Here is a 141,990-nt window from a genome sequence, read left to right as displayed (position 1 = left end):
TCCTGATGCCTGGCTTTCCAGCTTGCTGGTGTCTGCCTGGAAATGGGATTAATACCCACCATGGGTACTCTTGGCTGGACACAGGGAGCTTGGACAAGGACATTTGCTTGCAAGATTTGCATGGTCTCAGACAGCAGAGGGGACTTGGAAGATACCTTGGAGATGCTTGCTGAAGTGAGGTTTTTTCTTGCTTGGCTCCATGATTTAGATTAGGAACCTGCAACAGCTACCTCAGAGCACTAAAGTGATCACTTCCCTTCGGATACATGATCAGGGATTTCTCCAGAAAGACAGAAGACATATTTTCTCCCAAGAGGAGGAGCAGCACTGCATCTACCAGCCTGACCTGCATTTCCCTGAATCCTGCAGCCCTGTCCTGCTCCTTCCCTCGGGGCTCAGCCTCCAACCAAATCTACCCCGTCCACACCAAACCCACCTCCTCACATAGCAATGACGGGGACAGGGCTTCATCTTGCTCTCAGGGTGGAAATGGGAAGCAGGAGGGATGCACAGGAGGGGGTCACCCTGCTGCTATGGAGTTTACCAGCCTTTTATGGTGCCTGATTTTTGTCATCTGCGAAGCTATCAGCTGAAAATGTCAAATTAGTGCTGTTAGTCCACTGCGTGGCTCTTATCTGCGTCTCTCAGGATGGAAGACACTTCAAGATGATTATTGTTCCCCACTGCTCCTGAAATGAAATCGGCCCTCCCAGAGCGCTAAAAGGGAGCCGAGAAATTGTTTGCCTGAATTTGCATGAAAAGCCTCGGAGACGTAATGAAAGGGGGTGACAGGCCCAGTGTCACCTTCTGCCAGCTAAAATGATGGAAGGAAATGTCCCCCTTTGCATTTCAGCTGCGTTTTTAAAGCCTCAGTTCCCTCTTCTGCCCCTTTCCTCCTGCCTGCCCCTGAGCCCCGCGCATCCACCTGCCCTGTGAGCACCACCGGTGCTGCCTGCTTTGGAGCCTGGATGCTATTTTGCCACCTAAGGAAGGAAGCTCTGACCTGACAATAATGTGGACTCTATTCCCAGCACCACACCAGATTCTGTGTGCCCAGGGACTGGCTCTCCCACCTGCACCCTGGCAACAAAGGGGGATCCCCACGGCTCTGGGACACTTTGTCCTGTTGTAGCTGTTGCCCATTTGAGGTTCTCCAGACTGGGAAGGGTGCAATGACACAAATTCAAGCCCTAGCCACTCCACCACTGCAGTTTGTTATTTTCTTTTTGATCCACTCACTTGACTGCAAGTAAGCCAGGCTAGCACAACCTCACAGGACAGATGGACAGCTGTGTGCTTCCAGAGCTCCTTCTGATTGCCGTGGGATCATCAGCTCAGACCTGCAGCACCCTGCCTGAGCAGGAGCTTAATGATGGGGCTCTGCTGGTAAAACATCTGCAGCATCAAGGCAGGCCCTGCTGGGGTTTGAGTGAGGAGAGGTTTCTCACGAAGCTGACTTTGCTACATTTTGGCAACCGGCTCCTGCAGTGCCCAGATGGGACTCCAGGTCCAAGTCCTACTTCACCCAAGTGTGTCTGTGTGTGTGTGTGCTTGCCCATGCTTGGCAATAGGCAAGCTGCAGGCAGCTGGCTCAGGGTGAGCTGCAGCTGGCTTCCAGCAGTGAATATGATCACAAATGGTATTTTGTGAAATCACTAATTCCTGCCAGCCTGATGTTTGCTGCCTTCCTCCAGCACTGATTATCCCAGCTCCTGGCTTTCCTGTGGAACAGGAGCACATTGCTAGGTTTCACACTTGTGGAGAAGGCCTGGAAATCACGATGCAAGCGAGCCCAAAAGCACAGAAACCTGGAGGCAAATAATGAAATCACAGAAAATTGAATTAAAACATAGAAACTTGTGGTTTGAGAGAGAAGGCAAGATGGCTGAGCTAATGCTGGGGGAAACTTCAACCCATCACATTCCTCACTTTGTTGTGGCAGTGCTGGGCTAGCTCCACTCTGGCAACTGTGGGTGCTGCTTTCTAAGAATCCAGCCCCATTGACTCCGCTGTTCCCAAAAAACCTAATCCTACATGGATGTTCTCTCTCCTGTCTCCAGCCAAAAGGCTGCTGAGCATCAGTGCAAGTGCTCTGCATGGGTACAAATGCCTGGAGATGCAGAGACCCTGATCCAGTTGCTTTCTCTTTTGATCCATACCCAAGGAAACATCCCATCAGCACCAGCTTCTGCTGGGATCACTTCCTCAGTCTCAGCTTTTATCCCTAAGCCTGTTCCTGCGGTTATCCTGACATGGTACCTTCTGCTGCCAGTTACCCACTGCAGGGCTCACAGATCACAGCCTGTCTAATGAAGAGAGGCTGTTCCCATGTGCCTAGGTCGGCAATGAAGGGCAAGAAAAGGCAGAGCAAAAGGGCTGGTGAGCTCTGCAAGCACCCACTGTGTCAGAGAGGGAGGTTCAAAGCGTGGTAACTTATTGCCTGGTGATTTCTTCCCTTCTCATCATTGCAGGGATTTGGATGCAAGTCCCTGCTCAGTGGATGGGTGGGAACACCCCTCTCAAAGACTGAGACTCCATCAGTCAGCCCTGAAACCAAGCCTGGGGCAATGCTGGGGGTGCAAAGGCTTCCCACAGGATCCACGTCCTTACCAACCAGCCACAGCCTCAAAACTCATTTGCTTCTTGACTGGTGAATTGATCCCAGCCATACCCAGCCCTGAGGGGGCTGACAATGTCACCTCACCAAACCAAGCAGACATCCTCAGGTTCACGTGGCAAATGAACAGGTTTTGGGGCACTGTGGTCTAATTGGTGTTGGGAGGTGAAGTTGATTAGCCCAGGTAAGGAGCAGAGGTGGGGAGGGATGCATTGTGTGATGCTCTGCCTGTTGGGATTCCTTTGCTTTAAAGGCAGGTACAGGAGAAGGGGAGAGCACCAGCTGCTGCTGCCAGCTGCAGCAGGACCTTTGAGGGTGATGCAATGGTATGCACATGGAAGATGCAAACCTGCTCTGCCACAGGCTGTGTTTAGAGGGTTTAATCCCAGCACCTTGCTGGCTGCAGGTCTGTGAAGGACTCAGATAGACTTGCTAGTCCACATATCTTCCCATTTCCCCATCACCCTGCCCAACTGGTATATTTGCCTCAACCTCCTTTGCCTCAGAGCTCCAATGGGGAGCTCTGGAAGGGCTTCCAAAGCATAGTGGCAGCTCCACGGCCCCAGGGAAGTTTGTCAGGGCTGGCCTGTGGAGGCACCACGGCAGTGAGAGGGCTGGGTGAGCACTCACATTGCAATGCATTGATCCTGGGGAAGGGATTCCAGTCAACAACAGGGCTCTGGGTGATGAGACATGATGGAGCAACAAGCATGTGCTGGAGCATCCCTGTGGGAGAAGAGCCAGTAGAGGGCTCCTACTGTGGGGACTCAGGATGATGTCTATGTCATAGGAGCATCTCTTGTATGAGGACAGACTGAGGGAGTCAGTCTGGAGAAGAGAAGGCTCCAAGGAGACCTTACTGGCCTTCAAGTGTCTGAAGAGGGCCTACAAGAAAGCTGGAGAGGGACTTTTTAGGGTGTCAGGGAGTGATAGGACTAGGGGGAATGGAACAAAACTAGAAATGGGTAGATTGAGATTGGATGTTAGGAAGTTCTTCCCCATCAGGGTGGTGAGACACTGGCACAGGTTGCCCAGGGAGGTGGTGGAAGCCTCATCCCTGGAGGTTTTTAAGGCTAGGCTGGATGTGGCTCTGAGCAATCTGATGTAGTGCGAGGTGTCACTGCCCATGGCAGGGAGGTTGGAACTGGCTGGTCCTTGAGGTCCCTTCCAACCCTAACAACTCTATGATCCTATGATTCTATGTCCTTCACTTTCCCACCCCAGCACACATCTGCCTCAGCCCCAACAAAGCAGTGCCCTCCCCTTTCCCAGCCAGACATCTCCCAGGTGCAACATGAGCAGCCTCTACCGCAGAAACAAGGTCCCATGGATGTTTCCTCCAGGCCTCTGCCTGCTTTTGACTCGTTGCAGCATCTTCTGCCTCCCATCACAGAGGCCAGGAGCCCACGGCCCAGCAGCACCCCACCCTGGGCAGGGTCGCACGTGGCACAAAATACAACCGGAATCACGCGAGTGCCTTTGTGCCACTGCTGGGAGAAACTGTGCTGACACATTCTCACTCTTCCCTATTTTTGCCATCTCAAGCAGCACAGTGGGAGTTTTCTTGCTGCTTCACCTCCCACAGACGAGCGAAGGTGGGATGTTGTGTAACAGGTGCCCTCAGAAAGGGAAACTGAGTCACAGCACCAGGGCCCGGGGTCCATCCCCCTGCCTTGCTGGAGGGGGACAAGGGAGGGCAGCGTGCAAGCCCAGCTTGGCCATCACTAGGGGCAGAGGACCCTCCTCTGAACTAGGGCTGGGGCACAGCAGGGTGCCTCCCTGCAGCAGCCCCCGTTGCTATGGCGGGGAATAAACCTGCCTGGAGCCGGAGAGAGGAGAATGTGTAAACAGCCATCACGTCCCTGGGAAGGCTCGTTCGCTGCGGCTGGCTGCGAGGGGAGAAACTCAGATGGAAACATATATATATACATGGCTAGGAATTAGGAGAGAGATTTTTGGAGTCAGAGGGATCAGCAAGCCAGAGAAGGAAATGATAAAGGGTCTTGTGATATGGTGGTGAAATAAAAAGCAGCAATTACAAAGGGAAAATACATATGTAGCCAAGGAAAGCTAGATCGTGGTCATTACACTACAGAAGATGTGAAACGTTAAGAATAAGGAGGGGGGAAAGCAAGATGAAATTGCCAGGGGAAAACCATGCCTAGAAGGGCTAAGGGCAATAAGAATGCAGTTGTGAAAATTGTATTTGCATTATCACAGACAAATGCTTCATAGAGATGGCAAAATTGCTAATGATGATGCATAACAGGCAGTAAATATTTCTGTTTGGTATTTGGAAATGAGCAGGCAGCTATATTTGTCTCATGTCGAGCTGCTGAAGTGCTTTGTAGTTCGTTAATGATGTGGCCTTATTAAATATCATCCAGGAGGAATAACCACTGGGGAAGCAGTAGGCCAGGGTGCCTCAGCTCTGTGCTCTGCCCAGGCTGTGATCATGGGTCTTGGAGCAAAGCCCAGAGCCAGGGGTGCTGCAGGAGGTGAAGGAGGGGTGTTAAAGGTGAGTTGGCTCCTGGAGAAGGGATGTGGGGTGACCCAGATCAGTGCCGCCTGCTCAGCCTGGCTCTAATCCTAGGCAAAATAAAAGAGGAGCTGATGTAAGATTCAATTAATAAAGAATTAAAGGATAGAAATCTAATTAATGCCAGCCCATGTGCTTTATGGAAAAGAATGTCTTGTCAAACAAAGCTGGTTGGTATCGTGAGGGGGTGTCGAGCCAAGTTAGCGGAGGTGATCCTGTGCTGCACCAGCACACGCTTTGTGGGGTCCCAGCTCTGAACTGGAGGGTGTCCTGGCCCCCCAAAACTGATGCAATGCCCATTAGCAAAGGAGTGAAATCTGGGCTCCAAGCAGCCAACAGCACTGCTGGGACATCCCCCTGCACAGCCCCAGCTCACCTGGGCTCCTGGCCCCACTGGCATCCTGCGGCAGTGGCATGGACATGGTGACACACAGACCGTCCATGAGCTCGTAAGAGTTGGAGTTTTCTGCGTTAATTAAGGCAGAAGACCCTTAGCAGCTGCCTCTCCCTGCAGGAGATGTGCTTGCTGTCCCATTTGACAATGTGTGAGCCAAAATGACCTCTGCTCAGCTCCTGCACTTTGCACAGCCACCCCACCAGCTTGCTTGCCCGTTTTTCTTTTTCTCAGGAATCCCTGTTGTTTTCACTTATTTTCTCCTCTTTGGCTTAATCAGTGTCTTCTTGGAGTCAGATTTTGGAGGCAAACTAAATGTCATGGGTGCCTGTTGCAGGGGAAGGGGCTGCCTGTTTATTGAGGCTTCCCCTGCGCTCACAGGGCTACGCAGGAGGGTTCTGGGGGCTGCAGAGGACTGCTGCCCCTCTGCATGCCAAGCTGATGTGCAAATGGGTGCTGTCTGCAGGCATGTAGGCTGTGACACTGGTGGCAGAGGACGTCTGTTGGTGAGCAGCAGTTGGTCACTGCATTCTCTTTGCCACAGGGGCACACTTACAGCCCTTTGCCAGGGACTGCACCTGCTGCACATCACTGTGCTTCCAGTCCAAAGGAGGAACTGTCCTTACAGAAAATACAAAGATGGTGGTTCTGGTGCAGCTGGGCATCACCTTGAGGTGAAGCACTGGAGGGGGACTGTGAGAGCTCTTTGCCGGGCAGTGCAGGCAGTCCCTTCGTCAATCAGAAAGGAACGGTGAGGATAGCTTCTGTTCAAGGCACGTGATTGGAGAGGAAGCAGGAAGCATCACAGCAGTCCCAGCACATGTGGGAACACTCTGGGGCCATGAGCCCCTGCAAGGCCCCATCCCCACGCAGCTGTCCCCTCCCCGAGGAACAGGTCCCCAGGTGGGGCACAGAGGGACATCTGCGTCGGTTTTCCCTGCGCGCTGGGGCTCATCCTGTTTCAGCCTCATTGCGATTCCACGTCCTCGTGGTGTCTCCTGACACTGGATCATTTACAATGCCCAGGAGGCAAATACAATGACTCATTATTATTAGTTAATGAAGCATCCAAGCACTAAACCCACAGTCTGCAGAACGGATAAAGAGCTCAGGCTGAATCCGATTTACCACGCATCTCGCTGGCTCCTCTGGCAGAAACGGAGCTGCTGCCTGCTGCAGCCCCTTGGCCTCTTCCCCACCACTGTGGATACAGGCAGTAGCCAGGCACTGGAAGGGAGTGGGGTTGGGAGCATCCATCCTGCTCTCACAGCCAGTGAGTGGTGATGTCTGTCCCCACTGTGTCACCTCACAGACCAGAGATCACCAATAAGGCACCAGTATCTCCCCTCCCTGACACAGTGCTGGCTTCAAAGCACCAGCCCCAGGGGACAAGGGACCACAAGGGGACAAGGGACCCCAGGAGACAAGGGACCCTGCTATGCACTTCAGCCTACACCTTGCAAGGGAGCTGGGGACAGCAGAACCAGGGCAGGGGAGGGCATGAAGGACACAGCACGTCCTTGGCTGGCAGCATGGATAACACAGAATCTCTCAGGCTACATCTCCCTTCCCAGAAGGATAAATATTTGATAACAAATTACTTTGAAGATAATCCACTTAATCCTTTGCCATGTCTCCAGGTTTCACTGTAATTAAAGTGTGATTAATTTTCTGAAGAAAAGCTAAAATCCCATGCCTTTCCTTGCCCCCTCTCCCCAGGGTGCAAGGGATGGGCTCAGCCCTGTGACATGGACAATGAGCTCCTGCCAAGCATGCTGCTGGTGGCCAAACAAAGCCCAGATTTGGATCAGAACACATCCTGCACAGTGCAAACCACCAAGCTTGGAGCAAGAGCATGAAAGACAGATGTGCTTCTGGCACTGAGAACGGCTGACACAGGTATGCAGCCTCCAAGAGATATAACCCTGGACTGGGAAAAGGCTTTTCACCTCCTCAGTGCCTAACAGTCTTGTTTCTGCCCCTCCCCTTTAGCTCCCTGTCCAGAGCAGCTGGTATCCCACTGGGATCTGCAGAGCTGGTAGGATACTCGCTCTATGCTCTTCGGCATCAAGGGATGATGCAGCTCCACACTGGAGGTTTCAGATACTCAGCTCTTTAAACCCAACCTTCATTGAGGCAAAAATGTTGTAGTGGCTATACTTGTGGTGGGAGCTGCTGGTGCAGAGCCAACGTGGGCTGGGGAGCAGTGTGAAAGGGAGGTGTGTGGGCTGTGCCCCACTGATGGAGCAGAATCACCTTTCCACTCCTCAAGTGCCAAGCCCAGGGTTGACTCAGTTGATCAAAAATAGAGAATGAGGGGAGGTGTGAAAGCTGGGGGGGGGAAGGAAATGGAGAAAAGGGAAGAAAATACAACCAACCTGACTAAGACAATCTGCACCCACCTCCCCCAAGGTCCTGGAGCCCAGGGAAGGGGGACTTGGCTCATGTTGGGGTATTTCAGAGCTGAGCAATACCTCCTGGGAGCCACGCTGATGCCTCCCCAATGATCCCAGACGCAGCAGCTCTGACTCGATGTCACACCATGGGAACATCAGTTTGCTTTGCCCACATCTCATGAGGGCATGAATCCTGGCTAAAATTAACTCCATGCCTTCCCTGCACCAGCCCTAGCAGGGCTTTCCTTATTATCTGCCCCAGGATAGCTCTGTCTTCAGGTCAACCCCTCTAAGAGAAGCTTCGGAGCTTTGTCATAGAGTAAGACTCCCCTGAGGACAGGGAGTGTGGGAGAGCAGCAGGGAGCCATCAGGTGGTTCAGCCCAGGCTCAGCTCTGAGGACACAGAGGAAGCTGCATTATTCAGCATACTGGGGTTTTATAGCAAATCCCAAAAGCTGCCCAGCGCTTTTGAAGCAGCAAACAGAGCAGACACCTCGCTGCACGTCAGGATGCTGCCCTGGAGCTGCCTCTGCAAGCAGGCATGTGTGCACGGGTGTGAAAATATGCTGGGGAGAAGCAGCCAGTTGGTGAAGGCTGCCAAATTGTCAATGGAAAAAGAGTTAACGCTGCTAAAGGATCAGTTATTCAACAGAGATGGCAGCTTCATTGCTGGGATGAATTAAGGAGCTGTGTCAGCCCATGGCAGAGGGACTCTCTGCCCACACAGCCAGTGGGGTATGTGCTGCTGGAAGCGGTCAGTGTGATGCTCTGAGCTCTCAGAGCAGGGAGGTTTTTCCAATAAAACACCACTAGCTTCTACATCAGAAGGTCCAAGTTTTTCATTAAATTATAATGATAAGGAATAGAACTCAGCACATTCCTGTTTGGGGTTGGTGGGGTTGGTTTTTTGTCTCTTGGCACTCAGCACAGTGCAGTCTGCAAGGTTAGTGAGCTCTGCTCCTCATACTTTGCTTTGCTGTACCCCAAGGTAGCCCCAAGGAAGGGAAGAAACAGCTCCTTTCATAACTCTCCTTCCCTTCCTTTTCCCTCCCCCTTTTCCTCCCATTGAATTCAGATGCCCAAGCAAAGCCAGGCAAAAAAACCCAAACAAACAAACCATGATGGTCACTGACTGAGCCCACACCCTTCACCTGGCTGGGGATTTTGGAGCATCCTACTGGGCTTTCTGCACTTTTCTCTCCTCTTACACACCTGCATGAGACATACTGAAAAGACCAGGAGAAAAGAGGTTGAAATCACCATCTTGCCTCAAACAGCCCCTCCAAAAACTGCCTGGCAGTGCAGGAACCCAGGGAGGTGGTGGAGTCGCCATCACTGGAAGTGTTTAAAAAGAGGCTGGATGAGGCACTTAGTGCCATGGTTTAGTTGATCAGGTGGTGTTGGGTGATAGGTTGGACTCGATGATCTCAAAGGTCTTTTCTAACCTGGTGTATTCTGTATTCTACAACCTGTCCCTGTCTCCTTGTCCTGGCTGATAGTGACATGCAGAGGACAAGCCCTAAGAGGAGAGACTGAGGGAGCTGGGATTGTTTAGCCTAGAGAAGAGGAGGCTCAGGGGAGACCTTACTGCTGTCTACAACTACCTGAAGGGTGGTTGTAGCCAGGAGGGGGTTGGGCTCTTCTCCCAGGCAACCAGCACCAGAAGAAGAGGACACAGTCTCAAGCTGCGCCAGGGGAAGTTTAGGCTCGAGGTGAGGAGAAAGTTCTTCACTGAGAGAGTCGTTCATCATTGGAATGTGCTGCCCAGGGAGGTGGTGGAGTCACCATCCCTGGAGGTGTTCAAGAGAGGATTGGATGTGGCACTTGGTGCCATGGTTTAGTCGTGAGGTCTGTGGTGACAGGTTGGACTTGATGATCTTTGAGGTCTCTTCCAACCTTGGTGATTCTGTGATTCTGTGACAGGCTGAGCATCCTCACTGTCCCTTGAGGCCCCAGATGCCCCTAAGAGCTGTGCCCACACAGAAGCCAGTTGAGGGCCACCTGAGGCAATGCCAGCAGGCAAGTTTTGTATTTATTTCCCTTGAAAACACCTCCTTAACGGGCTCTTAACATTATGCTTAAGTGACAAGAAATTGCACATTTTATTTAAGAGCAGGCACAAGGAACAGTGTAATTCCCTATAGACTAATGGTGCATTTCTCCTCACAGACAGCCAATTAAATATTTAATCAGCACAATAGCCAGTTAAGTATTGTATATGGGCATAAATACAACCCAATACATTTCCACGCCACATTAGGCTGAAGCTTGTAGACACTTGTCTCCCCGGCATCAGGCACGACAGCTCGGTCAATGCATCCTTTGAAAGCAGATTCTATTTATTTGCTGTCATATTAAGCAGGCATCATTTCTATCCTGTCCCAGCCAAGTGTATTAACTCTTCAGCAGCACCCTCTGAATAATCTGCATCAAATTGTGGATTAGGGGAAGATTGTCGCCTTCCTGGCAGCAGCTGCCTGTGAGCTGACTGCAAATTTCCATGAATAATTTCTCCTTGGGTCACATCCTGGAGCTGCAGCAGCAGCTGAAGGGCCATTGCTCTCTGCGCTGAGGAGGAGATAGAAGCTTCAGCAATTAAAGACACAAGATAGAGGAAAAGGGGAAAGAAGAGGAACTCTGCTTCTTTTCATTCAGTGGAGAGGGTTGAGGTTAAAAAGACCTTAAAAATCAGGTTTTCAGGTAGAGAGGGAGGGATGGGGGTTGTGGCACCCTCCTGAGACACACTGGAGCACTCAGCCTGGGCTCTTGGTAGAAGCACAGCACAGGCTATGGCTGTGGGGTTTCCTGAGGGCAAGTAAAGCCAGCTCCAAGGAAAGCAGTAAAGGATTCGCTCCCAGTGCGGTGCATAGAGAGAGAAACATTCTTTCCATTTCCCCACCACCTAGGAGATGTGTTCATTCCACAAGGGTCCTCTTTCGGGCTCATTTTCTAGTCAGCCTCCATTTCCCAAGCTCTCATCAGCTCGATTATAACTGTAAGAATAAATCCATTTATGGGGCACTGTTGCAAAAATGAATCAATAAATCTGAAGCAAACACCAGGCCAAATCCTCAACAGCTCAAGCAGGTGGCTTTGTGTTGGCTGCAGCCAGTGCTGCCTCCCTGCATTTCTCAGGTAAGTGCTGTTTGCAGACGTAAGGGTCATTCCCAGGACAGAAAGTTAAGAAGGATGGATTATTGACAGCTGACTTTCTTTTCTGGCTTCTGAACAACTTCAGATAAGAGTCAAAATCCTCTTCTCAGTTCTGCAAGCCAGGGTGATTGGTGCTGGGAAAGTGACGAGAGAAATAGGAGTCCCTGCTTGCGGAGGTAAGCTACTCTCGGAAAATGGGTCCCTGCTTGATTTCAAGACAAGCACATAACACAGGGCATGCTGTGACACAGCACCTAAACATGGCCAGAGGCTGAGCAAGATGCTGTGTACAGCATCCCCCCTGCTCATGGCATCTCCAGGACTTTGCAAAGCACCGAGCTAGCAGAACGCTGGCAGAGGAAGCAGGTGCCAACCTGCCTCACGCTAGCATGGAGCTTCCAAACATTAGGGACCATTTAGCTACAGAGGCCCCAAGGTAAGACCAGCAAAATGCCACTGTTAGAAGGCTTTCCAAGGTTTGTGAGCTGAGCTCTAGCTCACTCACTGCCAAGCTAGAAATTGTAAAAGGGGGGTGTGTTAAGAAAGGTCAAACTATCGGAGGGGGCCACCAGTTTTTGGTTAATTTTGTCTGTCTTAGAATAGCTTCTATATAAATCTGTTATGTTACACAAAGGTTTGGGGAACACAAAGACTACATGACTTGCTGAAGACAGAGGGTATCCCAGAACCACCTTGGCCCTATGACTGAAGCCCAATTGCTTGGCCAGGATTGACCTTTCCAGCGAGCTGTGGTGATCAGCCAGGGTTGTGATAAGGGGCTCCACAAGCTCACAGTGCTTTAACCTGACATGTTATCCCATCCTCAGTCAGGCCATGAGCACGCTGTGTCAATTACATCATCTCAGCAGAAGCACAGAAAGGATGCCCTTGGTTCTGTGCCTATTGTCTTAACTACAACCTGATATTCATCAAAGGTTAATCTGATCCTAGACATGGGGAGCAACAAAGCTGGGAATCTGCTCTCAAGTACCCTCAGCCACCCCCACTGGCTTCTTACTAATAAATTTCCTTCCATCAGAAAAAAAAACCACCAAACAAACAGGCAAGTGCTAAGGGTGGTTTCTACTATTCTGCCTCTGCTGCTCTCAGTGCAACCTCTGCAACAGCTGCCAGGAGCCATAAATCATCAAGCACAATCCTGGAGCTGGGGATCACTGTCCTGTAAAACAAATATCTTCCAGATTTTGTAGCACCTAATGCTGGTTACAAACTGTTGGTTGTCGAGTTCTGCCTCTTCCCTTCCATTTATTTCCCAGCCCTGCATCTCTGCTATTCCTTGTCTGCTATATATCTCCAATTTATTGTTATTTCTCTCCCCGCTTTGTTTTAATAACTCTTATACTGTGGATTCTTGTAAAAACAGCTGCTCTAGCCAGTAAAATAAAAAAGAAAAGAAAGAAAAGAAAAGAAAAAGAATATCTGGAAACAGCTGCCCTGGCATTGCTTCAGCTGTAATCTGCTAGATTTATAATTCCTCTTCGGTTCAATATTGATTCAGAATAAAGCAACTCGAAACACACTGGCAGCTCGCAGATTTTGTAGTCTTCTTCTATCTTTCTTCTCTGCCATGACATTTATTTTCTCTTCATCTGCACAACTAAAATAGGCAGGGGAACAAACAAGTGCAAGCTGATGAGAGACAGCCAGGTGTTCGTGGAGCAGAGGGTTTATGTCCACAGAAGCTCAAAGGAATGTTGTCGGCTCATATTTTATTGTTTAAATATCTTCCCCCATGCCCAGCATTATCTGCCTCCTCTCAGTATCCCCCTTTAAGTCACTCCCCTCCAGTTCAGGGACTTACAGGGTCCCCAAGGGTCACAGAGAGGGGATGACAGCCAAGCAGCCCCAGGCCAGGACATGGTACCTGCCATAGGATGTGAATAGAATATTCAGTATTCAGTATCACTAAGGTTGGAAGAGACCTCAAAGATCATCAAGTCCAACCTGTCACCACAGACCTCATGACTAGAGTAGGGAGGACACTACTGCCCACTGCAAGTTCGAACTCATGACCTTCCCATAGAATGGAATGGAATGGAATGGAATGGAATAGAATAGAATAGAATAGAATAGAATAGAATAGAATAGAATAGAATAGAATAGAATAGAATAGAATAGAATAGAATAGACTAAACCAGGTTGGAAATGACCTTTGAGATCATCAAGTCCAACCTATCACCCAGCACCACCTTATCAACTAAACCATGGCACCAAGTGCCCCATCCAGTCTCTTCTTAAACACCTCCAGTGATGGTGACTCCACCACCTCCCTGGGCAGCACATTCCAATGGCCAGTCTCTCTTTCTGTGAAGAACTTCTTCCTAACACCCAGCTTGAACCTCCCCTGGCACAGCTTGAGACTGTGTCCTCTTGTTCTGTGGCAGGGACCAGGCACTGGGGCTCCTTCTCAGCCCTTCTGACACTGAATGGCCACACAGGGCTTACTGAGTCCCTTGGCACCATACTGAAATGGAAACCCTGGCTTATCCCTTCTGCAACATGCCCTCAGAGAAGGGCAAGAGAAAGCTATTAGCACACTTCTTTCAGGTCTATAAAAAAAAGCTGGACACACACATGGGTTCATGACAGAAATTCATTAGGCTTTTTGCATAGTCTGTTAGACACAGTTGTGAGACCAAGTGGCTCTGACACAGCTCTCCTCCTGCTCTGCCTTGGTCTGTCTGTGTGTATTTCTGGAAGAAGGGGATCTGGACATGCTGGTGGCTGGAGAAGCAGCCCATGTAAGTTCACAGGACAGCCCACCCTTCTGCAGTCCCTATGTAAGGAGCAGGGAAATGTGATTTCCTAGTTGAAGGCATCTCTTCTACAATGCTGGACATATTTACTGTGTACTCATGAGGTCCTGCTTTGTCAGCAGCGGGTGGAACACCCTCCAGAGGAAGGAAGGGTTGATCTCTCCAGCTCTGTGTCAGCAGCAGTGTGCAGTGCTGGGGCTCTGCCAAGAGCTGGCAGGAACCCAAGGTGGCTCTCGAACCTTGGTAAATCACAGTAACTCTTCTCCCTTCTCAGACAGCCCAGCAGCAAAGCAAGGCACTGCTCTCTGAACTCTGGCTCACCCAGTTCCTCCTTTGCTCACTCTTCCAGGCAAACCCACTCATCAGCTCCAGGCTGAAGCCCAAGAGTCCCAGAACTAATCTTTTTTTTTGTTGGTTTGGTTTGGGTTGGGTTTTTTTATCCCCAGTTTCCAACAAATTAAGCAAGCAAACACCAAATTTGCAGCTGGGCATGCTGGGGCACAGCAGACCACAAACACACACATCCCTCTTGCCTCTTCTTTAGTAATAGGAGGCTCCTGGTAGCAGTTCTCTGACCCTGGCCCAGCATGACATTGACCACACAGCTCAGGCCAAGGGACTTTTGTGGCTCTTGTTTCCCCCCTGCTGCGTCTCCATACAGACAGGGCTCAGCCTCAGGTGTTGCTGGGAGGATGAATTTTCCCAACTCTTCTGAGGCTTTCAGGTGGTTTTCCCAAGACAGAGAGTCTGGGGGAACCCCATGGGAAATGCTGTGTCTTGCAGTGCTATGTAGTGCAAGATGATGGTTATTAGCAGACCCGAAGAAGCTGCCAGTTCTCTTTCATCCTGCTGTATCCCCTGGGAGTAACCTTCTTCAATAGGCTTAACCACAGGGCTGCTGATCCTCAGCAACAGTTAACAGTGATGTGATAAACCAACCATAGCCTGGGGTGTCTCTGGTGTTTTGTCAGTCCTGCACTCACCTTCTAAGCAACACAGGTATAGAAGATGCAGAATTTCACTTCCCATGCTTCCTCCGAAGGTAACATTCCTCCTCCCTTCCTACACCTACCCCAGCCCAACACTGATGCTCCCATGTGCTCTTCCCTGCAGGAGCCTGGGAATCACAGGCATATTACCAGCACTAAGAGCTTCTCACAGTGAGTTCTGCTGGGGGTCCCAGGTTAATTGCCACCTCTCATGCACACAGCAACTGTCCTTCACTGCTCCAGGATACTCATGACCAGCTGGGCTGCCTCACAGGGCAGAAGAGGAAGAAGGAAGATGGAGAGATGCACTTCAGACTGCAGAGGGAGGAGAAGGAAAGATGTCTGGGGGCTCCAGGATGAAGGCAGCACTCTGCGCTGAGCTCCAGCCGTGCACATGCGAACATCTGGTCCAAATGAGGCACTGTAGCATCGTCTGTAGTCAAAGAAGGAAAAAACACCTTCAGAGGAGCATCTGCCTGTTAGAAATGCCTGTTGGGACAGGGCCTTCCAGAGAGATGGTTGCCTCTTCATTGACCTCCAGCTAGTCTGTGTGTACTTACATATATTAGAGTCAGGGAGTAAGGGGATTTTGGTCAAAGTGCAAGGGAGGGCAGCTGCACAATTCCTTACACAATGTCTTTGTGTGTCTCTGAGGCCAGAAGTGTTAGCAGGCTGCGAAGCAATAGAAAGAATGAGAGCAACCCTAGGGGCACTAAGCCAAAGAAAGAAAACAGGAGGGTATCCAAATCTCTGGCTTTATGACGTGAGTTCATCTCTAAAAGATAAAAAACCTGAGAGAACACACCATGCATCTGAGGAACTCCATCACTCACTGATGGTTACCTTGAGCCACACAGCAGCCTGGAAGTGTGAAGTGGAGGACATTATCTTTGAGGCACAACAGAAGTGCTGACCTGCCCTGACATAACTCATCTCATGGGCCTGAGATGCAAGTTCTCAGGGGCACAGAGCTCTCAACTCTCCCAGTGCTTCACCACAGGTCAGCAGCACAACTCCAGTCATGCATCTGACCTCCCAAACTCATCCTCTTGTCCCATTCTGCACAGTGTCTACTTTGCTTTTCTGATTCTCAAACTGTTGGGTTTTTTCTGCCTTTCTTTTTAGAGACATAAAATAAAGGACAAAGGACCCGGGTTCCTTTTGGAGAGGACCTATTTTAAGAAAGGAGAGCCTTTCCCCTGCTGGAAAAGTGGCTGAGCAAGGGTAGGCTCAGCGCCGTGCCCTCCAGTTGGCCACTTCAGACACCTGCTAGCAGCCACTTCAGCCAGCAAATGCTCATCCAGCAGTGGCAAAAATCACAGTCTGCAAGACATGCCCCAGCAGGATTCATGAGAAAGGTGGAGAGGTTTCTGCCCGCAGAGAAGTCCCCACCACACAAACCCTGTTCTGACTCACTGCTCAGGCGGCAGCAATGCCACTTTCTCCCTAGGGTGGGCACTCCGTGGGCAACAGACGTGGCCACCTGCCGGGTGGTTCAGATTCCCTCCGAGGCTGAACATGTCACACTCTCAATCCATGCATCTCAGGAAGCAGAAGGTTCCCGTGAAAAGAGCTGCCCAGACTCCCCTTGCTGATGGCAGTCACTTGTTTTCAGTGAGAAAAATCCTGAAGCTGATTTTATGCCAGATGCAGAAGGCAGGGCAGGATCCCACAGAGGCCATTTGGCACATTTCATTCTGTGCTTAGCCCCAGGCTAGTGCTTTACAGACACATCTCACCTGGGAAAGCCCCGGTGTGCCTGCTCCAGCCCTGCCTGGCAGGTCATTCCTTGCTTTTTCTTTAAGTCTTCACTTGGGAAGGTGCTTCTTGACATCTGCTCTGAATTTGATTCTCCTCTATTTATGTTTTATAGCCCTTGCTCCTGTCCCTTTGGTGGGGCTGAGTGCAATAACTCCAGATGATATTATCTGTTATCACTTAAGTTTTTATGCACTTCACTTAAATTTTCTCATAACCCCCTTTATTTTTCCCTTTCTCCTGGCCATCTTCAGCACTAGATATTATAGCGCTGGGTTAAGCATCTTTATCCTTCTCTGCCCTTTCCAATAGGTTATTTTCAATGGTGTAAGTGGATTTTATCATGCTTAGCAAATGACCTGTTAAAGGACAGCTTGAACACTTAAGTGTTCTTGATCCGCTGCAGTTCCACCCTGAAGAAGACCTCACATCCAAGTGATGCTCCTCTCACCCCAGAGTGCAACCAGAGAGCTAGAAGGGCAGACCTCTCCTCCAGGTTCACCTCAGTGTGCACAGACTACTCAGGTTCATAGGAAAGCTGCCAATCTCCCTTGAAATCATCTGTATATTGCCCTTATATATGCACTGGAGAATCTCTTCAAGTTCCTCCCTGCTAAAACCATGCAAGCCCATGACAAGCACATTTCAAAACCCAGCACCTGTTCCAAGCACTAACGACCGCTGTGGGCAACAGGCAGAAAAGTGTGGCTGAAGGCTGAGATCTTCAAAGCTGCCTTAATCCTTAGAGCATGAGCTTCCAAATACCTCGAGGAGCACAGAAAATGTTGGCCTCAACAATTGACGGTGTGCTCAGAGAGGTGGGAGCCAGTTTGGGGGACATCTTGACTGCAGTCTGCCTGGCTGGCTCCGCTGGACTTGGAATCAGTCCGATTCATTGCAGCAGCTCTGAATTCAGAGCAGAGGGAGCAGACAAGGCTCATTGCCTATTCCAGCCAGAAAGACTGCAACAACAGTTGCTGTTTTCTTTTTTATTTTTTTAAACAAGGTTTCTTGAGTAGACAGCTAGGAAAAACTCTCTGCCTCCTCATCTTCAGACTGACCCCCACTGATAATTGTGCACAAACTGCCAGGGCTGCTTTGAGTAAGCAATTCTAGAAGTAAAGCAGCCTGAGGTGGTTTTGTGCAAGGCTTTGCCTGGAGCAGTGGGGTCCTCGCTGACCACCAAAGCCCAGAGGGGAGAGCAGCAACTGTTCAGTCCCTGCAAAGTGCAGCAAGGACTTTTTCTCCTCAGTCACTAATGGTCCTGCCAGTGGGGCGGCCCAGCCCAGAGGCGGGCGATGGATCCAGGTTACTCCTGGGGAAAAGCACACTCCCATGCAAATCAAATCTCTGGATATGTTGGTGCATCTGTTTGCAATGTGGAATGCATGAAGCTCACATCCCTCCTTGCTTCATTCTCTGCTCCAGTGTTTATTCTCCCAGCAAGCCATCACCGCCTTGTCCTCCAGGACTGTGCTTTAACTTAGACATCAGCAATTTCCCCTGCCACAGGCTATCACTGAAATTACCCACCTGATTTAAGGCCAGGGGAGTTAAAAGACTGTTCTGCTCCGAGAAACTCTTCCAACAGCTTGGTTTGCACCTCTCCAGGCTGCAGGCAGACCCAGCCACTCCTTTCCCCTTGCACCAGGCTGGAGGAACAGCTGCAGGTGATGTCATCACTTTTCCAAGCAAGACCCTGAGAATCCTACATGAGCATCCAGCTTTAGCCACCTTCTCCTGCCCCACACTGCAGAGCTCTGTTTGTACAAAGTAAATGCAGGCAGATTTCCCTGTTGACCATGGGGATTTTGCTTGCTCAGGTAGACCCACTGGGAATATCAGCATTCTCATTCTATTTACTTTTCTGCTAAAAAGCTGTGCATAGGCCTGTCCTATGCAGATAAACACCCCAGTCTGTCACACCACAGATAAGCTCCCTAACTTGCTTCCTAGCCAGGGGACAAGGATTCATGGATGGTGGTGCTGTCTCTCCATCCCTTGTAGTAACAGGGAGAGGGTTGGATGCCCTCCTGCAGTGCCAGGGCTTGCAATTTCTTTTTAAAAGCCTGTAATCATCTCCACTTCTCTGAGCTATTCAAGCATTTGCATTGTTTCAAAGCATCTCCAGTGCTGGCTGGAAGCAGACCCAGGTTTTAGGAGAGCCCAGGAGGATGACTGTGGGGTGCCACATTGGCAGGCAACCCCCACAGAGCGGCAGAGGAGGGTTGTGCTCCTGCCAACTGGTGAGTCGGTGCCTGGGCATTGCCTTTAATCAAGAAAGAAAAAAGGGGAACAAATCAATCCTGTTCACATGAGATTTGAGCTGAACTTCAACCAATAAACACTAAAGTATAAAGAAATGCCATGGAAAGAAAAAAACCCAAAGCCTCCTGTTGTGACACAGCCATGACTGAGCTTCATCCATTTTTTAAAGTTTTTTTCTTTTCTCCTCCTGGTTAAAAATGAGATTTTCAGAACAGAGAAAGCATCACCAGCATGAAAACATCTAGTCAAAAACCTACCCAAAGGACAAGTGGAGGAGCAGACTTTCCCTGTGGGTGCAACCATATGATACAGGGCAGAGCGGGAACATGGGAGACCTGGACCAAGGTTTCCCACTCCATCCCCCGTAGTGGTAGCATTTATCTGCAGCATCTGTGAACCCCAGAGGAAAACTTAACAGGCTCCTAGGTGGTATTTTGCTCCCCATCTCTCCCTTCCTATTAGAGGCAGATATGCCATCCTTCCATCAGTATTTTCTCCCTCTAATCCATGCCATTAAGCTGGCACAGCAGCAGGGCACATGGAAAGCCAGGTCTTGCCCCACTCCCAACTTAGAGGGAGGATCCCATAATCATAGATTCATAGAATCAACCAGGTTGGAAGAGACCTCTAAGATCATCCAGTCCAACCCATTACCCAGCCCTATCCAATCAATTAGACCATCCAGTCTTTTCTTGAAGATCTCCAAGGACGGTGACTCCACCACCCCCCTGGGTAGCCCATTCCAATGGCCAATCACTCTCTCTGTGAAGAACTTCTTCTTAATATCCAGCCTGAACCTCCCCTGGCACAACTTGAGACTGTCCCCCCTCATTCTGTTGAATCCTCATTCATCCCCCCTCATTCTCCCCCTGGGAGAACAGACCGACCCCCACCTGGCTGCAACCACCTTTCAGGTAGTTGTAGACAGCAATGAGGTCTCCCCTGAGCCTCCTCTTCTCCAGGCTAAGCAACCCCAGCTCCCTCAGCCTCTCCTCACAGGGCTTGTGTTCCAGGCCCCTCTTCATTCAGCTCTCTTGCAGGGAAGGAAAGGACCAAGTACTTTTCATTGCCTATCCCTGCAGGAGTCCCAAGGTCAGAATCCATCCTTTCATGCAAGACAGTCTTTGCCCTGAGGAGCTGCAGCCAGAAGAGACCAGAAGGCAGGAGAGCACCGATTCCCTATGTCTTTGCCATCTTGTTTCCATGCTGTCATGCCATCTGTGGACTTCATCCCGGGGAACTCCTGTCACATTCCCATTAGCACTTTGCAATGCACTCTTGCCCTTTGCTAGCATCCCCTGACCAAGTTCCTTGGGTCACCCCTGCTCCACATCCTTCATCAAAGGCTTCATGATACTGCTACCCATTTTTGCTGCGCTCTGCCCTGCAGCATCTCAACACACGAGCTGCAAACTGGCAAGCCAGCTCGCTAGCAAAGAGAGCTTTCAAACGGGGATTGAGCCGCTATTAATTTATCCTATATTTGTTTTGAAAAGATGCCTGGGGAAGGTACACCATTTCCCTTTCCAGTTAGAGGCTTAACACCCACAGGCTTTCTTCTTTCTCAGAAACATAAATCCATGTTTATTTTGCGTGTACCAAATTAATCCCCAAGGCCAGAATCAGAGCTCTGTCTCCACCAAAACACTTCAGGAGAAAGAGAAGAGAGAAGAAAGCTGGACCTTTGATAGAAGAAACACATCTGTTTCTCTGGGACTGAGGCATTTGCATGTGGTATAAATGATTTTATTTGCTAACCCAGACAGAAGTCACTCTGTCTTGAAGCGAGAAGGAAAGATCTGGAGCATCCATTTCCAGCGTGATCACTGAGGAGCAGCCAGACTCCAATTCCTGCGAGGTTCTTCAGAGGGTTTGATCAATCAGGATGCTGTCATGCACAAAAGGCTGATCTACCTGCAGCACCCATCATACTCTGTTCCCAGCTAAAAGTCATGCAATTCTGCTGTAAGTCAATTTACGAGGCAAACATTTAATTTAGCAAGCAGGCTCACGATCCTAAATTTAAACATATGTCAAGCCAGCTAGTAGCTTTGTTTTAATTAACTCTCAAACTTCGTGGCTGTCATTTCTTTATATAAATGAGGATGTTCTGCCAAGGGCAGGCTGTAATCCTGTGTGCATACCTACAAACCCGCTTGCTATTTCACAGCCGCTTTTCGAAGAGCTCTCGCAGAGGCAAGGGGATGTGGATGTTATTCTAAGGGTCCATATGGCAGCACACTGGCACTGCAGTATTAAATCAGAGGTATTGTAGCTTTCCAGCCTGGATTCTCACAGTATCAGGTAATGTGGATGTAGCTTTATTGTTGTACAATTTTACCGGCTATGCATTATTCAACAGCGGCCAAAGTCTCGGAGCTGCTGGAGGTGATTCAGTGATGATAAAGGGAATACATTTTGCTGTGCAGGCGGGAGCAAAGGGATTTCACAGGTCAGTATCTTCTCTGCCCGTGGAGGAACACTGGAAGCATTAACATTTCTAGCAAAGAAATCGGCTGGCAACAAATTCTCATCGATAATTAAAACGAAAGTACAAGCTGCCTTAATGTGTAGTTAGACTTAGGAACTGTAACCTGCTCCCTAAATTAAATTCTTTTCCTCGATAATTCGGCTCTCCCAGCAGGCGCCGAAATCTGCTGGAAGATGCCATCTAGTGGCTTATGGAAGTTTATTTAAGTTCAACAGCACTTGCTGGTGTGGGTGGCAAGAACTGCAAATGCCGAGGCACGTAATGGTTTTCAGAGACTTTCTGTTGTTGTTGTTGTTCTTCTTCTTCTAGGAAATAAAAATTTCCCCCGAGGGAGTTTACAATGGAAGAGACCTAATATTTATTTTAGTAGTCCCCACAGCAGGGCACTGCATGTCACAGCTTTGCTGTTGACATTAGCCAAGCTGCACGGCTGCTCTGCTGGCAGGGCATCTCCCTAATCACGAGGGATATTTGCTCTTCATTTATGAAATGAATCCACTCTTCATTCTTGGAAAAGCTGTTTTCTTCTTTAAAAAACCCCAAAAAACAAAACCCCAACACATCCTGTACATATAGATTATCTAGTTTATGCTGTAGTAGAAGCTGCTTAATTTGTACCCAAATAAACAGCATTCCTGTTTAATAGGAGCCATTTATGGCTGGATTCGATGATCTTAAAGGTGTTTTCCAACCTAAATGATTCTGCAATCACCAGGGAATTGATTAGGAGCAATCCTGCCTGCTGGTAATGCTGGGTGATGGCTGCTTTCATCTCTGTCCATGAAACACTGTCAACAGCAGCCTTGTCCCCAAATTGTCCGTGGGGCAAAATGCAGCCCTTTGGGAACGTGTACCACCTGGGGAGCACATGTAGCTCTTTGAGCAGCATCTGCACACCTTGGAGGGAAACTGCAACCCGTAAGGAGCACCTGCAACCCTTAGGGAGCACCTGTAGCCCTTTGATGAGCATCTGCACTCCTTGAAGAGAACCTACAACCCTTTGGGGCACACCTGCAGCCCCACAGGCTGCTCTACCCGTCCCACTGAACCCCGGGGGTCGATCGCTTCTCGCCGTTCCCCGCTGGTGCTGGCCCGTCGCTCCCCACACCCCAGCGTGTTCCACGCCTGGCAAACCGCTTGCATTTACTCAGGGCGAGCGGTGCCGAGCACCCGCTCACCACACAGCGCCCGGCCAGCCTCTGCTGCAAGGGCCGTCACTTAATGGCCGCGGTTAACGCCGGCGGGCTGCTAATTGCGGAGCCTCTCTGGAGCAATTAACCGCCGCGGTTTTTCCCACAGCAGGCCGGTTGGGAGCCTCCCCCACCCGCTCCCGCCGCGCCCCCCCGTGCCGGTGCCGGGGCATCCCTGGGGAGCCGTTACTGTGCAGTCATTAGGGTAGCGTCACGACCGGGGAGCGCAGGGGCGCGGGGCGCAACGGAGGAGCGCGAGGAGCGGGGCGGAGCCACCCTCGGCGGCGGGGGGGCGGGGCAGCCGGGGCCACGCCTCCCCCGCGCGCGGAGCGGAAGTGCCGGAGTTGCCGCCCGCCGCTGCCGCCGGGCGCGCGGGGGAAAGTTGGGCTCCCTAAGGGCGGCGGCGGGGGCGGCCGGGCCGCGCTCCCTCCTCGTTCTCCGTTCTCCTCCTCTTCCCCGCCGGCGGCTCCGATGCGGCGGAAGCAGAAGCGGCTGCTACAGGCGGTGGGGCTGGCGCTGGCCGCCCTCGTCTTCTTGCCCAACGTGGGGCTCTGGTCCCTTTACCGAGAGCGGCAGCTGGAGGGCGGTGGGGCGGCTGGCGGGGAGGGGGCCGCCGCCGCGGGGCCACCGGGGGCAGCGGCCGGCGAAGCGCCGGTGAGTGGCGGCGGGGAGGCGGGGTGAGAGCATGGGGTATGTGTGCTGAGCGGCCCCCCGTGTGCATGGGGTGGGGAGGTGGGAGCTGCGGGGCGGGAGTTGGCCCCCCTGGGAACAGCTCCCTTCGCATGAGCTGGGAGCAGAGGGGAGGTTGTGGTTCCCTTGTCGCAAGAGGACCTCGGCAAAGATTGAGGCGGGGAGAGAAGCAGCATTCGCCCCTTAGAGAGGAGGGAGAGGAGTGCAGGGGTGGGCTGCTGTACCCCTAAGGAAGGAGACGCTTTTCTGTAGCCCCTGTCTCGGTTGGGGGATAACGCCAGTACTTTCTCGGTAATTCAGAGATGGGAGGACCGGAGGATCTGCCTGCCTTTTTTGGCTGGTAACGGGATAAAGCGAGGTATTTGCTCCTTGCTCCAGGGAATAAGGAAGAGGAGCTTGTCCCATCCTTGCCCAGAAAAGGACAGTAATTCTGTCTCCTATGCGTGCCCCCCTGTGCCGATTCTCATTTTCTGCCTTGGAAAGATACAGGGGGTGAACGTCACCCGTTATCTCTGGGTCCCCGCAGAGCTTAAGGCATGGGCTAGCAGAAAGTACCAGGCAGAGCTTGAAGATTAGTCTGTGTATTGATCCTCCTTTGGGAAACGAGGAGCAGATAACCCTCCCTGAGAGGGGCTGTGGATGCCTGATGCAGACGTGGCCTGACGATATTGCAGTACATGACTGCATTCCTTCTTTGTCCCACTGGTGTAGTAGTAAGTTTAACAGACAAACCGTTCTGCTTAGTGTGTGAGACAGGAAGACTAGATCACCCAAATTAGACGTTTGAAAGCTCAGTTTAGCTGCATTTACTTTTGGCTATGTAATTGCTTTATCCCCTTCTGGATTTGGCTTTGTACCATTAAGAATGATCGGGACTTGAAAGCTTGAGATGTCTGTGTGTAACTATCTGCTCAGCTGCCACTCTACAAGGCTCTGCTTGTTCAAAACCACTTAAAACTCTTCGTTGTCTAAATCTTTCCCTCCTTGGAGACTTGCCGCTATGACTGCACTGTAACGGCTGGGGAAACCTACTGTGGCAATTTCTGCTCTGAGGGAGAGAAGGCTTTCAGAAAGAGGTGTAGTCAAACTGGGACCAAGCTCTTCCTTCCCAGCAACATCTTTCCAATTCAAGCATTTAGTGCAAGTCTAGGTATAACCATGAGCATATCCTTGTGATGTCCCATGCAGGTAGAGAAAGGGACCTGCCATGAAACATAAATTTGTAGCTGATACTCAATCTTTCACAGAAATCCATCTGACATGCAGAATGATCATTATGTGCCTGGAGTTCCTGATGCTACTGACCTATGCTTGTATTTCTGCTGGATGCAGGGAATATTGTTTTGCATCACTGATAAAAATCAAGCCTTGTGGTCCATTGCTTCACATGGTGAAATGAAGACCATTGTAAAATTGCATATCTTCCAGAGGTTATGAAGGGAAAGTTGGTAATTATTCTTAGGAGACTTCAAAGTTCCCTGTTGGAAGTAGCTGTTAATTCTGATTAAATCTCTAAGGGACAAAAGAAAGGGCAATGCCACTGTGGGGTTTGGGGTAGGTATAAGCCAGGCAGTTCCTACATTACACTACATCACTGCTGATTTCTGTGTGTGTACAGTGTTCTGGATGTTTAGATCTACTGTATTGCCTGTGCTGTACAGAATGTTGACTCTGTTTTTCTTTATGTCTCTTTAAAGTATGGCAGCTGTCAGTAAATTGAGATCTGCTTTTGTTGTGATGATGTGTTGAGCTGGGCAGGAAACGCTTGTGCAGCTTACAGGAGAATTTGCAATAAAACCTCTCTGCATTTGTGTAAATCAGAGTTAGTGGGGTTTAGGCTGAAGGCTTCATCTTCCAGTCTAATTATCAGGGAATTATGGGCTGCAGTGGGTATGTGAGTGAAGACATACATGTGTTAAATGTCTGGGGTTTTTTTTTAAAGGATCAGGCTCTGAAATGATAGCTTCTGTACACTGAGCAAGGGAAAATGTACCCTAAAGGACAACTGTCGTCTCTTGTGAAAAATAGTTTCAGATGAAGCAGAATAAAGACAAACCAAATGGTGGTGGTTTTGGTGTTCATGTTGGGGTGGGGTTTTTTGTTTCTTTGGGTGTATTTTTACAGCTGACTGCAGAGAGGGGGCTTTTTGAGCATCCCCAGATTCAATGGTTCCAGCCTCTATTCCTTGGTCCTGACAAGCATTCATGGGTTTTGTACTTACTAATCAACTTCCAGCTTGTAAAGGAGCGTGCTGTTTGCTCATTCATGAAGCCCTTCAGAAGAGCTGGCATCTTAATGCTAAAACTCTAGATGGTAGGAGGCTACATCATAAAAAATTATATTCATAGCAGGTAGAAAAGATTGTCTTCTGTTTCTGCCTTTAATTTGTCTGTTTTGCAGGCTAGCCTTTGAATTGAGGACATTCTGGATGTGATGCAGAATTGAGCTTTTCAATGAAATCTCTGTCCAGGTTCATTTTTTCCTCTTTAAATGGTGTCTGCTGTTTCAGGCAGTAGTTCTGTCTTGCAGAGTAGCAGCAAGAGCAAGGAGAAGGTTTTAAGAAACAGCTGATTTAAAGCTATAAAGCAGTTCCTAGGGCACAGAATTGTGGTGTTAAACATTTGAAGTTTAAAACCTGCTAGAAGTTTTTGTTGTCAGACTTTTGCTGCATGTTACCTTCCAAATGTAGGCAGCGTAGGCAATTTTGCCTTATTTAATCTTTCCACTGCCTGAAACAAACATGTCAGAAAATTAAGCAATCAGGAGCTATGTAAATATATTCTAGGAAAGATTATGCTAAATGGTTCCTGCAGAAGTGTCTAGGCAGCTAATTGCTTCGGTATTTACATGTTTAGAGGAAACATTATGGTGGCTGAAAATAATGTATAGCTTTAATAAGGTGGATTAGGTCTATGGGCTTTCCTCCTGCCTTTGGGTTTGTTCTTCTGTAGCTCTGTTGGGTGCTTCAGGTTCTGTGGAGAGGTGATGGCCTTAAGTCATCAAGGTCTTGGCCTCAAGGTCATGCTGCAGATGTCTTTAGAAAAGCTGATGCACTGAGTTCCTCTTCCCTACAGCTGCATGCTCAGGAGTGTCCGTTATCAGTGTGCAAGTACAGTTGCTCTGTAGATGATAAGAACTGGGAATTCTTTTTTTTCATGGTGTGTGTAACAGGTTGGGCTAGTGTCACACCTTTCAATAGGAATGATGGTATCAAGGAACTGAAGTGTTTCTTCTGACAGTGAGAGTATGAGCCCAGAAGCATCTTAGACTTCATGATTGTACCATTTTGCTCACCGATGTGCGTGTATTGGTGTGCTCATGTAACGCAGATTGACTCGTGTGTAGTTTTGTCTTTTTTTAACATAGCAAGTATCCAATAAGTCAAAACATATGATCTGTGGGTGGGGGTAGGAAAAGGCAAGAGGAATGCAGCTTTTCCTTTTGTCTGTTGAATCTCTGCTGTCTTCCTCAGAGCCTGCTGAGCATCCTCAGCCAAAATGTTTAATTGATGTGTAGTCCTGCAGTACGTGAAACACGGATGAGGTAGTCTGGGGGCTTGTCATTTCTGCTTGGACTAATGCAAGTATTTATGTACCTTCTAATGCTCTGCAGAGATAGCTGCACTCTGCCTGTGTGGGCAGGCTGGAGATGGCACTTGGCATGGTACCTGCTGTTAGGGAAGTGTGGCATTTGAACTCGGAGAAGCTACGCTTGAACATTTTCATTCTTTGAATTGCTGGCTAAAAGCATTGTCACACATTAGCTGCCTCTCACGGCAAGCATTTTGCTCTGATACGATGCATGCTTTGTGGAGTCGCCCTGTAGCTTGTAGTAGTAGTAATTTGTGCTCTATAAATTAACTCGCCAGCCTGATGGAAGTGTATAAATCACATCGGTGATTGTGTGGTGCCCTCTGCTGCCAGCCTGCTGAACTGGGACGCACCTGCCTGCTGGTACGTTGTGAGTGAGAAACCGGCTGCACACTTGGGGTTGAAAAATGGTTTGTGAGAATGGTCCTCTTGGAAAACTTGGGGTCGTAAACTTTGGCTTGAGTGAAATTAAGCTCCAAGCTTCCAGCTGATATGGCTGAAAACGTAGCCCTAATGACGAGCTGAGTGGGGAGCCGCACTGTGCTGCCTTCCAGACTGCTGCTGCTTATGTCCTCCTCAGCAGAGGAAGAAGATAGGCTTTGCCATTCTGACCAAGGGGCAGCTACGAGGCTGTCAAGGATTGTCAGCTTCACATTATGGTTGACAAAAGCTAATAAGGAAGAAGGTGGTTAAGCAGACTCCGCTGCCAAGGCTGGGGAGGGAAGAGAGGAGCTTGGGAAAAATGAGAGGAAAACCTCTCTGCTCTCTGACAGCTAGAGGGACATACCAACTGCCAGAGGTAAATAACCAACTTACCATACTTCCTGGGGAGGTTTCTTTGGTAGTTACACTTCACCATGCCCTAGACCTTGCTGCTGCTGAACTCCGAGGTCTGGCTCCTCGCAGACCTCTTGGAGACTGGAGTTTGCAGTTGTATTTGCTAGTCACTCATCAGCTGATAGAAAAGCAAACTTTGAAAAGCTTGTTTTGGTAAGCACGGCGTAAAACAATTGACATCTGTGGACTGAGTGCAAGTCCTAGAGCCGTACAAGCCTGTTTGAGAGTGATTTGCAGTATGGGCTACTCTAATGTTGATCGCTTCAGCACACTTACGAAATGAGCAGGTTTTCCTGTACTGGCTAAGTGTGGATCACACTTCTGATTAGCTAAGTGAGCTGAAAGGAACATGAAAGGGCTAAACCATCTCACAGCAGTGAAGTACAAAGTAAAATTTGGAGAAGATGAAGAAACTGGAGCTTTTAGTGGTCTTAAATTAGTTTCATTGTTCCTTCTGGGTGACCTTCACTGTAACAGCAACACAGAGCTGAAGGGAACAAATGGGCTGTATTCGAGGTCAATCAAAGGTTTGTTATACTTGTAGTTCTTCAGGGGAGGTTATCTCTGTCGTGGAGCACCTTCTTCTGTTATCAGACAAGTGGTTCTGTTTTGCTGTTCAAAGGTGCTCTGTGGTGTAGCTTTTAATAGCTGCAGTGGTTACCTTTCTTCATGGAAGGAAGATCTCAGCAGGAAAACTTCATCTCCTGACATCTAGACTACTTTTTAGGGTGCTAGTGAAAGCCATAATCATATAGTGGTCGCCAGAGCTGTGTTTTCCTGCATGATTATGGATGAAATCATGAGGGACAAAGATTTGAGAGCATCTGTGGTTACAAATTCCCTGGCAGACAACTGCCATGTCCTTTACTACAGTGAACCTGAGAAATTACTGGGAAAATTCTTACCACCAGTGAGGAGTGCTGGTGAAATTAGGCAGAAAAATGCTATCAACCAGACTTTCATATGCATGGTATCATCTTCTGCTCCCTGTTTAAATACAGTTACAGGAATTGCTGGGAAAAGATAAAGGAGTGCAGGTAACCTCCCTGCTTGCTGCTCCTGTTTGCAGTCTTTCCCAATACCAGGCGACGCAGACAGGTAGCCTTCAGTTTCCTTCTGGAAAGTAAAGAGGTGATGGCATGCATTAGGAGTTTGTAGGAGGTATTCCACAGTGTGCTTGAAATAGCACTAGAAGGAGGGGGGGAGAATAAAAGAAAAAAGGGGGGAAAGAAAAGGTGCCGCAGAATTTTGTTTTGATCCAGCACGAAAGCTGCTGTTTCAACCTGCTTGCCTGGTATCCTGTTGACGTTTAGCAGAGCTGCCGTTGGCAGGCTTTTGTGAAATGCACCTTAATTGGAGTGCACTGTGCCGAGTTTCATGGTACTTCAGGATGGTGTGAATGCTTCTGTAAACAAAGCTGCTGTGATACTTAGCATCAGAGGACAGTCTCTAGTGTCCGTCAAGCCTCACATTTTCCATCCTGTTAACTCTGTCGAGTCACTTCTGCCACTTCAAATTCATTGGTAGCAGCATGGGTAATGCATGATACTCTCTAGATATGGGGAGAGAGGTGGCTTCAGGGACTGTGCATAGGAAACCTTTTAATGGTAGTAGGTACTCTCGTGTGACCTGAGTGTATCTGTAGGTTGGTTTTTTTCTGGATCACTTTTACTAGAAAACTGGAAAGGATTTTTTTTCTGTAGCTGGAGGGATTAAGAACTGGCTATTCTGAAGGGATGTACTGTGATGGCAAGCAGACTTTAATGAGTATTTAAGTAGTTGTTGATTGAAATGTTACTTCGGTCAGACTGGGGTAGTTTGGGTTAAAGCTCAACAGTTACTTTTTGTTAACCTTGTATCTATCTGTTCCTCTTCTGCAATCAAGTCAGAAATAGACTTTCTCGCATAAAATTGTATTTAGTCTTCACCTGAGCTGATGTCCCTGGACACAGTGGTTTCAGTCAGTCCAAGTGCAGTTTGGCCATCCATGTATTCCTTCAAGAAACAGCTTGCCCTGGGATTCCTCTTCTTCTAGAGAGACTTATAAAAGACATTCCGACTTGACTTCAGGTCCTAGATTGTTTGCAAACCTGATTGCTGCCCATGGGGATGTTTAGCAGGTAACAGGAAGTGTGAATCTGTTTATCAGATTTCACAGCCTCCTGAACAAATCCTGGTGCTCAAGTCACTCTCAGGAGTAGAAGAGTGAGATGCTTCATTTCCAAATCCATGGCTAATAGCCTCCCCTTTCTAATCTTATTTTTTGGTGTGCCCCTTTTGGGCTGCCTTTCACCTTGTTTGTGATGAATAGACTTTCAAATTCTCTATTATCTCTCTAAGAGTCCACTAGTGATCTTTACCTTCAGATCTGGCATGCTGCTCATGACTTCCTGCAAGCCAGGGAGGTAGGAAGTGTTACTGGTCCTGCTTTATTCAGCATGAAGGCTGAACTCTCAGTGGTAATGGTATCTTTTCTATCAGTGTAACCAACACTTGTGGTGGTGTTTCCTGCATTTTGTGTTAGCTTGGCTGGATGATGGATAGCTAAGAAGGAAGGGAGTCTTTATCTATGCAGCTTTGTTAAGAATATAAGTAGTACTGGATATCAAATTATGGCTGACTTGTCACACCATGCCTCTTTTGTTAGATTTAAAGAGTCTGGCAAACGATTGGAGAGAGCTACAGATAAGTAAATCGATATGGAGCACAATAAGTTGCCAGGCAGCCCTCCTTTTCAAATGCCTGGGTAGAAGAGTGACTTCTACTGTGACTGAGACCTGCTGGCAGCTCCACATCCAAACTCCTGTGCACCCTCTAAAAGATAAGAAAGAGGTCACTTGACATGTCTCCTTATTGTTCATAAACTTGCTAAAGCTTTAAATTGCAGCTTCAAAGAAGGGAGGTCTACCAGTTCTTGGGCCTTAACATTTGCTTTTCTTTCTTCATAATTAGCTCTTTTCTCTGCCCTTTTGCAATTCCTCTATTTTCTCTAATCTTAGCTCCAGGGTTAAAAGGGAGCTCTCTAGAGCATATATCTATAATTAAGGCTTTTTAACCACAGTTACATTGGAATCTGAGCAGTGCTCCAGTGTTGCTGATACTCAAGGAAGAATCTTGCTTCAGTGGAAAAGTTGGCGATGTTACTGTAGCAGAGCTCTCTGCTGGCCCACTCATGGAGTTCCCTTTGGTACTGCTTCATGCCTTCCTACATTGACAAGTTATCTGTCTAAGGTTGATGACCATTAATGGCTTATCTTCTGGAGCTGACAAGAATTAGATATTCTGCCTGTCATTTTCTTGAGAACACAGACTGCTAGGTATTGCACACGTGAACATGTGCCACCAGTGTGAGTCAGGGATGAAACTCCTCACTTGGTATGGGTGCTCTTGGGGCTCTTTTTGCAGCAGTGAACAAGAGCACGTTTAAAGGCAATTACTAAACAGTAGTAATGGTTTAAAATTTGCACCCTATAAATCTTGGTTTCTATTACTGTATCATTTGCTTTTCTGTACTACTGATTCAAACTGAAATTATAAGCAGTTTAAACAGAATAAAGGTTTAAAATGGAAGCCCTATTTTAAGTGAGTTGGTGTAACTCCTGCGGGTATTGTGATTCTTTCCTTCTCCAGAAATAGAAAGCAAAGGAAGGGGAGGAGGATGGAGTCAGCAAAGGCTTGACTGCACAGTGCTGCCCAGCCTGCTGGAGAAGTTCACTCTTAATGTTTATTTGGTGTCTGTCTTTCAGTCTCAGCTGTGTATTAATTTTTCATCTGTAGTACTTTTTTCTTCCCAATTAGCACAAGTAGCAGAAAGCAGCTTCCAAAAGCTGTCTTTCAAAGCAGTGAATGTTGGTGTTCTTCCCTGTTAATTTGAGCTTTGCCTCTGCAGCAAGGTAACTTGATTTCTGCTCAGAGTATCTCCCCTCAACGTTAATGTTGATTTCTCTCCTGTATGTTACCTGTAGCTGATGTAGCAGTGACCTGTCACCTTTCCCTGATGTACCTTTCTGGGTGGTTGCAGCTCACAAGGTGGCTGCTGAGTGAAATTTCCAAAAAGCAGAAGAGGAGGCTCAGAGGAGACCTTATTGCTCTCTACAACTACCTGAAGGAAGATTGTAGCCAGGTGGGGGTTGGTCTCTTCTCCCAGGCAACCAGCACCAGAACAAGAGGACACAGTCTCAAACTGCACCAGGGGAGGTTTAGGCTGGATGTTAGGAAGAAGTTCTTCACAGAAGGAGTGATTGGCCATTGGAATGTGCTGCCCAGGGAGGTGGTGGAGTCACCATCACTGGAGGTGTTTAAGAGGAGACTGGATGAAGCACTTGGTGTTGGGTGATAGGTTGGACTTGATGATCTCAAAGGTCTTTTCCAACCTGGTTAATTCTATTGTTTGCTGAAATAATGAGCAGCCAAGGGGTTAAACTTCAAACAAATGTTGAAGGGTGTTTTCCCAGCTACAAATATTTGAACTTCTGTCTTTAACTTGGATGGCTGTAAGTGGACTCTCACTTCCTGCTGTAGAGCTGTTTGGTCATAAAAAGAGAGGATTTGCACAATGATCAGTATGACTCCAACAAGAACTTTCTGGATGCATAACAATCTTCCTTCTTGTTTGACTGCTCTCCCTTTCCAAAAATCTGATGAGAATGACATTTTAGACTTTGTTAGTCAAAGTCTTGTGATGTTTCAGGGCTCTACTGGATCGTATCTGGAAACACTGTCAGCTGTCCCTCCTACATGCCTCTTTGCTTCTGCCCTCCTGAACAAATGTTTTCATAAGATGAAGCTGTTATGAAAAGTTCTGCTCTGCTTGATCTCTGAAGCCTGCAATCCATTGCTTGCAGCTGTGTGCAGGCTAAGGTGACTTTTTCCCAGGGAAGTCATCCTTTTCTCTGGTTTTTTGCTCATGGTTATTCAGAAGATCTAACATTTAAACCCTCCAGTAGACAGGCTTGGTTTTCCTCTGTGGAAGATCACGTAGGCTTGGCTGTATAAATTACCTCTACTTGTGTTCAAATTCATTTGGGAAATTACTTTTACCTAGTTCATGACACTAGCAAGGAACCAATTTTTCTCCATGATGGAAAAGAGATTTTGTTGTGTTGTATTGGTTTGTTTGGGTTTTTTTTTTTTACCTTGAGCTTACCTAACATTTCTCAGCCTTCAGATGAAATCCAAAGAGAAAATTTTCACAGGGACTGTTAAGCAAGAGCTGTTGCTTAATAAATAAAACAGGTGAAACAGAGTTTGAGTGTTCTTACTGCTTAGACCAAAGTTTTCAAGGATGTCTTAAAGTGGGATGTTCCTTTGAAAGAGAAGAGTCTTGGTGACTTTGATCTGGAGTGTGGTACAAAAATAACCACACAACCAGGGCTGGCATCCCATAAGAGTTTTTTGGTTGTTTGTTTTCTCCTTTTTATATTATTATTTTTAAAAGAGTTAGCAGCTCCATCACTTCTGCTCAGACTGACTTTAATCTTAACTCTGCTTCCTTGGAAGTGCTTCTGTTTAGAGACTGTACTTTCAGCTCATGCAAGTAAAGGCGAGATGTATTCCTTCAGGAGAGAAAATCAGAACCCCCAAAGCTAGATAAATGCAGGCAGAATGCTGTTGTAAAGGGCTTCAGTTAGGCAAGTAAGATATTTTCTGTAACATTACAGAAGGTCGTTTAAATTTAGCCTGACTGTCAGTTCATGTTAGCCACTACGTAACAGGCTTATTCTGGATCTCAGAAAGAAGTGAACCCTGTGATTACCTTCTCTCTTCTCATTTATCTTCCAGGTGGCCTGTTGCCAGGGTTTAGTGTGTGATAGCCAAGTAGTAAGGAATAACTCTCTTCTTTTTTTTCCCCCACTCCTGTGTATGTTAGCTTTGCTGATCTACCAAATACACTCTGGACTGTCTCTTCCCTTTGATTCTTAGGCTGCAGCTTATTGAGTTGGAAATACCTAAAACTCCTATTGATGTTTTGCTGTTGCATGCTGCCCAGTTGTTGGTTTTTTTTTTTTGTGGCTGTTTTGGAGCCTGATTCAAGGTGCTAATCTGTCCTGAAGAAAAATTTCTCTTCAGGAAACCAGCCTCTGTTCACAGGTCTTGTTTACAGCAGCAAAATGATAGCCGTACAATTACAGTGTTTGGAATCATAGTATCATAACATCAGTCAGGGGTGGAAGGGACCACAAGGATCATCTAGTTCCAATCCCCCTGCCATGGGCAGGGAGAACCCCACACTAGATCAGGCTGGCCAGAGCCTCAGCCAGCCTGGGCTTAAACACCTCCAGGGACAGGGCCTCAACCACCTCCCTGGACAACCCATTCCAGGGTTTCACCACTCTCATGCTGAAGAACTTCCTCCTCACCTCCAGCCTGAATCTCCCCACCTCCAGCTTCATTCCATTCCCCCTAGTCCTATCACTACCTGAGAAGTCCCTCCCCAGCCTTCCTGTAGGCCCCCTTCAGATACTGGAAGGCCACAATGAGGTCACCTCAGAGCCTTCTCTTCTCCAGACTGAACAGCCCCAACTCCTTCAGTCTGTCCTCATAGGAGAGGTGCTCCAGCCCTCTGCTCATCCTCGTGGCCCTTCTCTGGACACTTTCCAGCACCTCCATATCCCTCTTGTACTAGGGGCTCCAGAACTGGAGGCAGTACTCCAGGTGGGGTCTCACCAGAGCTGAGTAGCTGAGCTGAGGCTTCTCAAAATGACTTTGCTTGCCTGATTGTGAGGACATGGAATCAAGATGCTAAAAACATCTGCAGAGCGTTGGAAGACCTGGGATTTTGGCATAGAAGCTGGCAGAAGTGTATTTGGACTAGAGGACCACACAAGTTACTGTTGTTGTCATTTTCCTGCTGTTGCTGCTGATACTCTTTGCAAATGTGGTTCTATCCTCCTTTTACCCCAGGCTGTTTCTGATCTCCAGATGTGGGTTGTGTGCCCTGCAAATCCCCGTTCACGTGGAAGATGGGAAGAGTCGTAGCTGCAGCGTGTGAATGTCCTTTTTGCCTTGCCCTTGATTTTTGATTGCTGCAGAGTATCTGTGTTTAAAAGAAAAGGGGTTTTCTCTCAACAAAGTTGTATATTTCCTGCAAATGGGGATGTGGGCCAGCTGATTACTGAAGGAGAGTCCTTGGCAAAGCAATTACAAGCTAAGAAGAAAGCGCCTCAAACCTCGCTCTGTGCCAAGACCCTTTCTTTTCCTTATGTTTTGGCCAAAGCTGTTATCAATGTAAACTAATACTGGTTACCATGGGTGAAAGGCCTGAGCTCTGGAAACAAGTGATGCCTTGTGGCTTTCCAAGTGCTGATATTTTTACAATAAGAGGCTGCTCACAGTGGAATGAGAGGCCGTGAGTTGATGCACATGAGCAGAGAGCACTGGCATTGGCCGTGGATTAGTTGGGAATTGTCAGTCGTGTAAATGAACTCAAATATTGGCTTAACCTGAAAATGTTAAATGAAATGTGAAACTACACATTTTCTCCCTGGGTATTTGAAAACAATAACAAGTCATCTGAAGAGTTGCTTCTAAAAATTCTTTCTAGAGGCTATGAGTTATCAAGCCTAATGCAGTGAAGTCTATTTTTACAGCCCTTGAAAACAAAACCTGACAGTCCATATTTGCCAGCACTTCTATTGCTCTGGTGACAGTGCTGCTTTTTAAAGCATGCCAGAGGAAATGCTCTGTGTTGGAGCATATGTCAGTGATTAGTGGGGCCAGTGCTGCAGGATGAAGTGAGAGAAATATGATTCTGTGTAGCAAAAGCTGAATGGACAGAACATGAGAAATGCAGTGGTTTATGGATTGGTTTTACAGTAGGACTGGAGGATGGTTATTTTTAGGGTTATCTGTGTGAAACTGACACGCTGTCTTCCAAACCAGTGGAAGTATTGCTGAGACATCCTGGTGCCTTTCTCTGTATGTTTCCCTTCATTTCTTCCTTTAGAAAACTATTAGCCCTTCGAATCTATCATGGTTTATGTAGCGAGGGTATTTGCATGCTTTGTTTATGCCAGAGTGAACTGAATGCCCTTTGTCACCCCACTCTTTTTGTGGATTTAGGCTGAAGTGTATTTGAGGGCTTAGGTAGAGAGTGATCCTCAGCAGCCAGCCCATCCCTGTGGGTCCAGGATTCTTGCTAGACAAACCCCTTGGGTGCATTGCTAGTGTTTTGCTTCTGAGTAGCTCTAGCCATCTCATCCTCCTTCCTGCCTCCTAGCAGCCATTCTTAGCATTGACTGTCTCTTGTCAACAGCACTGAGTTCAGACCCAAATTCTGCATGACCCATGCGAGACTCCAGGTACTTGATATCCCCTGGAGTGGAGGGGAGAGGAAGATGGTGCCATGCTGCCCTATCACAAAGATCCTTGACAGCTTCTACACAAGGGCTCCAGTGCAGTAGCTACAGCACTCTATTAACTTTGCCTCCCTGCTTTTACCACACAAAAAACCCAACACCCCAAACAAATAAGCCCTGATCCATATGAGAGAAACAACTCAGGCACAAGAGCATGTAAAGAGGTGTGAGCGATTCTTACACAATATAGAGGCCACCTTATATGTAAGGGCTCTAAGACCTGAAGCAATCAGAGGTCAAAAGCTGGTTGTTACCCATCTGTTTTGTGTTTGATCCTAAAGGTCCCTGCAGACCTTACTTAGGGATGTAGACCCCACTGTAGGAATCACAGAGCTGGAAGTTCAGCTGCAAGATGCATGGCGTTGCAATATCCAAGTGCCTTGTAGATTTAGCCCTTGACTTCATAGATGTAGTCATCACTTACATGCTGTAAAAGATGGTCCCCTGCCTTATCCCATTCTTTATATCCTGTCAGTTATGTTGAACTATGCCAAAAATTCTGTGTTCAATATAAGTGGGAGCAAAATGAAAATGCCCTGCTCCCTTTATCACAGTTGATGTCTGTATTTGAACTTTGCCAGTATTTGCTTATGGAAATTGCTTGTTTTCCCCTCTGAAGTCATTTTGTCGGAGCAGCTCAATACAGCTTGGATTAAGGGGAGTCACAAGAGATTAGAGAATCCCTGAAAGCTAGAAAAAGAATGTATTAGGCTTCTGTATAGCATTACCTGGCTAATACCGAAATGAGACTGCTGCTTTTTGTTGAGTAGACATTTAACAATTAATATTCAAAGAAATAAGGCAAGAAGCTAATTCATTTCCAATTAAAGTTAATTAAGTTATGAAATAACTGTCTTGAACTCACTGCAGCTGTGACTTACCTGTCTTGCCCTTTTGTGTAGATTTTTTTTTCCCTCCTCACTTGAAAGGATTTTTAAAGCTGTTTTAGGTCTGACAGGTTTTTTTGCTAGCCTGTAAAGTTCTTGCTTTTGAGTAACTCTTGGGATAATTAGAGAAGCAGAATTAAATTCTTTGGGCCCTTTAGGGAAAAGCAATGGCTTCACGAGGATTGATTTGTTTTTGTGTAGCGTGCAGGAGGCCCAGGCAGTAATCTGCAAGGAGAAAGTAAAACACCCAAAGGAAGACTGCTTCCCATAAAATAATATCGTCTGAAAGTATATTTATCTTCCTTCTCTGAAGTTGCTCTGTAGAACATGCCTTAAAAATTCCATCTGGGGCATTTTCAGTCTTCTGGTGTGTGGTGTCTCTCTAGGTGTTGTAATTGCTCCCTACTTGAATCTGTTGGCCCAGGCATGAGATTTCTGGATCCACTTCCTTCCTTCATTTGTCAGAGCTGTGAAAGGTTCTGATTTTGAAACCTTGATTATTTTTAATCTCTTTCTGATTCTTTACAGCTGCTACAGGTCTAAACATTAAAGAGGAGCACCAGCTTACCTCCTTTGTGAGTCGCACCTTCACAATAACAGGATGTCTTCGGCTTCACTGAAGCTGGATCCGTTAGCCGTGGGTTCACATGGGGTTTTGGCTGTACCTGCAGATACAGTCTTGGTGATTTTAGCAGAAATAGGTGTACAAGTGTCTCATTGAAAGGCTGCTCTTCCTGAGTAGCAAAGGCAAGGCAATGGCTCTGGATGATCAGCAGTGACATCTTTCCTCTTCTGATGGAAGGCTGTTGGGAAAACTAGCTGTGTCTCTTGCTTGTGAAGTGTTAGGATGCGCTGTTATGTAGACTTGTTCATCGACTCCAGCAATCTCCTCTGTTCAGGAGGTGGAAAAGAATACCAAAGAAAACTTTCTTTCATCCTATTTATAAACCTTGTCAGCTTAACATGAATGATTTTGGGCATGTGTTCAGTGCTGCTGGATTATGCAGTTAGGATCCTGTTCTGGCTGCAAGAACAATGTGTAACACATCACCACTGAGTGTGTGTGCAGTCTGTTCTTGGTTCTGCACTGTGTGCAGTCAGCAAGAAGGGTCAAGAACTGAAGAGATGAGTTTGTGCACCTGGATCTTGTTTGAAATCACAGGGTACAAAGCTTCTAAAGCCTCCAAAAACTCTCAGCAGCTCCTTAAAAGAAGCAGCTGTTTGGCAGAGGAGACTCTGAAAGCTGCTTGGTTATGGAGTACTCTTAAAATTTAATGAAATATAATCCAACATTTTAATTGCATGTCTGGATTTATGAATTTAATGTCAACTTCAGCAATTATGCTTAGTACCTGATGGGGCTAGACTGTGTGAAAATGAATCTCCTTCAAAACCTCTAACCTTAAGACATACTAACACTTGAAGAAGCAAGAAGGGAGAGGCAGCAGTTGCAAAGATATCTTCTGGTTTCTTGAAGCTCCTCAAGTTTTAAGTGTTTTCTGTGGTTCAGAGCAAACCTGACTTCAGCTTACATTATGAACATTTCCTCCTTGCTAGTCTGCAGAATATCTTGGACAACCTATGTAGGACATCTCCTACAGCCTATATAGGAGATTACCATGACCTGCAGCAAAATGGTGGATGTGTTAAACAACTCTCTTTAGCCAAAGAACTACAGAGCTGCTTTCCAGAGGGATTTGTTGTACCGCAACCAGTAGCCACAAATGCTGACTTGGGTCCCTGGAACACTGAATGTTTGAGATGTGGCACAGTTTGCAGCAGGAGTTAGGGCAGGGTTAGTTTAGTCACACCCCATCACATTACACTACACATATTACATTAGTCATGTAATCCTGTACCATCACTTCAGTCAGTCCTGCAGTATTCCAAATGTTTGTGGGTTTGCTGTTGGAGCCTTCTTACCAATGCTGCCTTTGAGAGGTAACAGTAAAAGAACACGAGGAATGCTGCTGGACCTTTTATCCTTTCAGGAGGGGATTGGACGTGGCACTTGGTGCCATGGTTTAGTACTCAGGAGGTCTTGGGTGACAGGTTGGACTTGATGATCTTTGAGGTCTTTTCCAACCTTATTGATTCTATGATTCCTCTAACTGCTGCACATGAGATTGTTTGCAGTTGAAAGGGTAGGCAAGACAGTTGTGTTATTCATTGGACAGTCAGACTGTTACAGTTTGTCTCTTGCATTTGGAGTGTATAGCTGTGTGCCCAGTCTGAAATGGATTGCTACTTTAGTGATTATTGCTCTTCATGGTGGTTTCCATTCAAGCTCCACATAGCACAGTAAGAGAACTGATGTACTTCTTGCCAGTTCCATATTCACTGACCTTGGGAGAGTCAGTGACTGCTCCCCTTTCCAACTGCATAGTGGGGAATGAGACTGAACGCACTTCTCTGGCACACTGGACTTCAAAAAGAGGAACTAAAATGTCCATTTCTTCACCTTGTCCTCAGTCAACATCCCAAACCCAGCTGGTAGAATGGGCTGCATTGGGCAAAACACTTGGCAGTCACTGACTATAGGAAGGCTGGCAGTTTTATAGCACTAGGCAGCTGGCATCCCGTGAATCTGACACAGTATTTGACATAACTATTAATCTCTGTTAATGGATTGCCTGAGTGGCCTTAATTTTCCATGGTGAAGTCAGCAAGGTGGATGTTTTAAGTCTGAAATGTGTGCTGCCAAGGCACCCACCCAGCTCGAAGGTGAGAACCACGTTCTGGTGCAGCAGGTTAATGCACGGTTGATGCTGGAAGTGCTTGCACTAAAGCAGAGGCCTTGGAGGTAATGGATTGCACATCCTCTCCTGCTTTCATGAGTCAAAATAGCTCTGGTTTCTGTAGTGGTGTGCAGATTGAAATTGAAGGAAGCTATCTATAGGGTAATCGATTTTCTGGTGTGTATATATATGACAGAAACTAAACGTTAAGGTGTTTTGGTATCTTGCAATGCAGTGTACTATCTAGACAGAGTGGCATCATTTGGATGGGCACCTTTCATAAAGAAAGGTGTCTGCTGTGGCTTTTGCTGCTCCATCTTGGAGTTTCTATTGCTAGAAGGAGACCTGTTGTACTTTGCAAAGGTTATAGTTGAAAGAGGTTGCAAAACAGCATCTCAGCAGGGTGTAATCTCCTCAAAATAATCTCTTGGGAACTGCGTGTACTTGATGGACCTTTCAAGGCATAAGCCTTCTTTAAAGAGTAAAGGAAAGTTCATTGGTATCCAGACAAAGACCCTTTGGCCACCTGGACTTAGATGTCTGCTCCTGCCTTGTGGGTAAGGAAGTGCTGTCTGAGCTGTGGATATAAGGTGCTATGCAACATATTTTAGTAGGACTTAAGCCCCCCTGACCTAATTTGCTTGGGTTTCTTACTGGAACATGGATTAGCAGTGGCTTGCTAGTGTAAAAGTAAGCAGCAGTTAATTCTTGTAAGTCAGCTCTTGTATGACTGCCATTTGGGTGATGCAATCTTTTTGGAGGAGAAAAAGGAGCATATTCCTCAAATGAAGATAATCAGAGACAGGGATTGGGTGATCCTGGTGCCAAATACTGACATGACAGGCAAACAGCGTGTGAAGACTTGGGTGGAGCCTGGTCACTGTTAACTCCTGCTTCCCTTCTCTGAGTCAGGACTGATCTCAGCTCTTAGCCAGAGCAGGCTTCCTTGGAGGCCTTAACACATTCCACAGGATTCCAGATTGTTCTGAAAATACTTTCTAAATGCTGTCTTAATTAAAGATTTCTTTAAGTCAGAATTAAGTTATTAAAATGTTCCAGGCATTTTGTAGAAGTCTTTGAAAGCTGACTGTACATTCCTTTCAAAGTTGATCTACTGCTTGTTGTGGGTTACAAAGTGATATTGTGCTGCTTGTGGGATACAGATAAGTTCAAATAAATGTGTGACTTTTTTTTTTATTATTATTATTTTGTTATTCTCTTTTCCTGCAGCTTGCCTTTTTTTGTGAACTGACACTGCCATTGAGTCACTCTGCAGGATTTTGCAGTTGTGATTCTTTAACTGTAATGGATAAAAACGTCTAAATGTTCCTGGGAGGGAACAAAATCCCTGGGTATGTCAGCCTGGATAGTGCTGCCTGAGACTTAACAGCCATCTAAAAATGGTTTGTTTTGTTTTGCAGAACCTGCAGTCACTTCTAAGTGTTGGGTGATCACACATGATGGGGTTTGGACTTCACAGAAAAATTGTGTCGTGTGGAGTTGTTGGCAGTTCACATCAGTGCTGCAAGTATAGTATCATAGTATCAGTCAGGGTTGGAAGGGACCGCAAGGATCATCTAGTTCCAACCCCCCTGCCATGGGCAGGGACACCTCACACTAGATCAGGCTGGCCAGAGCCTCATCCAGCCTGGGCTTAAACACCTCCAGGGACGGTGCCCCAACCTGGACAACCCATTCCAGGGCTTCACCACTCTCATGCTGAAGAACTTCCTCCTCACATCCAGTCTGAATCTCCCCACCTCCAGCTTCATTCCATTCCCCCTAGTCCTATCACTACCTGACATCCTGAGAAGTCCCTCCCCAGCTTTCCTGTAGGCCCCCTTCAGATACTGGAAGGGCACAATAAGGTCACCTCGGAGCCTTCTCTTCTCCAGACTGAACAGCCCCAACTCCTTCAGTCTGTCCTCATAGGAGAGGAGCTCCAGCCCTCTGCTCATCCTCGTGGCCCTTCTCTGGACACGTTCCAGCACCTCCATATCCCTCTTGTACTAGGGGCTCCAGACATTCACTGCTTAGGTGAAGCCCGTAAGAGATGTGCCTTTAAAGGCAGATTGCACTATTCCATATCTGTCCCTCCCAAGGTCTGTGAGAAGAGGTCATTCTCTGCCATCAAAATAGTGCATTAAACTCAAATTGTGTGGTGAGTTTTGTAGCTAGGCCTACTGACATGGACTGAGAGCTGTTGTTTTGGGGGGCTCTAATTAGGGGTTTAGGATTTTAAAGGCAGTCTGCAGCTAACTTTGTACCATAACTGAAAAGGCTGGGTATTGGAGGGAAGTACATTTCTGTAACAATAAAGCAGAGCTTTTGTCTTAAAAGATGCGCTTGTAAGAGAGCTCTGGCTCTGTTCTCTTTCCAAATGCATGATCTGCATAGCTTACATTCTGCCTTGCAGGTAGTTTGGAGGAGGTAGTGGCTTCAGTGGAGCTGTCACCTTTTCCTGGTGAGAACAGAGTGAACTTGTGCAAGAGATGTTACTCAAGCTGCCCTCTACTCAGTGTCAGGAAAACTTGGCTGCTGATTCAAAGGTGAAGTCAGCGCAGGGATACATTTCTGAGCTCGCAGTTGGTCTTTGACATTTTGCTGCTCAGTTCTATAAAGTTGCAAGAGATAAAGATTAAACAAAATTGGAACCGTGTCAGTTTATCTTGCTTCTGCTGGGACCCATAAGCAGCTGTGAAACTGCTTATCAAGCTGATGTTCAGATTCTGACTGGAAATTGCAGGAGCAGGTTGGCCTAGAACTCAGCTCCAAAACAAATGGGTGGTTATAGAGAGCACTATTACCGTGTACATCATCCCAGATTTTTTTTGCACTAAGTGAAATGTCAATTGTTTTCTATTTGCTTTGTAATCTTCTGATGTATCAAAAGCCCTGTAATTACCTCTCCTTATTAAAGCTTCTGCAGTGGGAATGGATGAGTGTCTCTCTGTATTTGCTGTGCAATTACTGTTAAGTAACAGGAAAGCCTGGTAAGTGGTCAGTCAGCAAAAGCATTACTGGGAAACGACGGGGCTATTGAGCACTTAAAAGCTGAAGACAAATTTTAAAGTGTCTTTGTGTTCTGAAGAAAGGAGGGGAGGCAATTCTTAGGCACATTGGGCTGAGATCAGAGACTAAGCTGCGGTGACAATAAGCAGGGGACCTAATCTGTGGGCCCGAGGAAAAACATTTCTTTCCTTAAAGAACAAAGTGTGACAGGGCTGTTATTCCCCTTGAAGTTTCCCAGGAGATATGAACCCGAACTATGTTGTGCTTGGCCTCTCCTATCACTGCACTAGACGATTCCTTTGTGAAACGTCTTACCCAGAGAGGTCAGTTTTCCGGTACAAGCCTTGCTCTTCTTTTCCTGTTCTGTTCTTAGAAGTGTTTTGCAGATTTGCCTTGTTTGTGAGAGGTGGCTCCTGCAGAGCAGCATAGATGATAAGAAGATTGTTGCTGCTTGCATTAAAAAGACAAGGCAATAACGTAGTTGTGTGACAGTTGCTTCTCTCTGACCCACAAAATGACATGGTTAGACAACTGTATCACAGTATCACTAAGTTTGGAAGAGACCTCAAAGATCATCGAGTCCAACCTGTCACCACAGACCTCATGACTAGACCATGGCACCAAGTGCCACGTCCAATCCCCTCTTGAACACCTCCAGGGATGGTGACTCCACCACCTCCCTGGGCAGCACATTCCAATGACCAATTACTCTTTCTGTGAAGAACTTTCTCCTCACCTCAAGCCTAAACTTCCCTTGGTGCAGCTTGAGACTGTGTCGTCTTGTTCTGGTGCTGGTTGCTAGAGAGAAGAGACCAACCCCTTCCTGGCTACAACCACCTTTCAGGTAGTTGTAGAGAGCAATGAGGTCACCCCTGAGCCTCCTCTTCTCCAGGCTAAACAATCCCAGCTCCCTCAGCCTCTCCTCAGAGGGCTTGTGCTCAAGGCCTCTCACCAACCTTGGACTCTCTGATTTTGAAGGTCTTTTCCAACCGAAAGAGTTCCACCAAATATTGGAAAGGTGTGGTAGGGGAAGGTTTACATAATTTTTGGGCCACTTTGGAGCACATTGTGTATTTATTCAGAGGATATCCTCTGTATTCATTCTCTGAGTTTGTTCTCTTACTCTGGATCTGGATTGTGGACTGTCCTTAGGAATGTGGGCTGTCTGCTCACAGACCACAATCATTTGCTATTTGTTTTGAGATGAATACACTTGCATGCCTGTTGGTCAAGTTTCACTTGGTTTCAGCCTTTCCAAGCAGGAAGGCCTGTTTGGCCACAGGCACAGCCGAAGGAGCTGGTTTTCCAGAATGCTTGCTTGAGTTGTCTATGAAGCCAGGGCTGTGGAAGGTTTTTTAGACAGTGATTTAGCCTGAACAAATGCCCAGTTAGGCAAAGCATGTTGAGCTGGTGGCAGTTGAAGGTATGTGTAGAAGCACTCCCTAAAGGAAGGGAGAGGCTTTCCAGAGTGCCCTATCAGCAGCTGTTTGTGTGCACAGCGATGAAACTTTGCCCCTATTGTAATGCTGGAGTGAGTCCACAGCCCTGTAAGTCTCAGCTATTCCCTGTGAGGTTTGTATACCTTATGTCTTTGCTCAAGAACCTTTGGAGCAGGAAAACACTCTCACCTTGTTTGAAGGACTTTTGTTCAGGGGGGAATGGAAGCCCTGGGTCAACACTGAGTCTATGGTTCAACTGAAACGCGTGCCGTCATTCACTTCACTTGAAGCATGAAGCCACTATTTGTTTTGGGTGGAGATAAATTTCAACCCCACAAAGTAAATTCCTCAGGAAGGGATGTCATTGTGTGCACCTGTAATGCAGATTACCTGCTAAAACAATTGCAGGAAACTTGATTTCTGGGCTAGAAGTGAGGGGATGCAGTCTGGGCATGGCACTTTATCCGAACTTCTGGAGGCTGACATCTCTTACCAGAAGGATTGTGGATGTATGACTGGTACAGCCAAACCAGCTGGGCTGTGGGAGTTTTAAGGGTGGTTTTCTCTTTTTTTCCAAAAGCCCAATAAGTCCAATTAGTAGAATTCTGTTCATGGGAGTTTAAAAATTAATAGTAACTTACCTTGTAAAATATAGATCACTTGAGACTGAGCTAAGAGCAGGCATATGGGTTTGATTTTTATGTTTCCCTTCAAATGCTGGCACGGTGCTGAGGCCAGACAACTTTATTTTCCTGATGCATTGGAACCAGCTGCAGATGTTTTAGACATTATCGCTTCTAAAAGGGACTTGACAAATGTCTCCTGGAAGCCAGCAGCTCTCTAAATATTACATGCAGTGTATTCTGTGGACATGCTGAAAATAAAGTTTTAGGAATTAAATGTTCAGTGTCTGAGTCAAGAAAACTTACTTTCTGCCCTTGTTGGGGGATTTGCTAGCTGAGAACATTCTTCTGTGAGGCAGACACAGATGTGAGTCAGGACACACTGCGACAAATACTGCCATAGATGGCCTTGCCCAGGATGTTATCTATTGGCCCTCTATTGCTAAGACTGAAAGGTGGACACTTGCCTGAAAAGGTACTTGAAGATATATCTAAAGGCTGAACTGAAACTTGTAGCAGATATGGAGGTTTTTAGCATTAAGTGGGGGGGAAAGATGTTTGTACATATGGAAAGACTGTTCTGTGCATCACTGAAAACAGCATGGTCCTCTGCTGCAGCAAGGACAGTGGTATTTCAATTACTCTCTTCAGGATTAATGTAAAGAACTTTAAGAATCTTTTTGGGCTTTTTGCCTTTGCTGCAGAGCTTTCAATTGAACACTCACCCAGAAGAGCACCTTCATAGATCTCTGGGATACAGAGTGTTGCTTGCATGTTGAGATGTATGGCTTTGGGGTGAGAAGGACTATGTGACTGTTGACACGGGAACTGCATCACATGTCCTTTATTTCCAGAATTCAGACAGTTTCATCCATCACTACCTAAGCCATTCACTCAGTTTTCCATACCCTGAGAGAAGCTGGAAAAATATCTGTGCCTCACTGTAGACATCTCATTAAAATGTGATTCAGTACACAGCACCCTGAGCTCTCAGTCAGGTCAGTACAGGAGAAGAGAAAGGTGAGACAGGAGCCATCCTGCAAGGACAGGCTGAGTACATGAAGGCTGAACGCTCAGAATTAGCTAGTGAAAATACCCCCTTAGGCAGGGCTGAGCCAAAGCAGTAGATGGGATAAGGACTGGGTATATGTAAGCAGCCCATCAGGTAATGGTTGTCCTAATTGTTTGAAATGGTTGTGGGTTTTGCCAAAAATCTTTATAGGGTTTTAAAGGGAAATGAGGATTGCTTAAGTGTTGCCAGCAACTTTTTGTGCAATCATTTCACTTTACTTTAAATGAAAAGGTGTTTCAGAATAAGGGATGTACCTTTATATATAAAAGGTTAACTATGCATCTAATTAGTCCCACCCAGGGTAACCAAAGGGAAACTCCTGGCCTGTCTGTGTTACCCCTAAAGAGCCTTCCTCCAGCTTCAGACCATTTTAAATCTAAGCCATCTTGTGCTCTTTGAAATCCCTGGAGTCTGCCTGGCACTGGGGAGCAATTCCAAGAGAAGATTAGAGATGGCAAGCATCAATGGGTAACTACTTGAGCAGGGACCTGCATGCTTTGCTTGAAGGGACATGGCACAGTGCCCTGCAGTGGGGAGCCGAATCAAGCAAATGCAAGTCTAATGATTTGGATTTTGCTACTTCACATTAGTGTTTAAAACTGCTTAGATATAATCCTCCTAGCAAATCTCTCCCTGCTTTGAGGTGGTGAACATTCACTGCTGCACACTGATTTTTTTAAGTATGAACTAGTTATACTGAATTCTTGTGCAGCTGAACAAAGGCTCTCACTGACACCTGGCAAAGAGGAGAAGTTTTCATGTTTGATTCTGTTTGTACAGGAGTGTAAAATGGTTCTTTGTATCAGTGTGCTATAACAAATGAACCATGCAGCCAAAGGTTTGGTGTTGATACTTGCCAGTTGTGCAGTGACTCTGGAAAATGCCTCCGTGAAACACTCGTCGTGGGGTGTGTGGGGGGATGTGTGATTCTGCTGAGTTGCTGCAGAGCTGTTGGTTGCATGTGTTTCCTTGGACTTGTTTTCTTGTCTTACAAATTACTGTCAAGAAAGTTTGCAGTGGAGGCTGCTGTTCACAAGATGAGTCTTTGTGGTTGCTCAAGCCACAATAATATGCTGGGTTTTGGTGGTTTGGTTTTTTCCCCTCCAGTCACCCAGGATGTTTCCACTATCTCTAGAGCTTACTCTGCCTTCTTGCCATGACTTCATCAGGAAAAAAAAAAATCTGAGAAGATAATATGTACCCTTCAGCTGCAGCTATCTTAACATACTTATGCTCAGAGGTCCCTTCTCTCTACTGTGTGTGGAGCCCAGAGCCCTCACATTTCTGATTAGAAGACAAGCCACGTCTCATTTTCTGAAACATCAGTCAAAAAGCAAGGCAGTATTTTTATGCAGCACTTGGAAGATTGATCTGAGTACTTTGAAATCTGCAGTAGCTATGAACTTTGGCTTACATCTTCTTACAGGGAAAGGAAAATGATCCTGCTTCTAATGGAAACTAGCAGAAAGTTGGCTTCTATTTGAGTTGAAGGAATTTGAGGTGGTTTTATGTCCCTGTAGTTTAAGTGGAATATCTTGGCTTGTCCACAACAACTGCTGCTTTTGGAAAATGCACTTAAAAGAATTTGGAGGTTAAAGTATTTGATTTTCCCCACATCACCACCATGTACTATAGCTTCTTCCTACTTTCCCTTCTTGGATGAAATGCTTATACTGTAATGAGAGCTGCTGTGTAATTTGTTGCAGGCAGTTGTTACTGAGGATGGAGGATTAAGTGATGAAGGCATTTAACTACGTGAGTATTGGGGTTTGTGGGTTTGGTGTGGGGCTTTTTTCGTTTGGTATGCAGTGATCTTTCTGAAGCTTGCAAAGAAGGTGACTTAAGTAGAACAGTGTTGCTCTGGAGCCATTTAATCAGGATCTTCCTTAACTCACTGAGATTAAAATGTTAACATGGGCTTGATGCAGATGCAGTTCTGAAAACTAAAGCAAATGCCTCTTAAAGATTTAAGATAAAGTGGTTTAAATTGCAGCAACCAATTAGATTCAACTGTTTGGTGGCAGCTTTCACATGTTGCACTTTCAAAAGGCAGTTGCCTTTTTTAATCATTCCTTACAAGTGTATCTTGTGTCCCAGTGATCCTGTATGTAACTGGAGCTGTGTGTCTCTAATAGATTTAGTTTGGGATTCAGATTCTTGGTGGAGAAACAAAAGCCATGTAGAATCATGTCCCACGATCTCACGGGGAGAGACTGCTTACAGGTTTGCATGTGGTTGACTCTGCTTTGGGCTAAAGAATCTGCCTACTTATTACAATTACTTTTGGTGAACAGTGTGGTGCTTGGGGGTTTTTTGTGTCTTGCTGGGTTTTTCCCCTGAATTTTGACAACCAGCCTTCCTCTTGCAGTTCCGGTTGTACTTAAAAAGCTAACCTTCTTACCACAGCCTTTATCTCCCATGCAACCTTTCCTTAAGACTAGCACTGCAGAGATGATGTTTCCCACAAGAGGTTAGTTGATTGAATACTATGGCAAATGATTACAGCTACTTGAAAGCAGTTGCTGCTGTCTTTAATTTTACAGTGTCAAGATACTCTGTCTTATGTAAGTGCCAAAACTCTCCAGCTTCCTTTTGTAGAGGTCTTTATATGTGACTCACCTGTAAATGTGTCATCCCCATCTGTCCTCTCCTTTACAGAGAGGAGAACAGATGTTTCTACCTGTGCTTCAGGCACTTGCTGCAGGAGATGGTCACCAGGCTGTCAAAAGCAATCTTTATGGGCAGGTTGGTCTTTCACAAGGAGATGTGTTTACAGAGCATGAAATTAACATTTTTGCACAGAGGCAAATAATTGCTTACAATGGAGACTTTAGTAGCAGATTTGAAGCTTGAATGATTATTAGTAAGGTCAGGTGGAGCACATAGTGCTGTCCACCTCCCGAGCAAAGTCATTCAGAACTTTTTAGCCATTCATTTATGCTGAAAGGTTTTGAGATGTTATAATGCTCATGCCTTGAGCTTGTCACTTTTGATAAAAGCTTGTAATAGGCTGTGTTGCTATATCTGGTATGGTTCCTACAAAATCATTCTGGAATGGAAAACTAGGGTTTTGATTTGCAGGAAAAGGAGGGAAGCCCCATTCCCATTATCTTTGTCTTGAATTATTATCTGGTAGTACTCTAGCAATGGCAGGGTTGAGGGTTTACATCAAGCGTGTGTGAAGCAGGCTGTAGTCATGAACAGAAGGGTTCTCTGTGAGAGCTTTCTGTGCTCGGGAGATGGGTCTAAAGGGCCAGGAGGTTTTGGGTAGCATTGGCTGCCCTAAGCTGCTCTGGTTAATGCCCTCATTCATCAGGTCAGGCCTTTTTCTTGAGCAGAGATGAAAAACTGTTTCCAAAGAATGGATATTGGCAAAATTAATCAGATTGATTCTTCACTTATGACACAGATCAAGTCTTGAACTTCAGTATTCTATGGTAATAAGACCGGTTCATCATTGCTAATTGCATCTCTTCATTCCCAGTTCCCTCAGCCTGCTTACTCCTTCAAGGTGACTTCCCTGCTCAACAGATGTGTGTGTCTAGCAGAACATTTAAAAACCACAGAGCCTGAAGCAGATGAAGGTTTTGTAAAATAAATTGTTCCATTGCAATTAACCACATCCCAGAATGCAGTAAGCATGACTGATCTAAGTGTCCAGTCAAACTTCACAGTGCAGGTGGCTTTTCCTCTCTCCACACCACAGCTGTAAATGGTGCTTGAGGCTCAGAGCACTCCATTTTCAAGATGCCCATGCTTCTTTGGGGAGGTGGAGGAAGTAATCAACATAACAAAGGCTGTTCTGGAAAGCTTTGTAAAATGCTTGTGATCTTCCCCTTGCTTTTCTGTAGGACATCATTCTTCAGAGGCGCTGGGTCTTCTGGCCTTAGTTCACATTGTGCTGTGTCATAACCCCTTCCAGTAGAGTGTCCTCATAGAATAGAATCATAGAATCAATAAGGTTGGAAAAGACCTCAGGGATTGTCAAGTCCAACCTATCACCCAGCACCTCATGACTAACTAAACCATGGCTTCAAGTGCCATATCCAATCCCTTTTTGAATACTTCCAGGGACAGTGACTCCACCACCTCCCTGGGCAGCACATTCCAGTGGTCAATTACCGTTTCTGTAAAGAGCTTTCTCCTCACCTCGAGCCTAAACCTCCCCTGGCACAGCTTGTGACTGTGTCTTCTTGTTCTGTTGCTGGCTGCCTGGGAGAAGAGACCAACCCCCAAGCTGTACTGAAAGCCAGTGAATGTGACTCTTAAAAGGAACATCCAAGCATCACCTGACTGCTCCCTAGAACAGCTGTCCTCATGTTCTGGGAACACCCAACATCTGGAATATGGGCTATATCTCACACCCTGCTCCCATTAAAAGAAGGCTTTAAAATAGTTTAAGCTGTTTCTGTACAAAATAGAGCAGGGATTCACCTTCAGATTCCTCCAAAGAGGTGAAGTGGAGCTCAGTGCTGTGAGCTGTGTTTTGCCAGCGCTGTTTTTGCCATGAGGCGCTAGACCATAAATTTTCAGAGGACACAAGAGAGATCATGCACACAATGAATGGCTCAGATGCTCTGTAACAAGACTTGCTAATAGCCTGCCCTCTTGGAAACAGTCCTAGCAATGTCAACTTTTATTGTTTTTCCTCTTTAATAAGACTTGGTAGAACAAACAGCCAAGCAAATCTTGAGGAGTTTGTCTCTGTCATGCTTTGGTGTATTTTATGTACAACCGTGCGTTTCATTTCTTTATTGATTTTTGGGGGGGGTGGTTTGTCGATGCTTAAGCAGTATTGTTTCAGTCTGAAGTGAGACTCATAAAAATAGTAGATAGAACTTGTTTGAATCAAATTGGGTACTTCTTTATGCTGGTATGACAAGCTGCAGAAATCTCTGTTTCAGAGGCTGTCCTGCTATACAGCATTTTTTTCCCCTCAGTCCCATGGCGCTTCATTACAGCAAGGTTAGACTGTGCCATTGAGAAAAGGATTTATATTTTATCATAGGGCTAATTGCTGTGCTCTTGTAATGACCCTGAAGGACAGTAAATGCTCCAAATAATTCAGTTTCTCTGGAATATAATCTCTTCTGTGCTAGTGGAGCTACAGCAGATCTAAGAAAATAGCAAATGCTGTGGTGTATGATCCCTGCTGGATGCTTGTGAGACTGTTGGGCACAAGCCCTCTGAGGAGAGGCTGAAGAAGCTGGGATTGTTTAGCCTGGAGAAGAGGAGGCTCAGGGGTGACCTCATTGCTCTCTACAACTACCTGAAAGGTGGTTGTAGCCAGGAAGGGGTTGGTCTCTGCTCTCTAGCAACCAGCACCAGAACAAGGGGACACAGTTTCAAGCTGCACCAGGGCAAGTTTAGCCTCGAGGTGAGGAGAAAGTTCTTCACTGAGAGAGTCACTCATCATTGGAATGTGCTGCCCAGGGAGGTGGTGGAGTCACCATCCTCGGAGGTGTTCAAGAGGAGATTGGATGCGGCACTTGGTGCCATGGTCTAGTCATGAGGTCTGTGGTGACAGGCTGAACTCAATGATCTTCAAGGTCTCTTCCAACCTTAGTGATACTGTGATAATCCTGTCAGAAAGCAAAGTTTTCTGGAATCTGATGTTCTCAGTGTATTTCCTCTCAAGGGAGAGACCTCCTTTAAGACCCTATGGTAAAATCATGGACTCAGAATTGTTTCAGTTGGAAGAGACTTCCAAGATCATTGTGTCCAACCTTCAACCTGAGACCACCATGTCCATTAAAGCCATGTCCTGAAGAACCATGTCGAGGCTCCTCAAAGACCAATTGTTTCTTGATCCAAGATGGAACATACTAACTTCTCATATAGTTCAGACACTTCTTCCATAGTTGAACCATGTGTCTTCCCATTTTCTTCTTTGCAGCAGTGAGGAAAAGTGAGGACTGTTTGTAATGCTTGCCCTTCCTTTCTGCCCAGTTGTCTCTGCTCTAGTCAACACTCATTATTGGGCATTTTTTTCTGCCTGTGATGTTTGTGCAACATATCTCAGGATGAATCTTGCATTCTCTCAAACATTAGGTCACAGATCTGTGCAGTCTGTGATGTGTCAGCACCCAGAAATGATGATAAACCAGCTGCTGAGCAGTTGCATCTCAAGTCATGCGAGCCGTGCGTTTGTACAGTTAATGCCTTCTTTACTTTAAATTTTTGGATGAGTTGTCTGTTGTCAGGACCGCTGCTGAATGTTAATCCTGTTCTCCACTCAGCTGCCAACGTCAGCAGATTTAACAAGCGTGCTTTTCAGCCCGCTATTGAAATCAATAGATAATTTTACAGGGTCTGAAAAGATTCTGGCAAAGGTCATTTTGGCACACGACCTGAACGTTTGCATCCGAGTGTGTAAGTTTGGATCAGATCTGAGTGAATGCCACGGTGGATATTAGCAATAGCAAGGCTTGGGGTACTCGGGTTTGCATCACTGAGCCAAGCGATGCATCTCTTCCCTCTCTTCTTTGCCCAGTTGTCACCCAGAAAGAAGCTTCTTGTTTCTTACTGTTTCCTGACACTGCACTGGTAGTAGCTGTTTGTCACACTTAAGGTGACACCCAAAGTGATTTTTAGGCGTGTACAGTGTTTGGGTATCTGCTTCCCCGGCCCTGCTCTTCCTCAGCTCCCCATATGTGTTCATTATCTTGCAGCTACCGGACATGGCATCTGTCTTCTGCAAGCACCCTGAGGCTGTCAACCAACTTCTTCCCAGGTCCAACCAATTTAGTTTTTTCCCTTTTGTACCCTAACCAGGCTTAGCATGGCCACTTGCCACACTGGCACTATGAGCAATCAGGTAGTTTCTTGCCCCATTACAAGTTGCAGCTGCCCGTGTCGATGGGAAGCATCTCTAGGAGGGCCTGGCGCACCCACGCAGGCTCTAGCCTCTAGATTCGGCGTTTCGGTGTACGCTACTTGATCCTTTCCTAGCTTTGGGAAAGCCTCATCTCAGCCCAGGGTCACTTCCAACCTTAGTTATACTGTGATACATGAAGACTTAAAAGCCTTGGGATGGTGTATAGATGTGTGATGTTCATAATTTCTTGGCGTGTTCAGCAGGGATAGTCAGACCTCTGAGGAGAGAAGTTTTAAACCTCGGAAGTGTGAGCAGATGGTGCGTGCAGTACACGTGAGTGCTGCAGGGACTTCTGCCAATGCTTTCCTTGTGGAGGGAGGAGTGGTGAAAGGGTGGTAGACACTCTCTTGCTGGGTACATGTACTAGGTGCTTCAGCATTTAGCTGGTGAGAAGTCTCATCCATTACTGTAAACGCAGTTTATTTTTAAGGTGCCCAGAACTTTCCATGGGATGACCTTCCCCATATGGTTCATGGTGGGGCTGTAGTCCTTAACTGTATGATGTGTATGTTCTGCAAGGCATCTTTGCAACACATCAGTGATGGCTTGGTTTCTTAGAACCAAGGCTTAGAAAAGGCTGAACATTGAAGATGGGATTTTTGTGCTTGGCTTTTTGTTCCAAGTGGGATAATGCAGCTTGTGCCTGGTCTCCAGGAGCGACTTGTTCTTCCTGATGAGATGAACTGCTTGCAGGAGCACCGTGATGCTATGAGAGCCTTCTACAGCAACTGCCCAGCTGCTCTGCACCACAGTGCAGACTTCTCCTCACAGTAATTCTCCTTCTGTACTAAGAGAGTCTGGAGATGCAAGCAAAGCACATGAACGGACAACCTAAAGGGGGGAATTGGTGGTAGCATGGCTCTGATTATTTGAGTAACTGGGGTAACAGCAATGAGTCTGAGGGGAGTATGACTGATCCTGGTGTAGATATATGTGTTTGCCATTGCTGGGTGCAATGCATTATTTGTCTGAGCAGCAGTTGACTTCTGGGGAAGAAGAGGCACATTGAATATTGCTTTTTAGTGCTTTTTAGTGTTCAATATAACATAACACTGTCAAGAAGCATTAAGTCTGCCAGGAAGTTGATAGAGAATTCACTTTAAGGTCTTTAAAACAGCCAAATGGAAAAGAGTGGTATTCTGTTGCTGGAAACCAGAAAAATATGGTTTTGCTGCATTGCTTCTAACAGGAAGCTGTGCTGAGACTGATGCTAACAGTGTGAATCAGGAAGCAAACCAAAAGGTGGGCTCCTTCAAAGCACTACCAGAACAGTAAATATTTAGTAGCCTACAATAATTTGGGGGGGGGGGGGGGGAGATGTGTGTGTTCCTAAACCAAAGCTCTCACAATGGTTGTTATGGGTACTGTTGGTTTCCAAGTGACTGGAAGGCAAGGGAGCAGTGTCAGCTCTGAAGGTACTGCGTGGAGAGAGTGGGAAATAAAACAGAAAAATGCTTGTGATTTTCTTTCCTTTATTGGAGTTTGCTGGAACTATTTTGTTCAAGTGATGTTTAAGTGCTGCTGGTAGGTGATCTGACATCTTCTGGTTTTGGGTCTGACTCTTCAGCAATGATGTTGTCATTCTCACTCTGTGTGCCTCCTTTTTGAATTTGTGATAGGAGGCATTTCTGTAATTTAATGTGTAACTCCTAATGATGGGTAAAGGCTTGAGAAAAAAGCTAAAATACAGACTTTTCCCCCCAGTATCTTTCAAAATTCATTAGGGAAAAAGCAATTTCTAAGCTTGATATGCAGCTTGCTATGGGAAGCACTCCTATCTGCTGACATAAACCACAAATCTCAGTACCTAGCACACAACTGAACGGGAATTGCAGTTCTTATTCCAGTTTTTGAGTCATATCTGTCACATAGCTGTAAATATTGGTGGGGGTTTTCTACCTTTTTGCAGCATTTCAGAACAGTGATGGTAACCTTTCTGAAGCCAGTGTCCCCAGCATGCTGACAGATCTTTGCCCCCCTCACCAGGGCATCAAACTTCTGTAACATGCCCTTGAATTAGTTTGGCTTCAGCTCAGTTTCTGTGAAGAAAGGTAAATACCTGTTGCAGGCTGTCAGCAAAGCCTGCTGCAGCTCTCCAATGCTTATGGATAACCCATGGTGCTCTGCCTGCCTTTTGGGGCAAAATCCAGATCATTTCTATTGACTGTTATGGAGTAAAACCATTGGCAAGCTTTCAGACTGCCTTGCTCATCCTATCTCGGTAAACACTTTGTAATGCAATCTCTTGTCTTGCTCTTGCCTTTCTCTATTCCAAAGTGCAAGGCATCCTGGTAGTGTAGTTTCCATGTTGGTATGTTCCAAATGGAATGGGCTGCCCGAGGAGGTGGTGGAGTCACCATCACTGGAGGTGTTCAGGAGGAGACTTGATAGAGTGCTTGGTTGCATGGTTTAGTTGATTAGGTGGTGCTGGATGATAGGTTGGACATGATGATCTTGAAGGTCTCTTCCAACCTGGTTTATTCTATTCTGTTCAAAGTTGAGTGGTTTTCTCTTGATTTGTCTGTGTCTATGGGAAATATTTAAACTTCTCCCTTTGGGTACCTAGCCAGGTGGGTTTTGTCCTGCCCTCACTTCAAGGGTGGTTTTTCTTTGAAGCATTAGAAGCTTCTGGCCCCTCAGTTTAGGAAAGATGATCAGTTTAAGAAATGCTGAGTTGCTGGAACGTGTCCAGAGAAGGGCAACAAAGCTGGGGTGGGGTTTGGAGCACAACCCTGTGAGGAGAGGCTGAGGGAGCTGGGATTGCTTAGCCTGGAGAAGAGGAGGCTCAGGGGAGAACTCTCCCTGTGAAGAACTTGGGGTGGCTTAGCCTAAACCTCCCCTGGTGCAGCTTGAGACTGTGTCCTCTTGTTCTGATACTGGTTGCCTGGGAGAAGAGACCAACCCCCAGCTGTCTACAACCTCCTTTCAGGAAGCTGTAGAGAGCAACAAGGTCTCCCCTGAGCCTCCTCCTCTCCAGGCTAAACAACCCCAGCTCCCTTATCCTCTTGGTGCAGCACCAAGCCTGAATGTAGTTGTGGATCGGTTGTCTGAGTGCTGTGAATTTCACTCTTGCGTAGTATTTGTGCATTGAGCACATAAAGGATGTTTGTTGTGGTGTGTCTCTAATGAGATTTCTGCTAGGATGATATGGGGTTTGATTCTCTGCTAGCATTCAAAAGATTTGGAAGTTGTGTTTGTCTCAGCAGTCCTTGATTGGTTTTACCATTCCTATAATCTGATCAGGAGTTTATAGCTCGAGTACAGGGAATTCATGGAAATGATGGAATTAATAGGATTTGTATCCTGCATTGTTATTAAATCTTGCTGCAGATTATTCAAGTGTTTCTGCATATGCAGCTTAATCTAACTGGTAAATCAGATTTCAGAAACAGTTCTCCAGTGTGTGTCCTTATAGGAAGCCTCTCCAGCCTGTGTGCCATTTGCTGCTGTTAAATGGAGCATGGCTATATCCAGACATCTGGAGGGTTCTGCTTCAGATGCCCTTCTTCTCAAATTGATCTCCATACCAGCTTGTTCACTTTTCCTTCTGCTGAGTATAAGGCTTGCTGTGTTTAAGACAGGTGCAGATAGGCACTTAATGCTGTGGAAAGCAAGGTACCCCTTGGGATTTCATCCTCATAGCTTCTGCTAGGAGCTGGGGTCAAAACCCAGCACTTGGACACATGGTGAAATGCTGTGTGGATGCTATGTGTCTAGTTTGTTTGCAGAAAGCATGTAAAGCAGAAAGGGAAAGTGGGAGGGGTAGGAAGTCTCTAATCTCGTTTGAAATAACAGGTCAGAGATTACTTTTGTCTACATCTTCATACTTCATGTCTTTGCTGCCAAAGCCCCTCCTGGCTGTTGTACTGCAGGCAGGGTGACTTGATGGATTGTGTCTCCTATCTTGTCTGCAGGGTAGCCCAGGGAGTGATGTCTTGTTTGGGAATTCTATCATCTGTTGCCGTACCTCAGGCAAGGTCAAAGAAATGTGCTTACCGCTGGAGGGGGAAAGCAAGGCTTCTGCTGCAACTAAATGGCTGCAGGAGCTCATTGCACAGTTCTGAGCAGATCCCTGAGACACGCTGCTGTGTGGGGAATGGAGCGGCTCTGTAGATGGGAAGGGCTGTGAACATTTTAGTGAGCAGAAAAGATGAGGGGGCTGTTGTAGGCAAATGAAAGCAACGTGTCCTCTTCTGAAGTCTGAAAGTAGGCCAGCTGGGCTTTTAACAACTGAGAGAAAACTGAGACTGAAACTGCTGTGCTGTCACAAGGTGTGCTAAAACCCTTGGGAGGAACTGGGAGTTTGGTGCTCTGCGCTGACTTTGGGAAAGCACTGCGTGTTTGGAGGTCTGGATTGAATTAGTCAAACAGTAAGTTTAGAACAGCAAACGCTGCAAGACCATGATACTATTTCTGGAGGTGAATGAAGAACAAATTGTAAGGTGTTTGGTAGAGATAGAGGACCAAGCTGGATGTCCTATTGCTGTCCTCAGCAGATGCCTTCAGAATTTAATGGGCTGATGAACCAGGGCTTTTTGCTAGATAAAATTTTGTTTGTGCTAAGGGATTTTTAGCAATTGAACCAAACTTGTAATTGAAGGAATTTAAGGCTGGGGGAGGAGGGGTAGCTTCAGTTCAAGCAAGTATTGTTCTAGCACCTGATACAGAAAGCCTTCTGCATTAAGAAGTGGAGAGCCAGCTGGAGTTAGTGGAATGCTTAAGCATACCCATAACTGTCCAGTCCACCAAGGATCTGAGTGCCTGGCGTTCAGCGGGGAGCATGTTTCTTTGATAGCTCTATGAGCAGTGACCGAGTGTCCCTGGATGTCTTGCAGAAAAGGTTCTGCCTTGCCTGTATGTGCTGGTTTGTTCAGCTGGTTCTGTTCCAGCTGTGGTTGAATTAACTGACAGGGTAAGAAGTGATCCAGGAGTGCCTGTGGTATTCGCGGCTCCCCTTGGTGAAGGAAGCAGGCAGTTCTCATACCGCAGAGGGTGGCTTTCTCAGAGAACAAATCTGGACATGGAGACTGCAGTGTTACAGGTGGGAAAGAGCACGATGGCCACATGGTAGCATCATTCAGGAAGCCCTGAGCTCTGGTTTGAACCTGTCACTTGGATTTTGAGATGGCAACACAGCTGTGAAGACGTGATTGGCTTTATTGTCTTTGATAGCACTTAATCATTCCACATGATGTGCTGCTATTTAGTCCTGCCTTGCCTTTTAATAGTTCCTGAAATGTTGAAGGTATGGATTATGTTAATGCAGCTTTTAAATTTTCAGTGGACTGAAATAGCTTCAAAAATTAACCTTTTGAAAACACTTGGGGTAGATCTCATGACAGGCTTTTAGCAGTTTTCTTTTCATAGCAGAATGCTGCCTCCTGTTCCAGTAAATGAAGAGCTCTGACTGACCAAAGTTATGTTCAGCTTCCTGACCTAGGATGAATGCCTCCAGCTGCTGTTGGAGATATTTTTCATTAGATCATCTGAGTGCTCAGCTGTTTTCATGCCAGTACAAAGGATGGAGGCTGTTTGTGCTGCATGGGTCTTGCACCAGTTTGTTGTGCAGCATGCATTAATACATCTCTGACAAACCAAAGTGAAATAAGTTGATTTCTTCATGGTGCAATAAGACTTGATATTTCTGTGTTAGTGAAAGGGTTACCTGCATTTAGTGTGGATGGTCTCATAGTCATTAAAACCTCAGCTTCTCACTGCAGTGAGAAGGGAGGATTCTTCCTGTTATCTGCCAGACCTGGCTGCTCTCCTGTTTCCTGCCCTCTGAATCCCCTTGGGTGCTCTAGGTTTTGGAAGACTGGAGACAATCTGCCTATAGGTGTTTCTTATTTCTGCTTTGCCATGGCATGGATGATGACAATGGGGGTTACACCCAAAATGCATGCTCTTGAGTCTTCCACTGAGTCCACATCAGGCTGCAGCTTCCTTTAGCATAGGAATGGTTTCTATTTGCTTTCCCTTTCCCAGTTGTTCTTCCGGATTGTTTTGTCATCTTTGGCATCCTGTTGTAGGATATAGATGCAAGACACGCTTGCTGTGGTGTTGGGATAAACAGAGAGACCTGCAATGGAACAGCTGCTCCTTGGGTCTGATCACAGCTCCCTGGTTTAAAGAAGACAATAAATCAGCAAAACAGCTGTTTGAGCAGGCTTTGAGATCCGGGCTGCGCTGCGATTACTGTGTGCACTTCAGCAAATCTTCTTTTTTGCCTCGTGTGTGGAAAGCTCTTGGCTTACACCTCCCTCCACCCTTCTCTTCTTCTGGCTGGAGACAGTCACATTAAACAGTGATTAAACAAAAAATTAAAGTGCCATTTTTGTGCATTTGGCGTTTGAACGCTGATCAATTGCTCTGGCGGCGCGTTAGGCAGCAGCCTGGTAGACAACAGAAGGGGCTTATTTGCAGCAATCTGTCTAAATCCATTTGCAGTGTATTGCTTAATATGCCTTTCTACTTTAATTCATTTTCTTCCTTTTTTTTTTTTTTTTTTTTTTTTTGAGAAAGCAAAGGATGGAAACAGGCAGGAGATTAGTTTAAGATATTGCTGGAGAAGTAATCACTCCTTAGTGGTAAACAACTTCCAGTGCTTAAGGAAAAGAAGATGTGCTTGAGCTGAAATAGAACTTAGGGGCTTGCTGTGGGAGTTAATGGATAAAATGTGGTGGCTTGTGCACTTACACAGCTTGGCTAGAGGATCATAATGAACCCTTCATGCTTGGAAATCTGCTTTTTTGTGAGGCTGTTTACAGCTGATCACTTCATAAACTGAGAGATTTTGGGGGATTTTTGCGAAATGAGAAGCCAAGGCAATTGCAAAGCAGAAAGCTGCAAAGGCTATGAAGCTCTGCTGACCTGTTTCGTGGGCAGAAATCCACGTCTGTAATGCCAACCATGCAGCACTGGTGACTGCCATGTTCAAACAGTGGTCACTGTTTTCCACAGCTGAAATGCAGATGAGCTGGGGGGATGTGCTGGTGGAGTTTGGACACGACACCTGCTATGCACTTAGAATTAATGAGGAATTAAAGTAAGAGTGGAAATTGAGGTAAAATTCAGCATTAGGCATAAGACAAAGCTGCCTGCAAATGAGATGCTTGTTTAATAGTTGAAGCTCAAGTCAGTCCTGGGAAAGTTGCTGTGTTTTGCAGATTGCTGAGATCTCACAGTCTAGAGCGTCTGTTGAAGGGATATCATCAAGTTATGTAATTTGCATAATTGAGTCAAATCCCATGCAGCATCCCTGAAGGAAACCACTAAAAAAAGCAACACTCTGCTCCCTATGTGCTGTGTCTGGATTTCTAGAGCTCAGACATCTCTGACAAAGAGAAAGAGAAAGGGGGTGGGGGGGAAGGGAAAGGGGGAGCTTCCAAGGTAACACCAGTGTCAGCAACCTGCCTGTTTTCCCAGTGAGAGAGACTTTGGGCGTGGATGAGCACATCTTCCCTCTGCCCAGGATGGCATGGTGCCCACAACTTTATGCACTGCTTTACTAATAGTGATGACATGAGCATAAAAATTGCAGTTGAGGAGGGGGGAAGGCGATGTTTTATCTTTCACACTGGCTTGTTTTTTGGTAGCCTGCTGAAATTAAGTTGATCTTGAAACTGCGATTCTCAACAAGAAATGCGACGCTGATCAGCTTGCTGCAGCCACACCTTCCCTTCAGGGCTGTGTGAATGGTGGGTGCTGGCAAGGTCGCTGAAGCAAAGGCACTGATAGTCGTTTTCTATCCCTGGAAGTTGCTTCAGAATTAATGCTCAGACCTTGTTGACAGAACTTGTCAGTGACTCACAGCAGACTTTTCAGATCCACTCTTCCAATAGTGACCTGCAAAACCAATAGAAATATTCTGTGTTTGCTTGCAGGGGATGCAGTTAGAAATATTCTGACCTCTTTAACATTTACTCAAGCTGAATTAAATTTAATGGAGCATTTCTGAATTGAATTGACTAACGCTAACTTCTTTGCCCAAGACCAGAAAAGCTCCAGAGTGCGGCATGTCTGTCGTGACCATCTTCAGCTATGCCTACCCTTTGAGATTTTAAAAGCCATTTAGGTGGTATGTCCTTCCCACAGAGATTAATGTTGTGTTTTTCTTGTGTGACTCTCGTTTGGCTTTAGTCATGCAGTGCAGTAACATCAGGAGCACTGCAGGCAGAGGAGCAGGTAATGAGTCACCCTACCCGGTCCTCATTTTACTTTGCTGGTGCTGACATGAATAAATCAGTCATTGTATGTCTCCAAGACTGAGACCTATACAGAGCCAGGTCCTCAGGACTTAAGGATCAATAACTCTTGCTCCATGTGCCTCCAAAGTCCAACACTGCACTCCAGGAAGGTCTGAATAACTGATGCATGTACTTCATGGTTTCCCTTCTTGTTTAGTTCAAAATCTACAAATTACTGAAGTTTTTCTCTTGACATAGGTGACCTTGGCAGGGTTTAGCTTAGCCAGCCTCAAAGATGCTTGTGGGCATACATTTATTTGGGACTGAGAGAAGTAATGCATGTATCTGCTAGATTTTCTGCTGTCCACCTGCTCGGTCAGGTTCTGTACCTAATGCAGTGGCAGTGTCTGGGATTTCTTCTTTTCCTCAGCAGTGCAGGAGGCTGCTGTGCTGCTGCCTGCTTGCACTTGCTGTTGCAGTGCTTAAATTGCTTGTGTCAGGTTGTTGCTTGCTCTGAGGGTATTGTAATACACATTGATGACCTCTCTGAAAGAATGGCTTGAAGCTGTGCAGAAAACTTACTTCCGTGTTCACACTGTCCCATATTAAGTGCACCAACACAAGGGAAGCTCTAGCCTAGAGCCTAGGGGTGCTCACCCTGAGCCACGATGGCTGGAACTGCTTTTTAATGGCTTTTAGGTCACTGTTTGGCCTGATGAGTGTCTGGTTGCATTGGTGGTAAAGCTTTGTGATGGCATGAAATGTCCCTCCTGAAACAGCTGATAGCCCAGTGGTGTGGTTTCCCCCTGGAGATGTTTGTGAATCCTTTGGGGTATACTTGGAACTTGTCTCCCATCTCCTGAGAGCTGTTGTGGAAGGCAGTTCCTGATCCATCTCATTAGTGTATTATGAAGGGAGAATAGTCCACACAGCTACCTGCAGCAGTGCCCGGGTATCTTCCAAGGGACACTTTCATGCTAGAGTTCAGAGGGAAGGGGGATGCTTCTGCAATTTCATTTTGTTGTTGGAGTCCCAAGAGGAAGAGGCAGGATTTTAAAACACTCTTACCTGTGCCCTCAACTTGGATGTTGTTTTACTGGTGGGTCTTTCTTGTTTTTTCTTTCTCCAGGGTGCCTGATTTCTCTGGTCACTTCACAGGGCCTTGGCATGGAGTACTGGGTTACCTCATGCACAGAGGATGTTGTGAGGCTCAGAGTTACACTGTGTGTTTCTCCTTCTAGACCTAGTCCCTAAACACTCACTCTCCTATTCAACAGGGGGTGGGGGGAACTGCTGGTAGGAGGTTTACATGTGTCTAATCACTGCAAATGGCAACAGGGATGTTGGCATTGTGAACCATTCTCCTGGTGTGCTCATTCAGTCCAGAGTGCTATAAACAAGAGACAAAAGAGACTTAAAATATTGAGGTTTCAGACTTGCCAATTGTTCCTGTGCCCAGTATGACACTTGTGCACAAGCCCAGCGCTCAGAAATTTGGCAAATCTCTCCTGGCAAGGAGGGGCTTTGGTCTAGGAGAGCTTTCCAGGACTTTTCCTGGCAGAGGAGTGTCCTGGAGAGGAAACTGGCCAGTGAGCAGTCCTGCCTAAGCAGAGATCTGCAAAACAGAGGCAGAAATCTCCCAGAACTGTAGTGTGTTCTGTGGATTGTTTTAGTGGGGGTGATCAGAGGGGTGACACACTTGGAAAATTGGAAGCCCCTGTGGTGGCCAGGGAAGTAGACATACTGGACTGTTGCAGTAGCTCAGGATGGCTGGTTCAGGATGTGGAAAATTTGAGCCATTTTACACCAAAAACATCCAAGCTGCCACTTCTTCTGTTTCTGTCACACAGCTGTCATCCAGAGCTGCTCACATCAGCTGGCACAAATAGCAAAAGTCAGGTAGAGTCTGCATAAATCATTCATGTGAAAGTGAGGCCAGACAAAGCCATGGATAGATGCTGAAGGTGGGGTTGCTTGCCCCTTACCTATGCCATGCCTGGCTCACCACATCCTGAGGAAACATCTCAGACCACCTCTGCTTGCACCCAACATGTAAAACCAGTGGCAGCCTCCTGCGGTTTAGCAAACCATGAGGTTTCTGGCTGCTGCTGGCATGTGTTCTATGGTTGCCTTGCTGACACCAGCCTCAGATTGACCCAGGGACTAGCTTCATGCTTAGTTTTTCCCTATAGGTGCTGTTATCAGTTTGCCCTCCCAGTGCTCTCTTACACATCTTGTGCTTGGCTCACAGGTTCATCTTGACACTTAAAAGTACCTTTTTCATTATCAGCAAGTAGAAATTCACATAAGAACAGTGATGTTTAATGGGATGGCTAGAAACCCACAAGGCAGGTTAAGCAGTTTAGTTTGATACTGATATCTGGTGAGTTCAGGAGTGGTCAGAAGAGAGTGGTTCATCACCACAGCTCTGCTGCTCTGGAGCTACACTTAACCATCTTCTGTGCGATGGGAATTGGTGAGGCTTTTGCAGTGCCTCTTGTAAAACCTCTTTCCCTCAACAAATGTAGGCCTTCAACATGTGCAGTCAGAGGTGAACTGAAGACATTGGGTTGCTGCTGATCTCCATTTTATGTCCTGATAGGTGCAGAGTGAAATTCAGGGAGGACTACCAGTTTCTGTATTTGAACAGAAGTAAGGATTTAGAAGAGTAGAGTTTGTGTGCTGAGGCAACGGTAATTCACAACGTAAAAAGGAGTTACTGCTTTCAATTCATAGAACTTCTTCAGAGTGAAAAATAACAAATAATGAAGAAAATTAAGGAGCCATGGATTAAATGAAATAAATCACATATACTATCTAAATAGGGCCCTATTGGGATTGTTTCATAAAGTGGTCACGTTGCTTCTTGGTGCAGCTGTCCTTGCCTGCTAACCTGTCTGTCTGGTTTCCACCACTGTTAATCGCATCCCATAGTGTGGGCCTGCTCTTCTTATGCTGCCCTGAGAGTTTCTTGCCCTCATTCTTCCTGCATCATAAGTATTTGTCAGAGAATATCCTTGTTAGCTCCGGCTGGCACAAGTGGAAGTTCCTTAATACTTGTCCGTATAATGAACTAGCTTTCTAAGCGACTTCTTGTCCATTCTGCGTGCCCATCAGCTCTCCTTCAGTGCAAATAAAACTGAGCTGCAGGGAGCAGGATGGGGAATGCTCCACATACTGGTGTCAGTCAATTGAAATGTGTAACTGAGTATCTGGTTTCATGGATGAAACTTGGCTTCTGCCAAGTACGTTTCCATCTGCAAAATGTCAAGAAGCTGAGCGTAAATCCTTCCATGATCTGTGGAAGGATGGAGATTGATTTAAAGTCTCTTATGTGGGGGTGGGTGGGAAGGGAACCCTTCTAATAGTTCACCAGCCAGCTTTTAATCAGATCAAGCTCCCTTTCTTTTAGACCACTGGTTTATTATTACCCTTTGGCGTGGTAATCCAACTGGCACAGCCCAAGGTTTCCATACAGTTCCTTTGCTAAGGGTTACCACCTGTAACAGAGCATGTGCCTGCACTGGACATCTTAGTTGAAACCTGTCTTCACTGATGGACTCCCTTCCTGCTGACTGCTGTAGAGGAGGGGTGATTCAGTGGGGATTATCTGCAAATCCTTTACCAGAGCTTCATCTGTCAGACTGCAGTGAGGTGAACTGCATCAGGCTGAAGTCTGCTGCCTCGGAATAAGTAAAACGTCCAAATGCCCTATTTTCCCAAAACAAATCTAGGCACGAAAATGAGGAGTTTGTAATTCAACTAGTCAGGTAAATGACATCTGTGTCCCAGATGGCAAAGATGCCTGATAACCCTGCAAGGTTACCATGCCAACTGTTGCTTTTGGGTGGTTGTTTGGTTTAATTGACCCATTAGTGAGAACTTAAACCTCTTTCTCTCCAAGGAGGGAAGGCTCTTTTCTTTCTAGGAAGTTCTAGCCTGTGGATTTAGCTCTGCAGGTCATGAGAAATTAACAGAGCTCTTTGTTTAAATGCTCTTGCAGTAATGATGGTAAAAATGGCTTGTATTTATATTCTACCAGTGTATTACAATCTAATTGAAAATTCATTCCTACAGATGATGTTCTTTTCTTCACCCTAAAACCTACTTACATGGATTTTTGGGGATGCCAGTATTTGAGATGCATCGTGGTTTTATTTCCCCACACCGCAGTCTCTTTGATCCTGAATTTACTCCATCTGTCTTTTGCTAGCTTGTTTCCAAAGCACCCTTGACTTTTGAATTTCAGGACCAACATCATGAGGAGAGGAGCTCTAATTGGGTCCAGTGCAGGCTCATGCCTCGTGTAAAATTTGCTTTTAAGTTGAACAGCAAGAGTCTTAATAAATGACCTTTTAAATCTTATTTAGCTTTTATTCAGGTGTAGTATTGTGCTCGTTAATAATGATCCCGCCGTAGATCTCCCATTACAGCTCTTTTGTTAATTAAATAGGATGTAAGATGTAGTGGATGTTTTCAAAATGGAAATGGGAAACTTTAATAGATTCTCTGATTAAAAAGACTGGTCTGCATACATGATGGTGCCCTGAAAGGCAAAAAAACCCATCACTTAACAGCTATTGGTAAGGCACTGTTCCAAGGCAAGCAAAATTTGCCTCCCCTTTCACTCCTTTCAGGCTAAAAACTGGGGAGGCCTGTGGATGTGGTCTACCTGGACTTCAGCAAGGCCTTTGATACTGTCCCCCACAACAAACTGCTGTCTAAGCTGTCAGCTCGTGGCTTGGACCGCAACACTCTGTGCTGGGTTAGGAACTGGCTGGAGGGCCGAGCCCAGAGAGTGGTGGTGAATGGTGCCACAGCCAGCTGGCAGCCAGGCAGCAGTGGAGTCCCCCAGGGATCAGTGCTGGGCCCCATCCTCTTTAACATCTTCATTGATGATCTGGAAGAGGGGGTTGAGTCAGTCATCAGCAAATTTGCAGATGACACCAAAGCTGGGTGCAGGAGTTGATCTGTTAGAGGGTAGAAAGGCTCTGCAGAGGGACCTCGACTGACTGGACAGATGGGTGGAGTCCAATGGGATGGCATTCAACAAGTCCAAGTGCCGGGTGCTGCACTTTGGCCATGGCAACCCCATGCAGAGCTACAGGCTGGGGTCAGAGTGGCTGGAGAGCTGCCAAACAGAGAGGGACCTGGGGGTGCTGATTGACAGCTGCCTAAACATGAGCCTGCAGTGTGCCCAGGTGGCCAAGAAGGCCAATGGCATCCTGGCCTGCATCAGGAATAGTGTGACCAGCAGGAGCAGGGAAGTCATTGTGCCCCTGTACTCTGCATCGGTTAGGCCACACCTTGAGTCCTGTGTCCAGTTCTGGGCCCCTCACTTTAGGAAGGACATCAAGACACTTGAACTTGTCCAGAGAAGGGCAACAAGGCTGGGGAGAGGCCTTGAGCATAAGCCCTGTGAGGAGAGGCTGAGGGAGCTGGGGTTGTTTAGCCTGGAGAAGAGGAGGCTCAGGGGAGACCTCATTGCCCTCTACAACTACCTGAAAGGTGGTTGTAGGCAGGTGGGGGTTGGTCTCCTCTTCCAGGCAACCAGCACCAGAACAAGGGGACACAGTCTCAAGCTGTGCCAGGGGAGGTTTAGGCTCGAGGTGTGGAAAAGTTCTTCACTGAGAGAGTTGTTCGTCATTGGGATGTGCAGCCCAGGGAGGTGGTGGAGTCCCCATCCCTGGAGGTGTTCAGGAGGGGATTGGATGTGGCACTTGGTGCCATGGTCTAGTCATGAGGTCTGTGGTGACAGGTTGGACTCAATGATCTTTGAGGTCTCTTCCAACTTTAGTGATACTGTGATACTTGCTTGTGATAGCCTTACCTTAAGGAAGATGTTTAATTGCCTCTTACAAGAAGGGGAAACTGTTAAGGAAACGTTTTGCATGTTGTATATTTAATATATCCAATCCTTTATTTAAAAGGCATCGTATGTGAGGCAAAAGAAAGAGCCCTACTTGGGTGATGGACAAAGGAAAAAGGACTGGCACAACAAAGAAGCTATACGGAGGGACTCTGAGCGTGTAGGTATGTGAGATTGCTGCAAACATGTTTGAATACAGATTGGCATTTAGTTTGGTTTTATTTGGTGAGCTGAACAGAATTTTCACCTTCAAGGTTAAGAGATGATGTTCTTGGCATTGTGCAACAGCTCTTGTGCGTTAATCCTATTAAAAAATCTTCTCCTTCGAATCCACAATAACCATTTTGAGGTGAAAATATCATCTTGGAATTTTTAAGGTAGATGCAGTATTGATTTTATTGTGTTTTTTTCACTTACCACTTCACTTGCCTGTACCTTTCTCCAAACTGGGAGATGCAGAAGGAAAGAAGAGGGGCAAGAAAAATGTTCTGGATGCTAACATTCATGCATTATTTCATAGTCCTGGGCTGTGTCGTGCATCGCATAACAAGGGCCCAGTTTGAACGTCACAGCTTTGCACTGGTGTGTCTGTGAGGGCTCTGCCTCCTCTGTGCAGGAGCTCAGGTTGTTAAATATACATATCCATCTGTGCTGAAAAAAGCAACACTGATGAGGTGTTCAAACCATATGTATTCTTCCTGCAGTGGAACAGAAAACATTCTATAGATCCTCCACAGCACTGCCATAGCCCCTTCATCTGTTTCTGGTGTTTCAAGGAAGACTTCTCTCCTGTGGTTGGCACAGCTGAGTGGTTTGTAGCAAAACTGCTTATCACATAGAACTCTTAGGTTGACACGGTTGACCCAGTGCTAAATATGACATAGAGCACAAAACTAATGAAGGAATTTTCCAAGGGCTGCAAGATGACTGCTATTCTCTTGATATATAGATTAGTTTCTGGTCAGTTAAGCACCAATTAGTAGTAATGATGCATGTTTACTTTCTGTCCTTCTCTAGGAAATGGAGAACAGGGAAAACCTTACCCAATGACTGATGCAGAGAGAGTGGACCAGGCATACAGGGAAAATGGCTTTAATATCTTTGTGAGTGATAAAATTTCTCTGAATCGTTCCCTTCCAGACATCAGACATCCAAAGTAAGTATATTGTTTGCATTTCTTCCACTGAAGGTTTACAAGTCCCACATTAGCACAGCTGCAGGAGTGTGCTCTTTATTTATGATGGGCTCTTGTGCCTTTGTTCATCAAATAAAATCCTTTCACAGGTGGGTTCTGCTGTCTACTTCATAAAAGACAGTGTACAGTAATTGCAACAGGAAATAGAGGAGACCAAATGTGTCGGGGTGGAAATCCCCTTTTGATTCCACAGGACTTAAAATTACCCAAAACTTGCAGCCCTGTGCAGAGAAGATCTTGAACTTGTCTCAGAGGTGGCTACTTCCTTCACCTCTTAAATATGAGAGTTGAGTTCCAGAGACCACTGCTGTAGCCTACTGCTTTTAGCAAGTAATAAGGTGGAGTTATTTCTGTAGTGGAAACTGTTGTAAATGTCTGATACAGTAGACAAGTGCCCTAGTTGTAGACAGGTGATGAATTTGTCATTTAACAATCTGTCCAGTTCTTATGTTGGCCACTGGCTAGAAATGACCATGAAATGCTCAGGAGCAGAATAAGACCCGAGTAGCTCCACTCAGTTATGTATGAAGAGTGTTATCAGAAGTCAGTCTCATTTATGGATTAGTTTCTAAGGCATCTTTCCTCATAAAAACCTCATCAGGGTTTACGAGTAGAAACTAGTTCCAACTGAAGGCTGGCTTTTGAGTTCATCTATTTTTCATTCCCTAGTCTCTCCCTTAGGATGGTGTCAACTGGATTTTGTGCAAGCCAGAAAGAGTTTTTCATTAGCAGAAGTGCTTCAGTTAGGACTTAACCCTTGTTTGTACAGCACTGAGAGGCTTCTAAATGCTTTGTGCCCTTCTCAGTCTGAAAGCATTGTTAGGCATTTGAATGGAAGCTTGTTTTGTGTAAAGCTGTTTTTGTCACAGCTTAGTGAATCTGAATTCAAGATTTGCTTTATTCATGAGATATAATTTCTAGAAGTCAGGTTTCATAATTTGCTCACTGCATATTTGAGAGATTACCTCTTCAGCTGTCACAGCAAACTAATCAAATGCTCTAGCTTGACACCCTTTCTCAATATATACTCATAAACCAAGAGTGGTGAGTATAGCTCCATAAATATTTTAGGCATGCAGCTGAAATGTTTAAACAGAGAGATAAATCAGGTAACTGAAGATGCTTGTTGATCAGCCCATACTCAAGTTCTAAGAAATACAGTTTGAGTTTTCTACCCTAAATTATGCCTGTCCTCCATTACAGGGGCTGCCATGGGCTCTGAGAATTTAAACATCACACACTGCCAGTATTTTTCCTCCTCTGAGGATTTAATATATTACATCACATTCCCCATTGTTTCCCAAAGTTGCTGTTCTCCTACTTAGAGTTCTTTAAAATGCACAGATTCTACTTCCAATCCCCAGCTAGAATTAGTAAGCAAAGTGTCTGGGTCACCAACAACTTCAGCTGTAAATAATGGTGCTGCTGCAGCTGGTTTGCTTGTTGCTTGACACATCCTTTCCCCCACTGCAGTGAGTTATAATTATGGAGGCCTCAAGGAGAGGATAAGTAGGGTGTGTCTAATGGATGCTAGGATTAGCTGGGCAGGGAGTGGGGTTACCTGTAATGGAGATTTGCAGTAAAGGAATTCACAGCTGAAAAGGTCTGTTGTGCATTGCCTTTGCACGTTAAAAAGATACCCTTGGAATGGTACAGTTTGTGTTATTTGGGAGGTTCATGAGGGCAATTTATAATAAAGCTAGGCTGACATGAAGTTCATAAAGATCATTCTAGGGAAAAAAAGGGGCTGCAGTTGAGAGCATTTACTTTCCACAGCCTTTTACATACAGTAAGAGATAATAGAGACTGCTTGGAGGGGTGCCTGTGGACAGCGAGGAGAGTAAGGAGAAGGTGAACTGGGGAAAAAGGCAATATTTGTCCTGTCCTAAGCTTTGGGGCTACAGTTGGGATTCCTTTCAAAAGCTGGCCTGGGTAGGGAAGAACAAAGAAGCAGATAATGTGTTTGCTCACTTCTGAGATGGTTTGTGTGGACCTTCACATACCAAATACTGTGTCACCTCTGCTTTGTGTTAACCGTGGGGATTGAGGGGCTGGGGGTGGGCAGGTGCTGGATCTACCTGCTGCACACATAAAATTGTTTGCTTCAGCAGTCATGTCTTCCCCTGCTAACATTCCCTTTAAGTGCTTTTGGGGTTTCTAATATTAAATACTAATTTTGCAGGTGTTGTAAAGCAATTGTAGTTGTGGTAGCTGCAGGGAAACAATTTCTCTCCGTGTTTAATGGTTAAACTTAATAGCTAAAGTTTCCCACTTCTTAAAGTTAGTCAGAAAATGTGAATTCTAGTTTAAGAAGAGTTAGAAGAGATTTGAGGGCTCTTGTTTCATATTGGAAACAGAATTGTAGCTAGTAGCTATCTCAGAAGAAGGTCAAGATTGCAATGCCAAGAGCTGGATGAAAGCAGTCCATGCAGCTTTATTCTGCATCATGCATCTGTGCATTGCAGCCGTAGCCTGCAGGCTCCTGGCAGCATCCCAAGACAATTCATTAGACCCAGAATAAGCTACTGTCCTTTCACACAGGCACCAGAGTAACTTCCTGTAACCACAGATTTATTGAGCCCCTATAACATAGGTGCATCCTTCTCCAGTTCCTGGGAAAGGTACCAGGAAAAAGCCACCACAGCCAGAGAAGGTTTTGCTCCCATCAGCCCCTCCAGGGAACAGGGAAGGAATTGCTGCTTGCGTGCATGCTCCGCCTTGTGCACACAGTGAGAGTCTTGCTGGTGTCTGGAAGTCTGGAAGACTCTGCAGATCAGCTCTGGCACAGGCTGTGTGACAGTCCTGGTGATGTGGCACAGCAGGGTGTGGAATGTGACCTCCCTCTCCTCATGGAGAGAGGGCAGCCTGCCCTGCTGGCAGCGTCACTAGTATGTTCTAACTTCTGTTTGTGTAGCCACCTCTGGTTTGCACTGAACATGTGGAGTTCTAGGATCCCTACAAGATTTTGTCTCCTAGGGAACACCTACTGGGTATTTTTTTACTGCCATTGTTTGCTGTATGGCTTTAGGTGTTGCCTGTTTCACAAGGTTCAAACTTCACTTGGGGCCACACCTGCAGGAAAATAAACACTGCACATACTGTTGCAGTTTGAGTTTTCTTCATGAAGTTACTTTGAAAACACCTCTACAAGGCAAGAAATTAAGGAAATTTATGCTGTGGTAAAATACCCCCAAATTCAAGGTATCCATATGGGGTCTCTGCAGACCTAACTCTCCAGCTTTATCCAAGTTCTTCAGTGCTGTGTGTTCAAAGCCCAGCTATCTTCACTTCTGTCTGCAGAACTGATCCCAGAGATCAAACTAGACCTGTTGAAAAATGGGAAATACAAGAGTGCTTGTTTAGGAAAGTATGATTCAAGTAATTGTCCAGCATGACAAAGGAAGCCTTTGGCAGAGGTTGGAGGTTGATCCATTACTGAGAGGTGGGTTTCTTTATTGAGCACTTCTTACCATGCAATTATTTCGTCTCTTCTGTGTATTGTTCACAACGTCTTGAACTTCTGGGACCGTTTAGGTCAAGTGCTGTCACACAAAATCCTTAGCTCCTCCCCAAAATGTGGAGGAAGTTAAAAATAGGAAAAATTGAGTGACATACATGTGGTGTGGGTGATTTCCTTCTCTGAAAACTGGGAATAAGGGAGGCAAACCAAGGTACTGATTGTGCCTAGAAGAGGTGCATTCAACTGCTCAAACAACTTCATAGAAATTCCTCTTCCCAGTAACTGCTGTGGTATAAGAACAGGGAAAACAGGTGTTTTAGAGACTTCTGTATCTTAAGCTGTAGCTGGAGTTTCCTTTAAAAGCAGCTTTAGCACCTAATAAATCCCTCTGACTGGCTGTGTTGCTGTCACTGGCCATTGACATCACATTAACGTCACATGGAAGTTTGAGTTGTTTTTGCCAGGTAGACTAGATGAGGTCAGCACTGACTTGATCAGGCCTGAAAGTTGGTGGGGTATTTTGGATCAGTTTGAGGAGTAAAGAATGAATAAAGTTACTTGGCAGTAATTGATATGGAAGCTCTGATGTTTCTTGGCACCACCTTTTGACTTCCTTTGTCTATGTCCAGCTGCAAAAATAAGCTGTACCTGGAGAAGCTTCCCAACACCAGCGTGATAATTCCGTTCCACAATGAAGGATGGTCCTCACTCCTCCGGACGGTGCACAGTGTCCTGAACCGCTCCCCACCTGAGCTGGTAGCAGAGATAGTGCTGGTGGATGACTTCAGTGACAGAGGTATGATAATTTACTTGTAGCATCTCCACCATGTTTACCTTCCTGTGCTTACCAACTTAAGGGATCAAAGAATTCCAACTACGTGCATAGTGACTTGAGGTTTTTTAACTTGCCAACAACAGAGCTTGAGTGAACCTTCACAGAATGAGAAGGTTTGGAAGGGACCTCTGGAGGCCATCAAGACCAACCCAACAGCGGTAGTGTGGCCGAGCGGTCTAAGGCGCTGGATTAAGGCTCCAGTCTCTTCGGGGGCGTGGGTTCGAATCCCACCGCTGCCAGCTGGCTGTTTTTTGTGCCCAGGGGTGTGGTTGAGGCCCCATCCCTGGAGACACTCAAGATCAGACTTGATATAGCCCTGGGCAAGCCTGATCTAGCTAGAGGTGTCCCTGCTCAGTGCAGGTGGGTTGGACAAGATGACCTTCAAGGATCGCTTCCAACCCAATGCAATCTGTGAATCTGTGAACTCCCCTCCAGGAGCAGGTTTGCGTAGTGCAGGTTGCACAATGTGGCATCCAAGCAGGCTTTTAATTGCTCCAAAGAGAGTAAATTTTTTGGCCAAAAAGGCCAAACAAGCCAGCAGTGTAGCAAAAACCTGATGTTCCATATTCAGTTTGTGCTGGTTTAGCTGCCAATGACGTGGACTGTCCTGCTTTTGTGGACAATGTAAATAAACAAGGAAGCTGGTGTTAATATTCTGCTAAGGGGCTGCCTAACCCTTAACACTTGACCCCACGGTTAAATATGTGATGGTTGGAACACACACCCCAAAACAAATAAAGGAATAGTAGCTCATTCATCACATTCTGCTTTTTGAGTTTCTACGTGCACAAAACGGTAACAGAAGCCTTGATTAAAGGTTTCCACCTCAGATTGCTTATGATTTGGCTGCCTTTTCTCCTGAATTTTGTGCTCCTGAAAAGTAAATCTGCAGCATCCAAAACTTTGGCTGCCCTCACTTGCCAACTTGCTTGCAGCTACACTCCTTGCTTTGAACTGCATTGCCAGGAGTAATCAGTTTGGATAGGGCTTAAGTGCTACCTGCAAAGACACGTAGTCGCTGGCATAACACAGCGCCGCAAATGAAACAACCACTTGTGATTGCAGCAGCAACACGTAGACATAGTTGCTGAATTTAGTTGTTCTGTAGCAGAAAAGCGAGGGATCTTTTTCTCTGAACCATTTAAATGCTGTGTGATATAAATTCAGCTAGACTTTGTCATGTAGTTTTTGCCCTTGCTATGGTGGAAAAAGCAATCGAGTGAAGGAGGAATGAATGCCTCTATCATGTAGACATTGCATAGCTAGAAAGACCACCTGGAAAGTCCTCTGAAGTAGCTGGTGTTCTCCTATGTTGAAGAGAGTGCATGACTTCATGAATGGTTATGATCAGATCTAGCAACTCTATTTTCTCTTTTAAAATTACTAAGACTCTTTAGCTGTATGAGCCACAGAGCTCAAGAGTCCTGCTGCTGAAATTACTCAGCTGAGGGAAAAGAGCTCTGCACAGATAGTGCAGAAGAGCCCTCCGAAATTCTGGCACGTAGGAAGCTCCTAAGATGAGCTCAGAAACAGACTGGTGAGTATTTTAGTGTTTTGACCTACACTGACTTTCAATTAAGTCCTACCCAACAACTATTGTATTTGTTCTGTAGTGTGTCTCTAGTTAGTTTGCAAGGAAGGCATGATGGCTTGAACAAATCAATGTTATATGAAATAAATATTTCTTTAGAGGATTTTCAGACTAAGCTGGGGAGGGACTTAAAAAAAATAAGAAAAACCAAAACACCCTTCTAACAAGGTCTCTTTATTGCTGCTCAGTGTAGAAGCAAATTAGACAAGCTCATGCTGTAACCACAGCTGAATTGTGCAAACAAGTTTCTTTTGAGAGAAATGGAATTAATGAAATCTGGTTTCCTGTGGATCTATTTTCCTTCTTCTCCAGACGTGCCCTCCTGCCCAGGCAAAAGAAAGCACTGGTGGCTCTCCCCTTCCTGCTCCTTCTCAGGCTGTGCACGTGCCGTTCGTCCAGCTTGCTCTTGCTCTGTTCCACCTGCCTCTGATAAGATGCAGGCTCTTCTCCATCAGCCAGCCATCTTTCATACAAAGGTGGTAGGAAGTAGCCGAGATTAACTTGTGTGCAGCATCTCTTTATAGATGGATATAAAAGACCACTGGTGTTGGACGGTGAGCAAATTGTCCAGGGAAGAGAACAACACACAGGCAAAGAGAGTGCTGATAAAAACCTTCTCTTTTTTTTTTTGTTACCCATTGTTTTCTTCTTGGCTCAGCCAATTTGTTCATGTTGGGACAATTAGTAGTTGGGGTGAACCATTTTCCCTTTGCTGCTGTCAGTTCTGTATCTGCACTGTAGCGTTCCCTGCTGGATGCTGCACCTCTTCCTTAATTCTTAAATCATGCTGGGACTGGCTTCAACATCCCTCCCTTGGTTTAAATGGAGCCTTAGTCTTCAGGAGGCTTTTAAGTCCTAAACAGAGGAGCTTGACTTGAAAGGCTGCAGGTTACAAATTTCTGGATTTAATCTATCCATTGTATGTCTTTAAAAATAAACCAGATAACACTTTAACCCAGTACCCAAGAACTGATAATTTAACTTAGAATCATAGAATGGTCTGGGTTGGAAGGGGCCTCCAAAGGTCATCTAGTCCAACTACCCCTCCAGTAAGCAGGGACATCCCAGGGTTGCCCAGAACTCTGTTGAGCCTCACCTTGACTATCTCCAGGGATGGGGCCCCAGCCACTTCCCTGGGCAACCTGTTCCAGTTCCTAACATCCAATCTAAATCTACTCTTATCTAGTTTGAAGCCACTACCCCTCATCTTATCGCTACAGGCTTTTCTAAACAGTCCCTCTCCATCCTTCCTGTAGCCCCCTTCAGGTACTGGAGGGTCATTATTAGGTCTCCCTGGATCCTTCTCTTCTCCAGGCTGAACACCTCCAGCTCCCTCAGCCTGTCTTCCTAGCAGAGGTGTTCCAACCCTGTGAGCATTTTTGTGGCCCTCCTCTGGACCCATTCCATCAGGTCCATGTTCTTCCTGTATCAAGGGCTCCAGACTTGGACACAACTTCCCACATTGTAGGTTTGAAAAGGGCACTCTCTTGGATTTGAATTGTTGGATACCTTCTCTGGTTATTGTTTCTCATTATTAATCTGAGCTGATGTGTCTGTGGCTCAGAACTGGTGAGCAGTAAGAAGAATGAGGAGAGATTTTCTTTCTTTTCTTTGAAACTCATAAATGACTGGTCCTCTGCATTGTCTGCAAGGTGGAACACTGTGCTTCTGTTTCAAATGCTGGCCCATAAATTTGTAACAGCATCCTTCCTTCTAAAGTTACAGAATTTCTGCTGAATCTATTGATAGTAGAGGTCACATCTGAGAGCAGAGAGGCATAGTATGAACAGTAAATGTCAGCTTCTTCCCCAAAGAGATCAGTAAACAGTCATCATAAACTCCAGTGAAAAGCAAAAGATGAGAAGGATAATTGCTCAATAAAAATCCATTATTGTTTTTATCCAGAGGTTTTCCTGCCAAGCTAAAATATCAGATATGTTCTGCTGTACATGCAGTCAAAGGCTGATGGCCTTTCACTTGAGGGTTGTCTGTACCTCATGATGGCCTTTCACTTGAGGGTTGTCTAAACAGACCTCTAGCACTTTAATAACTCTTTAAAAGTGCTAACCTTCAAGAACTTGGAGACTATATCCCTCTTGCTGGTGTTTGTTGTGTACTGACATGTGCTGGGGTTAAACACACTGGGCTTTGCTGAGCTGCACTTGAGGTTCTGTTAGCATTGCTCTCGTTCTGCACTGGTTTCTGTAGGGAATCCATCAGCCACTTTCATCCCTGTGTCTCATACACGGTGAATCTTTGCTTCACAGGAAGAGGACATTGCTAATAACAGAAATAGTAAGTATGGAAACCTGGCTGCTGCATACATCACTGTTTCTTCTGACAGATGTTACTTTCATATGTTTTTCATCTGTTTTTAAGCTTGAGAGTAAGGGTGCTTTGGCATGACAATGAAAAGGGTTGAGAAGCTGGCTAACAGAGTAATAGAAGAGTGAAGACAGATTTCTGGGCTAGTTGGTGGATGCTGTGGTCTGCAGCATACCTGAGAGGCAGCTATGTGGCTTTGCATTATTGGAGCTCTTGAACAGATGAATCATCATCTGGAAGTGTCAACAGCCATTTATTTCTTAATTTGTTTGAGAGAGACAATTCAGTGACCTTTAGCAATAAACATTTTTCAACCAAAAAAGGCTGTCCTGATGACAGCAAATCGTACCAGAGAGCAGCAAAAGCTTTACAAGCCCTGCTTTTGAAATCTTTCCTTTCTTTTATATTTGAAAAATCAAAACATGCTGGAACAGATTGCTGTCTGGATTTTTTTTGTTTGTTTGTTTTGGGGTTGGTTTTTTGTTGTTGTTGGATGCCTGTAGGATAATGCAAATGATCAAATCTAGCCTTACTTCAAACAAGTTTAGTGCAGGATTCCACATCGGCCCCAGTGCTCTGGGGTGAGGCTGCCTGTTGGTGCAGTACAGGAGGGATCTGGATATGCTGGAATGTGTCCAGAGAAGGGCCACAAGGATGATTAGAGGGCTGGAGCTCCTCTGCTATAAGGACAGACTGAGAGAGGTGGGGCTGTTCAGTCTGGAGAAGAGAAGGCTCTGAGGAGACCTTATTGTGACCTTCTGGTATCTGAAGGGGGCTACAAGAAAGCTGGGGAGGGACTTTTGAGGGTGTCAGGGAGTGATAGGACTAGGGGGAATGGAACAAAACTAGAAATGGGTAGATTCAGATTGGATGTTAGGAAGAAGTTCTTCCCCATGAGGGTGGTGAGACACTGGCACAGGTTGCCCAGGGAGGTGGCGGAAGCCTCATCCCTGGAGGTTTTTGCAGCCAGGCTGGATGTGGCTCTGAGCAACCTGCTGTAGTGTGAGGTGTCCCTGCCCATGGCAGGGGGGTTGGAACTGGCAGATCCTTGAGGTCCCTTCCAACCCTAACAATTCTATTCTGTGATACTGTGGTCTGTGGTGTCACCTCCAGCTCTGGCAGTTGAATCTTTCTGTGTGGTGATTCCCTTTTATGTTGAGTTAACTTAAGAGGAGCTGTTTTCCAGCATGTGGTTTTGGTCACAAGAGAGTAAATACTGTTGGGCTATTCTCTTCTCTCTGACAGTAGTGTCTTGCATCAATGTAGTAAATAAGGCTACCATAATTTATATATTTTTCTCAACAAGCTTAGTTGGGATGTCTGTAATGTAAGAGCTTTCTTCTGACCCTAAGCATTTCCAAACAATTGTAGGGATTTCATGTGCCGAAGAATATAGATTACATTGAAAAGGGAGGCACCCATTCAGCAGACTTGGAGAGCAGGAATTAACCTGCCTGGTGGTGTTTGCCTCATCCTGCTAGTTAATGAGAGCAGCTAAAGATCACAGACTGACCTCATTGGATAAACAGCAGCTGTTTCAGGGTGGTTCAGACTAAGGCCTTCCCTTCTGGATAAGCAGAAATCAGAATGCAATAAATGTGAATTACAACTTCAGAATTCCTGATGGTAAAAACACTTAGCTGTGGCAGTCCTGTGTGGATTTGTGGCTTCACTTGTAATTTCTATAGGTGTTCTTTAGTTCTAATCTTAGCTAAATTAAGCCTTTTCATATGCTGGCTTGCAGGGTACTAATTATATCCCTGTGAGCTTGTTGTTACCAGAATGGCTCTAAGTAAACTAAAATGCTTTTTCCATGTGTATCACTTTTCTCCTGGGGACTGTCAGATGTGAACTGCATTTCCTTTTTTTGATTATTTAATTACAATGCTGCTGAGTGGTAATTGGGTTCCATTATATCATAGAAAATGGGAGGAGGAGAAGAGAAGTTGAAATGCAGGTCAGTTTGCAAGACTGCAGGTTTTTGCATTGGCATGGCACATATTTGATGGTAGGTTACTTTTGGTAGCAAGCAACGAACAACAGACAGGCAGTTCATGATTTTTTCAGGATTTGCTTCAGTCTCTAGATCTGAATCTGGCAGTGAGAAATTGAGCTGCTTATCTCTGGATCATCATCTGGAACAAACTGCCACTGTGTGTGTCTGAGCCCTTCCTTTAGTGTAAAACATGGTGGTAGGACTTCTACCTTTTCACCCTATGCAGCAATCAGAAATTTTAAATTATTCAAGACATTGCAAACCTGCTGTGTGCTGGAAGGCTGTGACTTAATTGCTGACTGCCATTTAAAAGCAGCATCTTGCTGCATACTTGGGGCTCACTGAGCGCAGAGAGGGAAGCGTACGTGCCACGCAGGTGGCTCAGAAGCGCTTTGGGTATGGCTGAGTCACTGGCTTAGCTTAGCAGAACTCAGTGGTTGGGGCTAGGTGCTTACATTTGGTATAAAAGTCACGTTTCAGCGTTCAGTTATTTGCATGGTGACTGACAGCCTGCTCTTCCTCGGTTTAAGATGACTTTTGTATAAATGACAATGTTGTGGAACAAGCTTTGTCCCTTGTTGGAGTGAGAACTGCAGCAGCCGACAGCTCTACAGCACGCGCTGGATGCAAAGCGCTGTGTTGATACAGTAATAAAGTTGAATGTGGCAGCACTGAAAATACTGCAGTCTCCAAACATCAGGATTGTTCTGGAAGCAGTTAACCCAGCTGGGCTTGGCTGCCTTACAGCTACTGTGTGCCTGCATGGTGGCAATGCACGGAAACTAAACATCCTCCTTGCGGTAACCACTCAGACTCTGCAACCTGTGGCTGGGAGGCATGAACAGTTTCAGTTGAAGTGCTTAAATGTATTTAACCCAATATGACAATGACATTTGCACAGTCAACCTTCTGGCTTCTAGATTAAGCACAGTATGTTTTAGGGTGTGGTTAGCCAGAGACATGCATATTTGCCTATGGCTGGTTTCTAGGAGAAAATTTTGTTACAAGCAAGGTGTATGGGATCTCATTTTCCCTTGGGGGTCATTAGGGAGCTCCTGCGTTCCTGCTTTGTCTTTCCTCCAGGGCTGCCCTGTCCCTTGAGCCTTATTTTAATTTGTGAAAATTGTATCTATTCAAGAGTCCCCAAAATGTTTGTTTGTTCAGCCACTTTAGAATTTTTCCTATTCTTTCCCCACTTTCACTCAGTCTTTCTGTTAGTTGTGTGTTTTCAGCAGCACTTTGTGCCTTAAGAAATTAGAGCTGCTGTGATGTTTGGAAGACAGCAAAGCATTATGAGCCCAAGCTCTGGCATGTGGCCACTGCTCATCTTTGAAAAGCAGCAAGTGGCTTTTAGGCCTTTTAATAAAGGAGGTCAAGGAATGTTTTCCAACCTCCTCCCAAGCAGTGTTATCCCAGCCCTTGGTTTTGACCAACATTTTCTCCTTTTTTTTTTCCCCTTCCTCTGACCTAGGGCTGGTCAGCTTCCTTTGCTGTGCACTGTAGTGCTGTCTCCACACTATCCTGCAGTTTGCTTGAATGTTTGCTGGCAGGGGAGTCTCAGAGCCCATCCATTCACCAAGTGTCAGAGGGAGCCACAGCCAAGCCTCCCTTTTTCCCCTTTAAAGATAAATCCCCGTGGCTTTTTAAATCTCTCAATGCTGCAGCACAAGTAATTCTGGAGGCAGCCATATGGGATGATCTGAATGGAAAAACAAATGTGGGTGAGGCTGCTTGGCTGAACTATGTGCAGCATAATTTGGTCTGAAGGGCAGAAGTCACTGAGGATTGTACTGAAGGGAGAAGGCAAGGGGTGATTAATGTGTCATTTGGTGCAGCATCAGGTATGTAGCAAATACAGCTCTGTTCCATTAACCACATCTGCCGGGCCTTAATTGAAAGAAATCATGTTCTTAGTATCTGAAATAGAAAGGGTTTAATACTTGAATTCTTTTTCATCTTTAAATGGAACAGTAAAGGATTTATGCAGCTAAAGAGATTATCTTTTCATCTTTAGGCACATGCATTCTAAAAGTCATTTTTTCCCCCCTCTTAAATGCTCTAAAGTGCATCTGGTTAGTACATCTCTGAATATGGAGTGACTGTGCTTAGGACAAAGTGGTGGCAGGCTTTCTTTCTGAATTGTGAACATGATTATCTTAAAGCTTTTTTTTACCTTAGCATAGGAAACTCTGCTTTCCCCCAACCTACTCTTACTAGAATAGAATAAACCAGGTTGGAAAAGACCTTTGAGATCATCGAATCCAACCTATCATCCAACACCTTCATATCAACTAAACCATGGCACCAAGTGCCCCATCCAGTCTCCTTAATGTTGTTTTCAAGGTCTCTTCTAGAATTTGTAGCAGCTGTTGCCTCAAACAACTGATAAAAAGATTATTTTTGTAAATTATGGCACAGAATAAAGGGATTTTTTCCCCCCCTTGCTTTTAAAATTCATTGCAGGATCACCTCAGGCTTGTTTAGATTTCCCATAAATAATGGCTTTCAGGTAAGTGTCAGCAAGAGCTCCCCCTTGTATCCAAGAAGATTGGTTCTTGAAGGTGGAGAGACATGGAAGTTTGAGTAAGCAAATGTACTCTTGATGTTGATTAGAATCAAATTCTTTGTCATGAAACATACTCATTTTGGTATCTGTGTCTCATTAAGTCTTAGGCTCTTCACAATGCTCAGCTTGTGGTGGGCCTGGTCATTTGGTGGTTTGACACTACCAGGTGCATTGAGTCACAGAGGGCAGTTCTCAGGCTCCAGTCAAGGTCTTAAACTTTCACTGTTAAAATGCTTCTGATGGAAGCTGATTAGCAAGGTTATTTTTCTGTGTAGGAAGTGACTTGGCTTTGAGTATCACTGATTCTGGTAGTGGCATAAATGGTCTCTTCTCCCAGGCAACCAGCACCAGAACAAGAGGACACAGTCTCAAGCTGTGCCAGGGAAGGTTTAGGCTGGAGGTTAGGAAGAAATTCTACACAGAGAGAGTGACTGCCCATTGGAATGGGCTGCCTGGGGAGGTGGTGGAGTCACCATCATTGGAGGTGTTTAGGAGGAGACTTGATGGGGTGCTTGGTGCCATGGTTTAGTTGATTAGGTGGTGTTGGATGATAGGTTGGACTCAATGATCTCGAAGGTCTCTTCCAACCTGGCCTGGTTTATTCTATTCTATTCTTTCTAGTACAAAGTGAAACAAGCTTCAAAGTCATTTAAGTGGTGGTGACCTACAGCCTAGATGTGGTGGTTGCTTTCCAAACTCAGCTGTGACTTACAGGTAGCACAGCGAAGTGTTTGTACTGGCGTAGAAGTGAGTTTGGGAACTCACCACTGCTTTGTTTGGTAGTGAGCACCAAATGGACTGGAGCAATGAAATAAGCCTGGTGCAGATGTCTGATTTTGGTTAATGAAAAGAATGATTTCTGGCAGTGTCTCTGCGGTGTAGGTTACTTCAGACAGCCAGTAGGGACAGAGCTTGCTTCAGATCCTTAGTGAAATGTTTTCCTTTTCCGAGTATTCATTTTCATTGTGTCCAAACACCATTCCTCTACTTGTATATAACCATAATAAAAGGACCTCTAAAGCCTGCAGCATTGTTCATTAGGCAATGCCTGGAGAGCATTAAAAACATATTCTCTGGTGTTTTAAGGGACCTGAGGGCCCTTTGTAGTTGTTTACTTCAGCTTCTTTTTGGTGACAGCCTAAATTAACTAACTCGTTTACTTTTCATCGTCTGGTATTTGCTGCTTTAAGATCAGTTGCTACGGCTGAAGGATTCTTCTAGAAAGGAGATGAGGTGGCTTTAAAAGGTCCAGTTTGCTGTGACCTTTTTCCTCAGCTAATTGTTGTGTAGTGAAGGATGTCTGGCAAAACTGAAGCTTAAACCAGAATAAACAAACAATTGAGGAGCTGAGTTTCCATTACCGCGCACGAAATAAATCTCCCCGCATTGCTTGCTCCTGAGAAGCCCTGTGCATGCAGCTTCTATTAGTGGAATTCTGCAGGTAAACAGCCTTAATTTTATTTTCCTCACCTTGAAGTCCATGTCCTCATCTGCTAGGAGTCGAAACTCCAGATATCTGCCAGCTGCAGTGCAAATCAGCATTTTAATGTTTTACAGCTGCTTCTGTATAGAAGTTAATTAGAAGTGTGATTCAAACACCCTCTGCCAGCACTCATATCTGATGTCTATTATTGGTAATCATAGTTTCTGCTCCTTAAAGCGTGCATTTTGGGTGGTGTTGACAAAGCAGCTGTTCCTGCATAGGGACTTTGATAAAGGTGGAAACTTCTTCAGATGGGGAAAAAAAAAAAATTGGAAGGTAATGCTGCTGCAATTTAAAAATAGAAGTGGATGATCTAAACCACATTCCTGTTCTGTATCATTCTAATTGCAATGAAGAAAAGCCACATCATTCTCTCATCTATTCATAAATGTCATGAGGACCACTGCTGCCTATCACCCACAAGCTAAGTAAGTGTTGATGTCTCTAGAGGAACAGGGTAGTTTTCCACAGTGAACAGTGGAAGCCAAGGCTTCTGCTATTGGTACTCCCCTCTCCCCTCTGACATTCAGCTCAAATGGATGTGTCAGTTGAAAACAACACTGCCTGAGATGGTTTAGCTTTGGTATCAGTACGGCTGTGCCCAGTCCTGGATTTGTGCTTCAGGATTTAATGGATTTATTGGCCTCTCTGACAGATGTGACTGACTTACTGTGATAGTTGCATTTCTTGCCAATGAAGTAGACAAGAGCATTTAGAACTGATGATGAAGAGGTCTAAAGGAAGAGTTAAGTGTGAGTTCTGTACACTTCTGACATGCTGGGTTTGTTATTACAAGTCAAATGTGTCTGTATCTCCCCTGCAGCAGTATTTGTGATGTTTTTTCATTTGCCAAATACTTTGTTTTCTGATCTCTGACACAGAGTTTGCAAGACAAACGTGGTTGTGCTTTGTCATTTGTGGGTATTAACACATAGGACTTATTGTAGCAATGAAGCATTATCAGTTTTCTAATATTCTACTTGGCTGCAACATTGCAGCAAAAATGTTGTAGGTCTATGCTATTAATTTTAGGGTTATTTTTCCTCACTTAGGCACTTGAGATCAAAGCCTTTGGACTCCAAAGGGATGCAGTCCCACCAAATTAAAGCAACTTTCAAGTGGGTTACATCTTGGACCTAATGGCATCTTCTCTAACAAGACAAAAGTCTGGAGTGGAATCTTCTGTTAATTCTTCTGCTCTTTCTGGAATCTTTCTTGGTTTTGTTGATTTACACAGAGCAAATACTTTCAGGCCAGGAAGTTATATGTATGTGAACACTAATGATACAGGCAAAGCTGAATCTCAGAGGATTGGGTTGGGTTGGTTGGGTTTTTGCATCTTTTTTCCCCAGCAAAACTCAGTGACTTTTAAGGCTTTAATCCTGCATCTTTGATACATTCCAAAATGTTTGAGCACAAAATATCTTAATGTTTCATCTGCCTGCATCTCTCCCAGTGATGGCAAGTTTTGTCTTGCTATCAGTTGTAGGCTTTAGGTTCATGTCATGATATCCTATCCAGTCTGTGACTATCACCAGTGACTAACTGCTGGCCAGAAGCAGACTAACCCCTCTAGCACAGCAGCTGTCTCTGTGCTCTGGACTCTCTGGGTTGCAGATGAGTCATGTTCAGTTGGCTTTGTTCTGTCCTGTGAGCCAACTTCTGAAATGCTTTTGTACCTCTGCTTATCTCCCCAGTGCTCAGAAAGCAGTCAGTCATGTAAATTAAAGACAATTAAAGACTAATCTGATCTCTCACAATTTTTAGCTGTAATAAGGAATGTGTAGTATAAATTCACAGGGCCCTGAACCAGTGTGTGGTGCAAATATTAGCCTCGGGCTGCTGGAGGTGGTGATGCCACTTGCAGAGTGGCTTGTCTTGATATTTTTCAGTGTTTTCACTTGCCCACACAGTGTTTATCAATTTAGTGGAAGAGTGTTAGCATTGAGCAGGAGCACACACATTCCCTGGGTGGACCAACTGGATAGTCAAAACCACTGAATTTGGCCTTAAGATGAGGGCACGGATTCCCCAGGTCGAAGGCAGTATTTGGGACAGCAATGCCCTTCCTGCTAGTCACCATGGATACATCAAACTTGAGCTGAATATTAAGTGTGCTGCAAGGAGTTCACTCCTGTTCCAGCAGCTGCAAAGGCCAAAATCTGCAGCTCTCTAGTTTGTATGTCAGCAGTCTCTCTGATGCTACAAGCAATCAACGAGAAAATGACTGAGTGTCACAAAATCACCTCTTTGCACCAAATGTAGTCAACAGAAAAGGGGGGGTGGGGGGGGAACCCTAAGTGGGTGCTTTAATCTTGATAAATATTTAATGAAACAAGGAGAGAGAATAGTAAACTAATGAGAATGACTGATTCCTCTGGGAAAGATGGGTGAGAGCACATGGGGAAAAGCAGATATTGTGAGCTGGTCAAGGAGTCAGCGTGCAGGACTTAAGAACTAACTGATGCATACACCACAGGTTAGCTTCACTGCTCCTGCTGAACAAAAGGTGTTTAAACTTTACAGCATGAAGGAAGGATGAGTAAATGGATTTTCTCAATTCCCTCAGGAAGAAATGGTTGAAATAGACTGCCTTTACAAATGAAACTTTCCTGAGAGATTAAGAGGTTATGCTGTAGCTAAGTTGATTATTCCCTGTGTACTTCCCTGCTTGGAAATGCAGCCTACTAAACTTTCCCTAGGGTCTGGGTGTATTTATATGCTAATGCCAGTAAATGTGAATTTTCTCATTTAAAGATTACACTTTTGTCTCTGTGTTCAGTACTAGTATCTCCTGAAGCCATAACTGAGCAGGGCTGGGATGTCTGCTGTAGGGTGGAGGAAGCAATGAGCAAGTTCCCTTTAGAATTTCAGGACGTAATTGATGATACAGGCAAGGCAGCAGAGGTTTATGCACTTAGGTGTATTGAAGCACACAGGACAGGCTCACACAAGTCATCTTTGTCTCAGCAACCTGCAGTCTGGCTTATTTCTTAGCCCTTCTGCTTCCATTTTTGTGCACTTCATGGTACCTACAGTGGAACCTTGGGTTAAAAACCTATAGAGAACAAAAAGGTTTCCAGAAGTCTAACTCTGTTTAGATTGTAAGAAAGATGATGACTGCTCTATTAGCAGGTGGGGTGGTGCACTTTTAGCTGTTGTCCCTTGTATAGAAACCCTTCCCTCTGCCTCCCAGTTTTTGTTTCTAAAGATGTGCTGAGATCCAACATTGATGCAGAATGGGCAGTGGAAACTGGGCCCCCTCCCCTTTAGGAGTCTAGCACAGACCTGCCATAAGTGAAGCAACAGATATTAATTCCCTTCCCAGGCCTTTTCTTCTTTGTAAGAAGATTTGGCTAGGAAAGCTATGAGCAGCTTAATCACTTTGCTATTATTGGGACTGGGATTCATAGTACAATTTATTAAATCAGTTTATTATCCTCCCAACCAACTTTAGTGATCAGAGTGTGAAGACATTGAAAGGAAATTAAAACTAGTGTAAGAGCTGCCTGTTTGGATAACAGCACATTTTGCTGTTTAAAAGGATTACTCATCTGTACCAAAACAGGGAGAAAAGTTAATTTCAATAATGCAAAGCTTTCTATTTCAGGAAGGCTTGGCTTGCACATTGTGATGAATTCAGAAAGAAGTATAATTCATTCTTAAATTGTTAAACAGCTCGTAAGGGCCAAGTATCTAAGTAAAGCTGAATGGATTAATTTGTAATCTTAAAACGAGTGTGTCTGTGTGTGGGAGGGTAGAGAGGGGAGGCCAGGGTAACTGTAAACAAATGCCAGATGAACAGTTGCACTCCAGGTTTTAATGGATGCAAAGTAGCCAAAATAACCTGCAGAGGAGGAAAGCCAGCCCTGTCTGCTTAAAAGGGAATTCTGCAGATCCACCAGTCCTCTCCTTCTGTGCCATGTGCCTTTCAGCAGAAGGGAGAAAGTTCTCTACATTTCCAGAGTGCAATGACTCTCACATCTTTGTAATATCTTCAGCTTCCTAAGTGTGAACTGAAGCAAAGATACTGAATACAGGATAGAGAATAGAATAGAATAGACCAGGTTGGAAGAGACCTTCAGGATCATCATGTCCAACCTATTATCCAACACCACCTAATCAACTAAACCATGCAACCAAGCATCCTGTCAAGCCTCGCTCTGAACACCCCCAGCGACGGCGACCCCACCACCTCCTCAGGCAGCCCATTCCAGTGGGCAATCACTCTCTCTGTGTAAAACTTCCTCCTAACCTCCAGCCTAAACCTCCCCTGGCGCAGCTTGAGACTGTGTCCTCTTGTTCTGGTGCTGGTTGCCTGGGAGAAGAGACTAACCTCTGCCTGACTACAACCTCCCTTCAGGTAGTTGTAGACAGCAATAAGGTCACCCCTGAGTCTTCTCTTCTCCAGGATAGAATTAACCAGGTTGGAAAAGACCTTTGAGATCATCAAGTCCAACCTATCACCCAACACCATCTAATCAACTAAACCATGACACTAAGTGCCTCACCCAGTCTCTTCTTAAACACCTCCAGTGATGGTGACTCCACCACCTCCCTGGGCAGCACATTCCAATGGGCAATCACTCTCTCTGTGAAGAATTTCTTCCTAACCTCCAGCCTAAACCTCCCCTGGTGCAGCTTGAGACTGTGTCCTCTTGTTCTGTCGCAGGTTGCCTGGGAGAAGAGACTAACCCCCACCTGGCTACAATCTCCCTTCAGGTAGTTGTAGACAGACTACAGAGCAGAGGCAACTTTGGTTTCACCAGAGGCATCTGAGTAATGCATGAAAGATCTCTGTGAATGTTCCTGATTCCTGCAATGCTGTTCCTCCTCGATGGGTTGATGCTACTCTTACCAGTACAGGAGTTAGCTTCTGCTTGCACTTGAACAGTTGAGTCCTATGAACCCTGCCACTGCAGTGCTGTTTAAGCTCTTCTGGTTCTATAGATGCATGTTGAAGTTGCTTCGTTTCTCATGCATTTGCTTCTTTAAGCTGTAGGGGGAAAAATTTAAATCCTTGGGCTCCTCTGGCTTCTGCATACATTTGGTTTTGAAGTGGTAACAGTTCTTAGGTGCCTGTTCAAGTGGCAGATGTGCAGTGGCTGGAACGAAAACCCAGACAGACCTCAAAAATTCCTACCTTGCAAAGTCCTTGCAAGTGGCCACCACACCAGCAGCATCTGAGGGCAGCTCTGCTTCGATGGGAAGCCCAGAAGGAAGAACTGCAGTAAGACCACCATGAGAATTTGACCTAAAGAAAGCCAAGTAGTCTTACTTTGGAAAGCTTTTTGGGGACTGCCTATGGTTAAGCAGATCTGCTGCTGAAGTTTCTCTGTTAGCTTCACACACAGTTTTATTTACAGCTCAAAAGAAAGCAAGCAGGAGTTCTTGACTGGTGCTGTTAATGTATACACTGTATATCAAGTTTATTGCAGAGTCTGTTAGCAGGCTACCGGCCTGGTTTTTAATCTGCAGATAATCTTATTCTCATTTATATGTTTGGGCTGCATTACTTTGCCCAGTGTTGGTGCAGCCACTGGCATCCATCCAGCTCACCTAACAACTTTCATTAAAGAAAATTGCCCTTGTAATAAAAATTACTCAGTGTGACAAGATTCCATAATATATTTTTTTAAAGCCTCATAAAATTTTGTAGCAGTTAATGGCACTTGTTTGTTTGCCTTCTTTTTTTTTTTTGTTAAGATTTTCTTTTAAAGGCAAAAATTGTCTTTAATTGTGACAATATTTGTAAGGGAATGACATAAATGGTTTTCATCTGGGCCTATAGAGGCCAGGCCTGGCAGCAAGAATAGCACAGGGATAAGGGAATGGTGAAACCTTTGTCTTTCCAAAGTGCATTTTATTGTGCTTTGTGTGGTTTGTGAGGTTGAGTCTGTGACTCTTTAGTAAGGGAAAGTGGATCCAATAAAGTTTGCTCCCTTGCAGTTCACATTACACAAGTCTCAGCCTTATAAAATAGAAGGCTCTGGCACGGGTTTTTCTGCAGCTTACCTGAATATGATCCCTCCTGGCTGCAAGGACAGTGCTTTGGTGTGTGTGTGTGTCCCCTGCATCACTGAGAATACATGGATGCCAGTGCAGTACTTGTAGCTTTGCCTTGCTTCTTCCAGCATCAGAGACATAAGAGGATTCCTAATGTGAGAGACATTTCTCAGTACAGCACAGAGCAGACTACTTCCTGCCAGTGTAAAATGCTCTGGTGATTTTTTACTATGGAAACATAGTAAAGAATTGCTAAAGAGCCAAACCCAGTGTTTGGAAATTAAATGGGAAGTCAGTGAATTGGATTTCCTGCTGCCCCTTTGCAGAGTACTTGCCTGAGACATCTCTGCACTCCTGTGTTAGCTTTTTTAACTGTAAAAATGGGGAAATCTCTCCATTCTTAAGTGCTTTTCATTAACAGAAATGAATCAACCTGTCTTCAGTTGATTCAGATAAGCAGACATCACCACTACAAATACAGCCTAGTCCAGTGACATTTTGTTCACCTGCTGGTGTGTATCTTCTAGTGTGAGACCAGATCCAAAACCTCTTGGGAGCAGGCCTGGCTGCCCTGTGCTCCTGCCCCTGGAGGAATTGGTTAGGCTGCCTTGGGGTGTCACCACAGATGAAATTGCACAGCAAACCAGGACAGTTCAGAAGGGCATGTGATAACAAAACAGGAAGGGACCAGCACATGGGTGGAAGACAAGCCTTTCACAGTCTCATTTTCTTATTAAGATAAAGAGTGGTAGAAAATCTCTCTATATAATTTTTCCATTGGTTTGGAGCTTTGGCTTTTTTAAGACTTTCCAGTGCTTTGTAGGTCTGGTTTAGATAATGTAAATACCACAGGATCTGACCTTGATCTGTAGCTGCTGTTAAGGGGAATCAGGCCCACAGCTCCTATACAATGGTTACCTCCTTTATTCTAACAAGCATATACAACCACACTCACACTTAGCTTGTTATGGGTGCATTAGCTGAGGTGTACCTATAAAGCACACACATCCACACTCACACTTAGCTTGTTATGGGTGCATTAGCTAAGGTGTACCTTTTGGCTTGGGCTCAGCTGATTTATGCCTGAAGCGAGGATTGTGTGTTCCCTTTTCTGATGAACCAATCTTTTTGTGAGAAACCCACAGTGGCAAGGAGTGAGCTGTGATGTTAAACAGTGGTGGTGGCTTTTGGTTGGCTATTTTGGCTTTTTAAGTTTACCCACTGTCCCAGGAGGAAGACCACTGCACTAATAATATATCTAGTCTCTGTGGAAGGCCCTTATTTTAAAAATCTGTAATTGAGTGGATGAAATTTCTGGTTGCTTGAGAGGCTTTATTCAGAAGAGACTTGAAAAGGATGAGGGAAAAGCATATTAGAGAGCAAGAAGTACTAAGGGCTCTATTGAGCAGGAAACCTGTGTAGATATTGTGGCGCAATTAGACTTGTCAGGCAAAACACTAAAATCCATTTGTGAGAAAAAAAGTCCTGGGAAATGTTAAATAAAGCTTTGAAAAGGGCAAAAGGCTTGCTAGGAATACCTCAGTAGCAAGGAAGTTGGTCTGGGTGATCTTTGAAGGAAAGCAGGTGATGTCAGCTTCAAAGAGAAGGTGCAGAACGTGCATTAGTCACAGGGATTTTGCCCATTTTTTTCCTCCAGTAGCTAAACCTCTGAAGCACAATTGCTGGGTCAGCAGCATGGGGGAGAGCTCATAATTTAGTGAAGTTTTCTATGCCCCTTTGCTCTTTTTAGAGAGCTATTGCAGTACTCAGCTTCCACGGTGCCCTGCTCAGAGGCCCTTTCACAGTGTCTGCCTTTTCAGCCCCTGCCTTTCATGCCTCCTTTGAAAGCCTGGGAGGACTCAGCTATACCAAACGGAGTGAACACGTTCCCTCTAGTCAAAAGAAATAAACTTGTGAGGTTATTTGTGTTTGAATGATTGACTCTACTCAAGTTTTGTTGTGTGAGATTTTTAAGAGTAGTTAGTTGCTTAGATTTGACAACCTAGCTTTTGCCTGACGAGGCGTGTTTCCTTGTTGGGCTGCTGGTGGCAGTGGACAGCATGGTGCATTCATGAACGGGCCCTGGCACACTGTGAATGGGCTTTGCTGTCAAGTAAGTCAAGACTTCAGATGCCTAAAGATCAACCCATTAGTGACTGGGCCAGTGTCAGCTCTTAGCCTATTTTTAGGTTTTCCTTTGGTGCTTCAGTCTTTGATGTAAAGACAGCTGTGTGCCCCTCACTCTTTATGTAGACCAAGCTTTTTATTTCCCCATCTAAACAAGCCGTCCATTGTTTTGATCACTCAGTAATCTTTTTCTGTGGCTCTCCTGTTTGAATTCTTGTTACTTGTGGTGACTGTTAAGTGTCTGTGCTAATTCAGATGTGGGTCCAGTCCGTGTTCAGTAGCATAAATATTTCCATATTCAAGTGCAGCTATCTCCTCTGATAAGCATTTAGTGTAGCCATCCAGATATATACAGCAGCAGCTCTGCCTTGCTGGCTTGGAGGGATGTCTGACTTGGCTTTTTGCTGGGTTTTTGTTTATGCAGGAATTCATGGTTATGTTGTGTGTTTTGAAGGAAAAAACCAAAACACCAGATACAACTTAAATGCACTGAGTGCAGTTTACTTTTGCAAGCAAATTGGCTGGTGCCTCTCTTAAGCCACATTGATTTTCTATAGAAGTATCTGAGAATCCCTGCTCTGATAAAATCCTCCCAGAGGTCTGCCAGATGGCTTTTTATTCCTTTTCCTCTTCCTCTGCTGCTTTCTTTCTCATCTTGCACTTCTCCTCCTTCTCCTAATTCCTCTCTTTATTGATTTATTAATTGCTTCTAAGATTTTTGGAGCATCTTCAGAAGTCATGGTTAAGCAGCTATGTTTAAACCCTGGATTTGAAAGAAATTATTTGTATTTCCTTCTTCCTGGTATCACGTTTAACTACTCAGGGTATACTTACAATGCCTTCTCCTGCTGGTGAGGAAGGAAGTACATTTTGAAGGAATTAGTTGTCACAGTGTTTGAATTCCTTGTTTTCACATAGAACACCTGAAGAAACGCCTGGAAGATTATATGGCCCAGTTCCCAAACGTGAGAATCCTCCGAACCAAGAAGAGAGAGGGGCTGATAAGAACCCGAATGCTGGGCGCCTCGGTGGCCATAGGGGACGTCATCACCTTCTTGGACTCCCATTGCGAGGCCAACGTGAACTGGCTGCCACCTCTGTTAGGTAAGCGCGTGGAGGCTGGACTGCTGAAAAGCTGCCAGCAGATGCTGGTGTTGAGTTTGTTTTGTTTCCACCTGCTGCCCTCCCCTTATTCTGGGACAAAAGGCAGAAATGTCTTCAAAGGAAAAACAAACAAAAAGCCAGCCACAGGACTCAGATGAATTGCTGGCAGCCTGTAGCCTTTAAAACACCAATCTTTTTTTTCCTCTTCTAGAGTCCTGCACCATATGATAAAGCTATCATATCATTTGCTTAATTAAAAGACAGAGGTTATACTCTTCTGTTTCTTTGCTAAATGAAATGTTAACTACGTTGCAGCTTGCTAGATGAATGAAACTATTGCATGGTCATTCATTCCACAGCTTGTAGAGAGGAGTGGCTTTATCATACAGAAAAGACCTTTACATACAATTTTTAAGTAGCTTTTAGTTTGTTGGGGTTTTTTTTCCCCTATATGATTGTATTTAACTTCATAGTCTGCAAGCCTGTGGAAAATACTTCTTGTGAATGACAGCTGCTTGTATGTATTTGTAGAACGTGTGCAGTCCTTTCCCAGGCAGTGTTTCATCTGTAAGGAGACCTCAGTTTTGGTTCTTTCCAACGGTGACTAATTGAGACGACAGTGCCTTCTGTTTCTGGTACCTGTGTGCCTCTGGCCAGTGCCAACCTCCTTTATGACCATATTGCCAGTGGCTGTCCAAGCTCTTGCTGATCTGTGGCTTTGTCAATAAAGCTGGCAACAATAAATCAGCTGGAGATTTCAGAATCCTAGTCAAGATTTGTCAGCAGGGCCGTTGGGTTGTAACACTGCTGATTTCACTACAGTTTGTGTTTGGTAGCAGTGTAGAACATTTGCAGCTTCTTGAGCCCTGGGGAAGGGGAACAGAATTACCCTAAATGCCATTTCAGTGAGAACACAGAGCATGCTTTAATTTTAAGCCATGGAAAGAATTTCTATTAGACCTGTGCTGGAAGCTGAAACATCATTTGTCGCCTCTGCTCTGAAAGTTAACTTCCAACAAGAGACTGTCTCAGTAATAAAGTATTTAAGAAGTTCCAGATGTTTATGCAGAAATTAATCCTGTCTTGTATTATTTGGTTGGAAGGAAAGGTTGAGGGGAGGAGGTACTCTTGCATTTCTTGAGCCTGCTGAGAGTAGTTATGCCATTAGTCTGAATTGCTTCCTGCCAGGTTCTGGCACAGCAATTACAGCTGGGTGGTGCAGTGGGTTACTGCCCTGGCTTTGAATCTCAGCAGAAAAGGTTCACATTGTGGTTGCTCATTAAAATAAGGACTGCTCACCACATACAAGATTGTCTGTTTTAAACCTGGTGGTTTGAGTATGTGTGGTAGTGTGGCTGTGTCTTTCTATTCTGCTTCTGGGTGGTAGTCACTGCAGCATGAGTGCCTGGTGCTTTTATCCCAATAGCTGCAGCTTGAATGTCTGAACCGCTGCAGAAATACCAGATAAATTGGTACAAATTGGAGCAAGAGAGCCTGAATGGGAAGAAAGCTACGTTGTTTCTTGGACAGCTTCATCTTTTCATGCTCTTGTCTGCAGTTTCATGGTCAAAGGAACCAAGTGGTGTGGGTTTTCTAAGAGGTTTCTCCCATCTTCAGATCGCATTGCCCGAAACCGCAAGACTATTGTCTGTCCTATGATTGACGTTATTGACCACGACCACTTCGGGTACGAGACTCAGGCCGGAGACGCGATGCGAGGTGCGTTCGACTGGGAGATGTATTACAAGAGGATCCCCATTCCTCCCGAGTTACAGAAACCTGATCCCAGCGATCCCTTCGAGTAAGTGACTGAACTGCAGCGTGCCAAGAGCTGGCTAACAAAGTGACACCCTGGTAGAGGGCTGATTTACACCTTAGTGTAGTAAAAGTCAGAGGCTGATGTTGAGCTCCTTGCTTTTTAGCAGCTGTTTGCTTTGTTGGTTTCAAAGAAATGCATTGTGTTAGTAGCTGTGAACACTTTCCTTTCCGCTGCTGTGTTTTTGCCACCTTAATTCCCACAGAAGTTAACATTTCATTTAAAACTGCAATGTGTAACATTTAATGTGGTCATTTATTACTGAGATCTTTCCAGCCTAACTTAGTATCCCTAATGCTCTGCCAAAAACAGCAAACCAGTGGCGGCTTGTATGTCATTCCCAGGTGGGGGAGCAAGAAAACCTAGCAGAATAATTACAGCAATTTTGATGATTGTAGTGCACTGCAGAAGTAAATCCGTGATCAAGTTATGTTCTGCTGTTGCTGTGCTTGCCAGCACTGGGACGGTTCTGCTGTCCTTTGTACTTCTGCAGCATTCAAAAAAAGCCCCAAACCAACCCAAACAGAACACTTCTGAGGTCAAGCTCAATGACTTGATCAATAGTGCCACAGCAGAGCACCACATGTGCAGCATATGGGTCCCTCTGGGAGAGGTTATGTCCTGTCACTTAGCGATGAACTCTTTTGCCTGTTTTGAGGAGAGGCATTGACTGGTTCTGAAGGGAGCCTAGTCTGCTCCTCCTCATTTACAAGTGAAAAATTAGTAGATAATGGAAAACCAACTGAAGCTCTGGCAGGGCTGCAAAGGCAGTGGGAACATTGGGTGGTGCAAAGAATATCTGTTAAACCTTGCTTTGTTTTTCAAATGTTTAGCTAGAGATGTGTATCTTTGAATGTGTTTGTAATATGGAGTCTGGTTTTTCCTTAAGGTCTCCTGTAATGGCTGGAGGACTGTTTGCAGTCGATAGAAAGTGGTTCTGGGAGCTGGGAGGGTATGATGCAGGTCTGGAGATATGGGGAGGAGAGCAGTATGAAATATCCTTTAAGGTGAGCTATGTTCTCTAGAAATTACTTTTGTTTTGAAAAGTAAGAATCGTTCTGAGGCACAGAATGTGAATGATCTTCCTTGTCCTTGCTTTTGCGTGTGACTAAAGGTGAAAGAGCTGGGAGTAGTAAGGTAGCACATAGAAGAAGCAGCAATGATGTCACCAGGGTCAGTTTTGGAGCATGATTAGCTGGGTTGGCCCCCGTTCTGTGGTCACAGTCTCACATGCATGTTCTCTTCTCAGCAAGGGTAAGCCAGCTTGTGTGGAGCTCTCTCTGACTGCCGGGCTTCTTAGCACTCACCCTGGCAAGACAATGAAATGCTCTCCTACAGGGAATGAGGATTCAGGCTGCTCAGTGTTTGCCCAGCTGAGTACCTCAGTCCTGAGCTTGAGTTTCCAGAGAGGAGAGTAACTTACTGTCTGTAGTCAATCCATCTGACTCCTGGCTGCAAGGAACTGAGACTATTAATTACTCTGTAAGGAATCCTCAACAACTCGAATAATAAAGCAGTTGCTGGCAATGACTTCAGATCATTATCTGCCTGGCTTGGGGACAGTTCAGTTATTTACTGATTGGCCAAGCTATTCACTCAGGGCTTTCAAAGAGGCGTTAGCCAGCCAACTAAAAACGCACGTTAACCAGAACGGATCCCTGTGACCCACAAAGACCACTAGTACCTGTGTTGTCTTGGAACATGGCACTCTGAAGTCTCTTCTAGGAAACCCACTGGAATGTCCCAGACCACTGAAGGCAGGTGGCTAGCCTTCTGTTCAGTGGGGGCAACCCTTTCCATAGCCTGGAGCAAACTGAGATTTCTACATTAAACTCTGCTTGTGCTGCTGTGTGGTTTCTTTTTCAGAGATTGAATATAGAATCTTGTAGGCATCTGCATGCCACTGAACTAAACTAGCTGACCTCAGCATGGGGCTAGAAGATGGTAAGGATGGTAATGTAGTGCACAGTTTAGCTTCAGCAGCTAAACTTCCTTGTGTCTCCTCTGACCAAGAAACTGTGGCTGATTTCTTACAGAACAGATTCCTAAGTCTCAGTGCCTCTGTGCAATTCAGAGGCATCTCAAGCTGCATTCAGCAAGCCACATAGATCTCTCTACATGTACACCCTGTAGTCCTGTGCAGCAAGCAGTGGAAGAAAGGAAGGTTTTCAAGACACTGTCTTTTCTTCCATTGTTCACTCAAACAAATGAATAAAGTCACATTGGAAGTCCCTTGTCCTCTGTAGTGGTCTCGGGGAGGGAGGGGCAGGAGGCACCCGTTTTGAAGATGTCCTCGCTATTAGAGCCATTTGTCCTTTGTGTTCCATGTAATGAAACTGTGTAACGATGTCATTCTCTGCAGGAGGGGCAGTGGCAGTATTCAGCCCCTTTTCCTTGGCCCTTTTTGAAAGTGCTGGTTTCCAAGAGTGATGACAGTGGCTGGGGAAGCCCTTTGTCTCTAGTGCCACAGCAGACAGTCACCCTGCTCGATCTGCTGGAAATCAGACTGCTTCATTCATCTGTTTGCTTATCCTCTCTGAAACATGCTGCGTTTTATTTCAGCCCAGCGATGGTAATTTATGGAGGGATAAATTTGCTTTAATTAATCTCTGCAAAGACCCCCTTTTTTTTCCCCTTCCATTGTGTGACAGAAAAATGAAGTTTTCGCTGAAAGAGGCTCAGTGTATTTTCAGAAATTAAGATAAATTGATACATTCATCTGTGGCTGATAGATTTAATAATTCTGCTGGAATTGCAAGAATGGAAGGTTTGTTCACAGAATTTATGAAGCTATGACATTTCCTGGCGAGCACAGAGCTACAGTTTTACCTTTAGAAGCAGACTGAGATTTTGTAGTTAAAGGGGGCACTGTCAAATAATTTAAAGCCCTGGGTTTAGACGTGGGGTACCTGCTTCCACATTATTTATTATCTAATGGGAATTCAGATGCTAAGAGTGCCAAATTTACAGCCCAGCTTTAACAAAGAATCCACTGCTGTGCCTGGGACTTGTGGGTGCAGGTACTCTGCTGTACTGCTGGTCTTTGATCCGTTGCATCAGATCTGGCCTTCTCAAGCCTCACTAGGAGTAGATTTTTGGGGGTTTTTTTTGCTTGTATTCTCTTTTCCTTAAGGATATTCTTTCTTGCTCACATATGAACTGTGATTTGCAAGGTTGTGGGCTTTTTTTTGCTTTTATTTTAAAATCTATGGCTCTGTTGCTGAGAGACTGGAAATAAACAAGTTTATTTAGGAGCCTCTTGCCTTTCTGTTTTGAGACTCTTATCTATTTCTGTCATCAGCTGGCTCTGCTTCCTTCTGAGAAGAATCTTTAAGGCTGAAGGCAAACCAACAGAGAAACCATCAGTGTTTAGTACCTCAGAAAACATTTAGCCAGAGGATGGGTCAAAGTCTGTTAATAGAAGCTGTGCTCCTTGTATGAAATATGTACACCAAACACCACCAGAAAATGAAGCATGCTGGAGGCACAAAAAAATTTAGATTAAATTAGAAATGAACTTTCACTAGCCCTAACTGATCATTTGTAGTTTTCTGTGTGTTCTCAATCCCTTAAACCAGAAGTTTCTAGACTGGAAGTGAAGGAGTTGATCTGTCGATTCCATATTCAAGCAGAAAACTTGCACTTCTTCCTTCTGTTGACTTGTGTGTATCCAGAATAGCTCAGCACTCCTACAGGTCAAGGGTCTTACTATCTCAGGTCTGCAGCAGATGCACCAGGAAGATTGCAGTCTTGAACTGGAGCTGCAGACATTACACTTGGTCAAATGAGCCTCGCTTTTCTCGTGAGTGCTGCTTGCAGAAAGCTCCAGGCAAACTGCTCTGCTGATCCACAGTGTCAGAGCCACTCTCCTCCACCTCAGTGGATGACCAGATGCTGACCTTTGAGTACATTCTCATCTTTTGGGTAATCAGTGCACAACTATGTCTGTGTTGCACTTGTTGCCTTTGCTTTCTGTTGCCCATAAGTCTGCAGCCATAGTGTCTCTGTTCAGTGGACTTAATTGAGGTGGGTTTTTGGCTTTTTGGGGAGTCACTTCCACACCTCTCCTCTCTTAAAGTTTTTCCTGGTCTTTTGTATTTCTCTCTAATGATGTGATCAACATTGAGTACTTTTACCCAAAGTGACAGTGTGTCTGCCCTCTTCTCACTCTAAACACCACTTAATAGCTCTGATTCTCTGAATACTCCTGCATACCCAGCAATACCTGTGTTCTGCTGCCTGCAGAACCACTGGAGCTGATTGTATTTAATTTGGAGTGGTATACACGAAGCATTTCAACGGCTCCTTTCTGCCAGTGCTATTCTGCACAGCACTTATCTCTGCTTATTTTTATTTGCAATCATGTTGCCTCTTTTCCAGTATTTTTGTGGCATCTATTCTGTTTGACTTACATAATGTTCACTAAAGTGCTTCACACCTCTCCTCCATAAATACACAGTCTCTGATTTTTTGGGTGTGGGGAAAGGGAAGTGGAAAAAGGGATGTCTCTGACTTGTATAGGCATAAAGATAGGTGTAGTTTATACCACAGATCTTGGGTAGTACTTCGAGAGCAAAAACTAAGAATCTGGAATGTCCCTTGCTAGGTCACTTCAGGTTTAGAAACTGTTTTTCTTGTAACTTAGAGATTGTAAAGCCTTCATAAAATTCAAAGGGCTTAGTACAAACATGCCACATCAGTGGCTGCCCTGAAAAGAACCATTAAGGGGGAAGCAAAACACGTGGGCAGCACTCACGGTTTTCACTCCGTGCTTCAGCAATGGGAAACATCCACTGCACTTGTTCTGGTGATTATGGATCATTGTGTTTTCCAAAATCCTTTTCCCAAAGCATCAACATGGATTGCTGCTTCTGGTTCCTATAGCATAAAACATGTTGCATGTTTTCCAACAAATCCCATTGCTCCGTAGCTTGTCTGTGTGTGCATCTGCTTTGCCCTGTGTCAGCAGCACATTTCTGATTCACATTTTGCCACTGGCCTCCTGGCAGATGCATAGTTAGGGTGCAGCTGCCAAGGAATCACTTCTGACAGCATATCCAGTTGTATCACTGGAGTCAGTGCTGATTGTGAGCCTCCACTGCTTATTCCAGGCACATACTCACACCGCTTTCCTGCAGCTCGCGTTTGCCCACACTGAAACAGGCCAGGCATTCTGCTGCTTTCTTTTATAGGTTGTTGGGGTTTGGTTTTTTTCTTGGGGGCTGTTGTTGTTTGTTTTTTAAAGCCAGCACATGCTGCTTAATTCTGAAGCTCTCAGCTGCAGTACAGGGTGACTTCTTTCTCCCTTCCTATGTGGTGATGCAGAGATCAGCTTCAGACCGTTGACTTGATTGGGTTTTTTTTGGCTCACTCTGTGCTTGGTTCAGGTTCCAGAGTAGCTTCTCACCAAGTAGCTTCAGGGAAATGGTCCCCTCCATAATCTCAAGCATGATTATTAGAAAGTGTTATCATGACTGTGAAGTGCTCCAGACAGTAAGGAGAGACCGTGCTGGTGTGTGTTGTGCAAACACTGAGGTCCCAGTGCCTTTTGAGCTACCTTAAACTTTTATAGAGCAGTAAGTCCCAGCTGCCGTAGCCGCTGATACTTAAAATACAGAAGACTACTCTTTTCCTGAATTATGGGTTGCCCTTGCTCTCACCTTGTAATGCAGAGAACCTCCTTGTCTTACTGACTGTGTCCTCCCCTCCTTCAGTGTGTGCTCATTAAGCCAGCCAGCTTCTCTGCATTGGTCCAGCCCGTGGTCTTGATTTCTCTTGTGGCTTGCAGAAGCAGCTTTCTTTTCAAGACCTGACTCTTTCCATTGTGTGTTTTTCCTCTCTTGGGAAGCATTGGCCCATCGTGGTGCTGTCTCTGGAAACCATAAACCTTGTATACCCAGATAATTTGTGTTCACACACCAACTGCAGTATTGTATTGTGTGGCTGAGAGGAGAGGTTCAGCTGTCTTACGTGACATTGTTTTCTGCAATAACAGGAGGGGAATTGGATCAGGATGACATTCCCATGTAGAGAATAGGTGGCATATTACCTTGTGCTTTCATAGCACATTAGCTGAGTCAAAGGCTCTTGAGTCACTTGATGAATATGGAGTTACAGCTCTCCAGGCCACTGAGAAGATGGGAGTAATGTCACCGGTGGTGTTGTTTTACTTCCCTTGTATATGGTTTCATTATTAGGGTGAGATTGTGGCCTTAGAAAATTCAGTTGCAGTATGCCCACTGATCTCGGCACAGCTAGGTTTTCTCTCCCTTCTAGTGGATCTGTCAGCTGCTAGATGCCTAGCTTAAAATGTAGATTGGGAACATTGTGCCTGAGGAGGCAGAGCAATCTCCTATTGTCTCCTAATGAAATCTGATTAGATCGTTGTATAAAGCGCTGCCTGCCTGACCAGCTTTAATTCTTGTTCCTAAGGCATTCTAGTAAGTGGCTGATAGAAATTAAATGCGTCGAGTTCAGGCTCTGATGTTTGCTGTCATGTCAGCCAGGGAGGTGTGGCACCATCTCACCCTTCTGTAAAATAATAACAAGAAGAAAGTGTCTCCCTGGGCCCAAGGAGAGCACAGTGGCAGTCGGTGTCACCGTGAAGGGAAGAGGCTCTGCCCCACAGGCCAGCGCTGCTGTCTCAGCTGCTTGACAGCGCTGCATTTTTAGTGGTGTAGGTTCTGGTGTGTCAAGCCTGTGAGCTGTACCCTCGTTTAAACCCAACCAAATATCACTAACCGAGTGGAAGCGATCTCTCAGCTAGCACACAGCTATTTTGGGTTTGCTTAACTTGCAGTTATTCCCTGACAGACCCTTGGAAGTGATTCCTCTGACCTTTAACTCTCGCTTCCTAATGCTTTTGTTAGCTGTGTTTTACCGATGCATGTCACGCTCTTTCCCTCTTCCCCTTCTTCCAGTTTTATAGATAAGGACTGGTAATTGTCTTTATGGAGGTTGTAATGAGTTCTGTCACCACACAAAGAAGCTCACTAATAAAATAAATCAAAGCAGCAATGAATGAATGGAAAGCATGCTTTTAAAATTAGATTTGTACCGCGAGTGCCGTACTGTCACTTGCAGCGTGAGACAACGTTAAAAAGGCACTGAGTTGGCAAAGTACCTTGAAAGGGTCACTGAGCTGTGCTAGCAGGAATTAGGAAGATTTCCATTGCTCTGTGCAGCCCCTGGTAATTACAGCATCGCTCGGGAGTAAATATTTTACAGTGTGATTAGCAGAAGAGCACGTAGAACTGATCTTGGATTTTCCTTGTTCAGTACCTCGGTTAAGAAGCTTTCCTTATCATATCACTACACGTGTTCATGTCGTGGCATCTTCTGCGCCTGGAGCCTTGTAGGAGCTTGGAGCTCTTGGCCCAACATAACATCAGTTCTGTCTAGCCTCCTGGACTCCCTGCCTCCCCGGTGTACCACTCAGTAGATAAGTGCTGTCTGTGTTACTGCTTCACAAGAGCTGCAGTGCGAGGCCAGTGTTCTCCACTCTAGCTGCATGTTGTCTGCAGGGCTCTGTCTCTCACCTTTCTTTGGGCAGTGGTGTTTTCAGAGCACATGTGTACTCCAGTGGCCTGACCTAAAGCCTTGCCTTAGAGATCAGGGGCTAGTGAGGCATCTTGTGGGCAGGCAGCCTGGCGGTTGTATTCAGGCTTGTGTTGCACTGAAATTCCAATGGCAAATCACTCTTTCTGTGAGGAATTCCTTCCTAACATCCAGCCTAAACCTCCCCTGGCACAGCTTGAGACTGTGTCCTCTTGTTCTGGTGCTGGTTGCCTGGGAGAAGAGACCAACCTCTGCCTGTCTACAACCTCCCTTCAGGTAGTTGTAGAGAGCAATAAGGTCTCCCCTGAGCCTCCTCTTCTCCAGGCTAAGCAACCCCAGCTCCCTCAGCCTCTCCTCACAGGGCTGTGCTCCAGACCTCTCACCAGCTGCTTGTGCACCAGCAGCGCTTTGGTGATGCAGGGTGCCATGGACAGGGTAAGGATACAGGTTGTTGAGGACTGTGTCTGTGCTACTGAGCTCTAGGCTTCTTCAGCTGTTCCTGCAGCTTTTTATAGTTTCCCAGATCTGTTGCAGCTCTCACAGCCTTGGACAAACCATTTCTGTCATAGAAACACAAAGCATTCCCAAATTCCTGTTTTCTCAGCCTACCTGTTAATTTCCTATCAGAGGAATCACACTGGAGCAGCAAAAAGCACAAGCAGCTGCAGGATAAGAAACAATACTAATTCCACTAGAAGCTTCATGGAAGCGGAGTGCTGGTTTCGCTTTTCATCTTCATCTTTTCTGCACCAGCCTCTCAAGGCACAGCAGGGACTAAAGGAATGACATTCTGGGGAAGGAGTGTTTATCAACTTGCTTCTTGTCTGTCTCACCATAAGGACATTTAAATTCAGTACCTTGAATTTTAGAAGTTGTCTGAGAAAAGTCTCCCTCTAACTGAAAGCAACCAACGTCCATTAAGTTACACACAGTCAGCAAATGACTGTAATTATTAGGGCCAGCAGACAGAGCTGAAACTCCAGAGGACTTTAGTGTCAGAGCTAATAATTATGCAGCAGCCTTGGCCAAATATTTCTCTTCTGAGCTAAGTATTTAATATTGTCACTGTAGAATATTAATGCAATTGCCTGCTATGTGTGAAGCTGTTGACTAAGCTCATTGTACAGTGAACTGTGGTGGCTCAAATTAGCCACAGTGAATGGAGAGATCAAGAAGAACACTGCATGAACCTGCAGCACCAGCAGACCTTCTTAAATACTGCTGTCTTCAGGGCATTAACATAAGATCTGGGGACAAAATGAAGGGCAAGACAGTGTCATGCTTCAGGAATTCAGAGAGCCATTTGTTTTGCATACAAAAGGATAATTTAAGTATTGATTGGATGTCTCTGAGAAGGACATAGGAATATTTTTCTTATACCTAATGAAGTAGATGGGCTGGTGCAGAAACATCTCCTTTGGTTTCACTTGGACCAAGTTATCATCTCCATGCTATAAATAAGGAATAGAAGAAAGCTCTTGCAGAGCGCTAGCATAGAGTGAAATCTTCCCAGACTGGGAAAGGAACTTTTGGCCTAATCCAGACACTTAACCAACCATCAAGGTAGCCTTCTTCAACAGAGTGTTCCAATAACTTTGAGGGCTTTTTTTTTTAAAGCTGTTTGTGTTTCCACCAGGCAGGGATTTCTGCTTAACTGTGAGGCTGCAAAAGCAATGAGTGCATGTCAGCAATGAAACAGGAGAGCACTGGTAACCACAGGGGAAAGTCGTGGTTTCTTCTGGTTCCTGGCACTTCAACAGGCTCATGGATTCCCTGGAGTGTTTTGCATAACACATGACCTCTGCTGCAGAGGTGGCCTGCCTTCTGCAGCAGCATGACACAACCTACACCCGGGCCTTACATGGCAGTCTGGTTTAACTGTTGTGGTTACTACTGCTGAAATAACATATAGATCATGTTCAAGTGTGCTGTGTGCTGTTCTCTGGGTGCTTGGGGTGGGTTGTTTTTTTTTCCTGTTCTTTTCTCTAAACAATGCAAACCTGAACTGTTTAGCCCTTGGGCTTGATAGCACTTGTGTTAAATCAAGGCTTGCTGCATGGCTCTAAGCAGGTAGTTGTAGGAGGCAGGGAGGGGAGGGTATTTGGGAGAGTGTACTTTGAAGTGAAAAATCTGGGTTAAGCTTTTTCATGACTTGAAATTTTTCCTGGTTTTTTTTTCCTTCTGCATCATTTTTCTCCATATAACCAAGAGTGAACCCATATCTCTGCTGTTCCACAGGTGTGGATGTGTGGAGGTCGCATGGAGGATATCCCTTGCTCTAGAGTTGGTCACATCTACAGAAAATATGTGCCATACAAGGTTCCAACAGGAGTCAGCCTGGCAAGGGTAAGTGGCATTCCCCACAACAGATGTCTGTCTACTGTGGGACCATGCCATTGTCTGCTCTCTCCCCACAATGGGAAGCAAATGTAGGCTTAGCAGTTCATAAATTGTGCTTGTACAGTAGTCAAACCGAGCAGTTTTTCCATGGTGGATGTGCAGCACAATGGGAAGAGAGCCTAGAGGAGCTGCAGACCCAAGCAGACAGCTGCCATGCTCCAGACATCAGCCATTGCGAGGTGTTGGGAAGGGACTTTGCAATCAGGCACTGGCCATGGAATGGCCAATAAAAACAAGATATGGCTTTATTTGTGTAGTACTTCACTCATTTTATAGCTGTGCTCTCCAAGAGCAGCAGGCTTCAGCGTGGTGATTGTGTTCTGGTGATTGAAAGACCTCTCAACTTCAAGCATCACAGACCACCGAATGAGCAAGCTGTAATTTTCCACAATGGAATGTTCTGTGCCATCTTATTTCTTAATCTAGTGTAGCCCAAAGAGGAAAGAGCTTCTGCCTATCCAGCGCTAGGTTTCTCTAGTTACTTTCCGAATTGAGAAGGGATCGCATTGCCCTCTGGTGGGAGAAAAAGAAACATGGAAGCAGGAAGGCTGCAAAACTGAAGAACACAGAAGGTACCCTGCTGTTCTGCGGTCTGGTGGCTTGCAGAGTGTTAAAACGTTTCCCTGTCTAATAGCATCACCATAGTTATAGATTTGGATTTATTACTCACCCCAGCAGTGGCCTGTCAGGGGGATAGAGTGCTCTCCTGTCTGTGGCATCTCTTAAGGAAGGAGCTATATTTCTTTTGATTCAGTGTTTGGCTCATGCATGCTCCCACAGTGCTGGAAGGAGGTGGCAGACAGGTGTAGGGAAGGCTGTTTCTTAGCTTCTGAGCTCATACAGTCACCTTGAGATGAACGCCTGCTCTTGCTGTATGCAGGCTGCCTTGGGGCAGGGTCAGCACACTGCTCATTCTTAATACCCTGAGCTTTTTGGTCACATTACTGTGTGGCACTAAGAATGTCCCTGATGCTGCCAGAGTCCAAGGTCCAACAGTCTTTTGAGTGTTGTGACAAGCAGTAGGGCAGGTGTCTCGAGAGGGTGGTGTCCATTGCTGCCTTGGAATTGCACAGTAGATGAAGCTGTATGTGAAATCTGCTGCTGCCAGGAATTAAATAAACCCTTTGTTCCTACTCTGAAAGGTCATCACCTGAAAGTTCCACATTCTTGCAGTATCTCAAAGTTTCTCTTGAAGAGCTTTGTACCCAGGGAAATGGCAAAATAGCAGTAAGAAAAGATATTGTGAACTGAAGGTTTCCAAAAGGGAGTACAAATCTCATTCCTAGATAGGTATAACAGATGCAATAAGAAGGATTTCAGAAAGCAGCTTTTTGTCAGGCACCTTTGAATATCCTGTGGTGTTTGCCAGCATCATTTTCTGACTAGCCTCTTTTCAGAAGATAAAAAAAAAGGGGGGGTGGGGGTGAGGGAAAACAAGCAAAAACCAACTTTTGATTAATGTTGTTTTGCTTAGCCAGAAGGAATGAGATATAATGGCCGAGTGCCAGGATTCTGTTTTGACCTCAACTGAAAATATCTTTCAAAAAGTCCCTTGAAACTAGGGAATGATAAAAATAATCTTCATCATCCTGAAGCTGGAGAGGAAGAGTGGATGTGAATAAAAATCCTTTCTGAGCAACAACAGGAGAGCTGTTGCAAAGGCTCATGGCGGTGGTTTGTTTGTGCAGAGTGTTCTCAGGTGTTCACAGGATGTTAGGGGTTGGAAGGGACCTCTGAAGATCATCAAGTCCAACCCCCCTGCCAGAGCAGGACCGTAGGATCTAGCACAGCTCACACAGGAGCACACCCAGATGGGTCTTGAAAGTCTCCAGAGAAGGAGACCCCACAGCCCCTCTGGGGAGCCTGTTCCAGTGCTCTGTGACCTTCACAACGAATAAGTTCCTCCTCATGCTGAGGTGGAGCCTCCTGTGTTGTAGTTTATATCCATTACCGCACCTTGAGTACTGTGTCCAGTTCTGGGCCCCTCACTTTAGGAAGGACATTGAGACACTTGAACATGTCCAGAGAAGGGCAACAGGGCTGGTGAGAGGCCTTGAGCACAAGCCCTCTGAGGAGAGGCTGAGGGAGCTGGGGTTGTTTAGCCTGGAGAAGAGGAGGCTCAGGGGTGACCTCATTGCCCTCTACAACTACCTGAAAGGTGGTTGTAGCCAGGTGGGGGTTGGTCTCTTCTCCCAGGCAACCAGCATCAGAACAAGAGGACACAGTCTCAAGCTGTGCCAGGGGAAGTTTAGGCTGGAGGTGAGGAGAAAGTTCTTCACCGAGAGTCATTAGTCATTGGAATGTGCTGCCCAGGGAGGTGGTGGAGTCACCGTCCCTGGAGGTGTTCAGGAGGGGATTGGACGTGGCACTTGGTGCCATGGTCTAGTCATGAGGTCTGTGGTGACAGGTTGGACTCGATGATCCTCGGGGCCTCTTCCAACCTTAGTGATACTGTGTGATACTGTGTGTGATTACCCCTTGTCCCTTGTTTTCCCCTCTCGTTTTCACACGTGGCTGCTCCCCACGCAGAACCTGAAGCGGGTGGCTGAGGTGTGGATGGATGAGTATGCAGAGTTCATTTACCAGCGCAGACCTGAGTACCGGCACCTGTCTGCGGGCGACGTCGCGGCTCAGAAGGAGCTCCGCAACAACCTCAACTGCAAGAGCTTCAAGTGGTTCATGAACGAGGTCGCCTGGGACCTGCCAAAGTTCTACCCACCGGTGGAACCTCCAGCAGCTGCTTGGGGAGAGGCAAGTTTGTGCTCTAAAATCTGGAGTGGGCAAAACAGGCTGTGCTTTGGTTTTGGAAGCTGCCTTACCTGCGTGCTCCAGTTGTGGTTTGCAGGGTGGCAGTGGTCCTGCTTCAAAGCCCAGAACCCCTCTACCATTACATTGGCCTGATCAAAGAAAGCAGTTGGGCAGCTGTTCCTGTGAGTGCACAGCTACAAAGGTGCTAGAGACTTGGCTTGTTCTGAGTGTTCTGTATTTAGGAGAAGGCAGAACAAGTCAACAGGGAGGGCTCGGGAGAGGTGGAAGCTGAGCAGTAGTAGAAATCTTGTATTTCCAAAGGGCTACAGAGATGTGTAGCTACAGTAGCTCACAGATGTGAGCTGCTCTGCTCCTTAGCTTTCTTATCTGAATGCCAGGGAAATCATCCTGTTTTTTGGAAGTCACCTGTGTTCTGGGAAAAGAATCATCCCATGAGTGAAGTCATGGATTATTACATGTGACAACACTGCAGCCTCTGCAGTCGTGTAGCTGATGGGTTTGCTGTGTCCTGGAGGCTGTTATGCAGCTGGTGATGGGGCCCATTTTGAGTTCCTGTGCTTTCTTCTAGCTGTTTTCTTCCAGCTCAGACACACAGTTATGTAAGGGGTCTTAGAACTGTCTTCATACAAATACTGCCACTATCTGAGGCAGTTGAAGGCTTCTTTCTTGTGACTTGGTAAGAGCTGGAGATTCGGGGACTAATTTACTATTTCAGATACGCAATGTAGGAACTGGACTGTGTGTGGACACTAAGCATGGAGCCCTGGGATCCCCACTGAGGCTGGAAAACTGTGTGAAGGACAGAGGAGAAGCAGCATGGAACAATGTGCAGGTAACAGTCCCTCTCACAGTCATCCCCCAAATAAACCTGGGGCGGGAGAAGTAACAAGAATAGATGTTTGAGAGGGAAAGCCGTTACAAAACTCTGTCAGATGAACAGAGTGCCATGCACCCCGAGGCTTATGTGCTAATTACACTTAATGTGCTTGTGGCGGGATGTGGCTTGTGCCTGTGGCAGGGTCTGGAGCCTGGCAGACTTTGTGCAGAGGTTTTACCTCCACTTTGAAGTTCCCAGAGCGAACAAAAGAAGGCGTAAGAAAACAATATGCCAAAATAATAAACCAGTAACAAGGCAGCTGTAATATGTAACAAAGTGAATATTAACTTCAAAGGTTGTGCTGAAAGAAGTGATAGAGGAGCATCATGCATATTAATGAACCTGCAGGAGCATTCAATAACTGCTTACTATCATCCTTCTGACAGGAGGCAAATGCATTATAAACACCCAACCGTTGCTGGAGAGAGATGAAACTGGCCAGGCTATAGATTCACCCTCTCACCATACAAGGTGCCAGAAAAGACAGCTTTATTGTAACAGAAGGGAGGGAAATATTAGTTTGTCTAAACTGTAGCAGCTGAGCTGAGAAAAGATCAAGAAAACAATGCCTCTATTACAGAGCCATGCATAACTCTTCAAGGGGAATGGCTTCAGGAGGAGGAGATGAAGAGTTGTTGCATATCAATTTTGATGCATGAAAACCAGAAACAAACCCAATTTGCTCAGGCACAGTCCAAAACTAAGCTTCTGTTGTGCAGCAGGATCTTGAACAATTAGTGTTGGTTTTGAGCTTCCATGTATCACTGAGCCTAAACAATGGTGGTAATTTCTCTCCCAGGGGAGGTTTAGAAAAGAGACAGTAACAGAGTAGCCTTTTTTGTGCAAAAGTTTTTGTCCATGCTGTTCGTTGCTGATCTTTCTTTCTGCCCTATGAGATCCCTCTGAAGAGAGAGGACCATTCCTCCAGCTGGCTCCAGAGGAGCCCCCAGAATAGCCCTTCCCGTTTGGAACCGAGAGAGGGATGTGCTGGCTAAGTAGCCCTGCAGAACCACGTTGGTTAGAGCTGGGCACAGAGGACACTTGTACCCTTGCCAGAGATGCTGTCTCTCTCAAAGCAGAAAGAAAAAGCTTGACAGCAGTGCCTGCCTTTAAATGAGGGGCATTTTGTGGGATGCAGTTCTGTAATAACTAAAACATGTCACAAGCCAGGGCATGGTCATCAGGCTGCAGGTGTGGGTTGACCATGCTACTGTCTCAAGCCGTTACCAAAAGCAAATGCCAGAGGGGCAGGGCAAGGAGCAGAGCATGTGTGTGATGGTTCATGCTGTTCTCCTATGATCTACTCCTGTGGTCCATTGACTGTTCTTCTGTGGTCCAACACAGTGGCTCAGGGGTTTTCAGGCCACATGTTCTGGCATCTGACAGTTACAGCATTGCCAGGCATAGGCTGTGCCTAGTTACTGAAGCTAAATCCCTGTCTCTCTTTTCTGGGGTATCCCTTCTTTGAATCCACCTGAAAATGCTGGCAGATCAGTGCAGAAGAAAGAACCAGGAAGCATTGCCCTGGTGTTTGCCCTTCCAGTGCTCCTGTGGAGTGAGGTGGGGAGCTATGGGGTTCTAGTCATTTGTCCCAGAAGGCATGGGACAGACTTTTCTCAAGGTGACTGCAGGCTGCCTGTGCAGACCCAGGTGTTATACTGCCAGTGTTAACTCAGAGCTCCTGTAGCTCTCTGCCTTTTTTGCTGGCTGTGAAGTGCTGTAATTGGTCAGCTGCTCACTTAATCCATGATGTATGTCTGCATTGCAGAGACATTCAAGGCTGCTATTAGTACCCAGGCTAACTAGCATGGCTGTTCGCAGCAGCACTGTCTCATTTAGCATGCTGTGTGGCGGTCTGTGGGGTAGCTGTTACACATTCCCCTAGCCAGCAGTCCCAGTCCCCGGAGGTGGAAGTAGTTTTTCTCTGGAAGATATTATTCTTTCCCTGAATCCATCCCCACCCTGTGGGCAAAGAAGGGAACATCATTCTGCTGGTGAAATCACCATGCCCAGTACCAGCTGTACTGAGGGTCCTCTTTGTCCTGACAGGTGTTCACGTTCAGCTGGAGAGAAGACATCCGGCCTGGGGATCCTCAGCACACCAAGAAGTTTTGTTTCGATGCCATTTCCCACAGCAGCCCTGTGACCCTCTATGACTGTCATGGAATGAAGGGGAACCAGCTCTGGAGATACCGAAAAGTGAGTCTGTGTGTGTCTGTCCACACACACTTGCGTTCCCATATGCTCACTTGAGGTGTCAGAATTGCCTGGAGGCACTTAAATTGCCTTAAAATGTCACCACTCATCTTTTATTCCTCTGTTCACTGTAGCTGTGTAAAGAGAGTCTGCAGACAATCTGTTCCCATCATGCCATTAATCACCCTTAATTAGAGGGGACTCCCCTCTTCCACTGTTTGGAAGTGGTGAGGACTGCTTCTCCAGGGCTTGCTAAGCAAGGCTCTGTCCTTGAAGTCCTGTCCACGGCTGGCACTGAGGTTACGCAACACCTTTGCAAAGCCTGTTTGCAGAGAGGTGTGCTGTGTTTGTTGAGTGGTTCTGAGCACAAGATAAGCAAAAGTCTATAAGGATTTATTTATCCTTCTACTAAGTAATGTTTTTGTGGGCAACAGGTAAGTAGATTCTTGACTAAACGTCCTGTCCTGGTCCTTGCAGTCTGCAGGCACTGTGCTGTGGAGTGGCAGTGGCAGGATATGAGGCTGTAGGCTGGAGAACTTGGCTTCAGACATGGCTTTAGAGCTCCCCAGTGCAGGTGTGAGGACTGGACTGGATGCTGTTGCAAGGGGTGAGAATGGACCCTGACACTTGCCAACCTCTTAAGCACAGAACAACTTCTTCAGATACGTTCAAGTGACAAAACAGCTTGCCATGGTGTTTAAGACTTAGTATCATAGTATCAGTCAGGTTTGGAAGGGACCACAAGGATCATCTAGTTCCACCCCCCCTGCCATGGGCAGGGACACCCCACACTAGATCAGACTGGCCAGAGCCTCATCCAGCCTGGGCTTAAACACCTCCAGGGACAGGGCCTCAACCACCTCCCTGGACAACCCATTCCAGGGCTTCACCACTCTCATGGTGAAGAACTTCCTCCTCACATCCAGCCTGAATCTCCCCACCTCCAGCTTCATTCCATTCCCCCTAGTCCTATCACTACCTGACATCCTGAGAAGTCCCTCCCCAGCCTTCTTGTAGGCCCTCTTCAGATACTGGAAGGCCACAATTAGGTCACCTCGGAGCCTTCTCTTCTCCAGACTGAACAGCCCCAACTCCTTCAGTCTGTCCTCACAGGAGAGGTGCTCCAGCCCTCTGCTCATCCTCGTGGCCCTTCTCTGGACACCTTCCAGCACCTCCATATCCCTCTTGTAATAGGGGCTCCAGAACTGGATGCAGTACTCCAGGTGGGGTCTCACCAGAGCTGAGTAGAGGGGGAGAATCACCTCCCTTGACCTGCTGGCCACACTTCTCTTGCTGCAGCCCAGGCTCTGGTTGGCTTTCTGGGCTGCAAGTGCACACTGAGAGCTTATGTTGAGCTTCTCTTCCACCAGCACCCCCAAGTCTCTCTCCTCAGGGCTGCTTTCCAGCCAGTCGCTGCCCAGCCTGGATTTGTGCCTGGGATTGCCTCGACCCAGATGCAGGACCCTGCACTTGTTCTTGTTGAACCTCCTGAGGTTGGCTTGTGCCCACCTCTCCAGCCTGTCAAGGTGCCTCTGGATGGCATCCCTTCCCTCCAGCGTGTCTGCTGCCCCACACAGCGTGGTGTCATCAGCAAACTTGCTTTCTGTTGGTTTCAAAACAGCTTTGCTGCTTTGCTGGGCCACCTGACATCAAATTTCTCTTCTCCAGGACAAGACCCTTTACCATCCAGTAAGCAGCAGCTGTATGGACTGCAGCGAGAGCGACCGAAAGATCTTTATGAACAGCTGCAACCCTTCATCTCCAACCCAGCAGTGGATATTTGAACACACAAACTCGACTGTCTTGGAAAAATTTAACAGAAATATTGATCTTTAAAAGACTGAGGAGAAAAGAAACAAAACAAAACAAAAACAAAACACACATATATATTTTACAATTCTAGTTTTTACTGGGGAGGGTTACAAGACATTTTTTTAAGGATACCTTTTTTTTAAACAGTTAATGAAGGCAAAAGGGAGAATCTCAGGAGAAGGTTAACTAGCAGGCCAGTCTTTATTGTGAAGATGCTGCATCCTTCTCTTCTGGGGATGGTGACATTTTAAAGGCTTTGTCAGAGCCACTTATGTGCTGAGACTGGAACAGAAACTCTGTTTTTAGAGGAGTCTGAATGTGATTCAACCTCCTTTTTCTTTCTTTTGTTTTCCCCCCTTTATTTTGGTTTGGTATTGGGGGGTTTTGGGTTTGTTGATTGCTTTCTTTTCCTGTTTTGATTGTGGGTTTTGTTTGTTTTGGGGGTTTGGGGGTTTTTTTTACTGTTTTATTTCCCACCTGGGTCTGATGTTAAATGATTTTGTTATCCAGGACTCTCCTGGACTTTCTGCCATGCCACCCACTGAAGCGTTCCCACATAGGTGCTTTACCTTCCAAAGTCCATATGAGTAGAATCTTGAACACAAGTTGTAATCCTCCAATCAAACAGAAGAAAAGGCCATCAAAATGTAAAGTGAAATGATTAGGGTTCTTTTTTGGCCCTGCCCTAAAATGTATTTCAAACAGGTTGAGTAGTATTACTTACCAAGTCATGGCTGTGATAAAGGAATGAGTTCTAAGTGGAAGTGCAGCCAAGTGTGGGGAATACTGCTGTAGTTATTAGTGATGAGGAATCTGGGGTTCTGGTCCGTTCACTTTGCAGTCAGTTTGTCACTCACTGTTGAATCTTCAAGGTGAAAGATTAGCAGAGGGGTTTCAGGTAAGTACAGTTCATATAGGTGAAGATTTTTGCTAAGAGCCTTTTGAATATCAGGTTCCAAATTTGCCTCTTACTCAGAATCATTGTAATGCAGACACCTCTAGAGTTTCTCTGAGCTAAATCTACAAGATGAAGGCAGCTTCCATTTTTCCTTTAAAGGTTCCAAGGCTAACTTAATTCACAGTTGGTATGAGCAGATTAATACATGATAATTAAGTCAGGGCTGAGATTAGGCAGTGGTCTTTATCCACTTGTTCATCAGTGTGTAGCTCATTGCAGTCCTGTGGTCAGTAGTGTTCTAGGCTTGTGGGAATGTGCTCTTCATCTGTCCTCTTTTCCCAGCATCCACAGCTCTGTGCAGTTTACTGTCCCTGGAAATCTGTTTACTTAAGCAGAGCTGTGGGATTGATGGGCCCAGTTCACTGGTACCCTGTGCCTTCTGTGCTCAGTTGGCAGTGCAAGGTATTGCCCTTCTGGTTTGGCTGCAGGATCTGCCAGACACTGGCCCAGAGTTGTCTCATCCCAGCAACTGGAAAAAGGAATGGTGCCAAAGGATGAATGCAGGACCATTGGTTTCAAGTCTTATCTGAAGCAAGTGTTTTAAAAACCCCAAACCCACCCAGTTTAAATTGAAGTTGTTGGAAACCTAACTAACTCAGCCAACTCAGTCTTACCATGAAGGCAGCAGTAGCATTTCCTGGTAGAAGCTGTGACTGAGAGTGTGTTAACCTTTCTTTAAGATGCACATGAAACAACAAAACTAACCTTTTTCTGGTAATTGCCCAGCTCCACTGTTTGTCCAGCTGCTCATGCAGGAATGTTGCAAGAGCAGGTAGTGTGCAGCCAGCTTGAGTGAAAGCTGAAGCACTTGGGGTCGGAGGAAGGCACCCCTCTGGGACTCTTGATAAGCATGGATAATGGACCTTCCCTTCTCAGAGGGGCAGGAAGCTCTGCTCTGAGGTTTCTTTCTCTCATGTGAAGTCAAGGAAATCTTTGCTTGGTGTCAAGAAATGAGGCTTGCTCCCTCTGCAGAGCTCCAGAAGTGAAAAGCCCTTTGTAGTGTTGCCAGTTATAGGATTGTTGCCCATGTTTCAGATGTCTTTGAGGCCATGTAGTACTGTGTCTGCCAGCTGGGAGCAAGCTAAGACACAACTATCTGCCTCCCAAGCTCTCAAGTCTCATGCATTAACTATGAGGCTGGAAATCATTTCCACCTCTCATCCTCACAGCTGAGGCCATGCCTGACCTATTCTGCCATCTTACCTGGTGCATGCAGTCACAAAGCGAGGGAAACATGGGCATTGCATTAGAGTTGGGACCAGGCTTGCCAAATGTGTTGGTGTCTAACCTTGTGGGAGTGAAGAAAGAAGAAAAGCTCCAGGCTTTGCCTGTGACAGGTTTGCAGCAATATTGCTGTGGAAGTGATGAGACCAGCATCAGAGCTGACATCTTAGGTTCTTGGTAACTACATCTGTCATGAGGATCCCTTCTCATTTCTATGGCAGACAGAGCCACTTTCCAGTGCCTTGTGCCTGGCTGTTGCTTTCCTTAAGTTATTAATGCTCTCATTAGTCCGTTAGTGCTGACTGTGGATCCCTGGATGGCCTGACTAGATGTGTGTGTGAATGTGTTAATACCTATGGAGCAAGAAGCTGTTTGTCCATGAACAGCACTCATTTTTTATAGCTGGGACACAATCAGTGAGTTATATAAATGGACTGTAGGTGGTTTTGCTTGCAGCTTGCAACTTTATGTGTCTTAGAAGCTAATCCTCTCATTAGAAATCTGTTTTCTGCAATGCATGGCTTGCTTTGTACTTGGGCTCACCTTGTGCAGAGAGTCCTGGCTGCTTGGCTTGCTGGACGCTTGCTTCGGAGACAACCGCAGCAAGGAACAGGTCTTTTACCACTTAGTGATCTTAATTTGGAGAGAAAGGACAGCTCACAGCAGTTTGCACCAAAAGATTAGGTAATTGTTGAGGCAATTCCTGTTTGACAATCGACCACCAGTATGTGGAAACCAGAGCTTCAGTGTGAGCGGTCCTGCTGCGTCCTTCTCAGTGTGCTTCATCTGATGTCTCTTCTGAAGGCGTGGGTGGGATCCGGTTGTGATAAGTGCCTCACAGATTCTGTACACTTCTGACTGGCTCACTGGGCTTTGGGCTATTAATTTAGTCACATCAATTATATTTTCCAGTACCCTAGAGGCTTTGCTGACTAACGAGAAGACTTCTTGTAGCCAACCATCCACTGATTGAGACATAGAAGCCCTATTTCATCATCTCCATCTTTAATTGAGCCTTTGCTGGGCAATCTGGTTAATGATTCCAATTACTTTTCATTATTTGTAAGCAAGATTGCTGAAGTATGAATGCATAAGCAAATCTTCACATCTGCATGCAAGTCAAGACTGGAGCTTAAATACCAGTGATTATCTAATGCAAAATAAGTATTTCCATATTTTTTCCCCCAAAAGTATTCAAACCACCCCACCCCACCCCCCCCAGCTGCATACATTCTGCTGCTTTTAAGTATCAGAATCCCAGACAACAGGGGGATCCCTGGATGTGGGGTTTGCCACATAATAATGCTTTGATTTGCTCTTGAAGCTGTTGTTGATATTTACTGGTGCTAATCCCTGAGGCCTACAAACAGAGTTGCAGGTTTGGGGCTCTCATGTGTGCAAGGTGTCTCTTTTTTGTCATGCCTGGGAAATTAACTTTCTTTTCCACACTGTAATAGAAGAGGAGTGAGCGAGCCTTACTGGAAGAGGAATACAGCATCATTAAAATAAAGATGTGCCTTTTTAAACGTAAATGTACAGCAAATGCTTAAACTTGAACCATTTCCTAGTGCCTTGCTGGACAAGAGAGAAGATGGGGAAGGGGTTGGGAGGTAAGGATAGAAGAGAGAAAGGTTTACTAGTGCAGTGTTTGTGTTTGTGTGTGTTTTTTAAAATGTCTGACTTGAAGTGCAAAATGTGTGTGAACTACAGTAATTCCCAAGCTCCTGGGTTTCCTCTCTTCAGTGACTATCATTAAGGACTCTGAGGGATTGTCATTCCTATTAGGAAGACTTGGAAAGGATGACAGCTCCCTCTGGGCACACTAATAACTACAGCTAGGCCAGAGGATGTCTTAGCTCACCTCGTGGTGAAGGCTCGTGCATTTCACCAGCATGCAAGATCCTGCAATCTGTTTTCTAAGTACCCAGATCAGAAATCATAAGCAGTCCCAAAGCCCCATCAAAAGTGAAGCAGAAGTGCTTTCAGAAAGCCTTCCACCCCTGGGAAACTTCTAAAGGGTGTGTTCAAATCTCTAATACAGAAGTAGCAAGAAAGCAGTTTCTCAGCTTAACTTTCTCCCTGCTTTGTTTTACAGCAGTCTATGCACAGAGCTTTGCTTTTCTCTGTTGGAGAGTTCCACTCAGGAAACTTCCCTCCTCCCTGCTGCACTGAGACATCAGTGTACTGAAAGTCAAACAGGTACCACCAGCAACTGGCACTGCAGGAACACAGGGCTCTCTAGCCACTGTGGGATCATTATGGTAGCTATGCTAGCTTACAGCACTGAGGAGAGAGATCTCCTGGAAGTCATATTGGGCCATCGTGTGACTGCTCTGTAAAAAGGGAAAAGCTTTCATTTTCAATTGTCTTTCAGGATGTGGACAGACACATGAATAGTTTTGACTGGAGAGAACAGGCTGCCTCTAGCAGTCAGCCTGTCACACTTTCAGTCAAAAGAGCCCTGGTGTCTGAAACAGTCTGGCTTTGCTAGCACAAGGGATTCAGGCATACCTTGCATCACGCCCATCTGCTGTGCTTCATGTTGCTACTCGCCTGTATTTCTAACCACTTTCAACAGAGGAGCCTGGTGGTGCCCAAGCTGGTCCTTATCTGACAAGAGGCAATCTGGGTTTCCATTTTAACAATCATTTAGCATGCAAAGCTTCTTAAATATTGAGCAAACTATTGCCAACCCGGTGAGTAGCTTGAAGTTAATGTCAGTCTGTGGGGGTAAGATTAAAAGGTCTTTCACAGGATACATAGCAAAAGGGGAGCTGGACTGGGAATCAGGAGCGCTGCATCATGCTCCCAGTCTAGCAGTAGCCTATTGCTTGATCTTAAGCCAGGGAAGTCTGTGTGCTGCCACTTCCCAGCCTGTGTAAGATTTATCTTTAAGTGCTCTGTTTGCTGAGTGTTGAGTCCATATTTTAAAAGAAGCTGCAAGTCCTCACCTGATTCAAGTGGAGAGGAAAAGAGAGGTGCAGTGGGTGGAGAATGGGAAAGCTGAGACCTGAAATTTCCATCAGCATTCAACACACAGTTGTCAATTCATTTCATATTCCTCATTAACAAGATTGGTTTATTCACATCAAAAATGCAAAGCATGACAGAAATGCAACTCCCACTCTGCTCCTTTGCAGTGTCATGCTTTAGCCTGGAGATCTCTGTATGAAGCTAAGCAACAACAGATTATGGAAATCCTAACAGAAAAAAAACCTATGTCTGGGTTTTAACTCTGCCTCTGCTAGCTGAGATGCTCCTTTACTCACTGCATTTGAGCTTTCTTGATGCTTTTGTATAACCCAAAAGGCTCCAATGTTTCCAGCAGATGTGAGGCATTTGGGAGTTTTAGATAAAGCCACTGGATCTATGTGGTCTCAAATTTACCGGTTCAGCTCCAGAGGGGAAAAAAAACCACCACCAAGTCCTAATCCAAATTAGTGAGCAAGAAAATATGAACTTGAGCTGCAAAGGAAGATAAAAACTGATCAAGCTAACAGAGTGAAAAGTTAGCCTGTAGGATAACAATAACAAATAGCTTTAGCCTCTAGGGTGGAGAAGGGAATTGGTTTCAAAATGCATTCTCCAGGATCTCAGTGATAAGGTCTAAGTTTGTCTATTCCTTGTACTGCATGCATTTATCTGTGAAACTGGATGGTGCCTCTTGAATCAGTGTGTATTTATTTTGTGCATATTAGGACCAACAGCCTAATATCTCGAGGGATTGGGGGGGGTTGGGGGGAGGGTGGCAAAGGACTTGTAGCACTTTAATGTAGTAGCTTTCATAAATTGGGACTCATTGATAGAACACCTAGTGTTTTTAAAGTTGAATGGACTTCCTTTTATAATATATTTAAAATAAATTTTTAATGTGTTTTCTGAAAACTCTCTGTGCAGAATGACTCTCTCTGCCTGCCTTGCTCCAGTGATTGACTCCCTTCTCTCTCCTTAGGACAGTAAGTTTAGTTACTAGTCTGGTGGTTCCCCAGCACAGGCTTCCCACCACATCAGGCACTGCTCTCCTCCAGTCCTCTTGGGAAACATCCTTCTCAGCTGCCCTTTGTACAGGACAGAAGTTGCAGGGCTTGCTGCCTTCACAAAGCTCATGCCTGAGTGCTGTGTTGGATGCATGTCGCACATTAAGGCAGCTGAGGGCTGCAGAGGTGCCTGTGGGCCTCTCTCTCTCTTCCCCTCACTGCTGCTTCCAGAACAACTCATCATGCCCCACATTGCAGCCCTGCTGCAGAGAACCCTGACGCACCTCAGCTCAGACAAGTTGTAACAAAGAATGGCAGCCACAAAGAGAAGGGATGTGAGGAGCAATGTAGAGATGTGGACAAAGCTGGAGGAGACATGGAGGGAAGACCTGTTCATGCAGGGAGGCACCCCGTGCCCAAGGGTGCAGTCCTGCAGGGACCATGACCATGGTGGATGGATGCTCCTGAGGCATAGTAGCCATGGAACCAGTGGGTAGGGCGCCCTGGGAAACAGAGAGGAGCAAAGATAGCTGCAGACTTGACTGTGACCTCCTGCACCAACCTGTCACCTCACTGAATGCATGGGGAGAAACCACAAATGAGCTGCAGCAAAGGGGAGGTGTACACTAGGAATGGTGGAGGACTTCAGTGTGTTTGCTTTTTACTCAATTCCCAAAGCAGTGATTAGGAGTTTGAGCAAGTAAGTAAAAATGCCCCAAGTTCATAGCATTGCAGATGACACTGCTAAGTGACTGCCTCATGGTCAAGCTACAACTGGTGTTCCACAGGGAAGAGCTTTTGAGTGGATCTGGCTGCTGCTCTGTGGGGTTGAGCCCTTCAGAAACAGGGCTAGGGTGGGACTCTCAAGCACTCTTGTCCCCCTGACCAAATACTGCAATGCTGTCATACCTGGATGGTGACACTCTGCAGTCTTTGAAGCATGGGCCTTGCTTTGCTTTCAGGTGCTGAGCCTTGCAGATGGGGCCCTCAAAGCTGACACCCTGGGCAGCCGCCACCATTTCTGAGACACTTCTCAGGCTGAGCCTGCCACCAGCCACCAAAAGCTTTTCCCAGAGGCAGTTTGTGTGTTCACTGCTGAGATGTGCAGCTGTGAGAACAGAGCATTGCAATTACCTAATCCTGTTGGTGTATCTTGTCTGAGCTACCTTCTCCTGCAGTTTGGGGGAGCTCAGCATTGCACAACTTTTGCCCAGCTTTGAGCAGGATAAAGTTGCCACTGCCCTTACTCTGCACATCTGCCTTGAGAAGCAGCCACTGGTGGATCTGTTCTACACCTTGGTCTTCAGGGTAGGGCTTTGAACAGCTCTCTGCCCTCTTTGTGTTCCAAACTTTGAGTGGGGAAAGCAATCTTCCAGCCCAAGAGAAGGTAAGTTGACTGGCATTGCTCATGGCCCTGTCCCATGTTCCCCTTGGGACCTTCTGTGCTTTTTACTCTCACCATTTCTTCTGGGGGCCTTCCCAACTCTTGTTTTTACTTAACTCTGTGGAGCGAAAAACAGTGAAATAAGCAGAGAGGAGACAAAAATTGCATGTGTGAAAGTCTGCATGTGGAGAAATCAGCACTTGTGGAAGGACAGGCCTGGATAACTGCAAGGCATGATCCTCAGGAAAGACTGCCGTGGTTCTTGGCCACAGGAACATTTCCCAGGGGAAGTATGTGCCAAAAGCTGTGATAGTTTAAGCTTTTTAGCAGGTTTGATATGTGCCACCCTCCAAAAATGCTGAGGAGAGTGGGAGTGTGGAGGAAGGTGCTAGGGCAGTGTTTCCATTGGACCCCAAGGTACAGAAAATGGAGATGGTCTGACTAAAGGTAGAAAAGGGCTTCCTCTCAGGCCATCTTTGGCAGCACAGACCTTTTGGAGAGCAGTATTTCTGTCCCGAGGACCCCGAATGGCTCCATTAAAACAGGAAGTTCCAGGTGAGAGCTACCTTGCAGATTTGTCTTTAGAGGGTAGTGCTGCTCCAGCTAAGATTTACAGGCCTGTGCAGGTTCCCCTAATTTGATTAGAGGGCTGGCTTGGATGGGCAGGCTATTACAGCTTCAAAGGCACTAAAGCTGCCTAGGTGCTGATGGGTTTATGAAACATTGTTTCTCACTTCATTGCAGCTCCCACAAAGAATTATTAGATCAGGTTAGTGATAGATACCTAATAAAGAATGTCTCTGTGAGGCAGTTTGTTTCACAGCGAGCGAGTTCCAGACTAGCAGACTGTGAAATCTTGAGGTTCCCATGAGGATAAATATGCTGAAATAAACTGCATTACATGAACACCTGGGAGAAAAAAAAAAAGGTGTCATTGTGTTAGCCTGAGCTGGTGGTACTGAAGTAGCAAACAGTGGCAAAGCAGTGTGGTTTGGGTTTGTTGGGGTGTTTTTCCTCCCCGTCTTAGTAGACGTTGCAAAACAACTTCAAATCTTTCCATTTGCATGAGGTGAGATCAAATGCAACCTGAGGAGAAGCATCAACCTCTTCTGGCTTGGGTGGTGCCTGTTTCCCCAGCACCTCCCAGCCCCTCTTGGAGGACTCCAGGGAGCACCTGCAGAACATCCTCCCCATGAGGACAGCAGGAAGTCCTGTATGTTATGATCGTGTTCTCTTTCGTCTACTTCCCTGCTGCTATTCTCATCTGTCCCTACAGTCTGTGCTTTCGGCTTCCTGAATGTTGATAGTCCTGCCCTATTTCCTCAGCCTGCTATTTGATCGTTATCTGTAACGTTAAGATAAACCTAGAAAGCTTGCTGTCGGGAGCTCCGAGATCACTGTCAGCCTGCTGGTGTTTTCCCTCTCCCAAACCCAAAGGAATAGCCGTATGTTGGTTTTTTTTCCGGGAGGGTATTGCTTCAGGCAGGCAGATCCCAGGCAATCTGGCCAGGGGCTTTTATAAACGGTGGTATCTTGCTTCTTTAAATCTCTTTGGCTCTTTGCTAACTGCTCGTTGGCCGGTGGGTGAAGTCGCACTCGCTTCCCCAACCCCGCCACTGGAGTGGCCGGCGCCTGGAAGCGGCGTGCCCGGGAGAGTGCACTGTGGTTCTCTTCAGAAGTCACACCACTCGCACGGACAAACGGGAATTGCTAATTGCCGGAAGGCACCAGCAGTAAAACCTAAGTCAAGAGGCAGAACTGTTAAGGAAGAGCATTAAGTCCCTGCCCTCCAGATTTACGAGACGCGTGTGCTGTTGGAAGGACTGCCTGAAAAAATACAGATTTTTAGCGTTTCTCGGTCTTGCGGGGAGCAGGCAGCACAGGCAGGCTGCAAGGTGCCTGCGTCAGTGTGACTGCGGAGGAAGCGGATCTGATGACCGCGGGCTTCGAGGAGTCTCTTTATTGCAAAGGTATTTTGTGTGTGTGAGTCAGCACAGCTCATCCCGTGCTCACGCACGTTGTTCCATGTGCGGGATTGCAGACTTTGAAGTAATTTTAGTCCACAGAACCGTTTTTGGTTGTTTGTTGGGTTTTGTTGAGGTTTGTTGGATTGGTTTTTTTTCTGTTTGTGCAGAAAGTCTTTTCTCCAGGAGGATGAAATCCGTTTCCATTTACAGCTGCCCACGCAGCTCTGACAATAGCATATGCTGCCTGGTATTGCAGAGGTCACAGCATTTCCAGAAGTAACATCTTTTCTTCACAGACCAGGAGGAATTCCTTCTCCTCCCCTCCTCCTTTTCTCACTTTTTTTCCCCTCCTTCCCCTGAAACTGAAAGAAATGCAAAGCTGCAAATCAGATTGCTTTGAAAAATACTTTCCCAAGTCTTAAGTTTTTTTTCACTGTCCCCATCTTGTAACTAGGAAGGAAAAATGAATTCGTTAATGATGTTTCAGCCAGAGACTCCTACTTGAGATCAGGAGGCGTATAAAGGCTGATGTAGCTAAGAACAGGCGTGTGTAGAGTATGTCGATGTGAGTTCTGTGCAAGGGACTGGGCGAGCGCTGCAGGTTTCAGCTGTTACGCGAGCGATGCCGGTTCGGCTTTGGTCGGTTGGAGAAACTCTGGCTAAGGCGGGGGAGTGCCGTGGCGGGAAGCTTGTGTTGGGCTAGGCGGGCGTCTGTGCAGCAGCCGGAGCCCGGGGATCGCTCCCCATCTCCTCCCGATGGGACAAGGCCGTGCGGCCGCTCCGGGACGAAGAAAGACGCCGGGTTTCCGCAGCCGCCGCAGGAGCAGAGTGGCAGTGAGCAGCCGGGCGGTGAAGGAGGGGCCGGCAGGGACATCGCCAGGGACGCCAAGCCCGCGTCCCTGGCCGCTCCGCCAGCGGGCAAGGCGGAGGAGCACTGCGGTGCCCTGGCAACGGCGCGCGGCCCCCCGCCCTCCCGCGCCTCTCTCCCGGCGACCTTCCGGCTGCCGGTCGAACGCGGAGGCGGGCCGGGGCCGGGCGGCCGTTGCAGACAGGCAGCGGCTCTAGCCAATAGACGCGCGGAGCGGCGGCACCGCGCTCCGCCCCTCGAGCCGCACCGCCCAACCAGCGCCCCGCCTGCTAGGCGGGGGGGCGGGATTTCCGCTGCCGGGGAGGCGGTTTTGTGTGTGTGTGAGCGGTGCGTGCGGGGTCCCGGCTCCCCCGCGGGCGGCGGCGCTTGGGGGGTCCGGGCCGGCGTCCGCGGCCACCGCTGAGGGGTGGCGGCGGGCGGCCCTCCCGGCGGCGCGGTCCTCCCGGCGGCGCGGTCCTTTCCGCCGGCACTGAGCGGGATCCCCGCCGTGAGGGGCCCCCTGTGAGACTGGGGGGGCCCCCGCGGGGGTGGCGGGGTCCCCCCGAGGGCGCGGGGTGGCTCGGCGGCGACAGCGGCAGTTTCCGCGGTTCTCGGCTCCCCGGGCACGGTGAGGGGCGGGCAGGTGGGCGATGAATGGTTTCAGCACCGAGGAGGACAGCCGGGATGGGCCTCCCGCAGCCCCCTTTTACGGCCAGAGCTGCTGCCTCATCGACGACGGGGACCGCTGCGTGCGCCCCGCCGGCAACGCGTCCTTCAGTAAGAGGATCCAGAAGAGCATCTCACAGAAGAAGCTGAAGCTGGACATCGACAAAAGTGTGAGTCGCGGCCTCCGCCGGTCTTGCCCCCCGCCGCCGAGCCCCCCCGAGGAGCCGGCCGGGCGCGCCTTGCCGTCCCCAGCCCGGCACCGCACTGCGGTCCCTCCCGGGAGGCCGCGCTCCCGGCGCCGCGGGCGGGCAGGCAGCGGAAAGTTGCTTCTCCGCACGGCAAGTTGAGCTTTGTAGCTGCCCTTGGGGGGTTCATTGAACCCCCTGCGGGCTGTAAGGAGAGGGGGTGCGAGGGGCGATGGTTTGTGCTGCCTGCTCGGTTCCTCTGGACCGTGTTTCCCTGTCCTCGGCGTTACTACGCTACGGTAGGAGAAGAACATGCTGAGGGAAGATGCGGCTTTTCCTCATGGCACTAACGATCTGCTGAGGCGTGATGAAGCAGCACTAAACCGGTGCTTTTTGGAGGAAAGCTCTCGTGCTGTGGGGAGCAGATGATGTTCAGGGGGAGCAACGGAGCGAACTGTCTTTGCTTTGGTGGCAATTTGGTGCTATTTTAATTTCACTTTCGTATTGCAAACCGTAGGTGAAAGCAACGATAGGATTCTCGTTGCAATGAGACGCCACTGACGTTACTCTTCCAATTAGCAAGAATGTGCGTTGTAGTGGAGGAGATCCCCGTTGTATCTAAAGGGAAGGGCGAGGTGTGCCAGCTCGTAGCAGGGCACTCGTGTGCCTGCTTGCTGGTCGGCGCAGAACAGCCCCATTTGCTGCTGACCGCTTAATGACATCAAGTGACAGCTGTCAGCTCTAGATAGAAACGGGTTGTTTGTCGAGTAGATAAATAGGTAGAGGGGAGGCAGCCCGTCAAGATGACAGATTAGAGAAGGAATTTCTCAGAAGTGACTTGGTTACCTGATCTTTGAAGATTAAAACCTGAAAAAACAAGGTGAAGTTTTGAGTTGATCTGTTTGGCAGCTTCCCCGGTTGGTCAGCTCGGTCCCTTCTGCACAGCTGAAATACAGCATGTCACAGGAAGAGAGTGACTCGATTTGAAATAGAATCATAGTCTTTAAAAAATGGAATATTTCTGCTGGTTGTAGTCCTCATCAAGTTTGTCTGCTGCTGTAGCCATTTCTTTCTGTGTAGAGGTGATTCTTTGTTGACAGATGTAAGGCTTTAGAAATAAAAAGAGGCAGTCAGACTCACGAACTTGAAATGAAGGGAAAAGATGAAGTGGGCTGCATAAAGAGATTTCTATTATAGGTACCCAATAATTTCTGATCACTTGTTGTACACATGCAAACTCTAGTGGGGTACTGCTTGTTAAGAAGGGGGGGCCATGGCAGGATAAAGCACAGGAGAGGAGGTGTTTTCTTTTCATTTACTTATTTTAATTGAGGTAATTAGCCAGCTTTTATTTGACTAAGACTTTTAAACCCTTGCATTAATTGTCTGCTAATGTTCTGCACTACTCAGACCTGAAAGTTCACAAGAGTGAATAGTATTTTTATTAGTAGTTACCTGCTAGTAAGTCCTGAAGCAAATGTCCTTCCTCCAGACAATTACTTTGTTGGTTTTTTCCTGAAGTATGATTGCAGCCACAAAAAAAGAAGTATATTATCAGCAGAGGTTCAGGTTCAGCTGGAGCTCTCAAGTCCTTCATTCTCCTTGCCTCTAGTCTTTGTAATGTAAATTATCTCTAACTCCAGAGTCCGATATCAGGCCTGGGGTTTAAGATTAGAAATTCCTTAATGTCATGAGGCAGTCAGTCATGAGGGATGCACTCTGATACCGGTGTCGAAGTGGCTGCTGTTGAATGCTGCTTCTGCAGCACCTGTTTTGATTGCTTTTTCTTCACCCCTTCTGGTTCTTAGGTGAGACATCTGTACATTTGTGATTTTCACAAGAACTTCATTCAAAGCGTCCGAAACAAAAGGAAGAGGAAGACGAGTGATGATGGGGGTGACTCTCCTGAGCATGAGACGGATGTCCCGGAGGTCAGTAGGTGCCGAGTGGCTCTGGGCTGTTTTACCAGTTTTCAGCATCTTGCAGTTTCACTTGGATGTCTTCATGTAGCAGAAAATGCATACATGTGGAATTGCAGTGCCAGTGAAACTGCTGGAGTGGCAGTGGCTCTCACTTTGCAGGAAGACTTCTTATTTCCCCCACCCTGGTTTGTGGTAACCTGAATTTTCATTTTCATTCCTGCAGGAATTCTTTGCCCATAGGAAATGTTACACTTTACATAAGAAGAAGTATGGTGGGCTAACAGTTTTGTGTCTGTACTGCTTCCCAGAAAGCTGTTAGAACAATATTTGATACTAACTCTTTTAAAATAAATATTTCTTTTAAAATACACTTTTTTTTTTAAGTAAAAATGAGATTTTTTGCTGTTGACAGAGGTCTCAATATGGTTCTTCGTTACCTGGCACACACCATTTTGCAAATACACCAGAGAATTCCACAGCTCACTCTCTGTCTGTTTGGTTATTTGATATCCAGGGATATTAAGCCTCTCACAGACCTTTACATAGATGGTATTTTTGGAGCTATTTAAAACCAGCTCCCAACGATTTGTGACCTCTTTTTATTTTCAGGCAATAGGCCTGAGGGAGGTTTTCTGTGTTACAGGACTCTAGAATAATCTCCTCTCTGTGCCACTGTGGGCTGTGTTTGCTTTGGTGATGTTTCTGGTACTGTTGACATTGCACAAAGTTGTGCAGAGGTGATACTTGCGGAGGAGCTGAGTTCTGGCCACGTCAGCAGAGCCCTCTGCTGGAAATGCCACCCGTGCTGGCAAAAAACATTTCATTTCGGGGGGGGGGGGGGAAACCACCCAAAGAAACAAAAAACCCAGCAAGAATCATTTTGTCAGCAGAGCTGTATCCACAAACCTCCTGAGTGGAGGTGTTGAAAGTGTAGCAAGTTTTCCATTTTGGGGGGGTTTAGGATACATTATCTTCTGGTGCAGCTGTGTTGGCTTTCTGCAAGGTTCTCCCTCAAAACTTTCCCATGGAGGCTTTACATGAGTTGCCAGGTGAAGCCCCAGCTGGCACCTAACCCTGTTGGTGCTGTAGAGCAGACAGGGTATTTGGTGGTGAAAAACTGAGGGGTGCTCTTCACCTAACTGAACAGGGAGCTCTGCAGTGTGTCATGCTTAATGTCATTTTCTGCTTGGTTTTCAGCAGATTCCTTTTGTCTTTGAAGCATGGCATTTCCCACATGATCTTCATCTTCCTTCCTGTACTCTCCCCCCCCCACACACCCCTTGCTTTTAAACTGTGCAGTTCCCATTTAAGTATCTGAATTTCATTTCTTCTCTGTACTCTGTTTTATGTCAGAAGCCATTTGTTCGGTGCCTGCTAAATTGATATTTCATGTGTGAGCTTTCTAAACCTTTGGGGAACAAAAGGTTCCCCTTTGCTTGGAGGTTGCAGAGGTATAATTGAGAGCAGAAATTGGCCAGCAATTCTGTTGACAGCATGCGAACCAGAACAAAATTTTCTATTTCCCTGGGGCTGTTTTGGTCCTTTAGTATTAAAAACCACAAAATAGACTTAGATTTGTCAGTGAGGCAAACTGGTGTGGTGCTGAATGCAGGCAAAGAGCAGTCCTGTTGAGGAGGAAATCATTATTTTCAGATAACTCTACTTTTCTGCCTAATAGAAGCTAAAGGCAGTGCTCATCCTGTCTTCTCTGCATCACTTCCAGGTTGACTTGTTCCAGCTCCAAGTGAACACGCTGCGACGCTACAAGAGACATTACAAGTTGCAGACGAGGCCTGGACTCAACAAGGCTCAGCTAGCAGAAGTAAGTGACAACAGAGGTAGCCTCATCTCTGTTATTAAAAAGGTTTTAATCTCCTGTGCTGAAGTGCACATTCCTCAGATATTAATACCTGTCAGGACTCTCTTGCTAGCAGGTACCACGTGCACTGCGAAAGGTTTCAGGGGATGATGCCAACAGAAAGCTGTGTGCTTGCTTTCACCTGAGGCAGTGGTGGAAGACAGGGCAGCTGGCTCTTGCAAGCATGTTTTAGTAACTTGCTTTATTTCCGTTCCCTCCTTGTTCACAGTCACAATCTGTTACTTCTAGGGAGCAGAAACAGAACCTGGTTTCCCATGGCCTGGTTGTAAGCTGAAGACGCCTGTTCAGCTGGAACTCAGACTTACACACAGCTAGTCACCTTAAATACCCCTGTTAGTTTTTCTTCCCTCACTTGAACTGGCTGGAATTGCTTATTATTAAAGGCAGAAGCACTGACCATGACTTCAGATTCCTTGTTTCCCTCCCTTGTCCTGATGTCTTGTTATTCTTTATTAAGTCAATGAAAGGCTGTTTCCTTAAGGGCCTGCAGTGCTGCTTTCTCACCATATGGGGTACTTGTTAAGAACTTTCTCTCTCTTTGTTATTTGGGCTAGTTCTGCTTGTTGTGCATCTGCTCTGCTTTCTTTCCTGGCTTGATCTGAAGGCATTTTGTGGGAAAATGCCTTCTCTAAACTTGAAAAAAACTGTAGCAGTTACTGAATGATAATGAGGTTGATTTTGTAAGCTGAGACTTTCACAATCCTCTGCCCAAAACTCTGTGTTCTGCTTTTGCTTTAAAGAACAAAAACTGGCAGACCAACAAAGACAGCAAGGCACTGTTTTGCTGTCTTTGAAAGTCAAATAGGGAATAAACATACAGAATATAGAGCATGTGTAGTGCAGTGCATGTAAGAGTGAGTTGAACCAAGCAGGGTGGGTGTATGTCCTCATTAGCAGTTCTGATTTCTCATATTCTAACTTACTGGTTTGTAGTCTCTCAACTACCTCCTGCCATGAAGGACTTAGAATGTGCCCAGGAGGAAAAAAAAAAAAACAAGCAAGCAAACAAAAAACTACTATGCAAGCAGAAAATAAAGGGAGCCTAACTTAAAGTTGTCACACACTTCCCAGATTTCCTGTGAAGTCTGAGCAGCTTTGACCCTACGCTGGATCCTCGTCCAGCTCCCATGCTTGAATCACTGCTGCCTGAGGCTCTTAGACTCCTGCTGCTACCCCACCGTAAGGAAAACTCAAACTTCCATAAATCTTCTTGGAGTGACTTGTTGCTGAGCCTGCATCAAAATCCAGTTCTGGAGCTGTGTTGGGTACCCAAAAAAAACCACACCACCGTCTTCCATTTGAGAAGCAGGTCTCATCCAGCTCCAACATATGTTTTCTACATCTTGAGGAAAAAGCAGCTAATGGTTCAGGGCTTCTGCTAGTGTCAGCGAGGGGTAGCCCTAACCAAATCCTAAGCTCCCCACTGCAAATCCTCCGCTGTTCCTTTCAGTGAAAGCTTACACAGGGCATTTTCCTCTGGACTCTAAAACTTTGCTGCATCTGTTTCACTTAGCAAAGTGTTTGAGTATTTCTGACGCTCCTTGAAAACACTGAGGTGCAGGGAAAAACCTGCTCTCCAAATAATCTCGGCATGAAATGTGTCGCTTAGGAGAGGCTCCGCTGCTCTGGCAGGAGGATGTTCTGGCTTCCAAATTCCGCTTGTAGGTTGGCTGCAAATGCTGCTGACACAGCAAGACTCTGCTGTGTTCAGACACTCATTCCAGCTGTAAAGAGAGAGAGAGAGAGGTAAATGAGGACTGACAGTTTGAATTGGTGCATGTTTGACTAAAAGTCTATGACGCTGAGTGGCCGTCAAATCGTTTTGGGGAAGCGAAGAGAAGCCCTGCTCTGATTGTTTCTACTTCTTAATCTCAGAATTTCTGTCTCTTTGCATGTTGTCCTTCTAGACTGTCAGTCGTCACTTCAGGAACATTCCTGTGAACGAGAAGGAGACACTTGCATATTTCATCTACATGGTAAAGAACAACAAGAGCAGGCTGGACCAGAAATCAGAAGGTAGCAAGCAGCTAGAATGAAGATTAGCAGGAGCTGGAATAAGAGAGAGACCTTGCAGGAACAGACGGTATTGTGTATTTGAGGTATATAAAAGAAAACTGTTGAAGCATATTGTACATTGTTGGGGTTTTTTAAATGCAGTTAAGTCTGGATGACAGGAAAAAAAAAATTACACAGACATTCTTATCAGGAGTATCTGCAGACATGTGCCCAGCATGCTTCTGAAGACTTCTTCCTCTCATTTCAAAGTTGCTTTGAGACAAAGAAGCGAGGATAATGAGGAAACCAAGTAGACTGGCAGGACTGTGGAGTTTGTCAACTCAGCGTTTTGAACCGTTTCTGGAGATCTGCCTCTCGGTGCAATTCAGAGCACAGATGGAATTTTGTCACCGAGTTCAGCCTGCGTCCCCAGCCAGCACACCGTTCGTCCTGGCACGGGACTGGAACAGCGGCAGAGAGAAAATCCATTCTCGAGCTGCACGGGTCCGAAGTTTGTCTGAAGCTTGCTCCCCACCGACACTTGCTCTGTCTTGCCTTGAGTCAGTGCTTCAAGTCCCAAACTTCTACAAATGCTCCAGCTCACCAAATCCACTCTAGTGAACACTACTTGATTAGTCTGAAATTGGTTGGCTTTTTTTAAGCATTTTTTTCCCTCCCACTCCCTTCTGACGTGGACGCCGAACAGCTGTCTGCCATCTCTTTTTCTAGCTTCTTTTATTTAATAACTCACAAATGAATTGTCTGTAATCATTTTAAAACTTCTGCCTTTCCTCAGAGTGTGGTATTAAGGCAAGTGCAGCTGCTTGGCTGGCTTTGGTCTTGTTGGTAGAAATGCTTGTTTAATTCACTTACATGTATTTCCCTTGTGTGCAGGGCTCAGTGATGGCAGGTGACACAGTGGCTTAAGACATCTGCCTCAATCTCTGTGTCACATCAGGTATGGGTCACAAGTGACGTGAATTTTGTGCTGAAGCTTTTCTTTAGCAGCTGTCCCAAAACTGCTGTGTGGATTAGTGGGCTTGTCTCCGTGTAGTGTAAAGCAGACTTTGGGGGTGTAGCTCCATAACTGACTGGAGCATGATGCATTTCATCTGTGGGCACAGAGGACTGAAGCACTTGCCTTTGGTGAGCATTGTGTGTTCTTCCCTAGGAGCTGTGTGAGTGAAGGGTGGCATGCTGATGCTCTTCAACTGGGCGCTGTAGGAAGAGATTGCTCTGACTTTGTTATATAAAGCCAAGGTGCCCTTACAAATAGCACAGAGGTTATTGTGGCAAAAGGAGCTTATGAAAGTGGTGGTGGTGACTGACTGTTCTCCAGTGACCTCAAATTCTGTTCAGGGGGATCTCATCACTTAAAGCACCACTCTTGTTTCTTTGCTGTCCTAACCCGTGTCTCCATTCTATTACAAGATGCCAAGACTCCACATAGAGAGTGTATTCTCAACAAGCCTTAAGCAACAAACTGAACAGTAGAAAACTTTGGCTAGCATTTTGTCCATGGCAGGTTTTAATATTCCAAAACTGGATGAAGCTTTGCTGAAGAGCTAAATACACAGGTCACAATCCCAGCTTAGTACTGCATCATGTTCTGTAAGGCATGAGGGGTTCACCAAGTGAAGCCCTCGTTGAAGCTCTCCCAGGGCTTCTTTAAAAATCAAGTCACAATTCCAAGCAAGTTCTTCACTTCAGCTCTGGAGTGTTTGCTAGTACTCCAAAACCCATGTTCAACACACTTCACCCTGTCTAAGTCTTGTGTCATAGGCAGAGTTCCTCTGTTGTGCTACACGTCCCCTTTGTGAAGTTTGGGGGAGTGCAATTGTTTCAGCACTTCCTTGTTCGATTCGGTATGGATTTTGAGAACATCAGACCAGAGGAAGGTTCAAGGACTGAGGAGAGAATGCCTTGTGTCAATATCTCATGAATGTTTAAAGCTTTCCTGATTCCGCTCTTCCTTTCCTTATTGGAAGGGTAGAGTAATTCCCACGTCGGCCAACGTGATCTGGCTTCTCTCATTCAGGACAGACAGCTACAAGGGTACATTCTCTGACTGCATGCTGACCTTCAAAGTGCTCATGGGATCAGAGGATATTACCAAGGGAAAATTGAGTTTCTGACTTGAGAGGGCTGCGCCTCCTTGTGACTTCTAGACCAAAACTGTAAAAATGTCGTTTGTTTTGGGAGTATTTTTGTTGGTGGTGTTGTTGTGTCTTTGTTTTATTTCTGAGAGTAAATAAATCTGTTGGGGTGTTTTTGGCAGCCAGCAGCAAAAATGATTCTTTTCAAGGAAACAATGGTGGCAGGTTCCATCTGTTCAGGTGCATTCGCTGGAATGCTTTTGTGCAGAGGTGGTATCTCCAGGAACATTATTTTTTCTTTCTTTTTTTTTTTCTTCTTTTTTGTTTCTTTTCTTTTTTTTTTTCCCCCCTTTTTCTTTTTGTTTTCTGAAAATAGTGAATGGATGTGGAATGTGGTTTCACTCTTGAAGCAATTATACTTTTGTGAAGAAAATGAGGAAGAGGTGGCGAGGAAGAGATGGTGACGAAGAGATGACGAGGAAGAGATGCTTACCAGCCATTAGCAGCAGTTTATAAGGTGGAAAGCTTGGAGGCAAGGCACCAAAGAAACAGAAGAATCTTTGGCTGTCAGACCCCACGGCCTTATAAACCCTTGCAAATGCCTTATTACCTTGCTAGAGCAAACTGCCTTGAGCACAAAGGAAGCTGATGTCTTGTCGGAAGGCTCAGCCGCTCGGCGGCTGCGGCGCCAGGAGCCGAACCCACACGTCGATTCAGTAGCAATATCCATGTTCAGGGTGCCTGTGAGTCTTGAAAAGCATTTAGTGTCTAATGAGCAGAAAAACGCAACAATGCAATCATCCTTCTGTCTGATACCATTCTGTCTGTTGGAGTCCTTATGCTGCATGCCAATTAAAACAAGGAAAAAAAAAAAAAGGAAGAAAAGAGGAAAAAAAAAGAAAAAGGGAGAGACAAAAACCAAACCCACAGAACACTTTTCCAACTTCCCATTTTAAACTTCAAACTTAAATGTGTTTGAGCCTCACACTTGTGATGCCACGAGGTGGGCCGTGCTCTCAGCACTTTTAGGTGGGACTTGTTGGGAAGGTGGAAGACCCAAGGTTATTTTATTTATTTTTACTTTGTCCTTTTACATTTTGCTTTTCACAGATGGGCCTTAAATTCTGTCTAGCTTTGAACCATGGAGCACAAGCCTTGGGGGCATGGAGGATGACCAGATGGCATCTTCCATTTAGACATAGTGGAAGCTTAGTTCTTACAAGCCTGCATAGGTGACATTCACCCTGGGGCAGAGGAACCCTCTTTGAAGCCCTCCAGCCATTATATAGCCTAATTCAATTACATAGCTTGACTCAATTGCCACTGAAGAGTTGCATTAGCTTCATTAGACTTCTGACTAGATCCAAAGCCATTAGTATGAAATCCAAATAATGTGGAAACATCTCTTGCAGACACTTAATTTCATCCTCTGCTCACTTTAAGGGAAGAAGAGGAAATCATTGCTGGTAGTTATCAGCTTGAGCTCAGCTCAGGGGAGGTGGAAGCGTGTGAAGACTTGAGCCGGTGGCAATCTGATGGCTGGAAAGTGCAAATATGTCAAAGGAGGCTGTGTTAGAGTGCAGGGATGTAACATTTCTGCACCTCCAAGAGTGGTGTGTATCAACCTGGAGTAAACAGGTGCATTAAAAGCTAATGTTTCTTTTGCCAGGCACTTTAGATGCTCAGCCTGAGAAGAGCAGAGCGGGCTGGTTTGTACCACTTGTCCCCAGTACTCTGGTGTCCCAGTTGTCCTTAGGAATGTGGCTGTAAACCACTAGATACCCTGGTGTGCAAGACTTGACCAAAACATGCCAAGTCTGGCGTTTAAAACCAGTCTGAAGTGCGAACTGGATTTGGAGAGGCTTTGAAAACAAGTCCACAGTAAGTGTGAGCTTTCAAGCGGGTCATGATGGCACAGAGACTGACAAAACAGGACATGGCCCACAGAGAGACTGAACAAATCAGGCTTCCACAGTCAGCAGCGTGGAGGAAGATTTGTTCTGTGTTAGCTCTTGTAATGGATGTTTTATGAGAGGGGAGGAAGGGGGGGAGCTGTGCACTTTACATCTTTTGGTTGAGCCAAATGTAAATACCAATGGGAGATCTTCAGCGGTAACTGCAGTTGGAGGGGAGCGAAATGGTCTGCTGAGGGACTGTTTATTTAAGTTCACAGATCATTATACTTCCCTAGAGCACTAGAGTCACTTTGCAAGAGTGGTAATACAAGGTAGCCTCCCATACAGAAGGAGTCCTTGTACTGCCCAGAGTATTGACTGAAGAGTCCCAAAGGTGAAGGAATGTTATTGATGCCTCACTCCTCTTGTCACTGATGCTCTTTAGCTATCTCTAGCTTGTGGAGTTAGGGAGTTTTCATTTTCCACTTTCAAAGTGCAAATGAACTGTTAGGATGTAAGAATCTACTTGCACTTTTCACAGCTATCCCTGGTTTTGCAGTTTTGCCTTGCCTGTGAACACATCTGTTTGGAATGAATTGAATGGATGAAGAAAGTGTGTGGGGAGGTGTCCCGCCTTAAACCTGAATTTCTCTTGCAAGCAACTCTGCAGACCATCCTGCACATCAGCAGGCTCCAGGAGCCTCTTAGCTGAGCCTGAACAGGGTTGGGTTTACTCCTGTCCTAGCTTCAGCTCTGCTCTGGAGTGCAGGGGATGGGAGTGGCAGGTAACTTGTGGAATGGCTTGGAGTCTTTTAGCAGGCTTGCTGGGAGAGAAAAACTGTGTTCCCTCTTCTGTTTCTGGCCTCCATGTGTTGTGCTGATCTTATGCCAAATGTTTTGGACACCTTGTATTTTTAACCCTGTAATATAGCTGTGTATTGTTAAAGCAACTTAGTAACTTATAGCAAAAACTGTAGAACTCATTTCTCTGAGGTGTAGGAAATGTCTCCTGCTTCCACTGTGTATGGGACTTTAACTCTGTACTATCCGACAAAGAGAAAAAGCTGAATTTCACTTTAATAAATGATCTATCGAGCAGCACAGCCTACATGCCCTTTTATTTGCCTTTCTGCCCTTAGCACTTTTGTCTCCAGAGCTAATGGAATTCTGCTTTGCATGGACTTTCTGTGCCAGGCCCCTCTGATTCACTGTCATCTCCCACCCACCTCCCCAGGGCTGAAGATACTGCAGCCGCGGAGCAGAGAACAGCGCTGCCGACTGGGATGTGTCAAGCCTGAAGCAGAGCAGTCAGGTGATGGGATGTTTTGTGACAGACTCCTGTGGGCTGCACAGATGCAAATCATGGAGTCTTTTGAATGTCACAAAAAGATGACTCACAATGAAGCTGGAGGTTGTTGGAGAGCCACGTGACCATGCATTGTGGGGAGCGTTGGGCTTTGCAGTGATGAGGGGTTTGGGGTTTCTCTCACACACTCTGTATCATGGACAGTCACTGGAGTGCAGCATCTCAGCTGATTTCATGTTTCCTAGTGAAACTTCTTTGGGTCTAATTCAGCCTTGTGCTTCTGCTGCCATCTGAAGCACACCCTTGGCTACATTTCATGCATGACTTCCAGCACCTGTTGTCCAGAGTCCAAGCTTCATGCCCAGCTGGCAAGGTAAATGTTACTCCGGAGTGATGCTGACATGCAGCGCGCCAGTGTTCAACAGTGAAGCTCAAGAGCTTTTTCATGTAGTGCTTTATTTAATTTTCCCCTCACATTTCTGTTCCTCCTGGCCATCAACCTTACAGGCAAAGATGCCTCACTTGTTTTTGCAGAAGTGAGGAAACTGAGGTTTGAATACATGTTCTGAACCCTGTCATGGCATTTCCTAAGGCTCTGCTGGCACTGTCTGAGGCATGCTTTAGCCCTGGTTTCTAGCCAGGAGAGAGGTTGTAGTGTAGCTTTGCAGACACTTGGGCTCTTACAGAGGAGGGTGATAGGATGTTGAGAGCTTTACACTAAAAATACCTGACATGAATTTATCACTGTCAAATTCACTCACACTGTTGATGTGCAGTAAAGGTTTGCACAGATGATTTTTCCTGAAAATCCCACACCATCTGTATCTTTATTCCTTGTTGCTGTCCTACAACCCAGTCACTTGTCTCCTCAGTTCATGGCAACAGCTAAAATGCTTTCTGGGAATAGGGTGTCAGCTTGTCTTGCTGCTGTGTGGAGACTTCCAGCCATGCATAATGTGCCTATTTATACTGCCAGTAGTGCAGGAGACACATGGTCCCTCCTGCCCTACACCCCAGGCTTTTGGTAGCAAGGGAGTAGGTAGGGACTGCAGAGGAGACCTGAGAGAGCTGAAGGTATTCTTCGCTCTGCTGTGAGAAACAATCCCTGGTTAGTAGTTATGTTTGACTCATGTTCTGTCAGCTGGCCTTGATGTCTTGGATTGCCTTGGGGAAACTGAGCTGGCATGTCAGAAACAGATCCATGTCCTCAGTGCCTGCATTTGTGGATGTGCCTGAAGGCTTTTGCAATGTACCAGGATCTTTTTGTGTAGGGCAGCATTTTGGTATGCTACAAGGGTGTTGTCACTCTCAGGGAGCTCTCACTTGAAGCTAAGACCAGAGGTGGCACAGGTGGGTGCCACTGAAGAAGGAGCAAGTGTGAATCCCTTCACAGGACATCACCTGTGTGCGTTGTCAAGCTTTTTCAGGAGGCATCAGAGACAGATCTTCAGGGCAGGACAAGGGCAGCATATCCCGGTGGAAGGGGAAAGCCATGGCAATTGCATTCCCAAATTGGTGAGTGGCTCTTCTGCCAGCACTGCAAGGTGTCCTGCCCGGGAGGGAGAGGCAGAATGGCTGAAGTAGAACAGCTGTATGCAGCAACCTGTTGTGCAAGTGCTGGCTTTATCATCAGAGGACAGACTGGAAACTCCAGGGACAGAAATCAGCTCTGCTGGTTAATCTGTGATTCGCACAGACTAATGAATAACGCTGCTTAATCTGGGGTTTGCTTCACGCCGAGAAACCAACAGATGATTTCAAGCTCAAAACCAAGGAGGAGTCAGCTCGATCTTTTTAACGTAGTCATGCTGGGAAACTAAGCCCCCAGCAGACTGAGCTGATGGCCCCGACGCGCACATCCATCCCTCTCCCGGCTCCCCGCTGCCATGCGAGGGCAGTGTTCGCTCAGCAACCCGCGCCGTGGGTGCTCCCCAGCCGCACCTCGGAACCCAGGGCGGCTGGAGCGGGACCAGAGCCGCTTTCCTGTCCCAAAGATGCCTCCTCGGTAGGAGCTGGCTGTGCTCGTCACATACCGGAACCGGGATTATAGTGCAGCGGGATGCGGAGATCATAAAAATGGTTTGTTTGGGGTTGGGTTTTTTTTCTCCCTGGTTGGACGTTGAAATTGAACACGTCCGATTCCCTGCGTGAGACGGCCCGCGGCCGCCTCACAACGCTGATGGAAACCAGGCTTCGCTTCTCCGCTCCCCAGCTGAAAGGGCAGCACGGAGCACTGGGGGAAAATGTGAATGTGGATTTAATGATTTTATTTTTCCGTGTTTGAGAAGGCTGAGTGTACAAGGCAGAGCTTTAGGGCTTGCTTTGCTTTTTTTCTGTTTCCCCTGTATCCAGTACAGGGTGGCTGTACGGCTCTGCCAGCATTCAGTTTCCCTTTGCCAGGAGCTGGAATTGACTTCACATCTCTTATCCTTACAGGCAGTGTTGGCTTCTTCCCTAAGCCCCCTCATGTGCTTTGACTTCATTGGTTTTGGAACTTTCTCCAAGATCTATTCCCTTTACCTGTTGCAGGAAGTATTCCATGATCCCTGTGGCATTCTCAGCAGGGAGCACCAAGGCACCTGTGGGGAAAAGCAGAGACTTGGAGGCAGGAGAAGAGAGAGTGGTGTCAGGTAGGTAAAATAGCTCCACAGTTTCTCCTAGCTCACATATGGGCTGCCAGGAACCAGAAAGCACAGTCATGGACACCACATCAGCAAGCTCACTAACCCAGGTTGTGGTCACAAAGCAGAAAGAAAACCCCAAGTGCAAGAGTTGTCTGAGCACTGCATATACCTCTTCCTGGTCTTGCTGCCTGTGCTGGCAAGTCCATCTTGAGAAAAGGTGGTGGGTCCTGGAACCAGCTCATTCATAGCTCAGTTTGGTGCTTAGGTTTTTACCAGCTCCTGTGCCTGTTGAGCAGACAGCAGGCCAGCAGCCATGGGCTGGCAGGCAGCCCTGAGCAATCTGATCTCCTATTTAGTGGCTTGCTGTCCAAATTGCAGGCCCCTCGTTGGGCTAGGGTGGGAAAGGTAGGAGCCACATCCAGCCTCTTTTTATGGAGATGTGGGGGAAATAGCTCAGCACCTTCCTATCCCTGCCCAGCCACAGAGGGCAGACAGGATCCCTGTAGATGTCCTGAAACAGAACTGTTCAGCTCTTCTCTGCCCAGTCTGCCCTGGAAGGATATTTCTACGCTACTGGTTGATGTTCTCATTGCTCCATACCAATCTTCCCAACAGAACCAGATTCTTTCATTTTTTACTGGAATTTCCACTAGTTTACTGGCCATGGCCTCTGACCACCATGTAAAAAGCAGAGCACTTGGTGCACTGCTGCTGACCTTGACCCACCTCAGTCCTCTGTGTCTGTTTTCCCAAGGATCAAAAGCAGGTTGAGAGCTCTTCATTGGTGCAGTGATAGCACTGGGCACAGACAGGACTTTTCTTATTGGACTAGCACTAACTACAGTGCCAGGGAGCTTCTCTCCCTCGCCAGGCTATTCCTTGCCCTCCTTCCTTTTCCTCATCTTGTTTTCCCCACTCTTCCCTGCTGCTCCTCTGCTCTGAGTCCTCAATGCTCTCCCCTAAGCAGGCCAGCAAAGGTATCTCCACAAAAGCCTTCCCACCTCTTTATGCCATGCTCCTAGAAATGGGAACTTTAAAGGGCATTGTATGTGGACCTGCGTGGGTTTAGCCCTAAGGAGCTGGCTTGGTGCCTGGATGGATGAATTGCTGAACACAGCAGTCCAGGCTTGAGTTTGAGTCAAGCTGATGAGCTTCAATGTAATGCCTGCCCTTCCATTCTCCATCATACACTGGACCACAGCAGGGGAAGCTCAACAGTGAAGGTGAGCACTGGAGGGAGTTTCAGGGTTGACACAAACTTTGTGCACTGGCTCAGACTTGTAACTTCTTCCAGCTTCTCAGTTTGGGAAGGAGCTCCTGGCTGAGGCAATTAAACCAGCCTGCTGTGGCACTCAGGTCTTCCCTGGCTGCTCCTGCAGGTCAGTTACAGGCCATGAGAATTTTGTCAAGGTAGCTGCAGTCTAAGGGGAAAAAAACCAACCTAAAAACTCCCTTTTCCTCTCAATTCCTCACCTTTCAGCCACTGGTGACGCCATAAATTCCCCTACTTCTCTGGTTACTGTAAAGTTTTTCAGGGTGGTCAGGACCTGAATTCCTCACACAAAAGAACAAGCAGGGGGAAAAGGAAACTTTGCAGGCAAGGACCTTCCCTGCCTCAGAGATCCTGCACAAGGAATCAGTGAGGCTCCAAGAGTGTGCCCTTGTCGTGCAGTCCCTCAGCTCAAGGTTGTTGGGTTACTGCCTGTCTTGCTCTCCTCTCACCAGTGAATATCCTTCTCCCAGCCTGCACTTCCCATTGTGCTCCAGCAGGTCCATCTGGCTACTTGGCCCCTCAGCTTTACAGGCTCCTGGGGCTGCTGCAGCTCCAGGTTTGCTGTTGCAAAGGTCTTGTAAGAGGACTAAATTCTCACTTCTGACAACACCCCACTCTGCGGAAAGAGTCCTCATGAAGCGAAGTAACAGGGGCTGGCTTTGCAGTGCTAGGGGCCTGGGGTGGAGGGTGAGTGTGTCTGTTGTTTGAAGGATGATCTTGGGAAGGCTGGACGAGGGATGCAGTGATCTTGGTCTTAAAAGAATCATAGAATCAACCAAGTTGGAAAACACTTCAGAGATCATCAAGTCCAACCTATCACCCAACATATCATGACAGCTAAACCATGGCTCCAGGTGCCACATCCAATCCTTTTTTGAACACCTCCAGAGACAGTGACTCCACCACCTCCCTGGGCAGCACATTCCAATGGCAAATCTCTCTTTCTGGGAAGAACTTTCTCCTCACCTCCAGCCTGAACTTTTCCTGGCACAGCTTGAGACTGTGTCCTCTTGTTCTGGTGCTGGTTGCCTGGGAGAAGAGATCAATTTCCACCTGGCTACAACCTCCCTTCAGGTAGTTGTAGAGAGAAAGAAGGTCTCCCCTGAGCCTCCTCTTCTCCAGGCTAAGCAACCCCAGCTCCCTCAGCCTCTCCTCACAGGGCTGTGCTCCAGACCTCTCCCCATCCTCATTGCCCTTCTCTGGACACGTTCAAGAGTCTCAATGTCCTTCTTAAACTGAGTGGCCCAGAACTGAACACAGGACTCCAGGTGTGTCTCATGTTCCATATCCAAACACTTGGATGTCTTCTCCCAGCACAAGCAGCTGTATGGAGAAACACACCCTAGAATAAAAGAAAACAAAGGAAAAAGGCATTGTAGCCTTCATCTCTTTGTGGCTGCAGAGCCTTCCCATGCTTGGACATTCGTCTTTAGAGCTATGGCCTGGAAATGATTTTTCTCTTTAGATTGGTCTCAGAATCACATGACTCCAGAATCATGGAGATTTGAGGAAGAACTACTGCATGTCATGAACTTTACTGCTGAGGGGGCCTCCTCTATTGGACAGAAAACCTTCCCACCTGAGCAGTACTTCCAGGAGACAGTCTGACTTGGGAGTCAGCAACTGGGCTGAGAGGCTCCGAGTGTTAGGAGAGGATCAAAAAGCTCCCCTGGTAGTAAATCTTTCACCTGCCATGTTACTCACTGGGGCTTGTGGCCATTCCTCTGAGGTCAGCACTGGGTCAGGATTTCTCCTGTCTCTTTAGCCCCCAAACCTGGAGATTTTTGTCTTATCTTTGACGCCATCTTGACACCGAAAACAAATTATGGCCCAATTACCCTTTCTGTGAGGGGCTGGGGCTACCTTAAATAGCCAGAACTATCAGGAGCCTCCTTAAGAGTGGGTAACTACAGTGTGGGGCGGGGGGACAAGGACTCAAGGGGATCCCCTGCGTGGGGCTGCCTTTGTCCTGCTACCTGGCATGGCAGTAGGGCACATTCTATCCAGCTCCATCCCACCCTGTCCAACTCACTCTGTCCCACCCATGCTGCACCCTGAGGCTCTAGAGAGGCCAGAGCAGAGATGGGGCTCGGTGCTGCTCCCTGACAGCTCCTGCCTGGGAGGGTTCCCTTTGCCCATGCCCTCCCCAGCCCTGTGTCACTGGCTGGGACCAGGCCAGAGAGGCCTCATGACAGGAGACAGCAGCCCTGGCCCTGGCCATGACCTTTGGGGTGACCTTGAGTGAGTCCCTGCTGGGGCTGGGGGCTGGCTGTGCCTCTCGTCCCGAGCTGGGACATTTTGGCACTCGCCCCAAAGAAAGGCACAGAGCAGCATCGTGGCTGAGCTGCTGTAACAGCTGCCCTGAAACTTCAAAAGGTCCTTTTGCTTCCCCTCTTCCAGTGCCGCCCAAGCACACCGCTCTGCCCTGTGCCTCAGCCGAGCTCGCCTGGAGCTGTGATGTCCACCTTAAACGAGCAGCAGCTGTGGGTGTGCTGGGCTGTGTCCCAGTCCACAGACTGCACCATGCCCGTCTGAAGGTGCTGCCCGAACCTCCTTCCCCAGGCAAGGTGGTGGTTGGGGGTGTGTGGAGCCAGGTCCTTTCCAGGATCCAGCCAAGGAGCAAGGAAGTGGAGCTGCGTAGAAATATCAGAGGCACCCCTGGCCTTCCAAGGTGTGGTCCAGGTACCCTCCAGTGCAGGGTGAGTGGGTGGCTGGGAGTTCCTTCCCCCTTTTTTTCCTTCTTTTTTTTTTTCCCTTTTTCTTTTTTTTTTTCTTTTTTTTTTTGTCAGATTGGTATTTTATTTGGCTCCATACTGTCTACCGAGCTGTCCAGTGTAACCCTTCCCTTGCTGCTTCTGAGATAAGAATAGGCTCCCCTGAGATCAGATAAATAGGCCCATAAATACCTGCAATAACAACAAGCAGGGTCTGAGCTTGGCAGAAAGGGAGACAAAAAAATGCAAAAAAAGGCACAGAAGGAGCCGTTTCTTTGCAGTTAAACCCCCAGGAGTGCAGAGCACAGGGTGGGAAGCACCCTACAACCCCTCTGCCCCCTTGGCCAGGCAGAGAGGTGAGGGGCCAGGCAGCGCCGCTGGGTCCCCTCTGTGTCCCTGCTGGCTAGATTCCAGCGGCTGGGACACCGCACGTATGATGTGGCCCCGGGGCCAAGTGATCCCTGCGAGTGCGTGCTTCTGCCCGGACAACCGCCAGCTCAGGTCTGCCTGCCCGGAGCATGCAGCTTCCCAACGGAACCAAGTTCATGGCAGGGTCGAGCCGTAGGTGTGTGCTGCGCCACCTCCCCCGGCCGATGAGCTGGGCTCTCAGATGGCCAAAAATTCAAAGCTAGTGGCCATCCCGTTCTTCCGTCCGGGTTTGGTGTAGCCAGCGCCGGGAGCCCTGCAGCTGACTGCTCGGACACCTCTCCCAGGTCTGCTGCCTGAAGAAGGGAGGCTGTCGCTGCTCAGGGCTCCCGCTCCTGCTGCATCTCCTCTGTCTGTGGGGTGAATGAGGTAACCCCATCCTAGGCTGGCGCCGGTGCTGAGCTCAACATAACACATCTTCCCGGCCCGGAAGCCTGTGCGGTGCCGAGGTGGGGACGGAGCTCACTGCTTGCAAAGCCACCCCCGGCAAAGCCTGCGTTTTGAGGGGCAGCACAGCCCCGGGCTACAGGAAATGTTTTGTGTTGAGTTTTCTATCACCCACTCTCCCGAAATGCTGAGCCAGAATCACAGGGCAATTCCCTCGCTAGGCAGGGAAACCCTTTGCAGATTACGGAGAGCGTTTTCGCTTGGAAAACCACGAAGGAGTAAGGGAGGCTAGCACGGGACAGACCCTTCCCAGAAGTTTTCATCCAGCAGGTACCTCCACCAGAAACTTGTGGTAAGAAAAGCAACAATCCAGTGGGTGCAGGCGAAACGTAGCGCGACTGCACAGGGTGTCCCCTTCCCAGGAGAAAATCTGGAAAACCCTACGGAAAAACCCACCGGAGGGTTTTGGTAAGGTAGTGGAGAGTCCCCAGGCTGCAAACGATGTGCCCCAGAGAGCCTGGTGTGCTGGGACCGAGGAAGCCGACTCCTGGGCAAAGTTGCTCCTGCCTTACCCGAGTCCCCATTTAACCCTTTCTCTCACCTGATGCCGAGGGACAGCCCCGGCCGGTGTCGTATGGATACAGGGATATGGGCTGGCATGTCTGGGCAGGATTGGGCCTGGACACACTTACAGGGTGCTGGGTTACAGCGATAGTGACGGCTTGGTTGCTTCTCTGTAAAAGCACGGCCCTTTAAAGGACTGTGAAATTCAGCCATCAAATAGGCTGTTCGGGGCCGATTTTCTGTAAATGTTCCTTCTTTTTTGTTTTGTTTCTTTTCGTTTTGATTTAGTTTGGTATCTTTTTTCTTTTTCCTGCCACGTGTTTAGGTTTAGAAATGCCCTCTTCTAATTTCAGCCACGGCCCGGGTGCTGTGCTAAACTTTTTGCATCCTGAAGAAAGCCGCAGCTCTGCGGGCATGGTTCTGCTCAGGCAATCCATTTCCATCTCAGCCTCCTTCAAACAGAGCAGAAAACAGCGCAGGAGCAGGGTGAGTGGCCGTGTGTGGTGGGTTGCATTTCCCCCCTCCCAACATTAACTTTGCCAGACCAGCTGGAAGCCAATGAAAACTACCACACTGTGCGGCTGCTCCAAACCAGGGAGAGCTGATTCTGCGAGGTTTAACCATGCTGGCTTTTCCCCCAGTGTCTCTGTGTCCATCCATCTGTATTTGTACACACACAGAGAGCAGTTATAAACCCCAAGGAGAGCTGGTGTGGTTTTGGTGTGTGCAGCTGCACACACACAGGTTGGTGATCGTGTCAGTGGTTTACGGATGTCACAGCATTGTTCCTACAGAGTGTTTTAGCTGCAAGCAAAATGTTGTTCTAATATAGCAAAT

At 46.4% G+C, this 141,990-nt stretch overlaps 2 protein-coding genes and 1 non-coding gene across 3 annotated transcripts; all 3 read left to right on the top strand.

The window, feature by feature from the left end:
• The first annotated feature begins 66,814 nt into the window (after window positions 1-66,814).
• Window positions 66,815-110,920, top strand: GALNT10 (polypeptide N-acetylgalactosaminyltransferase 10). The gene is made up of 11 exons (XM_009904668.2): window positions 66,815-66,913; window positions 67,767-67,905; window positions 72,034-72,200; window positions 91,252-91,437; window positions 93,055-93,238; window positions 94,143-94,260; window positions 103,049-103,156; window positions 105,740-105,961; window positions 106,695-106,811; window positions 108,906-109,055; window positions 110,721-110,920. The coding sequence occupies exons 2-11, from the start codon at window positions 67,796-67,798 to the stop codon at window positions 110,886-110,888; spliced, it is 1,530 nt and encodes a 509-aa protein (XP_009902970.2). The 5' UTR covers window positions 66,815-66,913; window positions 67,767-67,795; the 3' UTR covers window positions 110,889-110,920.
• On the top strand, window positions 72,397-72,478 carry TRNAL-AAG (transfer RNA leucine (anticodon AAG)). Its single transcript has one exon. It is a non-coding gene; the product is annotated as a tRNA-Leu (tRNA).
• A 10,786-nt stretch (window positions 110,921-121,706) lies between the features above and the next one.
• Window positions 121,707-128,533, top strand: SAP30L (SAP30 like). The gene is made up of 4 exons (XM_054168487.1): window positions 121,707-122,057; window positions 123,881-124,003; window positions 125,718-125,816; window positions 127,781-128,533. Exons 1-4 carry the CDS (start codon window positions 121,872-121,874, stop codon window positions 127,907-127,909), a joined length of 537 nt encoding a protein of 178 aa, XP_054024462.1. The 5' UTR covers window positions 121,707-121,871; the 3' UTR covers window positions 127,910-128,533.
• Window positions 128,534-141,990: the final 13,457 nt, after the last annotated feature.

Source organism: Dryobates pubescens, chromosome 16 (assembly GCF_014839835.1).
Source record: "Dryobates pubescens isolate bDryPub1 chromosome 16, bDryPub1.pri, whole genome shotgun sequence".
Classification (NCBI taxonomy): domain Eukaryota; kingdom Metazoa; phylum Chordata; class Aves; order Piciformes; family Picidae; genus Dryobates; species Dryobates pubescens.
Note: the sequence above shows the minus strand (reverse complement) of the source record. Positions and strands in the feature narration are given on the sequence as shown.

Excerpts from the sequence above, each read along its gene's own strand:
- SAP30L (XM_054168487.1), top strand. The coding sequence starts at position 121,872 with ATGAATGGTTTCAGCACCGAGGAGGACAGCCGGGATGGGCCTCCCGCA. Across the intron at positions 124,004-125,717 it reads ATGAGACGGATGTCCCGGAG|GTTGACTTGTTCCAGCTCCA; the intron begins GTCAGTAGGTGC and ends CATCACTTCCAG. Across the intron at positions 125,817-127,780 it reads ACAAGGCTCAGCTAGCAGAA|ACTGTCAGTCGTCACTTCAG; the intron begins GTAAGTGACAAC and ends TTGTCCTTCTAG.
- GALNT10 (XM_009904668.2), top strand. The coding sequence starts at position 67,796 with ATGACTGATGCAGAGAGAGTGGACCAGGCATACAGGGAAAATGGCTTT. Across the intron at positions 103,157-105,739 it reads CAGGAGTCAGCCTGGCAAGG|AACCTGAAGCGGGTGGCTGA; the intron begins GTAAGTGGCATT and ends CTCCCCACGCAG. Across the intron at positions 109,056-110,720 it reads AGCTCTGGAGATACCGAAAA|GACAAGACCCTTTACCATCC; the intron begins GTGAGTCTGTGT and ends TCTCTTCTCCAG.